The 136,930-nt window shown below is 44.9% G+C and overlaps 13 protein-coding genes and 1 long non-coding RNA gene across 36 annotated transcripts in view; 5 read left to right on the top strand and 9 right to left on the bottom strand.

Annotated features, from left to right (window-relative positions):
• Nucleotides 1-16,319, top strand: part of zgc:66433 (uncharacterized protein LOC321250 homolog) — a 38,360-nt gene extending 22,041 nt beyond the window's left edge. For all 4 annotated transcript variants that reach the window (XM_056439180.1, XM_056439181.1, XM_056439182.1 and 1 more), the window contains 14 exons: nt 2,181-2,355; nt 3,235-3,361; nt 5,296-5,436; nt 5,540-5,599; nt 8,933-9,076; nt 9,162-9,261; nt 9,851-10,100; nt 10,202-10,697; nt 11,023-12,190; nt 12,301-12,404; nt 12,588-12,738; nt 12,849-12,967; nt 13,875-13,968; nt 14,868-16,319. In XM_056439180.1, the coding sequence (XP_056295155.1) occupies nt 2,181-2,355; nt 3,235-3,361; nt 5,296-5,436; nt 5,540-5,599; nt 8,933-9,076; nt 9,162-9,261; nt 9,851-10,100; nt 10,202-10,697; nt 11,023-12,190; nt 12,301-12,404; nt 12,588-12,738; nt 12,849-12,967; nt 13,875-13,968; nt 14,868-15,322 (3,584 nt within the window). In that variant the 3' untranslated portion in view covers nt 15,323-16,319. The remainder of the gene's footprint in view (nt 1-2,180; nt 2,356-3,234; nt 3,362-5,295; nt 5,437-5,539; nt 5,600-8,932; nt 9,077-9,161; nt 9,262-9,850; nt 10,101-10,201; nt 10,698-11,022; nt 12,191-12,300; nt 12,405-12,587; nt 12,739-12,848; nt 12,968-13,874; nt 13,969-14,867) is intronic.
• A 4,617-nt stretch (nt 16,320-20,936) lies between these two features.
• LOC130209259 (LON peptidase N-terminal domain and RING finger protein 3-like) lies at nt 20,937-27,706 on the bottom strand. Its single transcript, XM_056438806.1, has 12 exons — nt 26,294-27,706; nt 24,805-24,923; nt 24,575-24,697; nt 24,332-24,454; nt 24,054-24,243; nt 23,896-23,971; nt 23,555-23,669; nt 23,074-23,195; nt 22,675-22,833; nt 22,394-22,556; nt 22,131-22,280; nt 20,937-21,652 (listed from the first exon to the last, which is right to left on the bottom strand). The coding sequence occupies exons 1-12, from the start codon at nt 26,991-26,993 to the stop codon at nt 21,494-21,496; spliced, it is 2,199 nt and encodes a 732-aa protein (XP_056294781.1). The 5' UTR covers nt 26,994-27,706; the 3' UTR covers nt 20,937-21,493.
• Nucleotides 27,707-30,803: 3,097 nt separating this feature from the next.
• commd5 (COMM domain containing 5) lies at nt 30,804-37,391 on the bottom strand. 2 transcript variants are annotated; one of them, XM_056438809.1, is made up of 7 exons: nt 37,160-37,385; nt 35,182-35,342; nt 34,380-34,408; nt 34,239-34,289; nt 33,998-34,093; nt 33,679-33,754; nt 30,804-31,843 (listed from the first exon to the last, which is right to left on the bottom strand). In XM_056438809.1, exons 1-7 carry the CDS (start codon nt 37,278-37,280, stop codon nt 31,742-31,744), a joined length of 636 nt encoding a protein of 211 aa, XP_056294784.1. In that variant the 5' UTR covers nt 37,281-37,385; the 3' UTR covers nt 30,804-31,741. The 2 variants fall into 2 exon arrangements, with proteins under 2 accessions (XP_056294784.1, XP_056294786.1); XM_056438811.1 differs by having other exon boundaries at nt 31,752-32,378; nt 37,160-37,391.
• A 47-nt stretch (nt 37,392-37,438) lies between these two features.
• On the top strand, nt 37,439-42,902 carry fam199x (family with sequence similarity 199, X-linked). 2 transcript variants are annotated; one of them, XM_056438808.1, is made up of 8 exons: nt 37,439-37,524; nt 38,709-38,887; nt 39,256-39,475; nt 39,570-39,728; nt 39,836-39,997; nt 40,335-40,518; nt 40,613-40,716; nt 40,903-42,902. In XM_056438808.1, the coding sequence occupies exons 2-8, from the start codon at nt 38,721-38,723 to the stop codon at nt 41,074-41,076; spliced, it is 1,170 nt and encodes a 389-aa protein (XP_056294783.1). In that variant the 5' UTR covers nt 37,439-37,524; nt 38,709-38,720; the 3' UTR covers nt 41,077-42,902. The 2 variants fall into 2 exon arrangements, with proteins under 2 accessions (XP_056294783.1, XP_056294782.1); XM_056438807.1 differs by lacking the exon at nt 37,439-37,524 and having other exon boundaries at nt 37,542-38,887.
• A 1,502-nt stretch (nt 42,903-44,404) lies between these two features.
• smim19 (small integral membrane protein 19) lies at nt 44,405-46,306 on the top strand. Its single transcript, XM_056438915.1, has 3 exons — nt 44,405-44,661; nt 45,490-45,614; nt 45,782-46,306. Exons 1-3 carry the CDS (start codon nt 44,537-44,539, stop codon nt 45,838-45,840), a joined length of 309 nt encoding a protein of 102 aa, XP_056294890.1. The 5' UTR covers nt 44,405-44,536; the 3' UTR covers nt 45,841-46,306.
• Nucleotides 46,307-46,647: 341 nt separating this feature from the next.
• Nucleotides 46,648-54,007, bottom strand: pld7 (phospholipase D family, member 7). Of its 3 annotated transcripts, none has more exons than XM_056438907.1 (12): nt 53,888-54,007; nt 53,298-53,405; nt 50,733-51,701; nt 50,418-50,599; nt 49,925-50,099; nt 49,720-49,834; nt 49,073-49,200; nt 48,772-48,975; nt 48,198-48,337; nt 47,854-48,019; nt 47,658-47,757; nt 46,648-46,960 (listed from the first exon to the last, which is right to left on the bottom strand). In XM_056438907.1, exons 1-12 carry the CDS (start codon nt 54,005-54,007, stop codon nt 46,767-46,769), a joined length of 2,601 nt encoding a protein of 866 aa, XP_056294882.1. In that variant the 3' UTR covers nt 46,648-46,766. The 3 variants fall into 3 exon arrangements, with proteins under 3 accessions (XP_056294882.1, XP_056294883.1, XP_056294885.1); XM_056438908.1 differs by lacking the exon at nt 53,888-54,007 and adding an exon at nt 53,582-53,671; XM_056438910.1 differs by lacking the exons at nt 53,298-53,405; nt 53,888-54,007 and adding an exon at nt 53,125-53,288.
• On the top strand, nt 53,626-59,018 carry gpr137 (G protein-coupled receptor 137). Of its 3 annotated transcripts, none has more exons than XM_056438913.1 (8): nt 53,626-53,702; nt 55,309-55,774; nt 55,932-55,981; nt 56,050-56,293; nt 56,873-57,022; nt 57,111-57,236; nt 57,338-57,456; nt 57,761-59,018. In XM_056438913.1, exons 2-8 carry the CDS (start codon nt 55,388-55,390, stop codon nt 57,855-57,857), a joined length of 1,173 nt encoding a protein of 390 aa, XP_056294888.1. In that variant the 5' UTR covers nt 53,626-53,702; nt 55,309-55,387; the 3' UTR covers nt 57,858-59,018. The 3 variants fall into 3 exon arrangements, with proteins under 3 accessions (XP_056294888.1, XP_056294889.1, XP_056294887.1); XM_056438914.1 differs by lacking the exon at nt 53,626-53,702 and adding an exon at nt 54,289-54,375 and having other exon boundaries at nt 56,050-56,284; XM_056438912.1 differs by lacking the exon at nt 53,626-53,702 and adding an exon at nt 54,289-54,375.
• A 450-nt stretch (nt 59,019-59,468) lies between these two features.
• On the bottom strand, nt 59,469-67,686 carry syvn1 (synovial apoptosis inhibitor 1, synoviolin). Its single transcript, XM_056438911.1, has 16 exons — nt 67,535-67,686; nt 66,135-66,286; nt 65,944-66,036; nt 65,670-65,822; nt 65,355-65,403; nt 64,806-64,909; nt 63,831-63,957; nt 63,640-63,739; nt 63,420-63,485; nt 62,607-62,723; nt 62,313-62,470; nt 61,877-62,002; nt 61,607-61,738; nt 61,175-61,355; nt 60,849-60,973; nt 59,469-60,413 (listed from the first exon to the last, which is right to left on the bottom strand). The coding sequence occupies exons 2-16, from the start codon at nt 66,264-66,266 to the stop codon at nt 60,193-60,195; spliced, it is 1,884 nt and encodes a 627-aa protein (XP_056294886.1). The 5' UTR covers nt 66,267-66,286; nt 67,535-67,686; the 3' UTR covers nt 59,469-60,192.
• Nucleotides 67,687-69,024: 1,338 nt separating this feature from the next.
• Nucleotides 69,025-78,926, bottom strand: smad5 (SMAD family member 5). Of its 6 annotated transcripts, none has more exons than XM_056439369.1 (7): nt 78,721-78,926; nt 74,138-75,050; nt 72,547-72,849; nt 71,635-71,799; nt 70,474-70,695; nt 70,145-70,401; nt 69,025-70,030 (listed from the first exon to the last, which is right to left on the bottom strand). In XM_056439369.1, the coding sequence occupies exons 2-7, from the start codon at nt 74,538-74,540 to the stop codon at nt 69,887-69,889; spliced, it is 1,494 nt and encodes a 497-aa protein (XP_056295344.1). In that variant the 5' UTR covers nt 74,541-75,050; nt 78,721-78,926; the 3' UTR covers nt 69,025-69,886. The 6 variants fall into 6 exon arrangements, with proteins under 6 accessions (XP_056295344.1, XP_056295342.1, XP_056295347.1 ...); XM_056439367.1 differs by lacking the exon at nt 78,721-78,926 and adding an exon at nt 78,181-78,586; XM_056439372.1 differs by lacking the exon at nt 78,721-78,926 and adding an exon at nt 78,181-78,584 and having other exon boundaries at nt 71,635-71,796; nt 72,604-72,849.
• A 1,249-nt stretch (nt 78,927-80,175) lies between these two features.
• ap1ar (adaptor related protein complex 1 associated regulatory protein) lies at nt 80,176-87,471 on the bottom strand. 2 transcript variants are annotated; one of them, XM_056439865.1, is made up of 10 exons: nt 87,306-87,471; nt 85,621-85,669; nt 85,487-85,513; nt 85,139-85,164; nt 84,943-85,039; nt 84,668-84,766; nt 83,847-83,911; nt 83,325-83,398; nt 83,094-83,216; nt 80,176-82,860 (listed from the first exon to the last, which is right to left on the bottom strand). In XM_056439865.1, the coding sequence occupies exons 1-10, from the start codon at nt 87,374-87,376 to the stop codon at nt 82,586-82,588; spliced, it is 906 nt and encodes a 301-aa protein (XP_056295840.1). In that variant the 5' UTR covers nt 87,377-87,471; the 3' UTR covers nt 80,176-82,585. The 2 variants fall into 2 exon arrangements, with proteins under 2 accessions (XP_056295840.1, XP_056295841.1); XM_056439866.1 differs by having other exon boundaries at nt 83,847-83,908.
• A 467-nt stretch (nt 87,472-87,938) lies between these two features.
• On the bottom strand, nt 87,939-92,675 carry cfap100 (cilia and flagella associated protein 100). The gene is made up of 14 exons (XM_056439757.1): nt 92,567-92,675; nt 92,389-92,486; nt 92,085-92,268; nt 91,939-92,003; nt 91,134-91,297; nt 90,974-91,054; nt 90,665-90,843; nt 89,911-89,983; nt 89,501-89,543; nt 89,248-89,402; nt 88,974-89,103; nt 88,689-88,891; nt 88,397-88,490; nt 87,939-88,233 (listed from the first exon to the last, which is right to left on the bottom strand). Exons 1-14 carry the CDS (start codon nt 92,673-92,675, stop codon nt 88,108-88,110), a joined length of 1,704 nt encoding a protein of 567 aa, XP_056295732.1. The 3' UTR covers nt 87,939-88,107.
• A 2,768-nt stretch (nt 92,676-95,443) lies between these two features.
• On the bottom strand, nt 95,444-109,483 carry LOC130210242 (methyltransferase-like protein 27). 2 transcript variants are annotated; one of them, XM_056440277.1, is made up of 6 exons: nt 109,451-109,483; nt 101,588-101,725; nt 101,302-101,430; nt 99,949-100,084; nt 97,251-97,343; nt 95,444-95,786 (listed from the first exon to the last, which is right to left on the bottom strand). In XM_056440277.1, the coding sequence occupies exons 2-6, from the start codon at nt 101,702-101,704 to the stop codon at nt 95,557-95,559; spliced, it is 705 nt and encodes a 234-aa protein (XP_056296252.1). In that variant the 5' UTR covers nt 101,705-101,725; nt 109,451-109,483; the 3' UTR covers nt 95,444-95,556. The 2 variants fall into 2 exon arrangements, with proteins under 2 accessions (XP_056296252.1, XP_056296253.1); XM_056440278.1 differs by lacking the exon at nt 109,451-109,483 and adding an exon at nt 103,489-103,767.
• Nucleotides 109,484-113,527: 4,044 nt separating this feature from the next.
• LOC130209913 (methyltransferase-like protein 27) lies at nt 113,528-117,792 on the bottom strand. The gene is made up of 5 exons (XM_056439832.1): nt 117,676-117,792; nt 117,390-117,518; nt 115,751-115,886; nt 114,270-114,362; nt 113,528-113,892 (listed from the first exon to the last, which is right to left on the bottom strand). Exons 1-5 carry the CDS (start codon nt 117,790-117,792, stop codon nt 113,663-113,665), a joined length of 705 nt encoding a protein of 234 aa, XP_056295807.1. The 3' UTR covers nt 113,528-113,662.
• Nucleotides 117,793-130,081: 12,289 nt separating this feature from the next.
• On the top strand, nt 130,082-133,471 carry LOC130209668 (uncharacterized). 7 transcript variants are annotated; one of them, XR_008834671.1, is made up of 5 exons: nt 130,082-130,167; nt 131,077-131,135; nt 131,207-131,538; nt 131,676-131,860; nt 132,975-133,471. It is a non-coding gene; the product is annotated as an uncharacterized LOC130209668 (long non-coding RNA). The 7 variants fall into 7 exon arrangements; XR_008834672.1 differs by lacking the exon at nt 130,082-130,167 and adding an exon at nt 130,197-130,357; XR_008834668.1 differs by having other exon boundaries at nt 131,077-131,538.
• Nucleotides 133,472-136,930: the final 3,459 nt, after the last annotated feature.

Genomic DNA, 136,930 nt, shown 5'->3' with positions numbered 1-136,930 from the left:
CGTGTCCTGACACAAAAAACGTTGAAGCCTTAGCGTCTTAGCGTCCCCCTCGTCCTCCGAGGTCAGTTTACCGTGACGTTATTTTTAATATGTGAATGTAATCACACAAACTGAGATCATTTGGAAATAACAGTATCTTAGAGCTACAATGACCAAGGAGCTCCACTGACCTTCCATTGAGGCAGTGGCCTTTTTCGTCTCCATGAGTGCAGACCTTTAAATTTAATAGTGTATTGTGCCTAAAATAGCACAATAAATGGCACCGTCAGCTGGTGTTTCCCCCTGATTTTTCATTCTGGCAGGAACAGAAAGGCCTCTGAGGCACCTTGACAAGCTGGTTGGAGGCAAAACACAACAGACAGAAGAGGGGAGAATTTACAGCCAACATTTCTTCACAGAAAATATGATCATCTTCGTGGGATTTGGTGGCAATTCATCAAAATTGTGAGGCAGGTGGTCTACTTAGCCCTGCATGCAGACGGTTTGTAACTGCAATTCGATTTTGCACTTTAATATGTATGATATTTAGCGAATACACCACACACAAGATCTCAGAAGAAAAGAAAGCAAGCGGCTTGTGTATCTATGAAACAACATGTGAAATATGTAGCGTAAAAAAATAAGCCTGACGTGGCCTTGAGCAAATGACCCAGAAGCCTTTAGCGTCTCGTAACAGATTGAGATTCCAGACATTGTTCACTGTGATTTAGTTTCAACCAGAAAGTGTATATTTAGAGAAAGGAAGGAATGCTAAAGGATTCCCGGCCCGGGAGAAAGACAGAAATGTGTCTCTCCTAAAGCATTTTTATGGCCTAGGGATGTGAATTTGTTCCCTCGGTTTCGTGTCTCAACTCATCATCTATCTGTGCGTTAGAATAGTATGTACTGTCATTCCTCCACCAGACAAACTCCAAATCATTCTCTTTGAGCCAAAAGGACGTCTCTGTCTGGGTTAAGTGTCTCTGGCTTTTCTCTGTGTTGCAATGTTCTTTTTTATTTTTATATTTAATTTAATTTGTCATTAGTATTGTATTGTGTATTGTGTATGCATATATGTTGTATATATACATATATATTTTATTTTATATTTTACTTTGTATACTTCTTGGATACATCTATATCTTTCACTTGTATACATCTATATCTTTCATCCCTGTTTTTTATATTTTATATTTTATTTTTTATTCTTGTGTGTTTAGTTTATTGGTGCTGCTACTGTTACGACAAATTTCCCCTTGGGGATTAATAAAGTATATATCTATCTATCTATCTATCTTTTACGACCCCTTCACAAGGCCAGTTGGTCCACTTTGGACTACTCGACTATCAACAAAAATTGGATGGATTTTTTGTACAATCATGGTCTCCAGAGGTTGTCCTCCACAATACCTAATCAACTAATGGCATCAGCCTAAACTGTGCTACTTGTTTAGTTCTAATAAGCAAATGTTGACGTGCTAAACCGATAAGCTAAGACGCTGAACATGCTTCACTGTTCCGCTGAACACCAGGACGTCAGCATTGTGTGCATTTGAGCATGCTAACGTTAGCGTTTAGCTCAAAGCACGATCCCAATAAATTGTTCACTCTTTAGTGGGGCCGAACGCAGCCTGAACAGAAGGGGTTGTGTCGCTTCGGGTACCAGCTCCCACATTGAATAGATCCAGGAAGTCCAGTTTGAGTCACGGATCCAAGAGGTTGAAGGCCCGATGCGTCGAGACGCATTGGACACGGCCCTGTTGAACGTGGGCCAGAGAGAGAGGACCAGTGGGCATCTCAAGTTCTGGATGAGCGCCTCGCTGACTGAAAGCAGTGAAAGCACTTTGTCGCTGTTTAAGGAGTTCTACAAAAGTTGTTGAGTTTTTCCACAGCGGTGCTAATGGAGGTTGACTCGCTGGGGGGTGTAGGAGTTTACAAGCAGAGGAGTGTGTGTGTGTGTGTGTATAAACACACATGAGTGGTGTTTAGTTTCTCCAGGGATGCCCACCTGGGACTTTACGTCCCACTAATTGCTCAAGTTCATACGAGGGCAGTGTGTAAAGATGCTGTGTGTGTAATTGCCTCATTAGCATATCACTGCGCAGTTAGTCGTAAAGCTTCGCTGGAGAGCGTTCAGAGGAAACCAACTGTGACCAGTTTCTTTCACTTTCCCCGCTTTTGATCGTTTCTGCCCTTTGCAGCAAAGAAGAAGTCCAAGTTCCAGACGTTTAAGAAATTCTTCGCCAGGAAGAAGAGAAAGGAGCCGCCGGCCGCTGGAGCAGAGGCGGGGCTGAAAGCCAGCCGATCGAGCGACAACGTCAGCAAAACATCCCAAAATGACACGCTCACTCGATCAGAGGAGGATAAGGGCTCTGGGTAAGATCGGACACGCGCATACATGCATGCATTAAAACCCACGATAACTCGTATTCAAACATTGCCACAGTTACCAACACATAATGAGTGCCTGTCAACAGGACTTGAAAACAGATTTAGATACTTCTTTGGGGTTTATATGGGGACGTTTTGGTTACGGATTTATTCAAAGCTAGATCTTGCACTTAAAAAATTATAATAAACCCCAATAGTTCCCCAGTTCTGGCAATATCACCTTGTTTTTCTAGAGCCACCACAAAATGTTTTTATGAGCTTCCCCAACAAAACGTAGCCGCTGCTACAACATACCAAACATATCTTCCCGCAGCCCAATATTATGGTTCTACCCAGCGTTATTAGGTCCTCTGTTCATTTAGATAAATACCTCCTCATGTGTGAAAAAGATAATTTAAGAAAGCCAGATCACGTTTTCACATTCATTTCCTGTTCTTCCTCCGTTGAGCCCCGGGGCTTCCTGTTTTCGTAACAAGAAGCGGAATGTGTCTTCCTGTGGACAGTCCTAATTTCCTTTTGTTTCCCTAAGCTTTGCCACTTCCTGCCTCGTCCACTCTTGACTTTTCCTCGGTGTCACGGGATACGTCTGTTCTAATTTCTATCGATGCCGTTCAGTGTTCCTCCTCCTTGTCGTTGGGAGACTTGGCAGAAAAGCAAAAGCAGAAAAAGAGAGTATTGATTTTCTTTGATAAAAGGAGAGGAGCAACTCTCGTGGGCTGAACAACTGGGGATCAATGGTGTTTGTTTTTAAACCACTGACGCATCAGGGCCTCATCCAGTTGTCTTTATTTAGTTTATGATGCCATAGAATTTGCAAAACATCCCTTTCTGTTTGTTTATTTCTTCCTCTTCCTCTTCCCAAAGGTCAAAGACCAGCCTGGGCAGCAAGGCCCTTTCGCACGACTCCGTCTTTGTTTCGGACACGTCGGAGTCCCACGAGGCTCTGGGAGCGTCTCAGGACAACGTTCACGGGAAAGTGAAATCACTCCAGGTAAATAAATACACATAAGTAGCCTCTGTGCCCTTTTAGTCTGAGATAACGTCCAACTCAAGGAGCAAAGTCTGAGCTCCTGTGTCAACAAGTACTGTGGTCTCTTCCTGGGGAAAGACTCTGCATGTGGAGACAAAGCAGGAGAGAAGAGGATATAAACGGCGGAATAATGAAAAATAGTAAATAAAATAAATCACAATCTGTGGTGTGAGTGTCTATGGCCTTGTGCTGAGCTTTCATGCACCGTATTAACAATAAAGGAAGTGATAAAGAGAGAGGCAGCTGATCCAGAGTATATTCAGTCAGACAGTGAAGCTGATGAGTATCAGCGAGGGAGGTTAAAAGGAGCGGCTGATGAAAAGAAAAGCAGACAGACAGAACAGATGTCTGTCACAACAACGGGCTAAAACGGGAAGACGTGACACCCAGACTGACTGACTGACCTCCAGTCAAACTGGTCTTCGCAGCTTCCTACGGAGGAGGGAGAATTAAAACAACATCTTATCAGGATTTGCAAAAAATGAAAAACTTTCCCCTGGAGCTAAAACCCAAAGAAAGTGTAGTGTGGGTTCAGTGTTTGATTTGTTGGCAGATGAGACGACAAACACACAGGCGATAAGAATCATTTATGAAACGAGATTAGATAGAAATATGACCTTGGATATAAAGGGTACTGATTTATTTATTCATGTACTGAGCTCATTGGTCCAAATCTACACCTCTACATCTGTATTGTTTTAGAGCTTTGTTTCACCATTTACTCTGATGGAGAAATACCAAATACCTTCTAATTTTCGGCTCTGCTAGCGTGTCCTGAAACAGTTGGCATATTGAGATAATCCATAAAGAAAATTATTTCACATTAAATAAGCAGCACTCAGTAAAAAAAGACGTGAAACAGTTACATTTTCCCTCTCTTTTCAAATTGCTAACGTTAGCTTGTTTGCTATTTTGCGGCGTGCGCACACACTCGTACCTACGTTATTAACTCTTTGTTTGATCTTGAATTAAGGCTTGTTAATGTGCAGGTACCTCGCAGCCGAAATATCAATCTATATGTCTGTAAAACAACAAGTTTAGACTCATTTAAGCTTAAAACTTGCAATGTCATGTACTAGCAAGTTGAGCTTCCTAACACGACTGCTAATGGAGAGGGAAGCTACTCCGAGGTCCTCCTTTTAGTTGGAGTTCCTCTCCGTTTCTCCACGTGTTGCAGTTACTGTAACAATATTTAAATATTGACATCGTAACTCGGTTAAAAAAGACGTGAAGCCGTCAAATGTTCCCTCTCTCTTTTCAAATTGCTAACGTTAGCTTGTTTGCCATTTCACGGCGGCCGCACACCCTCGTACCTACGTTAACTCTTTGTTTGATCTTGAATTAAGTCTTATTCGTGTGCAGGAACCTCACAGCCGAAATATAAATCTATATATTGGATTGGACTTCACGTACTAGCAAGTTGAGCTTCCTAACGCAACTGCTAATGGAGAGGGAAGCTACTCCGATGTCCACGTGTTCCAGTGACTGTAACAATATTTAAATATTCACATTGTAAAAGCTGCAGTGTCTTTCGGTCAAGGTCTTGCCGTGTGCCGGCGTCCGGCCAAAGAAAAGCTGTATTGTCCTCTGTTTGCTCTGCAGCCGAGTCTGTGAGTCCTTGAGCGATGGTTACAGGGCTACACGGAGCAGATAACGGCTCTGTTGGTTTGAGTTTCAGCGATACCTGTCAAACAAACGGCCCGAAATAAACACTTTCCCTCTTGAGCGCCAGCCGACTGTCCCCGCAAGTGGCTCTCTGTTAATCATACTCCACACGAGAGTAAAATCAGTGAAACGGTACCATTGTCCAAGTGTTATTTTGCATCCCAATAGATGTCACGCACGCATTCAAACTTAAATTATTGTTAGCCTATTTCCTCCCCCCCCCCCTGCAGCTCCAGCTGAGGCAGGCCATCAGACTGGGCTCCCCTCCATCCCTCTTGTGCGTGAAGACGACGGACGACGCCGGAGCCTTGTCTGAGGACGACGACCTGCCCTGTAGTCCACGCGAGTGCGCGGCGCTTCACACAGTCACGGTGACACATGCAGACCGAGCAGCGCCCCGCCCCGCGGTCCACCTGGACGCTTTCTGCACAATTATTCTCATCTTTCCCCTCTCTCTCTCTCTATTTCTCTCAGAATCAGGCTGAGAGGAACAGCTTCATCAGCCTGGTGGGAGTAGACAGTGACAGTGACCAGGTAGAGTACGCCTCCAATCGAGCGTTGCACTCCTGTGGCATTGTGGGATCTTTTCCTTTTCAGACTTGTAGTTTTTAGGCTTTTACACCCTCTGGAGACGCAAGAGGCTCGATGCAACGTTTACATATGTTTCCTGTGAGACCTCCTGCAAACGGACTGAGTTCCACTTTTTAAGCTTCATTAATAATTAGTGGGGTTTTTTTGTCAGACGGGGAACTCGACATGTAAGATTGCAACGTTACATCACTGCCCTCAGGGAACACAACTGAACCCACAACTTCTCAACTCCAGTCCGTGGTGCGATTGTAAAAAAACAAAGTGACAGAGTGACCTGGCGAGGGAATTCCCCCGAGATATGTGCCTTTTAGAAAGGATCCTTTGGCAGACGATCCTCTCCTCATGTGACCATGACGATGAAAAACATCTCATGATCAAATCTAATCTCCGAAACGCGACTAAATAAAAGTCCCCCTAGTGCAATTACATTTTTCTCAGTCCCCTAATCCTTATTATTCCCCTCTGCATCCTCTCATCACTTTAAAACCTCCGATAGAACAATTCACCGCAAGAGTACTTTTCAGGCATTTCGTAATAAGGCAAACGTCCCTAAAAAAAAAAACCTGAACTATTCATTATGTCTCGCCGGGGCTATAATGTGGACAAAAAGCACAGTCAGTAAAGGATGACAAATGAGCAGTTAATGACAGTGCTGTTTTAGCAATTTCAGAATGTTTCTTTTGACCGGTCATTAAGACGTGCACACAAAACCCTGAAAATATCCCTCTTTAAAGAGCGTGCCACGCACAGGAATGTGATCAAGTAGGAGTGCAGTGACTTCTCACATGTCGGCCTTTAATCCTTGCGGGTGCTTTGGTCTGAGTCGGTCCGTCTTCATGTTGACTGTAAATGGAAAGATTGCAGGCTTTGTCATCCGTTTAGATGGGTTTTTTTCTTCCATTTTTGGCTTTGAGATTGAAATATTCAAGATAAAAAATGAGAAACTACTCTTAATTTGAGTCTTTTTAAATACAGCATGATGTTCATTGATTGAATTATGGGCCATTTAAATAAAAAAAGGTTCACGAAAGTTAATTGTTTATTGTATTAAACGTTTTTTGTCCACTTAACCCTTGTGTTGCCTTCGGGTCATTTTGACCCGATTCAATATTTAACCCTCCTGTCGCCTTCGGGTCAATTTTACCCGATTCAATGTTTAATGTCGGTGTTCTTTCGGGAGTCAACAAACAAACATAAAGTACCTCACACTTAAACTTGGAAAACAATATTAATTCTAATAATTTTCTGGAGATTTTAATAGCTGGGGTCATATTGACCTCAAGGGTAAAATATGTTAGTAAATATAAAGGTAACAGGAGGGTTAAACATTGAATCGGGTCATATTGACCCGAAGGCGACAGGAGGGTGAAACATTGAATCGGGTCAAATTGACCCGAAGGCAACACAAGGGTTAAAATGTTTCATTCAGATTGTGGTTGTAGCTCCACCCTCAGTTCTGGTTGCAAAAAAACAAGATGGTGACTACCAAAAAAAACCAATATGCCGATAAAAGGTTTCAAAACGTCAGTCCACAAACTAAAGCTTGACGACTACTAACCTACAGGCGATGTATGCGGCGAGCCGGTCGTGGAACATTAAGTCGGTGGTGACCAAAACGGAGATAAAAGGAGAGAAACACGACGCCAAATGAATTCAGAGGTCGCTACCTGCCGGCTGCATGAGGGAACATTAGTTAAACTTCATTTCATGGGACTGAAACTCCAATGGATATTTCTCTTCTGCCTATCATTACCTTCGCATTGAAAATGCGGAAGGTTATGTTTTGATCGCCGTGTATTTATTTATTTATTTGTATGCGTATTACTCGCAGAACTCAAAAAGTATTAAACCGAATCGCATGAAATTCGTTGGGATGATTGGTTATTATCCGGGGACCGTTTGATTAGATTTTGGGATCGATCGGGTCAAAGGTCAATGTCAAGGTCATGAAAAGGTCAACATCTTCTTTTTACCATAGCACGGTCAATTTCTATCCAATTGGCATGCAACTAATGCCAAAATGTTCATAATTCAATGCCCAATCTTGTGATATGTGAAGGTATGCGCTCTACCGAGTGCCCATTCTAGTTCAACATTGATTTGATTTGAGTGTTGTGAATTCCACATTTAGAGCTTCTCAAGTCAGATAAGTTTATTTATTTCCCCCTGAGGAGGTAACTCTGATTCACTCAGGACACACACACACACACAGTGCACACTGTTTGTGAGTCAAAAATAAATGGCTGTCATGTGCCTTGTGTGTGATGCTTAAAGAAGAACCTCAGGGTGTGTGCGTGTGTGTGTGTGTGTGTGTGTGTGTGTGTTGGTGGGTTTGGTCACAACTCTCTAGTTGCTCTTCAAACCATAAACAGAAGTCAAACTTGACCTTGTCGCTTTCTGACCATAATACTGTACGTGTTACTCCACTGACCCTGTGTGTGTGTGTGTGTGTGTGTGTTTGTGCGTGTGCATGTGTGTGTGTGTTCAGAGTGCATTCCGATGGTTTCTCTGGCAGGCAGCGTGTCTGCTTGTAGTTATAGAGTTAGAATTCTGCCTCAACCCATTTCTCTCTCTCTCTCTCTCTCTCTCTCTCTCATTGACTCACTCACACACACATAGAGAGAGAGACCTGAAAGCTCCATAAACAGAAATCTAGATGTCAACAAAGAAGAACCTAGATCATATTCTTGTGACCCCCCCCCCCCCCCCTCCCCCTGTCTCTTAGTCTAGGGACGAGTGTGTCCATATCCGACAGCAGCCTAATGCGAGTCCTAAATGGTCCGAGCATGAAGACGTATCACATGACCTCTGGCGGTATATCTAGCCATGCAAACAGTTTGGGGTTTCCTGAGGTCATTGTTGAGAGACGTTCATCTGCGTAACGTCCGCCACGAATCCCAGTGGAGCAAGTCGGGTCTTTTTAAAACCGTAAAATAGTTCTCAAACACAGAATCGTGTCACTGTGACGTCAACGTGTGCATCATTTGGTCTTCTTCCTTCCTTCTGAGAAAAGTTAGTTTTTTTAACTCTGTAACCGGACAGAAAGGGTACAACTCCAGTGATGACACAGTCGGAGATAAAGACGGCTAATATTTATCCAGCTGGACTCTCTCTCTCTCTCTCTCCATTATCTGCTGCCGTCAATATTTATGAGGAAAACCTGTAAATCCCAATCAACTTCACCTGTATTTTCCAAATGCCTCCAGACTTTTTTTCCCCTGTTGTTGAAATGAGTCATTTGTGAAAGCCTCCTCCTCCTCCTCCTCCTCCTCCCAGCCGTCCAGCCGAGCCGTGAGCCCCCTGGTGGTCCCCGGGGACTTCAGCCAGCCGGCCAGTCCCTTCGGCTGCCTCGATAACTCCGCCGCCAAACACAAGCTGGGCCTGAGACTGAAAGCCGGCAACAGGAGGAAACCGGCGGCCGTAAGACATCCAGACGCAAACGCACTGACATGCTCGCTAAGAGATGATGTGGGGATGAGAGCGATGACGTCTCCTGTCCACACAGAGGCTGGAGATGGGAGTCGAGGGAGACTCCGCGGTGGAGGAGGTGGTGCTGAACTCCTCCGCGACGGAAGCTGCTGAGCAGCGAGCGAAGACGACAGAAGGTCAGCGCGCTTCTTTTTGCCTCTTCAAATCAGCGACTCTGACTGGATGTCTTTTGCTGCCTCGTGTTGAAAGGAAATTATTTAATCAAAATTTAAATTGCGTGTTTTTCAAAATTGAATTATTAAAAATACGTAATTACTCCCAAATTTAGAAATTAAAATAAAAGCGCACTCGGCAATACATTTTCAGTTCACACCTGAGCATAACATTGACTTAATGTATTTTTTATTTGTATTAGAAATGTGCCCACAATTTGCAACCTAGGCTTTAATTGCTCTAATTAAACTATGTCCTGATTTTATTATATATATATAATAATAAAAAATATATATATAGAAATAAATGTATGTATATATATCTATATATATATATACATTTATTTCTATATATATATATTTTTTTTTTACTGGTCAACTTGAAGAAATGAAATATTTCTGATTATTACCATTATAACAAGTTATCGTTGACGTACATTGTCCACCAATTTCAAGAAGTAGACGAAATCTATTACTTTGATTTGGTTAATTATTTAATTGTAACATTGCCAGCGTTGACCGCTGAGACCTTTTGTTTCTGCCTGTGGTCCAGTTGTAAGTGGGGATGAGCTGAAACCAACGGGGGATAGGGAGGAAGAAGAAGAAGAAGACGAGCAGCCACAGCATTCCAGACACTCCCTGTTGAGAAATGACGAGGAGGAGCGGGAGGAAGGAGAGGACCAGTCCCAAGCAGAGCCGGATGTTTCTCACGACACTTCCTCTCCTCCTGAGCTTCGTCTCTCAGAGGAGGAAGCCCCGGAGGCCCGGTCCTCCTCCAGGGACCCCTCTCTGGACAGTCCCGGGTGATTACACTTAATGTCCTCCTTGTTCTCTCCTCCGCTCAGTCTTTCTTGTTTAAGTTTCCTCCTCCTATCAATCTAACCCCCCTGATATCTGCTCCCAGAGCCCTGCCAGCGCCCCCTGCTGGTTCGAGAGAGTACTTGCTGGACCCTCAAGGCGTTGCCTCCGGCGCGGAGGAGAGGGGGGTTGAAAGCGACTTGGCACTGAGCGGAGAAGAAGATGGGCTTCAGGAAAATGGAGAGGAGGAGGAGGAGAGCTCCTTCTTACAGGAAGTGCTGAGCTCCTTGAAGACTCCCCTCGCCTCTCGCTCGCTGGCCGTGGAGACGGAGGGCGTTGTCCTGGAGGAGGAGGAAGGAGAAGATGTTGAGGTAGAGGAAGGTGAGGAGGTGAAAGAAGAAGAAGAAGAAGAAGAGGAGGCGGCGATGGACGAGCCCGCTGGCTCCCTCCTGTCATGTCACACCGCGGATGAGGAAGAGGAAGAGGAGCAGAAGGAGCTTGCCACTTTGAGCACTGCTTCTTGTCGAGATGTTGAAGAAGAGGAGGGAGAAGGAGGAGCAGAAGAAGAGGAACTAGTGGTGGAACAAGTCTGTCAACATGATGTATGTATTCATATTTAATATTGTCAGTGAAGTGTGTATGGTGTGTATATATATATATGTATGTGTATATATATATATGTATATATATACATATATATGTATACATATGTATGTATATATGTATATATATATATATGTATGTGTATATATATGTATACATATGTATGTATATATGTATATGTGTATATATATATATGTATGTGTATATATATATGTATATATATACATATATATATATGTGTATATATATATATGTGTATATATATATATATGTATGTGTAAGATGATTTGTTTTATTCCATCTCTACTTTTCTTCATCTTCCAGCGAGAAGAGGATGGAGAGGAAGAGGAGGCAGAGCAAGTCGCCCCCGAGGAACGAGATGATATAGAAACAAGAAACGCTGTCCACCAGGCGGAGGAGGAGGAGGAGGAGAGTGAGGGAGAGGAAGAGGCCAGACGGGAGATGAGGGAAGAGGAAGAGGTGGAGGAGGCGATAACACTGGAGAAGGAGCCCGAGGTGGAGGAGGAGGAGGAGGAGGGACAGGAAAAGAGGGAAAAGGTGGAGGTGGAGGAGGCAGCGGGGAGAGTGGAGGAGGCGGAGCAGGCGATAGAAGAAGAGAGGGAAACCGCCGAGGAGAGGACGGAGACGTTTCCTGATGCGGCGGACGAGGAGGTCGCCATGTTGCCGCCGCAACAGGAAGTGGACATGGAGGACGAGGAGGACGAGGAGGACGAGGGTGTAGATGTTGTGGTTGGAGATGAAACCGTGCGGTTAAATGACAGCAAACCAGAGCCGAGTCCCGCAGCTTCCGATCGACGCGTCGGAGAGAAGAGAGAAGGTGGAGAGGAGGAGGTGGAGGTGGAGACGGAGGGCGAGAGCGAGAGCGAGCGCCGTCTGCAGCAGGAGGGCGTCAAACCCTCGGAGGGACGCGCTCCTGTTCTGGCCACGCCTCCTTTGTCCCTTCCAGAGCCGCGTGACGAGGCTCCGTCACTCGACGGTGGAACCATCACTCCCAGTAAGACGGGCACGACCAGCATCCACATTAATCTCCTCTCTCCGAGCTCGGAGAAGGCCACGCCTTTCTTTCAACCGCCCCCAGCCGCCGAGGGTGAGGCACCCGGTCACGCCGCAGCAGAAGAAGAAGAAGAACCAGCTGACGATGTGGAAGCCGCAGAAGAAGACGGACGCTCGGCCCCGGAGGGAGAGGAGGCGCCTCCTGCCTCTGAGCGGGGAGAGGCCAACCGGCCAATCGGTGGTCCCGATCAGAGCAAGGCCCAAGCCACCATCGCCCCCTCCCGGCAGAGGTCACCCTCTGCGGGGGAGGCGGGGGAGACTGCGGCCCCTCCCCTGTTCCCGCCCGCCGCCTCAGGTGTGGAGGCGGAGCATAGCAAGGACCCCGCGGAGGCGGAGCCGGCCAGTTCGGCGAAGGCGGAACTGGCGTTGAGTCCCGGTAGAGGGAGGAGTGCGGGGGCCGCCGCCCCGCCCACAGACGGTAAGCTCAAAGGTAGATGTATTCCCATTCGGGCACCTGACCCCGGGTCACATGAGGCGAACGCCCTGTTGGAGTTTAAATCGGGCGTAGACGGCTTCTCCTCCCCGCAGAGAACGCCGTGGTGGTGGACGGGAACGCCGACAGTCCTTTTGGAGTTCGGCTGAGGAAGACGTCGGCTCTCCACCTCTTCAGCTCGGAGGAGGAGAACACGGAGGTGATTCCCGGCTTCTCGTGGCGATCCTTAAACAAAAAACAATACAACTATAAGCTATTGCTATGTTGCGTGTGTGTTTCTGGCGCCCCCAAGTGGCCAGAAAATATATAATTAATAAATAATAAATAAATAATAAACGCAGGCGTGAATTTTTATAATTCTGTATTCGTCGTTCTCCTGCAGCCTCCCGTCGAGCCTCCAGCTCAGCCAACCAGCTGTAGAGTGGACTCGCAGCAGCCAATCGGCGTGAAGCCCTCCATGAGCATCAAGCCCGCCCTCTCCAAGAAGCCAGACGGACACGGGGACAGCGGAGGGAAAAACAAGCGCACGTCAGGTGTGTGTACACACAAAACACACACACACACACACACACACACACACACACACACCTTCTTCCTTTCAGTGCACGATGCTCACAGCCTGCGTCGGCTCTGATGGATTCAGACCCGGCTCCAGTGTGTGGTGGTTCTGGTGGATCGGGTCCTCCCAGCTGGATCTCCATGGCCAAACAGAAACAGAAGATCTACAAAGAAAACTCCCTCGATGAGATCACTGTCAAGAAGGTAAGTGTGTGTGTGTGTGTGTGTGTGTCTGTGTGCGTGTGTATATGTCTGTATGTGTGTTTGTGTGTGTGTGTGTGTGTGTGCGTGTGTGTGTATATGTCCGTGCGTCTGTGCGTGTGTATATGTCTGTATGTGTGTTTGTGTCTGTGTGTGTGTGTGTGTGTGTGTGTGTCTGTGCGTGTGTATATGTCTGTATGTGTGTTTGTGTGTGTGTGTGTGTCTGTGCGTGTGTATATGTCTGTCTGTGTGTGTGTGTGTGTGTGTGTGTGTGTGTGTGTGTCTGTGTGCGTGTGTGTGTGTGTCTGTGCGTGTGTATATGTCTGTATGTGTGTTTGTGTCTGTGTGTGTGTGTGTGTGTGTGTGTGTGTCTGTGCGTGTGTGTGTATATGTCTGTGTGTCTGTGCGTGTGTATATGTCTGTATGTGTGTGTGTCTCTTTGTGTGTGTGTGTGTGTGTCTCTGTGTATGTGTTTGTATCTGTGTATGTGTGTGTGTCTCTTTGTGTGTGTGTGTGTCTCTGTGTATGTGTTTGTATCTGTGTATGTGTCTCTTTGTGTGTGTGTGTGTTTGTATCTGTGTGTGTGTCTCTGTTTGTGTGTGTCTGTGTGTGTGTTTGTATCTGTGTGTGTGTGTGTGTGTGTTTTTATCTGTGTGTGTGTGTGTGTATGTGTCTCTATGTGTGTGTTTGTATCTGTGTATGTGTGTGTGTCTCTGTGTGTGTGTCTCTCTGTGTGTGTGTGTGTGTGTGTGTGTGTGTGTGTGTGTGTGTGTGTGTGTGTGTGTGTGTGTCTGTGAGTGAGAGATTGCATTGTGGTATACATGTTGTCTAGGTGTGGTTCTCCTGCGGTCCCAGAGATAGTCGGATGGTTCTCTGTGTTGTGACGCTGTGTTTACGTCTCCGTCACCAGGACGAGACGGAGAGGAAGACCTCACTGCCACTGACTGTCAGCTCGGCTGCAGGCCGGGAGCACAGCAACAGAACAGTGGAGTCCACCGGCAAGGGTCAGCACACACACACACACACACACACACACACCTACACACACACACACACACACGGTTATTTGAAAATGCGAAACATGTTGTGCAGTTACCAAAGACCCATCAGCTGCAGCAGCAACAAGCTTTATTTTAATTAGCCTCATTTACATTTTCTATTCTCGTGAACGCTGATGATTCCGTGGATCATTTGTTTTAAAGTTTAGTTGAAAATATGGAAATACAGAAATACCATGAAACAGAAAAGCACACAGTTTCTTTTCCAACTTGTTTCGCTGGATGTGCTGTAGCTACCTGGAGAGTCGTTGTAGTTTGAGTCCCTCTTCAGGACGCTGTTGTGAAGCTGTTGACTGATGCAGGTCTGCCCTCATGTGGACAAACTGTGCAACTGCAACCAGCCCGACAAGATTCAACCTCAGTGACAGTTTAACACCCTCTGTTCACAATAACATCAAGATAGTAATTTAAACAAAACATATACATATATATGTCTTACCTACTGATGAAGCTTGTTATAGCAAATTACATATCTCACAAATTGATATAGTTTTGGTCCAGAATACCAGTCGTGTTCATATATTGTTACATGCATCATTTACTAACAAGATGTGGGTTTTTTACGTAGCCAAACAAGATAATACATGTGTTTTTTATGGATAAGAAATGGAATAACATTATTGTAAATTTACAGATATAAAACAAAATATAATATATATTTTAAGATTGGAACATTATTTCTTCTGTTGCCGATTTTAAAAGCAAAATAAAAGAAACAAATAGCTAAATGAAACCCCAAAAAATAAAATGAATATGTATATCAGATTTTCTCTCATTAGTGATTTGCTGTAAGATGACTGATATGTCATTTGATTGACGTATGTTTCTATTTTCTTTTCTTCCAGTGGAGATCAGTAAGCATTCAACGTCTGTGGACAAGGAGGCCAGGAGGTCTCGCTTCCCTCCGACTCCGGTGCCTCCTCATCCTCTTAAATCCCAGTCGCTGCCCGTCCCTGCAAAAGCCTCCCAGCTTCCCCCGGCCACCTCCAAACACCCACCCCACCCTACCCCACCACAGCGGCCCCTGTCACCCCCTGCTCCGATTCCCACGTCGCAAAAGTCTCCCTCCAGCACAAGTCCGCCGCCTCCCACCAAAACTGCCACCTCATCCAAGCCCCAGAGCCCCCCTCCCTTTACCCCGGCAAAGCCTGTCTCGAGGGCCCCGGGGCTCCCCAGCCAGACCCCGGCCTCTCAGCGAGGCCTGCCCCCCCCGGCGTCGCCCCAGGATGAGCCTCCCTGGATGGCCCTGGCCAAGAAGAAGGCCAAAGCCTGGAGCGAGATGCCCCAGATCGTCCAGTGACCCGGGTACTGGTTTCAGTGAGATCTTGTACACGGGCCCAAGCGGGTCAGATCTGACCCGGTTGAGAGTCCAGACGGACCAGAATGCATTTGCACACAACGAGTTGCTGTTTCCTGTGGGTTTTTCTTACTTCCTGGTGTCTCTCCTGGCTTAAGTCTTCCGATTGGTTTGCAAACCAGCCAATCACAGCTAAAGACAGACTCAGTCTCACTGCTTCTGTCTTCACGTCCGTATGTTGTACATTGATGTTTTCTAAATGGCCGGGTGGGAACCCCCCCCCTAATTTCTATTCTATTCTATGCTAACATGTGCCTGAATGAGAGGAGATCCCTGCAGTCTCACAGCAGAGAATATATTTTAAAAAGTATCCAAAGTAACTCAGATGATTCCACCCCGATATCAGTGAATACTTCAGGGAAGACGGGAATATTTTATCAAATTAAAAGATTTATTCGTAAAGTTGGTTAAAAGTGATGACGAAGAGAAGGAGACAGACGTGTGTGTGTGTGTGTGTGTGTGTGTGTGTGTGTGTGTGTGAAGCATCTGAGTTTTGGTAAAAACTCACTGATCAGCGTTTCTTCCATCTGGTTCTCTAAACTCTTGCGTGTCCAACTTGTTGTCGACATAAATCATATTTTGTATTGGTCTCTTTTGATATTGTGTGGAGGTCATCTCCCAAAAGCCCCCCCCCACCCTTCCCCCCCTCTGTTCAGGAATCGAGGAACACTTACCGTGACATCACGACCCTCACACGTCTGAATGTTGGCCGTTGGCGAGGAAACATTTCACCATCATAACCGAGCGTGTCGTGGAAACAGACGTCCGCACATTAATATATCACTCGGGGTTTTTGCTTCACGAAAGCGTTTCCCTTTGGCATCAGTGTAATCTATCTCACAGTAACTATATATGTTTTATCCATTTTGTTTTATTTTGTATCGCCTTTCGAGAATTTTGTCTTGTACATAAATGCACAGTAAAGAACAAATCAAATCTTCTCTTTTTCTGGGTTCTTTTGCTATCTGTGTGTGTCGAGTGTATTTTTATAAGTCTAATAACTTTAACGCGCTATAAAGTTTAGAATCAGCACGCATGTCGTGTATTCAAATCAGTTCTCAAACACATTGTGAATTATCGCCATCATCAAGGAAACAATATGTTGCTTACCGGAATAAACCGATGAGAACATTTGAGATTACGCATGAATCCAAAACGCATGATTTGGAGATTCAGTCTATTAATACTAAAATATATTGTGATGTGATTTGATAGATGATCATTCCACAGATATAATCATCCAGAAAGTACTTTTTAATATTTTTTTGCTGTGCGTTATCTTCATTTACTCTTAACCAGTAACAATATTTACATTTGGCAAATCACACAAGGAATTGCCTTTTTATCATAACACCACAATTACTCAAATAGCTCTAGTGGCTACAGAGATAAGCTCATTTTAATATGAGTATGCAATTCTTTTGCAAGTTTCACAAAAAAAACTGTCTCTGGCTCAAGAAGAAAGGGCTTTTTATTGCCACAAGATTATATTTCATGATAATAATATCAGCCCTTCTGTTCCGGTCGCTGACCGGTCCACTGAGGTCAACTCATCTGTGTTACTTCTAGGAATGTGGAGTCTTGACATGAGAAGTTGGTTATTAGTTATTAGTTTTCTAACTTTTTGTTTTTACTATGAATTTATTTAGAATTCACTGCTGTAAAGATTCATTCTTTATTTCCCAAGCAGAATTGTCCAGGAGTGTAATTTTGACATTTAAAATTATATTATAATTCATCAGTTAGTTGAATAAAAACAAAAACTTTTCTTGAACTCTTCTCAAAACAGGCTATTGTCCTATATTAAATGAGAACATCATCATTTTAGAGTTAATACTTGATCCTCCTGAGTCACAGAACAAACGCCACTGTTGTGAGTCGTACTTCCTGTGGCATATCCTCCATGTGTAAAAACTATTTGTTCATAATTATCAAAACCATTTAATGTCACTTTTCATTGGAGCGTCTCAAACTTTAAATCTAATTCATCAACCCAAAACATTCTGAGGAGAATTATTACCTCACTTCTAGTGACTTTTGGATTTGATCACCAACTGTACCATGTGTGTGTGTGTCTGCGTGTGTGTGTGTGTGGGCACGTCAGTGTGTGTGTGTGTGTGTGGGGGGCGGGGGGGGGGGTCAGAATTTGGGTTCATGGGAATGTGTGTGTGTGCGTACAGGAAGCAGTAATCAGTGAGAAGGCTGCTTCAGCTCCCCAGATGTTTCTGGGTGAGTTAGGTAACACCGCCGCCACTGCCCTACTTCTGGTACATGCACCACACACACACACACACACACACACACACACACACACACGCGGCTCGAAACTGGACCGGCCAAGATGTACGGTGTGCGTGTGCGTGCGCATGTGTTTCCGTGCCAGGTATCCATAGCGATGGCTGCTGACCTTCTCATTTACAGGTTATATAACGAAAGAACTTGGCAGGAATCACAGAGGTGAGGAGAAAAGGAGGAAGTAGGGTGTGTGTGTGTGCCTGTGTGTGTGTATTAAAGTCAATTTAGGCCATTGCGACCAGTCGAGGTCGCACAACGTTTTGAAGACCAGAAAACACAACAAGTTATCTAGTTATGAAAAGGAAGGAAAATGAAAAGCTAGTTCAGGTTCTGCATCGTGTTGGTGGCTTTGTACAGTTTAGTTTGTGTGGGTGTTCCTGTTTAGTTTACGTCTGACCTGTTTTCTGTAAAGGAATAAATCTTCTGTGGAGATAACATCCTGACACATGGTTAAGATATAAAGAGTTGATTTTTAAGTGACTAATAGATTTAAAATGTGCCGGGCGGAGGATGTCTTTATGCTAAAGTGAGCTAATCTGTAACTTCACAATCGTAGTCATATCAGTGGCTGACGACACAACATCACTCACAGACCGGAGGGTTGAATTCATCTTTCTAGGACGGAAACAAAAAGAGACGGCAGAGTCGAGTCCAGTCCGGCGTGTTCACGATCCCCAGAACACAAACCTTTTGATTTATTCACAAGTTGCAGCTTCAGAACGGTACTTTTACAAAAAGTAATGCATACTAAAGTTTTAGTATAAAAAAAAAAAATTAAAACAACAAACAGACATGTACAGAGAACATCCGAGACGTACGTTACATTCATCTTGAGAAGCAATGGAGCGACAGAAATATGTGTTTGGATATGAGGAGCGGGCAAAGCTTTCGTTTGAGAGCGTGAGATTATTTTTAAGAGTTCGCAACATTTGACCAGACTTTTAGAAACTTTTAGGGCACACACTTTGTTTCAAAGAAGCTGCTTCCTGCGCCAGGTGAGAGAAAACAAGCGCTCCCCCCCCCCAAATACTTCAAATACATAACCCAGAAGCCTATGAATTCATAGCTTTGCAGATTTAGGAGACACGGGGCATAAACTCAGGCACATTTTCTTGTTCTTAAAAAAAAAAAATACATTTTGCTGACCAGTGGACATTATTTGTTTGTATAATCAAATTACACTTAATTTCTTCCAGATGATCACAACAATGACAGGAACGCAAGAAAATTAGGAAGCACCGTTTTTCGTCCCTCTCTCTCTTTGTGGAAGTGCTCTAAGGAGGATGCCAGAGGGAGTTACACTTCCTCAAAAGGTCATTGATTGAATTTTTAAAAAGGTCATGACATCACTGGGCAACGACCACCCGCACAGCTGGATTACAACACGATCCGCAAGATCCCACTTCTTCCACGAGCCATTTTTACAGCTACACAGGAAGTGGGAATGCCCCGTTCGCCCGACACTAAGACAATAAAAGCTCGGTGTCGGTGCCGGTTTTGTTAGCACGAATGTGAAACGGGCCCCCTGAACTTTTCAGGATTTAAAAACTTGACGAGAAAACAAATGCCACAGTATCTGTGACCTCCTCTGAGATCATCTACGCGAGAATCCAAGCACATGTAAGTCTCTCGTCGGCAACGGAAAAAAACATTCAATCCTTTTTCACACAAAATAGCAGCAATCGGGAGTTGCTGTCATCAACGTTATTAATACCGAATCCACCGGGATTGCAGATGTGTGTGTGGGTGGGGGGGAATTAAATCCCACAATGTCTTTCAGAACACACGGTCATGAACGATATAATAAAAAAATAAAAGGGGTAGTTCACCTCAAGAATAAAAAATACATACATTTCCTCAGGTGTGAGTTGAAAGAATTAGGAGATGTAGACCGAGAGGATCTCCTGATTTTGGGGTGAACTGTCCCTTTAAGAGGTCAGTCACGTGTGAAGCTAAGCTAACCAGCTGCTAGTGACGTGACACGAGAGGAGCGCCAATCTTCTCATCTAATTTATTAACATAACGTCATTGACCCAAATGTGGCGCTACCCTTTAACGAGCCCAGATATGGGGGATTTCTAGCGAGGAGATCGCCGCTGGCTGATCTCATGGTTCCAAGATGGTTTTCAAAACATCAGCACACAGCAGTCGCCGTTGCAGTTTATACATCAACGTGTAAATGGAAGAAGTCCAACTTAAGGCACTAGAACTGCGGTCACATATGAACAATAATTCACAGATATCAGTTGTAAACCGAAGCATCATTTCAGTGTCATGCTTACATTTTTGGGGGGAATGGGGACAAAAACAAAACCGGGGGGGCGCAGTTGGGCGACGCGGTTTAAATAGCACTCAACAATGAGAAGAAAATAGGTTTTGAGTAGAATATTGTAAAAAACAAAGCTTTATTTAAAGAACACAGCGTGCTCAACACTGTCCAATAACAACTATCAACACACTGTGACTTTGGGCATGAGAGGTTCAGAGCAGCTTTAAGGAACATTGGGTTGGATTTCAGAGGTTTGCAAAATAAAAGAGTTTCACCCTCACATGAAAGAGGTTCAGAGCAGAATAGTCAGAAAGAGATCACATGTTACATTGGGTGTTTGACAGAGTAGACCCACTACTGTAAAGAAAAGTAGCCTCCTCTCTTTAAAGTTGCCAAACTTCTCAATAACTCTCTGGTTAAAGTCAATCTTGTCTGTGACCAGCCTGTTTCCATTATTCTTGAGGGAATGTGTCTGTTTTTCAGAACTTCTTCGTTGTGTTTTCGATGCCAGTTCGGTCTTCTTCTGCTGCTCTGCAAACAGGGTTAGCTTCATGCTGTTAGCTCGTTAGCTTCATGCTGTTAGCTAGATAACTGCGGCAAGATTCGTGCTTCTTACACTTGTCTGCAGCTCTTTAGATCCCTCACCCCGTTGTAGGCCAGAGAGTTTCAGTCCCAGGACTTTGGAACAACAGACAGGGGAAACTAAACAGCGCATTACTCACTGAGCCTCCAGCTGACAGCTCCGTTAGCAACCTGCTCGCGTAGCTCCGTGGAGCTCTCTGGGCTGAGGGCACGATACCGGTCTCTGATTTGCCGAATTGTCCAACCACGTGAAATAAGAAACGATGTCATTGGCCAGGGCGCACATTTTTGCGCCCCAAGATTCACGTTTCATCCGCCAATGAGAAGCCGTCCTTGCCGAAACGACCGTGAAATGTTTGCTCGCTGCCGCGCACACACACGTTGGGCGCCCAAAATGGGAGGGCTTCTCCGTGAGGATGAGTGGCGATATATTATTTATGTCACATTTAACTTAAGTGGTTGTTGACAGGGGCTTACGGTCTCCCACACACATTTAGCGCGTCAACACGGTATATTTACTCTTTAACCCTTGTGTTGCCTTCGGGTCATTTTGACCCGAATCAATGTTTCACCCTCCTGTTACCTTTATATTTACTAACATATTTTACCCTTTGGATTCAATTTGACGCCAGCAATTAAAACCTCCAGAAAATTATTAGAATTAATATTGTTTTCCAAGTTTAAGTGTGAGGCACTTTATGTTTGTTTGTTGACTACCGAAAGAACACCGACATTAAACATTGAATGGGGTCAAATTAATCCTAAGGCGGGGGGAGGGTGTAATATTGATTCGGGTCAAAATGACCCTAAGGCAACACAAGGGTTAAATGATTTGGTATATAATATTTTCTTTTTCTTATTTTTTTTTTCATCTCCAAATTTTAAGAGCTGGCCTGTGTGTGTGTGTTTGTGTGTGTAGAAGGAGAGGAGGGGGGGGGGGGGGGGTCGGTTGTTCTGGAGCTTTAATGTCACCGGTGCCGGCTGTGGGCCATGAAGAGCAGCACCTTGCGGATGCCGCTGAGCCGATCCTTCAGAGAGGTGAGGGCCAGGAACGGCAGCTGGTCTCGGCCCTCCAGCGGAAGAACGGCGAGCAACCACCAGCACCAGGAGGGGCCGTTGGGACTCTCCTGCAAAGGAGGAGGAGGAGGGCACACGGGGAGAGGAGAGGGGGTTACAGACACCAGAATGTAGGAACAGAGGGACATTCTGCTGGGGTCTCGTGATGAGGATTGTGGCGATGCGTTAGAGCTGATTTCATGGTTGTAATCATATAAATTGAATAAGTAAAGTCCTTTGACCTGGTGTGCCTCAGGGTCTGCATGTGGGGCCTCAATCTCTTTCATGGTATATTGTCTTTTTACTGCTTTTATTTTATTAACTCAATTGTTTTATATTATTCAGTTTGTTCCCGTGTGTCAAAGCCCTTTGTAAACTCTGTTTCATGTGCTCTACAAAAAAAGTAATTATCATTATCATCATCGCCGACGACCTATTTCCTCGTAAAAAACATGTTTTCAGCGGACGCTGCCTCGGGAATCTTCCAAAGAAACATTTGAGAGGAGGAGGAGTCATTTCTAAACGTGTCACTCTGTAAACTGTGTGTACCTGGAGTTCAGGGTCTTTCTGAGGCATGGGTCCAAAGTGTCCCTCAATGCGCTCCTTCTGCTCCGCCTTCAGGGAGTTGACCCACACCAGGGCCTGGTCGTACACCGCGTCGTGCAGAGCATGCAGCTCACGCTCTGCCAGACCCTCCACCTACACACACACACACACACAATGCCATGAGTCATCACATCTCAAAGGTAACCCTCCATCAAGCCATCTCTCTCCCAGCTGCTCTCCGTCCATCCGGTCCTCCTTCCTCATACCGTAACGTCCTCCAGGTACTCGATGTCCGCCATGTTGTATCCGTCCCTCTCGCTGTGCTGGATGACTTTAAACCTCCGCATGCCGACGGTGTTCACCACGGAGCGGCCGTCGGAGAAGAACTTCACGTCGCCGATCTCCAGCAGGCAGCCGTAGTCCGCAAACCTAGAGACGGGGGAGAGAGGGGGGGGGGGGGCATTAATACACTTCCTGGATCCATGCTCTTGACAGCGGTGTTAAAAACACCACGCATAGAACCACAACACGCCGCGCCAGCACTGACCCTTTGAGGTTGTCTCCCAGACACATGCCGAAGCTGTTCGTCCCCGTCTCTATGCATCGGCGAATCATCAGCCGGTAGCACGGCTCGAAGATATGGAGCGGGCACGGCACGGTGGGGAAGGCCATGGTGCACACGAATATAGGCACGTTCTTGTTAAGGCTGAGGGGAGAAAACAGTGAAGGGGACACGTGTTTAACGAAGGAATTACGACAGTGGTTTTTCTGTCGAAAAGTCCTTTGAACGGTCGAATGCCCATAAAAACATCTGCACCATAACTCACAATGAACCATTAGGCCAAAAGGCCCCTGAAAACAAATGTTGGACATGTTGCGTCAGCGAGCGGACGCGTAGAGTATATTCAGAGGGCAGAGAGGAGAGCAGAGGAGGACACACACTTACTTGGAGAGCTCGGCCATCTCTTCCTGGTGGATTTTCTGTCTCTCCATGAGCTCCGAGGGAAGATACTTTGAGATCAGGTTCTGCGTTAGCACCGTCTTGCAGTACGGCCTCTGGACCAGGTACTGGGGGAGAGATACAGCACTGGGTCAGAAACACGTTCACAACAGAGAGAGAGTTTCAACGTAAGGCCCCGCTCTATGTTTTACCCCATGACATCCTCTTATTGGGAACTGTAGGCACCAATTAGATGTGCCAGATTAAATTAGACCCCCCCCCCCACCCTGACCGCCCCATAGTGGCTGAGTCATCCGGTATTGGCCGAAGGATACATTTTTTGTTCCAGTAGTCCCTGGTGTCACGTTGCTTGACAGAAAGATGAGGGGAGATAGGTTTGAAATTTAGGGGGGGGGGGGGGGGGGCTGGGGTGGTTCCCTGCATGCCTACTGAATTCAGTTTGGAGATGAGCGGCACCGCCTCGTACCTCAGACAGCTCCTCTTTACAGAGTGGACACTTGGCGTTGTGGTCCAGACATCGCTCCAGACAGCGCAGGCAGAACGTGTGGCCGCACGGCGTCGTCACTGGCTCGTAGAAAAGTCTGAGCGGGGGGGGGGGGGTCAAGCAAAAAAACGTGTCAATACAATATGTGAAATAAATATTCATTTCAGGTCGTCTAACGGCCGAGACAACGGCCCATACTGCATAAAAGCTGCCGCGTATCACACGTTTCCACCGTCCGAGGCCATTTGGTTACTCAACTCCTGCACGGCGGTGCGTTGACTGTCAGTAAATATTTATATCCGACACTGTGAAGCAAACCTCACCTCATACACAGAGAGCACTCCAGGTCTGACGGGTCCAAGGCGCCACCGGCCGCGCTGCTCAGTTGATCCGCCTCCGCTGAAATTAAATACCGAATGAGACGCGTGGCGCCGGTGGAGAGGCGGCGAGCGCGTGGTGGTGTTTAGCGTGCAAAACTCACCGGCCTTGACCCTCTTGTGATCGTCTCTCCTCTCCTGACCTTCGTCATCCTCCTGCTCTTCTTCTGCGCTCCCGTGTTTCCTTTTGAGGAGGAAGCTGTGATCCGGCTTCCCCTGACCTTTGACCTCACCGCACTCGGGCCTTTCGGGTGCGGGAGGGGCGGGGCCTGACAACGGGCTGGGACGAAGGATCTGAGAGAGGGAGCAGGACGATGAAACCTCGTCCGGCGTCACCACGTTTCTTCATAAAAGTGCCGAATGCGGTCGCAGCTCTTTTTACCTGGGCCGGAGTGCTGATGCCGATGCTGTTCTTGACGTGCGCTCTGAAAGACACGTGCGCATTGGAGTAGTCCGAGATGCGTTCAGGGACCTGACCGGTGACCCCCAGGAGATCGCAGAGCAGCTGAGAGAAGACGACACGGGAGGGCTGGGGTTCATCTCCATGCATTTAAAATATCTCACACCTTTGAGTCTTTTGAGGGGTGACACATGGAATAAATGATATTCATCTGTGTTTATTTACCCTGTGAGCCTCGACGTTGGCCAGTCTGCAGTCTGGCTCTATGGACAGACAGACCAGGTACTCCCTAAGAGCCTCCTCGGTCCTGCCCAGCGAAACCAGGGCCTGGGCCTTATATACATGACCCTGCAGGAAGGAGGAAATGCATCAGTTATCTAGCATCCACGCATTTGAATAACATCAACGGATTATTACATATATAATATATGCAGGAAGCGTTTTTACTGCCATACCTTGGACCAGTGAGGCACGAGTCTGCACGCCACCTCTGCGTCTCTCAGGGCCTTTTCATAGAGTCTCAGGCTGGAGTGGATCTGGGAGCGGTTACTAAACAGTATGTGGTCCATGGGTGCTGAGGAGGAGAGGAGGGACAGTCCGTGAGTGAGGTGCATAGTTCCTAAAATATTTAATTTACAGTGGTGTAAAACTGAGAAAATGCAGCAGAGTGTCACATGTGAGCATCTGGAACAAGTGGGTACAGGCTTATTATATACTGAGAAAAAGGTTTCATAACATACTGCAGAATTTCCATTAAATTAGCTTCTTTTTTTTAAACACAGCCAGCAATTATTTATTTTCTTAATTCTTAGAAGGCTGAATATACTGATTATATAAAAAATTAAAAAAGGTGACATGAAGGAATGTTTAAATGGAACTCTTTCCTCCACATTACACAACGCGTTGTGCAAAAAGAAGAAGGAGAAAAAAAGGAAAAGTGCCGCCTTACAAAACGGTGCAGCGCTATCAAGGTCACCCACATTCCAGGTTTCATAACTATAAGAAAGTGTGCAAATGTTGCAGCTAGCCTTATGGGAACTGGAGTTAAGAGGGGGGGGAGATGTTTCACCTCACATTAAGACAAAAGGAGATTATTATTAATCTTACAGGACAATTTCAACGATTTGAGGTGAAGCTGAAATGCAGTTTAACACAAAATAGTTGTTAAAGTATGACAGAAGTGTAATTCAAACTAGTCCTTGTATCAGTGTGTGTGTGTGTGTGGGGGGGTTACTTTTCTCAAGGATTCAACTAAGAAACAAGTCACTTTAAACTGACACAACCCGAGCGTGCAGTAGTGACTCAGCAGCACCACCACCACCACCTCCACCACACAGTAAAGGTCAACTGGGATTGGGTCAAGTGGACTTCTGAGCCAGAGGAGAATCCAATGAGGGAATGACACCACTATAAACGGCACAAGCAGCGTGTGTGTGTGTGTGTGTCCTAATTGACATTGGTAATGACACCACTACTTCTACTAATCCCTCTCTATGGGCCACAGCTCACCTATTCCACCACCACCACCTCTGTCTATTATCAAACCTCTGGTACGGAGGTGGTGACCTAAAATAGTACCCTTGACAAACATCAGCCAGAATCATTGTTTGTCGTTATACAATGAGGGGGCCGAGGAGATACGCGCTTACGCAATGTTTGGTCCGCGAGCCCAGCCTACGTCACACCGTGTTATCCAACACATGGCGCCATGGCGCTCGGATGCCAGCAGGGGCAGCGAGAGCCCCAACGAAGTGTGACACACACTTACGAAACAAAAGTCACGTAACGGCGTCAAATCGCTTTCACGAACAGTATCTCACAGACGACACCAAATAAATACAAATGTACACAAAGTTAAAAGAAGCGACACCAAAAAAACAGTTCGTCCGGTCGCACACCCGCAGCAGAGACGTATATCCACCACCTTGTTCAGCGGTGTCCTACCTATGAGTGTGGCTCGGTTGTATTTGTCCAGCGCCGCCTCCACCTTCCTCTCCGCGTACAGCGCGTTGCCCTCCCGCCGCAGCCGGCCGGCCTGGTGCAGGGTCGGGAACCACTTCGCCAGCAGGTTACTGAGGACCACGTTGACCCGGTAACTCTGGACGTCCGCCACGCCGGAGCCGTCCCGGCACTCTTTGCACTTCACCGGCCGCTCCTTCTCCTTCCGGTCCCTCTCCAGACACTTTTTGCAGAAGCAGTGTCCGCACGGCAGAGTCACGGGCTCGAACAGAAAGCTCAGGCACATCCGACAGGTGAAGTCTTCGCACCCGAAGCCCGCGGCGCCGGCTCCCGTCGGACGTCCCGCCGCCGCCGCCGCCGCCCCTACCTGTCCTCCTTTCTTCGGGGTCTCGTGTGGACCGTCGCCCCCCGCGCCGATACTACTCGACAGGTACTCTATGAGGTTGGTCAGGTGAACGGGTCTCAGTCTCTCCGTCTCCGAGGCTTGTCGATACGCGTCGAAAGCTTCGGTGAATTTGCCCCCGAACGCGAGCGCGTCCGCCCGCATGACCATCAGCTCCTGTCGGCCCCCCGGATCTCCGAGGCACGCCAACTGACACTCGTAGATGTCCGCGGCCAGGTCAAAGTTGTTCGACTGGAAAGCCTCCGCCGCGAGCTGCAGCATACTCTCGCTCTCTGTCCCCATAGCGCCGCCGGTAAGTTGCCCGGGAGTCCGTCCGCCTCCACCTCTTCACCTATGCGGTGTGAGTCTGGTCAAAACACCCGCTGCGGTACATGTGTACGCGTGAGCTGCCGGGAAGTCGAGTGACGCGGTCACGATCGGGTCCAGGAAACACTCGTAATATCCTCAATGGAGCCACGCAGGAGGAAGAAGAAAAAAAAGAACGTTACGTAAAACTTGCGTCACGTGATGCCGGTCAGCTGTTCTCATTGGTCGAGTTTAGGAAAAAGGGTTACAACACGATCTGCCATGTAACTGACCCGCATAGAGAAGTTGAGTAAGGAGTGGCGGGTCAATGCGGGGCATCACGTCATGAGCTTGTATAACATTTCAAGAAGAAGTTATCCCAGGTCGTTCGTGCTTCTAAAAAGGATTTTGTGTTTTATTTATTTGTTTTTGCGAGTTTCCACTGAGATCTTCCCAAACATGGGGGTTTGGTGTCAGTAAGTGGCCATCTATTTGTCTTTTTAATAGTCATAATTAATTCATGGGACTTTCAGAGGCATAATGGTCGTAATTGTCATATAATTAGACAGGAAAAATAGCAATTCATCCGCTACAAGTTCCGGGAGTTCCCTGTTATATAACAGTCGTGATATAACATGTTATGGCAGTTATATGACAGTCAAAAACTGCTTTATGTAATAAGGAAAGAAATTCTATTATAGATCAAGTAAAATTCCCATTTCCATTACTTTAGTATGCTACATGTTATGGCACACAGGCAGCATTTTGAGTACAGTAGAGATCTTACACAAACTGGTCATTTGGTCACATATACTGACAGAGAGCCTCGTCACCGCCCCTCAGATAAATCCCCTGAATGACGGACAGATCCATGGCCATATATTAACTAATCAAACTGTTTGATCAATGTGGCAGGGAGCAGTCTCTCAACAGCACTCTGAGGCCTCGGCCATTGTCCCAAGTCAGTGTTGCATAAAGGTTTTATAATGACAATAAGTGACATCTTACTTAACACATTGAGAAGTTGAAGTAAAGCTTTACTATTATTTTTGGTACTTCCACTACTACTAATAAAGAAACATGTAACAGGAGTGAGAAAGTCATGGGATTGCGAACTAATGTTTTACTTTACGAGTATAAAAAGTATAAAACTGGTACCTGGTGAGAGCCACGGTGTGTTATAACACTTACAGTATTATTTAAGTCTCATTTAAAGCAAGACTGTGTGACTATTAAAGCATGAGTGCCGTGGAGGACGCGTCACACACGTCTTGCCTCAATCAACTCACCGTGAGACCACAGGTGGGTTAAGGTCAGAGGTTAATCACCTCCGGTTACGGGGATTGTCCTCCGGATTGCCCCGACATGAGACCATGTGGTATTAATAGCACTGCCTGAAGAAGGGTATCCTGCAGCCTCAAAATAAAACGTGTTGTATGTCTGTCCGCTGTGTCTACCTACGTCTGCCGTTCTTGTAACTCATGTTGGGGAGAGATATGCGTGTCTGTAAAGTCATCTTGGTAGTAATTTAAGCCTAATATAAGTTTATGCACCAGTATAACACACTCTACTATATATGTTGTGGAAGCACCCAATTTGAAACAATTTATCCACCACACTCCACATCTTGAAGTGTCTTGTGTTTGCATCTCAATAAGCCACCAACGCAGTCTAGTCTGGTGTCCACAGCACAAACTGTCTGGACTGAGAGAAGCCGGCCGTTATACAAGAAGGAGAGATATTCACGTGATGGATGACAAGCATGCGCTTATATAATACACCAGACACGTCGTGTTTGAGTCCTTATGGAAACAATGCGTAAACATCTTGAATCCGATTTGAACTTCACAAACGGTGAGGAATGATTTACTCACTGAAGAGTGAAGTGTCTGAGCAAAACCCTACACAAAGACAATTCTCTGGTTGTCTTTTACATTTTTTACCCAAATATTTTACAGATTTAAAATACTATATATAATAGTGATTGAGCCTTACAGTCTATATCTATATATAAAGCCTATTTAGTGCTTATATGAATGCATTTTCTAGGCAATAGATTTTGAATTATACAACTTTTTCATATGAATTATTTATATGTTGGCACAGACTCAGGGAAGCTGCTGCAACTTGAGTCCTGTCATTCTTGGTGTGCGACCTCATTAAGTGGACATACAGTCCAGCATAAGCACAAGTACAAATGTGTACTGTACTGTATTGTGACCTTTAGACAGTTTTTCAACTCATGTGTCACTCAGAAGTTGAATTACTAATTTTCAAGCATTTCCTTCTAGGTTGTAATTAAATGTGTGACTGCTAGTAAAAAATTTCAGAAAATTCCCATTAAATCACTTTTATTTCCCCTTCACAATATCTCTTGCTAAAAGACATGAAAAGGGTATCTAATATACTGAAAAAAATACACTGTGCTTATCTATATAATGTTTCAAATCGGATCACCAGCCAGTCAATATTTTTGAGGGTTATAAGTGTGATCGAAACGTATGTATATGGAAGATTTATGTGGATATATATTCACTACCGTTCAAAAGTTTGGGGTCACTTAGAAATGTCTTTATTTTTCAAAGAAAAGCACTGTTTTTTCAATATAGATAACATTCATCAAAAATACACACTATACATTGTTAATGTGGGTAATATTCTACTAGGGTGGAACCTGGTTTCTAAATGAATATCTCCATAGGTGTATAGAGGCCCATTTCCATCAACTCTCACTCCAGTGTTCTAATGGTACATTGTGTTTGCTAATCGCCTTAGAAGACTAATATCTGATTAGAAAACCCTTGTATTATTATGTTAGCACTGAAAACAGTTATGCTGGTGATATAAGCTATACGACTGGCCTTCCTTTGAGCTTGAAGTTTGAAGAACAAAATTAATACTTCAAATATTAATCATTATTTCTAACCTTGTCAATGTCTTGACTATATTTTCTATTCAATTTTCAATTCATTTGATAAATAAAAGTGAGTTTTCATGGAAGACACAAAATTGTCTGGATGACCCCAAACTTTTGAACGGTAGTGGATATATATATATTTTTTTCTTCTTTATTTTATATTAATTTTCTGATTTATTTGATTAGAATAATTTGGGATAGGAATATATAAGCATTTCTTGCTTCTACCTATACCTTTTCAGTCTTTCTGTTTTATATATTCTATAGAATAATATTGTATTGTATTTATTGACTGAATAAAATACACAACAACAAAATACACGACAACAATATTATTAGATGGGACATTTCACCGAAAACCAAAACATGTCGACCTCATGGTGGTGCTGGACGAAAGGCCAACGCCAGAGCCAATAGGGTTCATCCTCTGGGAGCCATAAATGAACCACATCGCTGTTGAGATATTTCCTTCTGGACCAAAATGTTCGTGAGAATCGCCGCTGCTCAGGCTGCCTCTTTACGAGAAGCTGACAAACCCCATGTTGAGACGATCGCCATGGAGATTTCAGTGAACCATAATCGGGTCAATTTTTAAGAGCAATTCTTCCAAGTGTTGAGAAGAATATAATCAAGTCAGCGCTAAATGAAGTCCTGGGTGCAGGCTGTACGAGACACTCCCCGTTTCGGTGAAGTTCATTTGCTTACACAACGAGGCGCATACGCCTTGAGTCACTGTATGATTGAAGGCTTTGTTGAATAAGAGCTTTTGAGACCACGTCGTTATGTAATTTCCCAGCTTCCGTCGAGGCTCCTACTTTCGGTGTTTGCGTTGTGACGGCGTTGTGCCGGTGAGAAGTGTTGAACCAGTGAGTTGTTACCTTTTCTTCAAATCAGTCTTTGTAGATTTTAATAGAGAAACCTGGCTTCGAGAGGCAGAAAGGTCTTGATGTCATTATGGCAAACATACAAAATAACCATTGGAAAAAAATACAGATGATACCAAAATCACAATTTCTCTTTGATATCTAAACAACTGACACCATTCTTTAAAGGTTATCAATTGACTTATACAAGGCCATTACGGAAACACAGGAACTATACAGATGAAGGTGGAAAAGGCAGATCGAACATATCGACTCATTTTCAACTCCTCAGCTAACACTTTTCTTTGTATTCAAGAGTGCTACAATCTAAGAGACAAGTAAACATGTTTGTTCTCTCAGTGTAATATATATATAATATAATAATATATATTATATATATTTACTTTATATTATATATAAAATATATTATATGTAATATATTTTATAATATAATTATACATATATATTACATATATACTATATATGTAATATATATATAATAATATATATATAATACTATATATATATGAGTAGAAAAAGGTTTAATCGTAAACTTTTTTTGTGAATCCTCGCGTTTCAGAAGAATGTGGACATAATGTTCAGAGCGTGTCACATGACACCAGAGAAAGTGGCTACGTTTGTATTTTGGCACTATGGAGGCTTTGCAGCCGGCTCACATCTCCCAACAATCACTCAATGGAATAATATGTTCACTTTACAACAAGGCAAAGAGGGAACTTATAGATTTCTTTTTTTTTTACCAACGAGCCCTTGTCTCTTGCCCTCAGTTTGGCTATCGTTCGTGACTCCTGTGGTGCAGCCAGCCGGATGACTGCGTATACCATTATGCACGTGTCGGCGGTTAAGATCGTTGGACGCCAAACACCATCACCATCGAATCAGAACAACATGGCGCCGGGCAGATTAGTCATCGGATGAACCGACAGGCCGACGTGGCAAACAAATCAGTCTTGGATTTTGAGGATGTTCCTCTTCTCCAGATCGTTCATCTCTTTGAGAATCAGAGCCACGTTGTACCGCAGCTCCTGGAATTTGGACACCGACACCTGGACGAGAAGACGACAGTTCCCAGTAAAGATACGGCATAATATTAGCAATGGACATTTTTATCCTGATCTTTTAAAAGCTGTGAATATTGATGTACATTCAATTGGAATGTGGGTAAAGGAAATATAAATAGGAAACGATAAGAGCTCTTGTTATGCATTTTGAATGAATGGAAACTGTCCGTCGATAATGCACTACTGGCACTTTGTGATTTTAGTTTGTTGTTTTTGTATCGTGTCAAATTCAGTGAGAAAAAGATTATATTAAAAAACATGACCAGTTAAAAAGAAAAGTGTTGATGCTAAAATTATAAATTGACATTTTGTTCTGAACTCAAAATAATTTAATTTTTTTATAAACATTCACTGTTTTTTTGTTGTTGAAGCGAATATGTGAACATGATACCGGTACTGGTTATAGTTCCAGGATGACTTCCAGACATATGTTGGCATACTAACATATATAATTAGAATAATAACTGGGTTTGTGTTTTACATTCACCATGAAGTGACGGCTCAACTGTTTGGTGAAGGCCTACAATTAAAAAAAAGAGTAAAACATTGATTATCATTATGTTTGGGTTATCAAAGAAGGCAACAATTATCACTGGAAGAGTTCTTAGAAGTCCAACAGGCCTTGAACTTCACATTAAACAATCTTCCTGAGTCCGACCTCTCTACAAGGTAAAAGAGGGCCACTCCCCCCCCAAAAAAGGTACTCCATTCATACATGTGGTTTTATTTATTTATTTATATCTACTATCATCTCTGTGCCTCTCCTTCCTGTATAAGGACTCAAGTCATCAGCTCTTTTTATTGCCGTACTAAAAAAAAAGATAAATCTGCTGATTAAGAAGAGAGATTAAATCATCAGCAGCAGCAGCCTCTGGATCAGATCCTGAGAAACACATATCAATGTGGAGATAAATTACATCCATCAATAGAATCCGCCCACCGGATGCTGCTGCTGCTAATCTTCTAATTTTGCTGTAATCTGATCACGTAACTGCAGCAGCATGTACAAGTCCTCCCTCCTGCTTCTGTCCACTTCAGTAGTCTCCTTTGAAGGCTGCATCTATCCTGAAATCATCAGGCAAGTACGTGTGGAGTGTGGCGCCCCCTGTTGATCAATGCATCTCACTACATGTGGAAGATTGGATCCAGTTTGTGTGAAATGTTTAATATATTTATTGTATAACTCATGATTTAAAATGAGCACATTTGTATGTTTAGAACACAAGTTGTCTGATTTTCTAAGAGACAGAACTTTTTTATCGTATCTGTTCTGCTTTGTCGTGAATGTAGAAAAGTTTAACGTGGCGTTGCTGCACAAACAAGTGGACTTTACTGTCGCAGTGGATCAGAAGGAGGTTCTAGGTTAGGCTGTAATTAATAAATGTTACCTCAATTATTCAACTGTGATCCTGTTATGTAACAACTCAAACAGACCGGCATTAGCCTGCTGGCTAACCACCAACTGCTTTGTGCCCGCAGGCTGGAGATAAACTGGAAACACGCGCGCACTACGGTGCAGAACCAACACGAGCCATGCGGACAAAATGACCATCCATGGGAAGACACACATTTCCCACTCAAACCAAGAGACCTTTTGTTATGCAACCTGAATGTCTGATATCTGGTATTGCACCTGTATCTGGGGGAGTTCTCTCTTTCAACAACCACTGGAGTCCATGTTTCTTTCATGAATACGGCACATTGCTCTATACAACGTCAGTACCGGTGTCAAAAAGCAAGGATTAGACTGAGTAGCTTCTGTATTCATGATCTGGAACACATGCATTCAGAGAAAAAAATAAGGTAATTGCAAAGAGTACCTCGAAGCGGTGAAAGCTCCCATCCGATAGTTTCATCTGCATCAGGACAGAAGGCTGCAGAGCCCTGGCTAAAGAGCTGTGGAGAGAGAGAGAGGAGACTAGTTATGTTTTATCAGAGAAGTGTTTCCGAAATGTACGCATCTGTTTATTTAGCAGGCTCAGTCCAACCACCCACCTCGTCTTGTATGCAAAGACATCAAAAACACCTCACACTATGGTTAGAGATTTATTTTCACCCAACAAAGACCTACGGCACACCACACAGAAAAGCCTTTATGAACTGGTCGGAGGGGGAAACTTCTCCGAGACGGGACATTACCTTGTGGAAATGGCGACATCCACCCTCCATTTAAAGTCCTCTACCGTGGGGAGGTGTGGGTCATTCCGGGAGGTCGCTGTGTCGAGAGCTGCACGCCTACCAGTACAAAGAGAGAGAGGGGGGGGGTCACACAGCAACCATTTCTTCATGAATGTAATTAAAGCCAAACCCAACTCGGGCAAAGGAAAAGACACAAAAAGACTAAATGTATAAATATTCAGAGGCTGTACGTTCAACAAACCTGTTGCCGAAAACCACACTGGAGAAGTCTGTGATGAAGTCTTCAGGTATCCTAACAGACAACAGCGGATTCAGGCATTCTGGGTTGGAACGTGCGAGCGCATCAAAACATTGCGTGTGTGATGAAAACAACGAGCCTTACCTCAGTTCTCGGAGATCTTCTCTGAAGGCCTAAACGTGGACACACACACACGACGTTAAGTATCGTTTGCTCCAAGATTGAATAATGGTTCACATCCTACAAATGTGTCGTACCGTGCTCGTGATTACGTTCGCACGTGTGGCCCTCGATACAAGTGTGTTGTGTGTCATCATTAATTGTAAAATTTCCACCTGTGCTTTTTTGTATAGAGGCCCATTTCCATCAACGATCACTCCAGTGTTCTAATGGTACATTGTGTTTGCTAATCGCCTTAGAAGACTAATATCTGATTAGAAAACCCTTGTGCAATTATGTTCGCACAGCTGAAAACAGTTATGCTGGTGATATAAGCGATACAACTGGCCTTCCTTTGAGATTGAAGTTTGAAGAACAAAATTAATACTTCAAATATTAATAATTATTTCTAACCTTGTCAATGTCTTGACTATATTTTCTTTTCAATTTTCAATTCATTTGATAAATAAAAGTGAGTTTTCATGGAAGACACGAAATTGTCTGGATGACCCCAAACTTTTGAACGGCAGTGTACTCAGTAAGAAGAAGTATGGAGCAAGGGATTAGGATGAATGGCCTGTCTGGGAAGACACTAATACCATTAATTATTTATCTTCTGACATCAAGCAGGCAAGCACACGATCGTAGAAGTGAAACACCTGAATCCAAAGCAGTCCCCATTAATGTTATCGTCGGGCCGGGGCTTTTTCCTCCATCATATTACATGTCAACACGTCTGTATGTACTTCCAACACGGTCTCATCTCCAGCGTCGACCGGCAGCTCACCTCCTGCTTCAGGGCCGTCGTGGGCAGGCGGATGGCCTCGGACAGCACCCGGTACGTCCCAGCGACCACGTGGATGAGCCTCTCCTGGGGGACGGGGCTGCTCTCCGCGATCGACCTCATCGCCACCCTGCAGTCCTTCCCCTCCAGGCCGCTGACCACAGCTGGACAAATAGGATGGAGAACACGTCGGCCTATAGCTGTCCTTGTGAATGCAGTGTTTCCCCGACCATAATAACAGGGTGGCGAGTAAATGGCATTGTCACGATAAGTGTGCCGGTCACCGGGGGGTGATGCAACACGGGAGTAGAGCGAACTCCACCCGGGGTCCGAGCCGCTCAACGCGCGACCAGGCCCTGGCTCCGGTACCGGAGTACCGTTGGACCTCGGGCGCCGTTTCCTCTCCAGGAAACGCAACGGACTCGTGGCGGCCGGCTCTATATCCAAACTCTGGTTCTGCGCTCCGTGACGTCACACGCGACGTCACAGAAAAACAACACGGTGTTGCTGTTTCAGGAGAATCAAGCGCATTTATGTTTTTGCATTTTTATATTTCATGTAGCGTGCACGCTGTCAGTGCACGCTGTCAGTGCACGTTGTTAGTGCACGTTGTTAGTGCACGCTGTCAGTGCACATCAATAACATGATGAAAACCAGTCAATCATTGTTACCTTCGCATTGAAAATGCGGAAGGTTATGTTTTGATCGCCGCGTATTTATTTGTATGCGTGTTATTCGCCTAACTCAAAAAGTATTAAACCGAATCGCATGAAATTTGGTGGGATGATTGGTTATTATCCGGGGACCATTTGATTAGATTTTGGGATCAATCGGGTCAAAGGTCAAGGAAAGGTCAAAATCTTCTTGAATCGCATGCAATTTGGTGGGATGTTTGGTTATTATCCGGGGACCATTTGATTAGATTTTGGGATTGATCGGGTCAAATGTCAAGGTCATGGAAAGGTCAAAATCTTCTTTTTACCATAGCACGGTCAGTTTTTATCCAATTGGCATGCAACTAATGCCAAAATGTTCATAATGCAATGCCCAATCTTGTGATATGTGAAGGTATGCGCTCTACTGAGTGCCCATTCTAGTTTTGTATTGTGGGGGGAAAGCGGTTCAGATTTAGAAGTGACATTTTAGTTTTTAAAATAATATATAAATCTAGATATAATAAATAAATCTATATATTTGGATGCCTAAGCTGCTCGTCGTCGCCATTTTGAGAGCTGAAGCAATCTAAATGCTCTCAATCTGTGTGAAGCATCTTTAAACACAAAAAACAGACACATGCATCCTCATATATAACATTATTATTATTATTATACTCTGGGACATATAACATTATTATTATTATACTATAGTGGTACTGCTATCTAAACGGCGCTAGCCTTAATTAGCCGTCTTTTCTTTAACTACTACACACTTAATAACTATCAAAATATAGCACCGCCAAAGCGAGCGAACATAACATTAATATATATATGGCATTGTGTGTTTGTGTCGGTCGGTCCCGCCCCCCTGAAGCTGGAAAACTAGGGGAAACACTGGAATGCCTCCTGGTTTAATTGTGTAATACAGTGTCAAACCCTATATAATAATATATACTGTACCGATTAAACAATGTAGGATTTACGAGGGCAGCTACGTGTTTTCTTTCTATGTTCCACAGTACAGCTACTACGACAACAACGGACGCGTTCGGTTCAAAGTCACCAGTTAACACGGTCGCTTCTTAAACCGTAACACCAGCCAGTTTAAGTGTCACTATGTTGATATAATAACGGTCTCTGCTGGACACTCTGGACCCTGGTCCCGTGATCTAAGACGTTCAATAAGTGCGTGAGCCACATGGACGCCCCCAGTATGTACAATGCACCACTAATATACATGTATTAGCGACACACATTTAAACCTATAAGTAGCTATTTAAAGAGACAATAATATTGAACGACAAGAGGGTAATAACGACATTCACCTTTCAGTATCTTCCTGAACGTCTCTTGGTCCACATCCTTCAGGTTTTTCGACAGTGACTCTATTTCCGCTGGTATCCTGCCCCCGAAAAAGCTGGAGTCCTTCGCCTGGCTTGAAGACATGACTCACCTTTTGTGGAGTTAACAGCTAAATCGCTAAATTATACCAAATTCTACCAAAATATAGCCGTCTGTGCTCCTCTTTCTGAAAGCGAGTTTCTGTTTACTCTGACAGCTTCCGCCCTCGCGTCACGTGACGCTGCGCTCGCTCCCGCGAGTCTCGCGGTGACAACTCAGGTCATCGCTGGAAAAGAAAGGATTTTGCAAATGGAGGTGGCAGAAATGGTCATTCTTTGAACGACAAAAGGTTGGTGTTTTAATGTAGCTAGCGCCTCCACCACCGCGTCCCCGGGGGCGTGTAACCTGTGTGAGCGTGTATCGCGGTGGGACAGGCCGACAGCCGGCGCGAGCTCGGTGTCGGTTGGTCGGCTTGATGATCGCGACGTGGACATTTGGAGGATTAGCAGCTAACGTTAGCTCACGGAGTTAGCCGTGTGTTGTGCTCTAACCACAGGACGAACACGTGTATCCAAACTGTCTCTAATGCTGCACTACGTTTTATTTATTTCGACAAATATGCTTTGCATGCAGTAAAGCGTTTCTCTTTGTTGAGAAAAATCAACTATTCCGGCAAATTGATGCTAAACGTGGATCGTCAACGCATAACCCGAGCGTTAGCATTCCACTTAGCTTCCTAAAATACGCCCACGACATTAACGAGTCTGCTCTCCACGCAGAGGGTCCCCGATGCAGATGAGCTCGAGGAGCTGATGTTGCTGCTCGATCACATTTTAATTAATACGTTTGGCTTTGTTAATTAACTGCGTACGACATTGCTGGAGCACTGCAGCTGCCTTTATTTACATTTTAGCTCATCATTTGTGTGGTTGAAGGTTCCACTGTGTACGGGTCATGCAGCTGGAGGACGATGACGACGTTAGAAGCACAGTTTGATTTCTCAGTGTGACGTTTATTTCCCTTCCAAACCCAAACAACAAGTAAATATCATAAAATACATGAATATGCAGCAGTCATGTACACCTGCTCCCCTATTCATACATCTCTGTGCACATCTGGGGTAAATTAATACATCCCATAACCTAATTATGCAAACAACTATATATCTCTGACTCTATCTAATATTTCCTTTACAGAAAATAATGTGATGTAGTAATATCCAATAGTATCCTTCCAACTTTGGTCCAGACACAATGTTGATGGTGTATTTATTCTTAGTACAGCAAGCTTCGTTCATGAGCAGTGTCTGTTGTGGAGACTTTGCATCAGGGATTTTTGTAAACAAACAAACCGGATCAAATGAATGCTGAATATCCTGTGGACACAATCTTGGACACCTGTCCAGCCAATACATACTGCCGTTTGAGTCCATGTCGGATGTGTTTTTTCAATGTGGTGATTATTAAGACCGTATTTCTATTAAAAAGGGTCCCTTCATGTTTCTCTAACCCGTTGCCTCTTTCGCTGCGTCAGGTACACTTAGCCATGTCTGAGTCTCTGTATGAGAAGTTCTTGGCCCCGGAGCATCCTTTCCCTCTCCTCTCCCAAAGAACCAACCTCAGCGACGTGGGGACCCTGGATGTCAGTGACTTTGGCTTTCAACTCTCATCTTGCCACAGAACAGATCCCCTACACCGCTTCAACAGCAACAGGCAAGTGGAGAGTGTGTGTGTGTGTGTGTTTGTGTTCACGCGCGCGTGTCTGTGAGGTCAAACTTTTTGGACATTTTATTGAAGATGTCCACCAAAAATGTCTGTGCATCATGTGAAAGAGCAGCATTTTAATCTCTTATTTTGAAGAATTCTAGGTCTAAATATTGCCCTCAGTGACTTCTGCACCATATATTTTTTCTCTATCCTTTCGTTAAGATGAAAGTTTATAATGTGAAAAGGCTTTTTGAGAATTGAAGTGGCTCCTTCCCCTGGGTATTCGCCTCTCTGTCTCAGGAGAACAATCTGACCCATTTCCCGAAAGTCCTCGCAGAATGCGCTCTGACGTTCCCTCACTGTTCTCCCCCCAGGTGGAACCTCACTTCCTGTGGTACCAGCGTCGCCAGCTCCGAGTGCAGCGAGGAGCTCTTCTCCTCTGTGTCCGTGGGGGACCAGGACGACTGCTACTCCCTTCTGGATGACCAGGAACTGACCTCCCTGGACCTGTTTCCAGAGGGCAGTGTTTGCAGTGACGTCTCCTCCTCCATCAGCACCTACTGGGATTGGTCCGACAGCGAGTTTGAGTGGCAGGTTGGTTGTTAGCCGACCTGGAAGTGATTTCTTTTATTTTTTTAACGTGCTTTGGGCACAGAAGAGATAACAAGTCTCACCTCTGTCCTCTCAGTTGCCAGGAAGTGACATCGCCAGCGGCAGCGATGTCCTCTCTGACATCATCCCGAGCGTGCCGAGCTCGCCGTGTCTGTTTTCCAAGAGGAGGCCAAAGACCCACCCTCATCGCAACCTGGATGAGTTGCCATGGAGTGCCATGACCAACGACGAGCAGGTAAACAAAGCCGACCGCGACGCTCAGTCAAACCCGCGGCGGCGGCGGAGATACCTGGAAGAAAGGAGCGACGCTCACAAAACCTAATGCGTCCCGTTTCCCTCCAGGTGGAGTACATCGAGTACCTGAGTCGGAAGGTCAGCACGGAGATGGGCCTGAGAGAACAGCTGGACATCATCAAGATCATCGACCCCTGTGCTCAGATCTCCCCCACCGACAGCGAGTTCATCATCGAGCTCAACTGTCTCACGGACGAGAAACTCAAGCAGGTGGGCAGAAGCTCCTTAGCGCCCCGTTAACCAACCGGTCGACAAGCCGACTCAGAGTAATAGATCCGTATCGGCTGCATTTTTGCCACACCTTCATATGTGCACGTATGCATAAGCTTTAAGCGTTGTTCGTGAACATTAAAGTCAGATTATATATTAAAATCCGACACTCTACATCCATCTGTCAGTTGCCATGGTTACATTTAGTTGCCTTTTACGTTTCACCTATCGGCTGTTGCCGCGTATTGAAGACGAGGGCTCGCGCAGATACGTAGCATGCGAAAAGCTCATTTCTCATTCTTATTTTCTTCACCCCCCCCCGGTGTGATGTCACCAGGTGCGTAACTACATCAGAGAGCACAGCCCCCGGCAGCGGGCCAGCAGCACCAGAGAGGGCTGGAAGCGGAGCAGCCACAGCAGCGGCAGCACCGGCGGCGTCAGCGTGGCGAGCAGCAGCAACGCCAGCATGGTCAGCTCCGCCAGCTCCTCCGGCGGCTCCACGGCCTCCAACTCCGTGGCAGGTGAGATGCAGAAATGTGTCACGCATCCAGCTCACATTTCGAGCGGCGCTCTCTCTCCTCCCGGTTGTGAAACCGTCTGCGTCGCGTCTTCCAGGTGGCGCGGCGTCGGCCTGCAGCGGAGGCAGTGTCTCCAACATGAGCAGAGCTCACAGCGACGGGAACCTCTCCAGCACCGGAGAGCGCATACGAGACTCTAAAGTAAGAGGTGTGTGTGTGTGTGTGTGTGTGCGTGTGCGTGTGCGCGTGCGCAATCTCAGAAGGATACATTTCCATCTCTGATACCACTCTGGTTAATTTGTTGTCTCATCAATTTCAACACCTTGATCCTCATCCTGGTATCTCTCTCTCTCTCTCTCTCTCTCTCTCTCCACGCCCGTCTCTCAGAAACGCTCCAAGCAGCGTAAGCTCCAGCAGAAGGCCATGCGCAAGCGGCAGCTGAAGGAGCAGCGGCAGGCCCGCAAGGAGCGCCTGAGCGGACTGTTCCTGAACGAGGAGGTGCTGGCGCTGCGGGTGACGGAGGAGGACGACCACGTCGACGACCTGGACATCCTGATGTGACACCAGTGACTCGATCGGTGCCCCCCCCCCCCCCCCCCCTCAGAGCTCACGGACCACGCCGCTCCCCGAAAAACCGCCGCGCGCAGCAGCCTCGAGGAGGCCAACAGGAAGAGCTTGCAGTAGCCCCCACCTCGACACACACACACGTGCGATACCACGGGCAGGTATTTCAGCTTAATACAGTTAACAAGCTTGTAGATGCTGTAACGGCACACATCCCCCCCCCCCCCCCGCTACTAATGCAACCCCTCCCCCGCCGCTGACAGGAGGCCAGAGCGGGCCGAGAAGCAGAGTTCAGGCCACGTTGAGCAGGAAACCGGGTGTGTTCGTTTCTTCGTTGGCGTGCGAGGGGGCGGAGCCAGATGCACAGCGCCAGTATTTGACATCCCCACTCTGGTTTAAACTGCTGCGGGTGGCGTTTACGGTGCGACGATAGGAGGCAGTTTTAACGTGACGGCAGAGTGACTGTAAATGGGAGCGTCGTCGTGGCGACACATCTGGGGCGAAAACGGAAAACGATCCCGAGTGTGAAAGCTTGCTTCGATACGGCAGAGCCGAGTGTCGTGGTCCCCTTCCACCCCTTCAGGCCTCGAGGGAGCACTGAATCTGCATGTTTTAAAGTCGTCGCCCCCCCCCCCCCCCACACCGTGTGGTCAAATAACTAACAGCTGGCTTCGTTTTTCGCTTTCTCCCGTTCAGAAACATCACTTCTGTGCTGTAAATACATGATAAATAACAGCTGATTACCGCTTGCTTTCAGGTTCTACCTGGTTTCATTTAATGTTCTTTTCCCATTTTTTGTTGTGTGTATGTATGTATATATATATATATATTTATGTATACATATGTATACATATGTGTGTATATATATACATATATATATATTTGTGTGTGTGCTAAGTTAGTGAACTAATTGGTTATCCAATGAAATGCTGTGCGTTGCCTCTGGTTCTTTGATATATTTGGAGTCTTATTTTGAAGCATTTAGCTGCTGTAGTACTTCTGGTCTCCATCTTTAGTTCCTCCCCAGCACTCCTCTCTTTATTGTTTTGCTCGAGACGGACCGAAGTGATCGTGGACGCGAGCGTATTTTCTTGAATGATTTGACCATCGCGATAACTTTGGAGCATCTGTGGTTTGTTTGTTTTGGCGCTGAACTTGGAGCTGGTTTCTTCAGCGCGTGTGCATCCGACGTTGGGCCATTTAACCTTCAGAAGCGTGTTCATGTAGACAAATCACTCCCCCCCCCCCCCAGTCTTGTGTGGAGTCGTAGCTCCCATGCTGCTGGCATATTCGAGAGGTTATTTCTTTTGTGCGTTTCCGTTTTGCCCACCGTGTGAAACACTTTCCCGCGGCCTTTGCTTCACGCGTCCCGGGCCGCGGCTCTCGTCTCCGTCTCTTTGTATAAAGTTCTTCTTCATCGTCGCAATTATGGTAAATGCAGCTTTATGTATTCTGTAGTTATGAATTAGTAAAACTCTATTTTGAAAAATAAGATACTTTTGAAAAAAATAATTAAATAAGCCAGCGCGATACAACAAAGGTGTTTTGTGTATATAAAGTATAATTGCTGATAATTGATTTATATGTAGTTGAAACAAAAAGTTTAAACTGAAACCACCAGGCAGACCGGTTGAGTCCAGTGGATTTGAACCGTCCGCTCCGCCGGTGTTCCCCCGGGTCCGCTCAGACCCCCATGTGGTGCCCTGTGTTATCACTAGCTGAAGCATTTGAAATACCAGAGATGCCATGTTGTGTGTGCCGCTCGATAGTTCTGATCGACTGTAAACCTGACAAATAAATTGGCATTGTTGCATCCTATTGTTCTCATCTGTGGTGGCGTTTTCTTCCAGTGTGTTCGTTAAGGGCTGTGATCCAGCCTCAAGTTAAAGAACGCAGTTGTGTAGTTTTATTTTGTTTTGTTTATTTCTTCTCTTCTCAAATTGGAAGGTTCCATTGTCCATACACTGAGAACAAACAGGGTGCAGGTATATTTAGGGGGGAAAGGGATTAGCTGACACACAGTTCTATGCTACTATGTTAAAACATCTAAAGGTCACTAAGGGTACTTTTCAGTTTTATAGTATCGAGAGTAAATATGTACTCTATAAAACTAATTGTGTAACTTCTATTGACATGAAAGATACTGTATATTTTGTTTTTAAATGCAACAATTTAGAAATAACTTTTTATTAAATTATTAATATTAATGGCTAAATAAATTAGTCATTGCTCCTGATGGACGGCTTAACAATGTAGCTTTGACTTTTAATTAGTAATTCTATTCTGTTTTGTTCTGGTATTTATTTTAGTTAGTCTTTTTAACATTGCATATTTGAAACTAATGCGTGTCATTCACGCTCATTAACTAATTTAATTTATTGCTTATTTTTATATATATATTTCATTTGTTATTAGAATTTATAGAATACCATTATATATAAGTTGTGGTTTTTGTGGGGGAGGCATACTATTTGATAATTTATTGCCTATTTTATATATACATTGTATATTTTATTTAGATATCATTTATGTATTATATATTTGTTTGATTTTTTTCTGGGAGAGCCATAATGTCTGGTAATGAATTGCCTATTTTATATATCAATTATAAATTGTATTTATATATTATAATAATTAATATGTTATCATTCTAGAATATATTTTGTTTTTGTGTGGGGAGGCCAGAATCACAGCACCTGAGCAAGTCCAGCAGTCTTGTTTTTGCCCTAGGAATGTTTGATACATTTAATAAACTCAAGTTTCTGCAGATTATTTAACACAATTTAATTTAGAGAATGAATGCTGTTCTAAAATCTGACACAACCATATCTAACCAGTTACACCAGCTCTCCCAACCAGCCACATGAAACTAGACTTCCAGCTGATCACCTTCAGTCAAATAAATGAAGTGGAGTAAAAAGTAGACCGATGCATAGAATACATAGAACTTCTTGAATATGAAGTAAGTCAGTAAGTAAAGTTCATTTATTTCGCACTTACCACAGACAAAGTGTCACAAAGTGCAATACAGTAATTAATTATTTGGCAATAACAGGGCCCAAAACATATCAAGTTAAAAGAGCAAAGTACAATACACAGTAAAAGATGATGCAATAAAATAATTAAACAAACGGAAGGTAAAAAGCAGGCCATGCAGGAGCAGACAATGGAAATACTTGCATTTAATAATAAAATGAGGCAACAAGGGTCATATATAATATATATAGCAAGTGTGACGAAGTGGAGCCGACGGTATAACGTAATATCGTATTGGTCAGGCGCGCTACCCGGAAACGGAAACAGAGGAATAATGCGGAAATGACGTCGGTGTTGACGGTACTCAGTCGTAACCCGTCGTTTGCCTGAACAAAAGGGAGCTAAGAGAGAGAGAGAGAGAGAGCTGCTGCAGAGCCTCTCCGTTTTCTCACGCTTCGCCCGCGCGCCGCGTCGTGTCTCCATGGGGGGCCACGGGAACGAGCCCGAGACCATCGACTACTCGGTGCACGAGGCCTGGAACGAGGCGACCAACGTGTACCTGCTGGTCGTCCTGGTCAGCTTCGCCCTGCTGATGTACGCCAGAAAGTGAGCAGCGAACCGCCTGATGCGCGATGTGTTGTTTGCTTATCGGTCGAAGTACTCCGGGTACTTTCAAGAGTTTAGTGAGATATATATATATACTCAGATTTCAGATCATAAACATAAAAAAACAATTATATATATATATATATACACACGCATATATACACACACGCATATATATGTGTGTATATACATACACATATATATGTGTATGTATATATATTTGAATATTTCTATATGTATATTTGTATACAAATATGTATATATATATAGAATTGTTGAACTTTTAAAAAATGTGTGAAATCTGAAATTTTAGTAAATATATATCACAACTCTTTCACTGTTTGTTGACCGTCTCACTGAACTGCACCGCACATAGTGTCCTATACTGTGACCTAAAACAATAAATATAACCATCGCACGACAAAAACATATTAATCGCGAGACACTTATTTCCATAGTGTTGTTTATTTATGACAACACGTGTCCCACTGAAGCTCACTGTGAATATGTTGAAGAATGAAGAACGTTTATCTTGATCCCAACAATATAATATCAGGCATTTCTTGGTCAAAACAAACAAAGAAATAACTACAAATCATTAGATTTCAGAGATGAGCATCATGCGGTATTACTTTAGCAATAATCATCTTCTGTCAGGTCGTCTGGCTAATTCTGCATTCATGCAACTCCTCCAGACTCGAGGTATTTAGTGTCAGGTCCATTTTAATCTTATTTTGTGAACCACCAGAAAAGATGGGTAATATTCCGTCGTGTCAATATGGCCTCTCTCTTCCTGAAACCCGTCTTGTGTGTTCACCTGTCGCCTAGAAACAAGAGGAAGATCATGCGCATCTTCACTCTGCCCCCCACCGTCGGCAGCAGCCCGGAGCCGAACTTCTACGACAGCCTGCAGAAGGTCCGCCTGCGGCAGCAGCTGGAGATGTACTCTCTGGGTGAGCATCGGAGGAGAATACAGGTTGATCACCCGGTCCCATTATATGGAAAAGAGATCCGATCATCAAAGTAGTTAAACCCCCCGATAAGATGGATGTTTGGATGACCTCGGCCGCGTTTCATGTCCACATTCTGGGTAAATGAAAATGTTCTCCGGTCTTCTCAGCCAGGAAGTTTGACCAGCAGCAGGGCCAGTCGGACAGCGTGCAGCTCTCCATGGAATGAGGGCAGGGAGGAGGAACTCGTCCATCTCTGGGCGTCTTCAAGCCCTCTGTGTAGAAGGATTTCAACGGTGGCGCCCCCCCCCCCCCGCCCGATCAGAGGCGGAGCCAAAAGCGCTACGCCGAGACGCTCTTCCTTCCCATTGTGTTGTCTTGTCTCTCCCCTCCCCCCCCTGTCTATAGTGGAGTAAATGCAGCTGGGTGGATGGAGAAGCAGCACAGGGAGATCCTGGCATCGAGCAGAGACTGATGGATTGAGACGTGAAGAACCTGCACTGCAGCAAACGTCACGGACACTCAGATTTAAATTAAAGAACCATGAAGATTTCTTTGCACATCGAACACGATCCTAGTTTCCATTCCATTCGTGTTTCTTTACTTTGTTAAATGTCATTTGTGGAGTGAAATTAAGATTCTCAAATGTGAAAATAAAGATAACCATCAGTCAATGTCTTGATTATCAGACCCGAGACAGTCATAAGCGTTGTGGGTTTTTATTTAATTTTGTGGCACAAAAAAAAAACCTCGTCCAACTCTAACTTATAAAAAAAACAAAAACATGTTCAGAAACACTTAAGGTTGACCCAGAAAACCATCTCCTCTCAAGTGGAGTCTGTCCATGCAGCCCATTTGACCTTTTTAACCACATTAAATACCATTCGCCACTGACTGCTTGAGACGAATGCATTAACGGTGCAATATTTGGCAACGGGAGCATTCGTTGACTCAACATGGCGTCGTCTGAGCCGGCGGGTCAAACTACCGCAAAAACGCTGATGCAATTATATACAAAACCCAGGCAGCCAGGAAATGGCAATTCAAATAAAGTGTTTATTCACATGGCAGAGGAAGCGGATTCTGCAGAAGCCGAATAAAGTTCAAGCGGCGGCGGCAGGCGGGACGCAGTGAGCGTCCCCGAGCACCGGACCCTCAGTGCTGGCAGACGTCCACGGCGTCCAGAGAGAGCCTGCTGGCGTACCGGGACGTCCAGTCTCGGTGGAAGAGCGCCTCCGCTTGGCTCTGCAGGGTCTCCTGGCCGCTCTCCACCACGGAGCCGGTCTGGTTCACCACCAGGCCCACGCCGGCCGTCTGGGTGAAGTAGTTCTCGGACCAGTTGGACGTTCCTGCGAACGCGGAGACGCACGGCGGTTTAGAGCGCACGACCGACGGAGAACGCGTCGGTGACATTCACGCCCTCCCCGCCCCGCGGCGCATGAAGGATGAAGAAAATAGTGGCTCTGCAATGAAAGCCGGTTTGAATGAGTCTGCTACGCTGCAAACCTACAAATAAAAAACTAGACTCAATTCCAGACTTAAAATTACATTCAAAAGTTGTTCTCTGAACAAAGCCTCATGTCTCAGAAGCGATTTACATGTTTTGCATGAAATATCTGCAAAACTAGTAAATGTGATGCAAATGTCGGGTGAATGGAAATAGGCATAACATGTCCCTCTGAAATGCATTTCAAAACTGTACTTAAGCTACCGTAGGTATATTTTTGCCACTGACAGAATCAGAGTGTTATGAGTGGGAAAACTTCATGGATGGACTCCAGAGAAATAAAACCTTTTTCTTTACCGTTTGTTAATGCGTCACGTGACTTGTTGCCGGGAGGCAGCGCTGGAAACGTGAGGGAGCGATCCCGGAAGTCGGGTTTTTTGTACGTAAAGATGAGCCTAATGTCATCTAGAAGAATTTCAATGTCATGGCTGAATATTTGGATGATGACGACGAGAGGAAAAGGTAAAGAAAGACGTCTTCTAACCATCGGAGGCTGTCGCGGTGGATCTTAAAGAGACCGGTGACCGGCGATAGCATACCTATGTAGACCGCTCTGTCGGTGACCATGTACTTGGCGTGATTGACGCGTGCAAAGGGGATCTTCATCTGCTCCGCCGTGGAAGGCACCGTGAACACTTTCTGCACGGAAGCAAAAACACCAGGAGTTTAGGACACGTCGGCATTCTGTGAAAGGCCGAGTCATCGTGCGGGGAAGGAGAACATCTGGCGGCGCACCACGTCGACTTCGCACTTCAGCTGAGGGCTGGCGAGCGCCAGCAGGGACTGCAGGAAGGGGAACATTTGGGCGGGGGAGTGCGTCCAGCAGCTGACCAGGAGTCGGACCTGCACGCCTCGGGCGCAGGCGGCCGCGCGCAGCGCCGAGTCGATGGCCGGCCAGAACCTGGGAGAGAAGGAGCGACGCGCGGTTAAGGGATCGGACATTTCTAAAAAAGCGTCGCGTCTGTGACTCAATACCCTCCGTTTCACTCTCAAGGCTTCATGTCTAGAACACCAGTGACTCGGCGTAGAGGTTTAAACTATCCCTCTCGTTAGTGTCTGCCAGAGGGGCGGCTCGTCACCTGAGCGGCTCCGTGTGCTGAGACAGAGGGAGGTAGTCCATGACGGAGATGTGAACGAAGCTCCGGGCGTCGCCGATGACGGACAGGATGGCGGAGAGGTCGTCGGAGCGGCCGCGCGCCGAGATCTGGGGAGGGGCGCTCTGCAGGAGAAGGATGCCGCGCAGGAGAGAGGATATGCTAGTTTAGGATATTGAATTAAAAAAAATCAGGGTTCTTACACATTTTGACGCATGGATTTCCATGACTTTTAACCAAATTTCCATGAACAAACTGAAATCTCGGTATAAACACGAACAATTATGAACATTTTGCGTATTGAGAGCGTACGCCGGCTTATATTTTGCGCGTCTTTCTTTAAAAAACATTCAATATTTAAAACTCGGTGTGAATGAACATGTGATTTCAACAAATTTCCATGACTTTTCCAAAACTTTAAAGTTTTTTCCATGACTTTTCCAGGCCTGGAAATGACCATTTTAAAATTCCATGACTTTTCCAGGTTTTCCATGACCGTACGAACCCTGAAAAATGCGACTCCCGTCGGAAGACGCCTAGCGAGGAGACGAGCACTCACAGACAGGTAGACTTGAGCGGCCACGCCGTTGAACTTCAGCCGCAGGGGCTTCTGGGAGCTGGACAGGGCGGAGAGGCGAGCGGGCCAGTACGGCGGCAGGGAGCCTTTGCTGGCGCCGCCGATGATCCAGTAAAGCTCGAAGATCCGAGAGGCGTCCAGCGCCAGGCAGCTGCAGTCCTCGACCGCCAGGCCGACCTCCTTCACCTCGATTCGGCAAAAGCACACGTTATGTTCCCGTTGAGCCGCCGTTCGTCTGCAGGAAGGACGTCAACTCGTCCGCCGATGCCGACGCCGCTCCTACCTGACTTAGGGAGCGCCAGTCCATGTTGGCGCTGCCCAGGTAGAAGTGCTTCTGATCCACCACCCACAGCTTGGTGTGGACGATGCCTCCGGTCACGGCCCGGAGGTCCACCTCTCGGACTTCGGCACCTGGAAACCAAACGAGAACGGCGGAGTCACGACCCCGACTTGATTGGGTCTTCAGTTTAACTTGTAATCACGTTGGACCCGACTTAACCCCAGCGTCTATTCAGAACATTACTTTATAAAAAAAGATTGGTTTCAGGTGTTATTTTGCTGTTGTCCATTTTCGAAAAAAGGATTACTGTGGCATCCTGCTCCATTAAGTCGTCCGTTGGGACCATTGGGCGAACTAGCTGACCTTTTAGCTGCTAGCGGGCAAACAATATCATGTTTTATGAAGGAATACAGAGCAAATTCAACTTGGATTTAAACTTGAATTTACTGAAACAAAACTGAGTTGTTTGTGTGCAACGGAGCTGCTTGGTGCTTACCTCAAGAAATGATATTAGTGTCAACCTAGTATAGCTAAACTCTGATTAAATTAATCAGTGTTGGTGCAACCCATCCTAAATGAGTGCGTTTTAACACACATTTCACGGCGCACGCGACACACGACGAGCTCCACATCGCGGGCCGACGACGTACCTGCTGCGGCCAGTTCTGCTGTGTCTTCTCTTGAGGTCTGGGGGGCGTTGACGGCCAGCCGGAGTTTCACACCTTTGGATTTGAGCCCTTTGAGTCGCTCAAAGACCAGCCTGCCCTGCAGATTGTGCGGCAGCGACATCGCACGCATGAGCGGTTAAAACGACGGCGGCGTCGTGAGATTACAGAAGCGCGCCACTGAGCCGACCTGAGAGTCGGAGGAGTTCGCCGACTCGCCGCCGCGAAGGGAGAAGTAGAAGGCGGCGATCTGCACCGAGCTGTTGGCCTCGTCCAGCAGACGCAGCCAGCTGCCGGCGATGCTCCGGAGGACGGGAGGAGGAGACGGGTGCAGAGCCACGGGGACGCTCTCCACCAGCTGCACCCTGAGGAGACACGGAGGCTTCAAAACCGGACACGCCCAAACAGAGCGCTGACCACATCGTAGAATAGAGCTGACGCAGTAGAATCAATCACTGAGCAATGTTGTTGTTTATGCAGAATGCTTTTGACACCGGTCATGATATTTATTTTAGGATTCTCTCGGCCTCTTGATCGCTACCGGCTGATTGAGACTGGAAACGGGAGAGAGAGAGGAGGGACGACATCATGCAGTACAGCGCCACGGGCCGGATCCAAAACCCCGGCCACCGCAACCAATTCTCACTTTTCTCGTCACAGCTCGCGAGAACAAAGCGTCTTACCGGCAGTCGGCGCCGCAGGGCTCCGGTACGAAGCCCTCCAGCCAATGCAGCTCCAGCTGAGCCGCCAGCTGAGCCGCCGACAGGGGCAGGCCGTAGTGCCAGACGTGCTGGCCGAGCCCCCCGAGAAGCAGCAAGGCGGCGGGCAGGACGCAGAAGAGGCCGAAACTGCAGCGCCCAGATCTCTGCGGAAACAAGAGCGGCGCCGGGTTTAACTCGCGAGGCGACGACCACGGCGTCGACGGGAGACGGTCGTGACATTCCTGCCCGACAACCACCGAGACAACAGAAGGAGGCGGTGAGGTCGACGTGGCTCACCTTCGTGGACCCGGCTGACTGAGCTCGGGCAAATCTCTCTGGCGCTACGGGAGAGGCGGAGTCAGCGGCGTCGGCTCTCCCCTTCGGCAGACCCGAGACCCCAGGCGAGCTTCTTGTGAGCGCTTCGCGGCGCTCCTCCACCTCGCGGCCCTCGCACTTCTCCTCAGTTAACTCCTCCTCCGACTCGCGGCCCTCGCACATCTCGTCGGCGAACCCGTCCTCGGATTCTGACGAGGACAAACTGTCCTTCATTTCGCGCGTGTGCGTCGCCGGCTCCGTCTCCCACGGCGGCTGTTCGTCCATGATCGCCTCTTCTCGGCGGCCCTCGTTCGTGTGAAGGGCGACCGTCGGCTCAGGCGTTTCCCCGTCTCCAGAGGCGTCGTGGTTGATGCCGCTTCGGACCGCGACGCCGTACTCCTCTTCTGGGTCCCCCTGCGGCTTTCGCCCCGCTGCCGGATGGCGCGACGCGGGGGAGTCGCGTGCGCCGTCCGTCTCCGTTGCGACCGCGTCGCTCTGGTCTCGCTCCGGCGCGTGCCGCTCCGGTCTGATGGCGGGCCTGGGGCTCGCAGTCATTGGAGAGTACGGCGCCGGCTCGGACAAACCCCAGCGCTTGGGCGCAGTAGTCAGAGGGGTTCGGGCCGACACCGCCGCTAGTTCCGGGCCGACGTCGGTATCGCGGACCGCCGTCGGGGGGAGGGACGCGTCGCTGACGTCGGGTGGCGTGGCCCTCGAGGCCTCCACCCTCCCACTCGCGGCGGCGCCCGGAGGCTGAGCGCCGGGGGGCGGGGCATCTCTCTTGGGAGCCGGCGGCTCCGGGGTCTGGCTTGTGGGCCGTTTGTGGAAAGTGGGGATTCGGGAGACGAGTTTCCCGCCTTTGCGGTTCATGTCTTCTTTGTCCTCGGGCTCTTTCTTTTCGGCTCCGTCGTCAACCTGCAGGCGGTCCAGCACGACGCTGCAATGCTTCAGCTCCTGAGGAAGACGGCACAGATTAAACAAAACATGCACCGTGTAGTTTACATGAAGATCTACCCCACACAGTTAAAAAAAAACAAATTTAATAGCCCCACGACGACACATAACACCTGACATACCTTTTAAAAAACACTAGCAGTTAAAAATACATCTGCAGTCCTTCATCTCTTGTCTCACCGCCGTGGAACAACAACAAAACAACACTGTACATTACCTGGAGAGGCTTCAGTCGCGCTGCGATTACTCAGTAGCCACACCTATTCAAATGAGCCCTCGTGTCAGGTACGCCTCAACATGTCAAGGACACACTGAGCAACATAATATGTTGTCCTACTTGTTTATGAACAAGACATGAGCGTTACCGTGGCGAAGACATTCAACTCTACAGTCTGAGGGCCTAACACTTCACTGTGCTTTGCTTCCAGCTTCATTTAAGTTAAATGTGCGTCCCATGGCAACCGCCTTTCAGTATTCCAAAGAAGAAAGCCAAGACGAATGAATCAGCGGGGCGTGGCGGTGGCCGTCAACTGGTCATATTTCTGCAGCTGCCGCATTCATTTCACAAGATGCATTGTAGTTCTCCCCCCGCTAACAATGATTTCCCAAACAGTTTGTTTTGTTCACTTTACATTGATGCTACTGATATAAATAATGGAATAAATAATGTATGGTGGACTCCATTGAGCTGCTGTGGCTCGCCGTCACAAACGGGCACACCTGTAGCACGGAGCCATCGTTAACGTTATGAGAAACACCTGTTTGCCTGTCCTACAAAGACAAGACACAGGGCCATGCGGCCCAACTGATACAGGATGGTTTTTATTTGTATTGATGTCAGACAATAATCTTTCTTTCAGAAATGCATATTTTTGTTATAATGATCCTTTACATTATTGTTATTTATTTAAAAGAAAAATAATTACAACCATGATGCATACCAAAACGGGACGTTTTGCAATTAAACTACCGATTTCATTCAAACATTCTTTTTAAGTTACTGGAAATATATTTGGGGATTTACAGTAACATTTTATAGTGAAATAATAATAATAGTAATTTTCTCAATATGTATACAGCTATACGATTAAGTATAACATTACACAGTAAATGTTTGTGCAGATATGCAAAAGGTGAAGTTGGGTTGAATATATTTAAATGCAAGCATATATATAAATTAAATAATATATATATATATTATTTTTTTCCATCCAAGTAATGTGGAAATATTGCTATTATATTTTGTTATTCCATTATCTTTGATGATAAAGTGAATCATTCAACAGTAAAATATCATGCGATATAATAACCACATATAAGGAGTTCTAGATTGTACTACTACTACTTCTAATGATAATAATAATAATCGACACAAGTATAAAGGTTGAAAAGGCTATTGGTTGATAATAAACAAGTGACTCACGTCATCGGCTGTCACTGCACCACCACCGGCGCAATATGGGCGAAATAAGACCAGGACGCTTCCGCACGTGGCTGCGTATCTCAGAGTTTACGAGTTGTGCTTCGCCCGGTCTTGCGCTTCGTTGCACGAAACCCCCACCGGCAACATGCGTGTTCGTGTGAGGCGACTCGTACCGTTCCTCCAGCCTCCTCCGCGGTGTGCTCCTCAAGCCCGGCGGGGATCCGCGGACGCGTCTCCATCACTTGGTCCAGGACGGACTGCGAGTCTGAATCGTCCGACTCCTGAGCGGGACACGCGTTCAGTTAAAGGGGAGGAAACGGCGTCATCACCCATCGGTTAGATCCCAACCACACAGGTCGAAGGACCGGTTTATTACTCAACAAACAACAACAACAAAAAGAGCCGATGGGCTCAGGAAAGACGCCTCCTCCCTTTCTCCTCGACGTGAGGAACTCACCATGACGCAGGAACTTGCTCCGAAAGAAGTTCCGTCAGGGCGCTCGCGACGCAGCTGTTAACGGTTATGCTAACCGGCGGCACAAATACGACATACAAAGTGGTAGCGGCGGTATATAAAGGTATATATGTATATATAAATATATATACTTGACAGTTTATCGGCAGGCTGGTTGCTATAGAAGCCCCGCCGTGAGTACTTCTCCCGGGGTTTGAGGAGCTACGTGGCCGGCTGTGAAGTTTTCCGCTGCGGAGGGAGGAAGAGGAGGAAGAGGAGGCGGAAAAGCTGAGTAGTAAAAATACCCACCTCGTACGTAAATGTCGCGTGCGGGCGGGCCGACACTGTCCTTTCTACCGGAGTCCCCGGCTCCATTTCGTCGGCCTGAACCTGATGGAGGGCCTTTCTGGACCGCAGGATCATCGACATCTTGGACCTACTTCTTAACAATGAAGCGGCGTTACCTTTGTATTTAACAGACACGTGAGAGGAGCAGTGATGAAGTTTCGACTCTGGCAAACGGCTAAAGTCGAGTATGGAGGAGGCATTGAACCGGGGTTATTAAAACACCTTTTTCGGTGACATATGACTCACTTAACTTGAAATAAATGCCCCGTGTTTCTTGATAAGTAAACAACAACTTGAAGAAACCGCGATTTCCTGTCATTGCTGATTGGCGGTTGGATTCAAAGCGTTGGCTCCGCCCACAAGACCTACGTAGCACACACAACACGGAAGCACTGGATTAACGTCCCGTCAGCTGGTCAACCGGGAGCTCGGCGTTCGCGTCAAACAAGGTCTGTTGTCGTCGGTAACGCGATTACTGACGGCTTTTACATCTCGGTGGTCGGTTTCTTGAGGGGGGAACGCGACGCGTAACCGAGCCTCGGCCCCGGGATATGCGTCATTCCTTCTGGGTGAAAAAAAGTGTCAGCGGGTCAGAGAGCCGTCGTTGAGCTGCGGGAGCGGAACTTCACACCGCCCGGTTGTTTCCGTTCCACGGAGTTAGCTCGCGCTGGGCTACGGGGGTCTCAAAGGTCACGCGACGTTACCCAGGGCACGTGAAGCACGCGCACAGGGGATTTACATGTCTGAAGTGTGACGTGTCCAGAGTGAGAGATACACTTTGAGCTGTTGTGGTGAACTGTCCCATTGTTGTCGCTCTGGTCACGTGACCAATAACACGTCAGACGGTCATTCATGTTGAATATATTGTTTTTAAGTTTAAAGTCAGATTTCTGTTCAGAATTTGTTCTGAAATACTAAAGAAATGCACATGGAAATTTAAAGTTCCAGTTTTGACTTATTTATATTTGGATCTGCCGATATTTTCTTATTTTTTTGGTACCTGCAGATAATTATCAGACGACACAATGTCTCGTGGTGTTGGTCAATGGGGATACACTATTATAATAGTTTTTTTTATATTTTCATAAAATGGCAAAACATGTCGTGTCGTGCTTCAAACCCCAAAAATATTCATCTAGAATATCTTATATTTGGATAATCAAGCAAATTAAACAGCGGACTATTTAAGAAGTCATTTACATCACTATGATAAGACTATCATAGTGATGTAAATGTTTGATAAAAAGAACAAAAGAATTGTCCATAAACCCAGAAGCTCTCATGGCATATTGTCGTGTGTCTACATTTTTTTTCCTCCCTTCTGTTAATCTCTTGCTCGGCGTTCTGCTCGTGACGTGCTGACCTTGCTAATTTCCTTCCAGGTCTCCCATGTGAACGGTCCGGGCCCAGATGGGAGTTTTTACGTGACGGTGCTCAGTCAGTCGGTCCCGTCGGCACTCAATGGAAGCTCCGGTCACAGCCCACCCTACTCCTCCTCCTCCCAACTCCTCCCCGGCGGTCCCGATGCCCCTGCATCCGGCCGTCGCCCCGTCGGTCCAGCTGGGCTTCACCGTCCTCTACACCGCCCTGTACGGCGCTCTGTTCCTGGCGGTGTACGCGCAGCTCTGGCTCCTCTACCTCTCCAGACACAAGCGGTGGAGCTACCAGAGCGTCTTCCTGTTCCTCTGCCTGCTCTGGGCCGCGCTCCGCACCACCCTGTTCTCCTTCTACTTCTGCGACGCTCTGGAGGCCAACCACCTGACGGCTGCAGTCTACTGGCTGCTCTACTGCTTCCCCGTCTGCCTGCAGTTCTTCACTCTCAGCCTCATCAACCTGTATTTCACTCGGGTAGGACTCGGGGTTCTCATCTCGGAGTAAAAACAAGGTTCACGGTCTTTAAGGAGGGGGATTATCTTCGGATAAACACTTTATTTATTCATCGGTTCCGTTCTTAACGTCACGCGTTTGTGTTCACGCTGGCCCTCGTTTCTCTCTCGTCCCTCAGGTGCTCCTCAGAGTGAGAGAGACGTACCGCTCTGACGTGGACAGAGGAGTGTGAGTGTCGCGTCGCCGAGCCGCCGCTCTGACCTCGACGAGCGCTGATCCGTCCTCCTCTTCCTCAGGCTGTTGGCGCGGTGCGTGTACGGCGGCCTGAGCGCCGTCTTCCTGTGTGTCAACGTGGCGTGCGCCGCCCTCGAGGTCAGAGGCGGCGGCGGCGGCGAGTCGGGGAAGCTGACCTGGAATCTGGTCTTGGTCCGAGTCCTGGTCAACGACCTGCTCTTCATCCTGGACGCGGTGCTGCTGGCCGCCTTGCTGCTGCTGCTGACCAGACACTCGCGCTCCACCAGCCCCTACCTGGTCAGCAAGGTGCCCCACACCCCAATGTCTGTTCAGTTGCATTATGGGAGTTGTAGGATCCCAGACTAGAGGGCTAACGGTCATCTCTAGGGAAGTGCAATACAAGTCACTGCAGTGCCCCCTAAAACTCTTCTTCTTCTTCTCCCACCTTCTTCTTTCTTCTTCTCCTTCTTTTTCTTCTTTCTTCTTCTCCCACCTTCTGCTTTCTTCTTCTCCCACCTTCTCCTTCTTCTTTCTTCTTCTCCCACCTCCACCTTCTTCTCCTTTTTCTTCTTTCTTCTTATCCCACTTCCACCTTTTTCTTCTTCTCCCACCTTCTTCTCCTTCTCATTTTTCTTCTTATCCCACTTCCACCTTCTTCTTCTAATTCTTCTTTCTTCTTCTCCCACCTCCACCTTCTTCTTCTTTTTCTTCTTCTCCCACCTCCTTCTTCTTCTTATTCTTTCTTCTTCTCCCACCTCCTTCTCCTTTTTCTTCTTATCCCACTTCCACCTTCTTCTTCTCCCACCTCCACCACCTTCTTCTTCTTTCTTCTTCTCCCACCTCCACCTTCTTCTTCTTCTCCCTCCTCCTCCTCCCGCCAACCAGGGCACCACGGTGTGCCGCACAGCGACCCTGGGAGTAGCAGTGATCCTGCTGTTTGCCAGCCGCGCCTGCTACAACCTGACGGTGCTCATTCTGTCCCAGAGCCGACGGGTGGAGTCGTTCGACTTTGACTGGTACAACGTCTCTGACCAGGTGAACGTCGAGTCCAAAGCACAGCGCATTGTTTGAGTTTGCGGCAACGGGGTTGTCAATATTTAAATATATATGTGTGTGTGTGCAGGCTGACTTGCAGAGTGAACTAGGCGACAGGGGCTACATGGCCTTTGGCGCCATCCTCTTCATCTGGGAGCTGCTCCCAACCAGTCTGCTCATCCTCATCTTCAGAGTGCGCCGGCCGGCTCAAGAGGTAGTCGGAACAATCGGATAAACATTTTAAAAATTAAGGAATGAAACTTGAAGCGGTGCAAGTCTTTTAAAGCAGTGTGTGTGTGTTTTCTCTCTTCACAGACCGGCAGCATGGCCGTCAACAACAGGGCCGTACCTCGTCCCTATTTCTTTGATGACCCTCAAGGCAGCGATGAACACGGAGCGGTGCCCTGGGCTCGCGGTTCACAGCCACACTCGAGGTACACGTGTTCCCCTTTGGGCCACTTAATAAACGTCTGCAACGGCTCGATCGATCATCAAATCTTCCGGTTGGCTGACGTATCAATGAATAGTTTCAAACCGAGTATCTCTCGGTTTTGGACTGTTTGGAAGACCCCCGCTCTTGGATTTCTAAAATTCTCACAAGTGGCAAAGAGGAAATAGTCAACGATGGGGGAAACAAACAGTCTTCCATGGCGTCTGTGGGAGAGAGGATGCACATTTTAAAATGCACATCGTGGCCTCAGAGCTTCGTGTTCTCATGCTCTTCTCTCTCCGTTTCAGCTGGTACGGCGCGGAGACGGCTCCTCTGCTGTTTACCAGCAACCCTCCAGACCAGAACCACCAGCACCACTCGTTCTACTCCACCCCCCAGAACTGACCTCCACTTCGCCCCCCCCCATGGGACTCGTCTCAAGGGCAGACCGCCCCCGGCTGCCAGCCGGTAGAACCCTCCCACTGTGGACGTTTTTTTTTGCACTGAATACCTCAGGAATTAATCAACAACCTTGTGAATAAGCACCTTGTAGTTTTGGAAAAGAGAATATTTGGATTTCTTTTTCTTCTCCTTTTTGGCTCAAAAAGAACAAACTTGGTGGGAGAAGAGCCACGACAGACAGAACACTGATCAGTGATCTTCTTGTAAACGATAATGTGTTTAGCTTATTTAAAAATAATTCATTGTTTTATCGTTGATGAACTAGCTCTTACAATTACCTGAACAATTTCAACTTTTTGCTTCGCAAGCATTCCTCATTACACTAGAAAGGTGCACTCAGAAGACTGCAGATCCCTGCCAGGTGGTTCTGACCCCCCCCCCCCCCCCGCTCTAGACATCAACGGGTTATAAGGCGTAATCAAACACGCTTAAAATAAATTATTAATGCAGATAATTCTTCCCAAAAAAAAGTAGACTGTCGCACAAGTGGTGGTAGTGTACCGGTAGTTCAGTGAGCTGTTAATTCTCAAACGATATTAGTGTGCAGCCTGTAATCTCCTCACCTATTGAGAAATATAACGGGGTTTCCTGCAGCAGAACGCAAGATTAGCCGTGGACAGAAACAGGTGCACACTCGCGACTAATCGCATTATCCCCCTGGCTGAGGTAATAACTCGGTTCATAAGCCTTGGAAACGACCACGGACCAATATTACTGTATTAAGCGTATATGAAATATCGATATTATCAATGCGTCACTTTTGGTATTCCATTTCTTTAAGACCAGTAAATTACTAAATAATTCCGCATCAGCAGGTTGTCTCTTCTCATCTCGCAGACACATCACTGCAGGCATTCGCTGTCTGCCATCTTGTTTCGTATGTCTCTTTTGCAAAGAGTTTAATCATTATTTTAATTTAAGTTGCTTTTGATTTCTTATTTCCGTCCCGTGTAATTGTATTTGTGTACTTAACTTATTTTCATAACTATTGTCCTTTTTTAATTGGAGCTAAAAATCAGATGTGATTCTCTCGTCTTTACTGGGATGAGGCTTCCTCGATATTTACTATGTAAACATTGAACCAATAAACAAAACCTAACTGAGCTTGTTTGGCCTGTTTCTAAGCAGTGTGTGTGTCCGACCACTTTTACTACAAACTGTAAAGTGAAATCGTGCCCATGTTTTTCAGGGCACTAGAATGATTAACAATTTTAAATGTTTTATTTATCAGTGAACATCAGTTTCTTTATATTTTGATTGGCTACTTTTTACTTTACAGGTTCTGCTATAATTCCCATAATCAGGTTTCCCTGAAAGAATGTAATTTGGTTCCAATCATGGTGGGAAATAATATTCTTGGTACTCATGAACATAAATCATCATTCTGACAAATAGATAACACATTTCAAATAAGAAATTTTACAGCACTCTACAATTTAAAAAGGTGAGATTAAAAAAATCCCAGACACAGAAAGACCGAGCACTTCCTCTTCAGGCCATCTGTGGGATGGGTTTGTGAACACACCCCCCCTTGTACATCCGTGCCACCGCCACATCAGTCAAACAGTTTATTCTGTATTATGTACAGATCATCCTATTAAAACTTTATACAGTATGTACACATTCAAATAAATCAGTATGATACAGCGACTGCAGTGGCGACAGAAGAGGGACGAACGTTAAAGGGAGAAAGCCAAAAAAAGCAGCTGATCAACTTCCCTCCATTTGAATTCTCCGGATGTCGTGTAACATGTTGACGTGGTGGGCGGGACCCCCCCCCCCAGATTAACCACCTGGGGAAACTGAATTAAACAGAAATCAAAAAAGGTGCAGGGCAAACACCTCACAGTAAAACTACCAAAACACAAATGTGAACACCTGTTGAACGCCATGTCGGCGGTCCGTGTGATGAGAGTCCACCACGCCGACCACAGACACGGGGACATCCTTCTGCTCCTGACTAAACGTACACACACACCTGCAGTACTCGTATTGCAGTAGTCATTCTGAGGGGCGGGGATGGGGGGGGGAGGGGAGGTGGTAAGAAGAGAAAAAAAAAGAAACAGGAGTCGTGCTATTGCTTTCTGACACGGGTCCAGGTGAGCGTCTCCCGGTGGCCCGAGTCCAACTCGACAACAGTGAGGAACCTGAGCCTGTGGAAGGCGAGCGCCACGGAGGAAGAGCGGCGACGAAGAACCGAAGCGACGATCGATCGGCTCAAGAGTTCCTGCTGGTCCGGAGCAACGAGCGCGTCCCCCGAGTCGGCGCGCGTTGGATGTCAGTTGTCGGGAGGCGGCGAGGAGGAGGAGGAGGAGGACGACGGCGACGTCTCCAGCTTGCGGAGGCGGCGGCGCCTCAGCTCGGCGGCGTTCGGCTCTCCGTCCTCCCCGACGCCCGCCGCGCCCTCGTCCAGCTCTTCTTTACTCTCCGTGTCCGAGGCGGCGGAAGTGGAGTCGGCCGGCTGCGGGGAGGCTGCCGCGGCGCCGTCCGCCTGCTCGGCTGGGGAAAAAAAAGAAGAAGTTTGAATTAAAATTGAAAGTAATTTGTTTAACCCTTGTGTTGCCTTAGGGTCATTTTGACCCGAATCAATATTACACCCTCCTGCCGCCTTCGGGTTAATTTGACCCCATTCAATGTTTAATGTCGGTGTTCTTTCGGTAGTCAACAAACAAACATAAAGTGCCTCACACTTAAACTTGGAAAACAATATTAATTCTAATAATTTTCTGGAGGTTTTAATTGCTGGTGTCAAATTGAACCCAAAGGGTAAAATATGTTAGTAAATATAAAGGTAACAGGAGGGTGAAACATTGAATCGGGTCAAAATGACCCAAAGGCGGGGGGAGGGTGTAATATTGATTCGGGTCAAAATGACCCTAAGGCAACACAAGGGTTAAATTGCCCCGGTGGTTGACGTGAACCGTGAGTTCTTACCGCTCGAAGAGCTGGAGGAGTCCTTCTCCTGGCTGGGGCCGTCCGTGCTGCTGCCCGCCGCAGGAGGGGAAGCGGCGCCGCCGGTCCCGCTGGCGGCTGCGGCGCCGGCCTCGGCCCGAGGAAGACTGTGGAGAACACAGCGGAGGGTCAATTACACCAAACGCAACTTTCAATATCTATTTATGTAGGAAAACATGAAAACTCATACGAGTTTTATCTGAAATAAAAAATATTTTATCCATTAATTATACAACAGCGCCCAATTCATCACACTGCAAAAATAGCATTGGTAGGCTGGCTGCGTTTAGGGACTGAGGCTCAGTTACGCGAGCGTGGTGACGGTGCTGAGGTAGTGGTGGATGTTGAGCATGGCGGCGTCCAGCAGGGTGTGGATGTTCTGGAGACACTGGAGCCGGGCCTCCAGGCCCCGCCGACCCTCCGCCTCCATATCCCTCAGCTCTTCCTCGGACAGCCGGGACAGAGAGGGAGGAGGAGGAGGCATGGAGACTGGCGGAGAGGAGGAGAAAGAAGAGGAGTTTACGCAAACCGGTCCACTTGACGAGTTGGCAGAGGGTGCGCAAATATAGACGCAAAGAGGAATGACCGGATGCTAGGTTGCTATGGTAACGCCGAGCACTTTCCTAAACAAAGAAGCAAGATCATTTCATCTCCTCGTGACTCATCCACACGCATTTAAAAAAAAATATTTCCGCACGTTGACGCCGGTCTGCGAGAATGTACGGAGAGCCAGCGCTTACCGAAGGGAGGAGGGGGGGGCATGAGCCACGGCGCGGTGGGGAAGGGTGGAGGGGGGTAAGCGAAGGGGAAGCCCGGCATTGCCGATCCTGGAGCTGCAGCGCCTGCCGTCGACGAGGCGGCCTGGCTGGTGCCTGGTGAAAACACAACGTGTTGGGTAGAAGTCTTAGAAATCCCAGAGGAGTCTTAAAAATATGAAATACATTTTTTTTTTAAACATGTGTTGGGCATTTTCTTGTTTCCGGTCGCAGCGGAGCGCGAGTCGTCCTTACCGGCCGCCTGCGGCGCATCGGCGGCGCCCGGAGCCGCGGCCGCTGCGGCGGGGGGAGGCACCGCGGGGAAGGGACCCCAGAAGGGGAAGACTCCGGGGGGGAAGCCAGGTAACATGCCTTGGGCCACTGGAGGGGAAACAGAGCTAATTATAATCCTTAAACACTGCGCGCCGGAAATGGGTCCAAATATGCATTTAGCAGAGGACGCTTAACAATATAATGAGCCCGCTCTGCAAAGGTCCTCATGGTCAGAGGCCTCCATCTTCTCAGTGAAACATGTACTCTCCGGTATTGGAATTTTCGGTATTGCACAAGTTGTTCCAGAGCTCTCTGACTCAGTGGCTGCCGTGCGTTACGCACTTCCAATCATCCGTGCCGCTGTAAGCAGGAGGAGCGGGGTTGTGTTGTCGAGCTATAAATCTGTTTTTTGACTCACTGTTGGCGGGCGGGGCCACGGGGGCGTTGGCGGGGGCTGCGGGGGCAGGGGGAGGGGCCTGAGCCGCGGCCGGGGTCTGATTGTTGTTAGTTGCGCGCAGGATGTCCATGCGACAGGTCGGGCAGGTCTGCTGCCGCTGGAACCAGGAGCGGAGGCAGCTGTGTGGCGGGAAGGAGGGCCGCGACATTATTCAGAGCACCGAACGAACCAACGGCCACATTGAACTCAAATGGTTCACAGAGGGGTTTCCTGTTTGATTTGTTCAGCATCTTTCCTGCCGAGCACGGGACTTACCTGGAGTGGAAAATGTGATTACAAGGCAGTTTCTTGGCTCCGGTGACCATTTCCTCTCGACAGATGATACAGACGTTGTCGGAGGCCTGCAGATCTTCAGGAGTAGCGTCGGGGTACCTGAAGGCAGGCCAAGATCAGAAGGTAAAGGAACAGCAGAAAACATACGAGCTAACACCTGCACTATTTGTATTTATTTATTTAAAATATATCTATAAATAATATATAAATATGTATATATAAATCAAATAATATATATATATTAAATAAGATAAATAAAATATATATTAAATACAATATATATATTAAATAAATAAAATAGATATATTAATTAAAATATATTAAATTCAATTATATATATATATCCACACTGAAAACATACTGCTGTACCTCAGACGACTTTGTACAACATTCTAACAATTGTGATCATTGTTGATTCTAGAAGAAGAAAAAAAGAAAGTGGGCATGGGACACATCTCCACCCCCTGGGGAACACCTCCTGAATGCCTCTATATCTATAGGGAGCTTATGAAGGCCAAATGTTAACATTTAGATGGGAGCAATTAAAAGCATCCCGACTGTTAACATTACAAACTATCATGGGATGTGCACGGCTCTATAGCTGGTGATTAAAACCGCCGAGAACATCATTGGTCGCCATTCATTGAGCATCGGTGTGCAGAGCTCAAAGGATATTAAAAAAAGTCCAGACCCACTCAGCTACAGCCTGTTGCTGCCGCCTGAGAGACTCCTTAACTCATCTCTCACCCTCCATATATATATATATATATATAAACGGTAAACCTTGTAACTCACAGTGTATTCATGTTGCGGATGGCTCTCCGGGACATTATAGCATCCGTTACGGCTTTCTTGAACTGCCTGAGAGAGAAAGAGGAAAACGTGCCTTAAATGTGAATTCAAAATACAGAAGAAAAAAAACAATCATGAACATTTGTGCTAAACGTACAGCTTGGAAATGTTGCTTGAATATGAAATATGATAAAGATTGGGACAGAGACACACAGCTGCTCACCTCATGGCCAGATACATGGGCCGGATGGCAAACAGGGGGAAGGTGTGGACCTTTATCATGATGGTCATGAAGGAAATGTACAGCAGCACTTTAATGAAACCTGGGGGAGGAACATCAACTACTATTTGAGTATGGCCGTCACTATGTGTGTGTGTCACGCACGCACTCACACACACACACACACACGGTACCTGTGAAGAGCTCTGTATAGAGCATGTAGACGGCCTTGTTGTCCCAGGGATTCTCACTCTGCAGGTCGATGGTGTGCAGAAGGTACTTGATGAAGGTCGTCAGCACCATGGTCATCAGGATGGCATACTGGAGGGCACAGAGAGGAAGTATGCCAAAGTGTCCTTGTGTGTGTGTGTGTGTGTGTGTGAATACAAGCAAGTGTTAACCGTGCGGTTAAAGTGAGAAGTTGTGGTGAGGAAACGTTTCCTAACTGTTTATTTCCAAACCCTATACAACTAAAAAGAAAAAAATCAAGAACATCAAATGTCTCAAAATGTTTTTACCAAATACCTCGATATTTAGACGATGTTGCAACACCATGCCTTCATAAAAATATATACACAATGAGAAAATAAAAGAATAATCATCAGTAAATTTGAAGTAAATATTGCGTAATGGAAACTAGCATAATAGCTAGAACAGTCTGGTAAGCTCAGAAAATGATAACTTTAGAAAGACAGTTATTCCATATTATAACATCTAAAAATCAAGGAAGATATCTAGATTCATATCACGATAAATTAATATCAACATATTGCCCATCTCTTCATTGGGTAAATATTCCATATGTTCAATAAGCCCAGGAACTACACAGCGAGCAGATCACATCTCCTGCATTCAAAAAAATAGATTAAAGAAAATGGACTTAAAAGTATAAAAGTAAAAGTACTCACTATGCAGCCAAATGGGTCCGGATAGTTAGTAGATTATTATATATTACTATCTAAAACCGATGTTATTGATGCAGTAACATGCAAGAAGTTTTTTTTAATGTTGACTGACTGCGCCAGAGCTTATTCCATTCATTTTTTTATATACCAGTGGGTGGCTTAATTTCCTGCATAACAACGCAATGCATTTCCAGTGGAAAAGTTAGTCCTGAAGCCTGAAACACACGGAGCTCAAAAAGCAGCTTCAACTAAAGTATGACAAACCTCAAACCCGAAGACGAGCTGCACCGAGGCTCCTCGGATGATGATGCTGTGACAGGCGTGGTTGACAAACAGGAAGTCCAGGATAGCCAGCAGTCCCATGAGAGCTGCAGGCGATAAGGAAGACTGAATTACACTCCTGTGGTAGCCGAGGTATCAACAAACAGAAGCTCAATAGAAAACGCCTTTATGTTGGCCCTGAATAAACAAGTAGGTTCAGTGTTTAAAGAGGCGTCTGATCTACGGCCGGGACGCCCTGATCCAGCTCCCAGCTGTCCTCAATTCAAACGCAGTCGGCTGCATCCGACAAAGACGACTGAATGGAAAATTGGGTTACTATGGTCTGTCTACGTCAACCATTCTGGTGGTCCGTTAAACCGTGGCACACTTGGCCTTGTGTGCAAACACCACCGATTTGCATAGAGTTTCACTTCGAACCAAGACTCGTTTCACGCGTCGATACGACAGAAGGAGACCGAGAAAGTAAACAGAGATGTTAGAGAAAAAGCCGACACAGAAGGATTTCTGGCCTGGCCGATGACCTGTACTTACATAACACTCTGAAGTGAAAAATCCAAGATATGTTTGGACTTCGTTCCATCTGAAGGAGAAAGATAAACATTATTTAAAAAGATATGCAAAACCTGTACGGTCACTTGAATGCATTTAGCCACTGCGATTCCAAATGATCTTCATGCAAGTCGACTACTTGACTCTTGTACGCCTCAGCCACACGGCATCCGTCCCGTCCTTTTATGTGCGTTTCCTTTCTACCTTTAAACAACGTACTATACACGAATACAGTAGATAAAGTCAAATGTGGGCGATCTAAGATAAAGAGGTTGTATTCTCTCTCTCATCACTCACAAAGTCCACCCGGTCCTCAGCCAGCCAGTGGAAGCACTTGATGAAGAGCAGGAGTGTGAAGAGGGCGACAAAGCGAGGGGAGAAGTCGTCCCTGAACACGGTGAACGCCAGGCACGTCTCGGTCACAGCGTACCAGGAGCGCTCGATGAGATGCTGAAGGCGGAGCGGAAAGACGCAAACACAAGCAGGCCGATCAGATGCAACCGAGACCGTGCGTTGCATGTTACACTGAATGCATGATGCGAGTCAAGCGATGAATAAATAAAAACTCTACCTCCATTTCTGCAGCCCTCAGCTGTCCAAAAAAGACCTTCCTCATGAACTTTCCCAGCAGGAACACCAACACAAAGGCCTGAATGTACAACACCTGACGGCAGAAAGGAGAAAGCGGATTTGTCACAATGTCATTGATACTTAAAAAATGGTTAAAACATCTATACAATTCACGCCAAACCCAGCCCGTACCGCCATGCTGGGGCTGCTCTTGGTGAGGTAGACCACGGTGGGGTAGAACTGGAGTTTGAGGAGGTAGGCGTGGGCCACCACGGCCCCAGTCAGAGCCAGACTGGTGGCAGTCACCAAGGTTGCGCGCATCATTTTGGACTCGGCAACAGATACTGAGGAGGAGGAGGAGGAGAAGAAGAAGATTGTTATTGCAAGTGGAAGCTGACTATTGTAGTGGAGCAACATGAAAATATGCTGGATCATTTTGGCCAGATGTCTCTCTCACGATGTTCATTTTACATGGACAGATTACCTGCAAATACATATCTTTGGCCTAAAAGCCCTAACAGCCTTGTTAGTCCTGCATAATAATACAATAAATCATGTGTTTATAATCCATCTACAGCTTCACAGCTGAAGTTTATTTCTGTTGCCATTCGTGTCACTGCTTTTCTAACCTCGGATAACTGTGTTGAAAGCATTAAGACAAAAAGAAAACGGGACAAAACTCTTGAGATCAGTGTTGACACTTTTCTTTTTTTACGTGATTAGTACAATACAGGCACCAGACGCATCTTCACGGATAGATGCCAATTACCAGCATTACAATTTCTGGATTTTGAGAAAACTAGAGAGGAATTGCGCATTTCATAACAATGATGTTATTTTGACTCCACGTGTGGAACTCTCCCTCACATTAACCAACTCGTGTGCCCTAAACTACAACGACTGGCTCCAGTGAAAGCAATGCAGTGATGTGTTCGTTACTGATTTTAGGAGAAAAATAGACCCGTCAACCTGCCAGGTGAGCAACAGAGTTTGAGCAGCCAGGAGTCAACCGTGACTACAAGTAACCCTGTAATTCAACATCAATCTGCTTTGAGGAACGGGCCAGCTGGAGTGCTAGGTGCATATGGTTGGTGATATTTCATGAGGTCAGACAACAGAACACCACGTATCATACGTCACTGCAGGTAAAATGAAACTGTGCTTTGGCTTCGCTTCCTCCTGCATCGCAACCAGGTGCACTCGGTTAGCATCCAGCTCCTGAGCTGTGTTTCTCAAATTGAATGCAACATGAGATTAAACTAGCGCATCTCTTATTTTTATATTAAAAAGTAGCGTCACACCAACGTGGACCTCCAGGGAGAACGAGCAGCTCGCTCAGCTCAGACTTCAAAGCTAGCGTCACAAATTAAGTAGCAACAAAATATGAGCTAGCTCACCAAGAAGGGGGCGAATAAGCTGGCTACATACTGGTCAGCACGCCGACTGCACAGCAGGGTGTTCTCGTGTCGGTGCTTCACTCCAGAGACCACCTCGCTAGCTCAGCGACAGACAGGTAACTAATGGTTAGTTAGCTAGCGCTAGCTAACCGCGGCTAGCCTAGCAGGTACGAACTGTCAGCGCTCCGGACTCACCGACTCGATGTCCGCGGAAGACTTGCTCCTTCGTTAATATGACGGACGTCTCCTTGCCTACTGAAATCTCTATATTCTCAGCGGCTACTCCATTTCCTCCGCTTGCAGGTAGCCTCTGTACAATACGTGTTATCCTCGCCCCTATCCGTCCCGGCTACGTGTTTATCTTTGGCTCGCTCCGTGGGAGCCACATCACATCCGGCTGCGGAAGGTAATTTGACGCACGAGCATTTTTAAGCATCACCGTAAAAAAAAACTCCGCGTTTCCCGTCAGTTAACAAATAGGAGCTTCTCGGGGACAGTTGGTGAATCTGTGTTTGTATTTAATGGCTCGTTTCTAGTTGTATTTGTACGTGAAATGTTTTTGTTTCGGGGTTGTTGAATGTTAGGCGGTCTCCGATCCGGCTATACGGAGATTTACGGTAAATACCGACGTGGACCAATCGGAAGGCGTCTTGTGGGTCCTTCGTTCCGTGGTTACGTCACACACCTCTGGACTGGAGCGGGAGTTCTGCACAGACGTGCAACTGAAGAGAAATATAAAGATATTAGGAAATATGTCATAAGAGCACATTTCTACGACTCAACGACGTATGCTTGATTTTTTGAATTTAAGTTTTGAAGTCATGTCGGTATGCACGCTCCTCTCCTGTGCCAACTGCTGGAGTGTATAATCTAATATTTTAACCCTTGTGTTGCCTTCGGGTCAATTTGACCCGATTCAATGTTTCACCCTCCTGTCAATATGACCCGATTCAATGTTTAACCCTCCTGTTACCTTTATATTTCCTAACATTTTACCCTTGAGGTCAATATGACCCCAGCTATTAAAATCTCCAGAAAATTAGAATGAATATTGTTTTCCAAGTTTAAGTGTGAGGTACTTTATGTTTGTTGACTCCCGAAAGACCACCGACATTAAACATTGAATCGGGTCAAATTGACCTGAAGGCGACAGGAGGGTTAAGGTACTTGATTTCCATTTGGAAGCCTCCTGATTAAGTACTAAAAAAGACATTCAGAAATCCTGGTAATTAAACAGACATGGACATCAAGTGGTAATTAACCCAAAGCTGATATAAAGTTTACTCAAAAGGACAAGATCAACCCTATTTTGCTTTTATTGGAGTTTCCCATTCCAGCCAATAAATATTTTTAAATGGACCATGTATTTGAATATTATAAAGCATATTTATTGATACTCTGAAAGCGTTACAGCAACCATGAGCGTCACTCATCAAAATGTACTATTGTCCTTGTTTGCTGTGGTGCGCTGATGTTTTTTTTTTAGATGTTTAAGTTGTTCAAACAAGTATAATCCTAGGTAGACCATTATTCAATGGAGAAAGCTGGGTGGCTAAGTGTTGTAAAGCTAATCATCAGTATAAATAAGTGTAAAATACTACATTGACATCTGTGCACATGCTGGATCCATCCTGATTAAAATATTATAAAAATGATAAAGAACACAAACATACATAAACAAACAATCATTGTTACCAAATAACCTGTTTATTTCATTGTGCTAATGAAGTAAATTATCTATCAACATAATGCCTTGGTACCCACGTCAACATTTAATATGCCTGCACAAAATCCACAAGTGCACAATATTGTTAATACAGTGAGTACGGTAGAATACAGTCACGCTGACTTAAACTGGAGTCCAAACAAGAATCAGTAACGACGATGTCCATTGTGTGATTATATCAGAGACGACTACTTCTGCAATAGATGTAACGTTAACAATGTTGTTAGCTTATGGCGCGTTAAACGTGTTCATTGTTTGATCTCCCATATCAAAAACTATCAGGTCGGCATACATCACTTTCTGAAAAAGGCCGTAGCTTAGTGTTCATTTTTATCAGTGGAGACTAATTTTTTTTTTACATTTTAAAAAGAAAGAAAGCTTCTGTTATATCCGAGCCTATTGGTAAACATTCTTCATTGTAAAAATCTGCTGTTGAGACAACGATGTGAGAATTAGTCCATCGGACAGAAGGCGGAGTAGTGAGACTTCTACGTTAAAAAAAAACTACACATTCAGAGAAATAAAAACATTCGAGCAAAAACAATAAAATCTTGATGCGAAAAAAATTGGAGCATTCGACAAAGATTCAAATGCGGCGGCGGAGCCCTCGATGCTCGCGGGTGTCGTAGCATCGCCGAGCGGCAGCGTGTTCATGCCGTCACCGCTCCGTCTCCGGACTCCGTCTCAACAACTCATCCCGGCTGTTGTCAAATAGCCAGCCAGAGTTCAGTATCCCTTCCCAAAGTTAGGTGTAAACAGTTCAGCCATTAAGACCACCTTAAATTATGAATCTCTGAGGGACGTTAGGGGCAAAGAAACGTTTAGGACACAGAGGAGATTGGGTTGAGGGGCGAACCCATCTGTGTGAGCACCTTGTCCAGCCACTGCAGGGGCCCGTGCAGGTGCACCTCGATCCAGCAGGGGGTGCTGGTGACGTCCTGTCGGTGATACTCGGCTCCCCAGCCCTGTGAGAAGGGAGAACCAATTTAACAACAACGATAATAACGTCTTCCTCTAGTTTAAAAAAAAAAAAAAAAAGAGTGAAACTGCACGGCTGTGCGTGTGCAGCGAGGCCTTACCTTGACGAAGCTCATCCTGATGGTGCACATCTTGGTGAGCTCGTACACGGCCTCAAAGCCGTGGTTGACCGACTGGGCCAGAAGCTGAGCGAACTCCTGGTTGTTGAAAATCTTGAGGCTGCACCCGCTGGGGATCTTGCACACGGTGGTCGGGTGGAAGCCGTGGTGGTAATTGCAGTTGCGGCTCTGGACGAAAATGCTGGTGTCACTGAGGCACTCGGCGTACACCTCCCCTCCCACGTAGTACAGGTGCACTCCTGGGAAACAGATAGGATACTGTCAGGACACCCGGGTGGAGGGGGGGACAAAACATGTCCACCAAGTCGCACCTTTGCCGATGTGCCTGCGCGTGTTCTCGATGGTGGAGTTGCGGTTGACGTTGGACAGCAGGCCGAGGCAGAAGCGGTTCTTGTTGTTCGAAGGGTCGGTGAAGCCGTCCACCAGCACGCTCGTAGACGAGGCGTGGTAAGCCTCGCCGACGCGGTTGTTAAGTTCGTAGTAGACGATGGAGCACCAGTGGCTCGGCTCCTCGTACTCCACCGGCTGCACATCTGAAAAACAAGACGAAAAAACAAACGGGCGAGTCATAAACTCAGCCGATGGCCTCATCGCACACGTCGAGAAGGCACGCAACAGGGATTACCATGGAGTGTTCCAAACTATACGGCTTTAGTGACAGAAAATGCATTTGGACAGAGGGAGAAAGAAAGTGAAATTCTTCACAAACAAAACTGATCATAAAACCATCATCATACAGTTCTTTGGTATATTAAGTCATATAAAGCCTTGTTAAAACCGTTGGGACTGGATAAATTATTTAACAAGGACAAGTGTAGTTAACAAGAGCGAAGGGGCCCATAAACACTTTGTTTTGGAAAGAATTTCACAGTATAAAAGATAATTAGATCCCTAAACTATATTGTACCAGCAATTTGTATCCCCCCCCCCCCACACACACACTTTAGCTTCTCCTCTCATCAGTATTATAGAAACATTTAAAGAAAGGAATTCTACATTAAATATTTCGAGGTAGGCATTAGCCATCTGACACTATTAACCGGTTTTCCAATTATAGTGTGGGGAGAAAGAAATACCAACTAAGTAAACAAGTAATATTTGAATATCAGACAGCAAATATAAAAAATTAGAGGCCTCCATTTGGAGGCAAATAGAGCAATGAGAGAATTAGTTTTAAAAAGGCAACTCCCGAATATATTTAAGTGAGTCCACTGCCGTGTGAACGCCAGCGCAGAAGAAAAGGGAAAAAGCCGGCGTTACTTTTGCACCACTGCACTGCCAAGTGGGAAAAGCCCGGCTTTCACACACAATATGTCGAGACGGAGACTTTCGCTGAAAAGCCAAACGCCGCCTCAAGTACACTGAACTGCTGTGCAGCATCTTGGACTTCCATAAGCTGTCAAACGGGACTTCCTGGTCTGCATTTCATCCTCTGAGAGTTGGGTCCCGGTACCAACGCGTGTTCTCCTCACCTCCTCTGGCCACGTTCGGAGCCACCAGGGTGCTGCTGGTCTCCATGGACTGGCTCTCCTGGCCCAGCTGCTCGTCAGGGGGCATGTAGGCCGGGGGCGGGGTGTCAGCTGAGACATTCGGAGAGTTGCGAGAGTTAGTGAGGATGAGACCAGTTGTTGTTGCTGCTGGCAAATGTACACACACACACACTCAGGATATGAATCCCAGAAGAGGTGTCGCATATCCCTCACTTGCTAATCCATTCCCAAGAGACATGCAATTTGAGCTTTCTTCGCCAATATTGAGGCACACGGACATAGAAAAGCAACAGAAAAAAACAATCACACTAAACCACTCGACTCTGGCAGTGAGAACGTGTTCACGATTCTGACGCTCAAACAACCGCCACGGTGAAGCAATCCATGAAAACCTTTTCCTGCCACCGGATGAGTCAGCAGATCTGGAGCAGCCCCCTCGCACACGAGTACAATCCGAATAATCCAAATGGGTATTTCTCTAACGTATCAAGACTATTGAACTTGGCAGGATGGAGTGACTTGGTTATGGGATATGTCTTTAAGTATTTGCACCGTCGCCGTAACAATGAGACAGAAAGGCCACCTGCTCCCCTGAGTTAGAGCCTTGGCAGCAGCCCTGGAGGACACCGCTTAGCCGGCATTTCCTTTGTTCTCATTGAGGGGTGTAGCTCGATGTGGATGAATATATTAACTTGACCTGGTTAGACGTTATTGTGAAAAGAATTTCCACTGCATGGCAATAAAGCGTATCGTGCATGGGTTTAAACTATTGGTCATTCTAATACTTTGAAAATCATACACATGTAAAAAACACGAGGGCCTGTGATTGGATACTTGACAGCAACACTCGACTCCAGGACACAATAGTTTGGCCCCCTGCCCAGGGTCAGGTACCTGGGAGCTGGAATGGACTGGAGGGCCCCGAGCTGGCCGGGGAGTTGGGATAAGTACCGCTGCTGGCTGGAGAGGAGGGATACGGCGAGTTGGGCGAGATGGGGAACGACCCGCCTCCTCCTCCACCACCTCCTCCGCCGCCGCCGCCGCCTCCGCCCCCGCTATGCGGCTGCTGGAAGGACTCTGGAAAGGTGGCGTTCAGGGGCATGTGCGGCTCGTTGTGGGTGAGGTTGCGGAACTGTACCAGCAGGCTGTGTTGCGGGTTGAACTCGCTGTGCCGCGGTACCAGGACCGGCGGGAGCACTGGGTGGTGGGAAAGGGAAGCAGAATAAGTTGGGCATGGAAAATTAGCACAAACACACACACACACACACACACAGAGACGGGGGGGGGGGGGGGGGAATCAAGACTTATCATTTTAGAGAACAAATGGATCCTTGTGTGGCTTTTATTGATCCGTTTCCTTGTTAATAATGCATCCTTTCCATTACTTACAAGGAAATGCAGCCAAAGTAGAGAGCACTCTTGTGTAACACTCCGGCTGCTACTAACAATAATCACCATTTGACCGATAAAATGTAAAGAAGACGATAAAAAGGCCCCGCAGAATTTCCCAAATATAATAGATTAATTGGAAGTGTTAAGCTATTTTTACACACACACACACAGCCGATATCAGAAGCCGTTCTTTGTTTTGTTAAACACATAACACGCAGTCTGGAGCCTGCGTCTTGAAACAGTTTCACCAACAATGTGGCCTTCCTAAAAAGCGGCATAAGACCTTGGCTAAGATATAAGCAGAGGTCATCCACATTTATTTTCAACTTTGTCAAGAGGATAGGAGCACATTCCCCCCCCCCCCCCCAGCCTTGATTCCTGAGGGAATTGCAGCGTCACGTCTCCAAGGCTGTCCCTCTAAAAAACACCCAGTAAGCCTCGCTTTTAAAAATGATACGACGTGCCGTCTCTCGTGACCGACACGCGATCCTCATCCTCCAAACTGGTCAACGCGGCGCTGGCCGTCCCAAACCAGCCCGATGCCAGAGAGGCCGTCCCCTCGGGGTCGTCGAGAGCGGATGCGATGCGATAGTGACGGAAAGAGAGAGAGAGAGATGGGGCAGTGATGAGAAAGTGCTGGGGAGTTTAGTCGGAGTGGTTTGTGCATTTAGAACGCCGCTCTGCGATGCCACACCCCATCTGGAGTGCCTAGAAGCATATAATCTAATAAGACTCCAAAAGAGGCAAGCGATATTGATTTTCTGTAAAAACGATGGGGGGGGGGGGGGAGAACTGATGACAGACTCCTGACCTCTGTGGATTTGTTTACCGGACCCAGTTTACACACAGGCCCGCGCTGGTCTCAGCAGTCTGGCTTTGTACAAAACGAATAACAGATCTGGCGCCGACTGAACCGCCCATTTGTGACTGACGTTAAAACAACGTATGCGGAGATGATCATTTTAAGATAATTTGTTTTTCAAGAGGACAAATAACATAGTTGGGCGGACGGGTTAAACATTAACCTTCAGTGTTACCAAAAAAAAGTCAATATTATGAGACAACGCTGTTCGGAGAATGCGAAGGCACCTACCGGGGCTCTCCACCCGCTTGTAGTGATACGGGTTGATGCAGACCTCCTTCTGCTTGGAGCCGAACGGGTACTCGCACACCTCCAGGTGCTTGAGCTCGTGGTGGGACTGGAGGTCCGGCCAGCGCCACACGCGACAGTAGATGACGTGAGGCAGGCCTTTCCTGTGGGAGACCTGCAGCCGGCCGTCCAGCGAACGTGGAATGGTCACGCACTTGCTGTCCTGCCCGGGGCAGCTCAGCGCCTTCTCCAGGTCCTCCATGGCGCCCTTCTTCTTCTTCAGCTTCTTCACCAGCGCGTCCACCGCCTTCTCGGCCCATTTCTCCTCCTCGTCGCCCTGCTTCCAGCCGAGCAGGCGCTTCACCGCGGGGCTCGTGAAGGAGAAGAGGCTGGACATGGTGGTCATGCTTGGTGCCTTGGCGTAGGTGAAAGGGAGGTCCTCGATGGCGGCGGCTCCACACTTCAGGGTGACGGGGTAGAAGTCCCCCGCTGATGATGATCTCTCTCCGATCAGTGCTGGTGGTCTAAAGTGTAGTTGGAACGCGTGGTCAACAAGAAGGCACTCGAGTGTGAGAGCGTGTGTGTGAGTGTAAGGTGAGGGGTAGGGGAGAGGAGGCTTTAGCCTTGTCGGCCCAAGGACAGGAAGCAGGGGAGGGAGGAGAGTCAGCCAGCAGGACGCAGCTGCTGCTGCTCAGGAAGGGTCCTGCAGCAAGCGGTCCGGAGCTGGGTCACCAACACTGATGGAGGGAAGGGGGGGTGCAGACTGCAGGAGCGGAGATCGTGACCTCTGTCGAAGTGACACGCCGCAGCAGGTCTCACCGGCGCGAGAGGACAGCCGCTCAACAACAACTCCCGGCTCTTCTCCGGATCGCCGTCTCCAACCGGCGCACAGTCGGCGTTCTCCTCCGCCGGCCTTCTGCAAGACGAGAGCACAAACAACTTAGCGGCGCGCCGTGGAAATCGACGAACGAGCGAATATTTTCCAAACCAATTTCAAACTAGAACGGGCACTCGGTAGAGCGCATACCTCTGCATATCACAATATTGGGCATTGAATTATGAACATGTTGGCATTAGTTGCATGCCAATTGGATAAAAATTGACCGCACTATGGTAAAAAGAAGAGTTTGACCCGATTGATCCCAAAATCTAATCAAATGGTCCCCTGATAATAACCAATCATCCCACCAAATGTCATGCGATTGGGTTTAATACTTTTTTAGTTATGCGAGTAACACGCATACAAATAAATAAATGGCGATCAAAACAAAACCTTCCGCATTTTCAATGCGAAGGTAACTAATGCGAGCCTCAGCGCAGCATGTGACGAATAGGATGATCAAATAAAACCACTTGTGCCCCTTTTTTTTAGTCCGACACATTTTAAATACAAGATTCAGTCCGGCTGAAACTCGTATTCAATTATCCGAAAGGTGTTGCATCTAGAACTTGCAGAAAGCCACGCATATACATTGACAAAGAGCAAATATGCAAGACGCCAAGTTGGTCCACTAGACGTTAACTTCAGCAACGTGTCCAACTGATACTTTCAAAACACATTTAGTTAAACTGGAGCGTGTTTGTGAATTTTTTTCAAACATCTCTAAAGATGCTCGAGATCAGAGGAAAATGTTCAGTAACCCTTTCACGCGACTATTAAAAAGAATCCATTATGAATTCATATTTTTGGTCAGCTAATTTAGAGCATATGCTTATGCGAGGGCTGAGAAACTAAAATGTTCACATCAGCAGTGTTATGCTAATTTCCAATTTTTTTTAATTTTACTTTCAAAACACACATTCAGTTAAACTGAAGCTTGTTTGCGAATTTTTTTAAACATCTCTAAAGATGCTGGAGATGAGGAAAATGTTGACTGAAAAAGAATCCAAAATGAATTCATATTTTTGGGCATCTAATTTAGAGCGTATGCTTATGTGCGGGCTGAAAAACTCAAATGTTCACATCAGTGATACTTATTTTCCACTGGGAAAGGCTCTTATCACATACTTTTATATTATCATTTCTCATTGTACAACCATGAGTCACACAACACACGGGACTGAATCACCACCGTTAAAATGAATGTGCTATTCCTTCAGGGCGATCCCCCCCCCCGACAAAACTACCGTTTCCACCCGCTAACACCGAGATGCCGACTCCCTCCGACCTGATGCGACTAACGAAACGCTGCGATATCCGACACGTCGGGCCCTGCCGTGCAGCCCTGGCGAGCAGACGGTCAGACGCATGTAGCCTCCAGCAGCAGCTGTTTGGGGCCTCGTGAAAGCGGCCTCCGTCAGGGAGGATGTGACCACAAAGAGCTGCTTCCTCCCTCATCCCATCTCCCCCCCGATCCCTCCCTCCCAACACACAGCTGTCCGACAGCGCTGCACCCACTTCCACGACTCATTGTTCTGCGTGCACATGAAAGCGGAGGGAAAACCTCCTGAAGTGGAACATGTATGCACACACACAAGGGTTACCAGCCTGCAACTTTTTTTGTTTTTCTCTCTCCCTGACATTCAGCAGACGATGTTCCAGCAGCTGTTTCCACAGAGCCCAATCCGCCAGGAGATCTGGACGCGGCCTCGTTCAGACCGGATCAGCAGTGATTCATCAGCTCATTGTAGGAGAGCGAGCGAAGCCAAACGACAGATCGCAACACACGGACGTGTCCGATCTTCCCAAAACAGGCAGAAACGCACGGTTTGATGAACACGGCGGAGGAAGTACTTGCCTGAACGCAAAGCCGTTCTGCATCTGAAAGAATTAACCCCCCGGATAAAAGCTGATCACGGTTCACACAGATAGCTCTTGGAGTTTACCATCAAAGACATCAAGGCAGATCAATCTCAACCGAAAATACTTTCACTTGCCCACATCAACAAGAAGAAACGGGGGGGGGGGGGGGGGAGCTTACGTCCCTGATTTACTGATCATTGCCTGAATTTACTGTAACCATGATTAAAGATTGTTATGGTCTGGCTTACACAAATCACCTTAGAATTCAGAGTATACACACACACACACGTGATCAAACATCAACATATTTTGAGTGTGGAAAAGCACAGCCTAGCTAAGTGTGACTTTTCATGCAAAAGAGAGGCAGTGGTTCGTTTCTTTATACTTTTCATACGAGTTCATATATTTAAAAAAGTTCCAGGAACAGAAAATAACATAGGAGATCAATGTGAGAATCAACACACGTCGGAGGCCCCTTTTCGAAAAGTCCAAACCATTGAATTACAAAATAGGGAAAAGGAGCCAACATTAAGTGGTAAACATCTACTGGGCCTGCATGACGTGAGGTTATCACAGCCGAGGCCGGTCGGGGTCACACTGCTCCGCAGGGCCGCCATCATCCTCCTCCTCTTCCTCCTCCTGTTATCGAAGTCTACAACAACCAGATTGCGCTTCACGGTGTGCGATGCTCGACATGTATGAAGTCCAGGGCACAGACACTACGGAAGAACGGCTGGGTGAGCAGTAACGTGAAGCCCCCCCCAACCACAGATACACAAACACACACGAACGTCAGCCGGACACGGTCCTCAAACCTCGAGCTGCTCCGAGTTGATTTAACTGCCACCAGAAACACGCAGTCGTGACGCATACGTGCGTTATTCCAGAGGCGCTAGCGGACCCTGGGTCGTAGCGAGCTAATGTAAGCGACCTCGCGAGAGAGAGAGTGCTAACTAGCCTCGCTGCCGTTAACGGAACTTAACTTAAAAAATATATTTAAAAAAATTAAAAACATGCAACAACTACCGCCACTTAGTCTGAGTTTCACGTCACCCGGACGTGGTTCAGTCTTTTTAAAAACGTGGTTTTCTCCGCGTTCTGCCTCTTCACAGTGAGCCCCGGGTGACTTCAGCCTTCCTCCTCTTCCTCCATTCCAGAAACTTTTTTTGAACTTCTCTCAAGCTGCGGCTAAGCGCCGCTAGCCGTGAGCCCTCCGAGGGAACAACCCGGCGGACCCGGGCGTTACAGTAGCTCCCCGCGGCTCACTTCCACTCTCTTCGTGAAGCTACTAAAAGTCACATACCTCTTTTAATAACGCACACTAGCCACGGCCGTTGAGTTCTCGTGTCGCTCCCGGGCTGTGGATCCTACTCTTACAGCTTTTCCTCCCGTTTTCCCCGGTATCTTCCCTCCGCCTCCCCGCGCCATGTCCTCCCAGATCCTGGACACAAGTAGACTGGGGAGGCGCAGTGCGTATCACTCCGCGTCCCCCGACAAACTAGTGCTCGCTTTGGCGTTACAGCGGAGGAGAATGTGATTTATTACTGCTTAAAGCGTACGACCATAACACACCGTGCAGCAGTTCAATTGTTTCTTTAACAAAAGCAGTCCAGTAAATGGCTAAACTTTCCAAGCACCAAATTCGCGTTCCTCGCGCAGAGATAAGGGGATATTCCGCGTGAACAAAACTTTTAACTTCGTTGACAGTTAGCTGCACATAACGTTAGATCAATACGATCATTGGCGCCAAACGGAACATCGGCGGCTGCACCTGAAACGCATCACACATCAGGCCTTTAAATGCCTTCGTGGGTTTTTCCGTGCGTGAAGTTGTGATTCTTACCGCGGTCGTGCTGCGGCCCTGGGACGTCTCACAAGTTGCTGGCTCCACTCAGTCTGGAGCGCCGCGGTGCGTTTACGTGCTGTCGTCCTTCGCAGTCTCTTGTCCCGAGCCTCAACGCTCCCCGCGTTATTAACCCATTTATCTTTAATTAATAATTACTATTCCGCACGCATTTCCGCAGATGAACCGCTACACTCTCTCTCTCTCGCCCTCTATCTCGCTTTCTCTCCATTCAATCGTCAAATTCCGAATGAAGTGCAGTAACCATGTTCATCCGCTAGTGGGCGACATACACGCAGCTCTGGGCTGTTAAAGGGACACCGTCGGACGTCCCAATTTCACTGGCACAGATTACAACAATATCTCTCTCTCTCTCTTGTATGTATATATACATATATATATATACATTTATTTATATATATATATATTGTAATTTCACTGGAACAGATTACAACAATATCTCTCTCTTTGTATCTCTCTTTCCCTATGTATATATATATATATACATATATATGTATATATATACATCTATTTATTTTGTAGTAAACTGTGACATGTATATATACATATATATGTATATGTATATATATATATATATTTATATATACATACATATATGTTGCCTCTCCCATCTAATGTTTGCAGAGATGTCACATTGGTGATTAACAGGGCAGTAATATGTGTATAGCAGTAAACAAATGTAGGTTTTCCGCCAACTGCATGTCCAGCTGAAGCTGTGATGGAAATGACGGATATGTTTCTTCACATTGTGATGACTTCAGACGGTGTCGTATCGATGATGTCAATTCTTACAGGAACAACCGCACACGAGATGACACACGCCTGCCAGTTTATTCTGAAAGCTGGCGTCACTGCACTCAAGCGAAACCCTTAAGTGCCACAAGAAGCACGGTAATCCCGTGGTAAACAATCATCAGGATATAGTTTCAATAGGATGAATCCTGAAAGCAAACAGGAAACAGGTTTTCTGTTCATGTTTGACGAGTGACTGACTCCCTCCTTGTGTCACACATCAAGAGACACACACGTGATGACAACAACTGACTATTTACAGGAACTGTTAGTGGACCTGCCAAACACCTTTCTGTAATTACACAAATAATAAAGCAAAGTGATTATCATATATCATATTCTGTCAGACATGAATGCGTTATCATACACATTTGGTCGGGTTACATTCAGCTTTGATATTTTTTTGCAGCCAACCCTTCCTCTAGAGTGGTGTCCCATCACCACACGTCCCAGGGGAGCCTTAGTTTGATTGGTTTAAATAATTAAAATTAAAAGTATTCTTTTAAGCGTTGCACTTTTCTTTGACTGTTCTGCTTTGGTGTTTTCGTCTTCCTCTTCTTACTTAAACACAACAGAAATATGAAATTTCTTCCTGTTCAGAGCAGCCGGTGAGTAACACGTCAGTCATGAACCTTCAGGAAGTCGAGTCACTGCTGTATTTTTATTTTTTTTAACACAGAGCAGCATTAAAAAAAGAAAAGTGGACATTTAGTTACAGCTCAAGCTGCACGTTGAAGCGACCGGCCTCCAACCCGGAGAGACAGGAGCAGTTCCAGCATGAAAGCTCTGCAGTCAATTATTCTAATCTGACCTCTCAACTCCTCTTTTACTGTCTGCATGTGTGTGTGTGTGTGTGTGTGTGTGTTAATTCTCTGCATTTTGTCGTTTCTTTAATTGACTTCTAAGACAAATACATCCAACAGATTTAGAAAGATTCCTGGTTTATGTGTTTGTTTGTGATTTAAGTCACATGATTTTTGTGAATCGTACAAATAAATCACCAGTAAGTTACGAGTATCAACTTTAATTTTTAAAAAAGAAAAAAGAAAAGTGATTAGCTGTACAGCATGAAGAGGCGTTGGTGGACGAGCCGACCGCAGTGGCGCCAACTTCAACACAATCAAAAGAGACGCAGTGCAATACAAACGTGAGATGTGAGGACATCTTCATCGTTCCTCCTTCTCGACAGACCTCCATTAGAACGAGGAACAACCCTTTACGGTCCTCTGCAGCCAGAAGCTCTTGTAGTTGGTTGGCCCTCAGACTCGTATTCTAGGTGTGTGAACTACAAACGTCATGACATCTACTCAACGTCATGGCGATCACAGGGAGTGCATGTGATGCCCCATAACATTTATTTCTGTCTGCACACTCCAGCAGCAGCAGAACACAGCTCTCAGATCAGTTTCCTGTTCACGCACGTGGCTCATTTCAGTGCACGCTACTTTGGATTCAGACGAGGCGCTACAAGACGGGTCAACAAATGGATATTATATATATACATTATGTCTACATCAGATTCCTCGGGAGAGCAGCATCGGATCGATTACAGAGACGAAACAAAGTTTACACCAGAATCATGATTATATGTTTGATAACCATCTTTTTCCCCATCCAGACTCACACAAATCATTATAAAAACTATGCTTTGGATTTCACGCCAGATTAAAGAAAAAGTCATTATTACACTTAGAATTGATTCGTCTCCCAAATACGTGCAGATCACCAAAAATCACAGCAACCAATCAGAAATCAGTCATGGAACACAAAAGGATTTTTGGAGAGAAAGATTGTCTCTGGTTATGTTTCACCTATGTTGTTTGTTGCGTATGCATTTTCCATTACTATATCGTTCCATATATTCCAGGCTGCTGTGGGAACACTGGATATCAAATATCAACATTAACCAGTTAATGAGAACAGCAGCTGGCCGTCTAGGGAGCCTAGAAAAAAGTCCAGTGTGGAGCAGACATTTGATTAAATAACCAATAATTCTATGCAAACAATGTAGAGGTGCATAAAGACCTGCTGTCCTTAATAATCCATTATATACGTTTGTGGTGTGGTGGATGTCACGGTAACTGGCAATGATGTCGCTGTTCTGTCGTTTTTGAAGTATAAAAAAAACCAACAAAAGATCTTCTCATGAAATCGAAGTGGGAAAAAAAAGCAAGACAGAAAAATGTCCGTCTTAAACCCAGATGTCGTACGATTTAGTGATAGAGAGGAGTCACTGTGTGTGTGTGTGTGTGTGTGTTATGTATCCAAGAGCCCGGCACACCTTTTTCAGCCATTTTGAATGTGATTGAATGTCTTAGAGTGTGGCCTGATGTTGATTGACACAAATATCAGAAAATGCACATTGCAGTTGTGAACAGTTTTGATAGGTCCCACGTCGGTAGTGTGACTGGAGGGGGGGGGGGGGGGGGGGCTCCCTGCTCAGAGAAGCATGCAACGAGGTCAACGCCTGATTTGAGGGCGCTGCTGCTTGACCACATGCTGTAGTTCACCGAGATAATAAACCAAACAGAGACATGAGACACACAAAGTCGGACTGAAGATCAATCGATCCATGACGATGACGATGATGATAAGCCATCAGCGACTGAAGAAATGATCCAGCCCCCACTGATTTGTCAAAATTATTTGGTCTAATATTTATTCCTTTTATATGGAATTATGTGTCTCATGCAACAACTGAATCGAGCTGGACTGGAGGCGGGAGACTCGAGGCTAAGGGAAGCTGCAGGTTGGTGCTGCTTGACGACGCCTCACACGCTGTTTATGGATCCCCTGGAGTCACAATGCAGAAATGGTCGGCTGTTATGGAAAATGAAGGCACTGGAAGAATTTTTTGTTGTTGATAAAAACGCCACACCACACTGTAGTGAAGAGTGGAGATATGCAACTTGTTCCCACAGCTTCCGTCTCGTATGACGGATTATGAAGAACGACTCGGCACATGTCCTCTCCACGAGGCGAAAAGAAGAATAAGCTGGTGAGCTTCGATGTGAAGGGGACACGACGGGAACGTCTCCTTTGGTTCTGGACACTATCTGTCCTGGTTGTCCGACCGGAGGCCAAAGTCCGGGAGGGAGTCCTCGGAGGGAGTGTCTAGGACCGGGTTGATGAACCCCTCGAACTCAGTGTCTGCATTGTCCTCTGCGTGGCTGCCCACAAAATCATTCTCCCACTCCAGCGCGGTGGAGTCCTCCGAGGCCGAGGGCGGGCCGCTGTCTGCCGGCCTGCCGCCGGGCCTCAGGGCCGCCCGCAGAATGTCCTCCTCCGTCCGGGACCTCTCCCAGGCCGGGAGTCCGCGATTCATTCCTACAACGCGGGGACACGAGCGGTCAGTCCGAGAGCAGAGGTCAAGAAAAGTGCTGCAGGCCGTAAACTGGTGGCTCTGAGTTTACGACAGCAACCGGTCCCAACTCAAGATTTAACACTTAACACACTACGTCTTCCTTAGTGGAACCAAACTTAGACGCCATGCGTTCGTATCCAGGATCTTTTTGTATCATCAGAGCTGAACGTACTGTACATAGTTTCAACCCCCTCACCTTCCTCGTCTTCCCACTCCAGATCCAGCGAGGTCCCGTCATCGTTGGTGGAGCGGGTCTTGTTGGTGAAGTCCCAGCTGCACTCGGTGTTGGGAGTCACCACGTTCGTCTCGGACGGCAGTCCTGGGATCAAGAGAGTCCCCCGTCACAACAGGAGCCTTTAGACGAGGGCTCCGACCCACATGTAGACCGTTACGCAGAGACAACTAAATGATGAGATGGCTCACTTACTGTTGCCCCTGAAAGCGTCCGACTGGGCTCTCACATTCTGGAGGTAGGCGTCAAAATCCTCCCCGGGGTTTTGTCTGGAGCGGAGTAAGTCAACAGTCACCATAACAACAACAACAACAGACATGTATAAGCAGTCACAGTGGAATGACTAACGCTTCCCCTACAGATCTCTGTTCAGCATTGATTACCTTGCATTACCGTTAACGTCTGTTTCGCAGCCTCCACAAACGAGGTGCTCACATAATAAAAATTATGTTTCCGTTGAGAGCGTAACAAAAAAAACGGGAAACGTGAGATTCTGTCTGCCAAATATAAACACGGGTAACTGTCATACATCTGAGGCGTACTTATTACTAAATGACTGATTTGCCAGATGCTGGTTCTCCAAATGTCTCTTTGCAGCTGCCGCGGATAAAAGACTTTAAACACGTCCGTCATTACGGTCTCCTTCGTAGACTCGTGGCCGCGGCTCGTCCCCAGCTACACGGCCGTCCTGTCGTCTCATGAACTTCAGTGACTCACTTTCTTTGCTGAGTCTCACCGCCGGAGCCATCTGCTTTCCCACGTGTCCTCTGGGGAGGCATCTGCTGACAACAACAACAAAAACAAACACAAACACAAAATCACACAGATCAAGTTAACATAAAAAGTCTAGTTGCCCCATCATTATAAACCATAGAAACATCATGGAACAATGTTGGTGCTGTTGAGGAGACGTGCGAGCCAATAACTCTCATAAAGCAAAGAGAAAACACCAGAGGAGCAGTGGTATGAGGCATGAAAAAGAAAGGAATCTCATTTTCACAACATCAAAAAGCCATTTCCCTGCAGCAGGCCTTTCTGTGAAATACTATAGGAAATATATATAAGTATATATAGCCATAATATTTTTCTTGCTGCAATTCTATTATATTCCAACCCTCCACATTCCTTTATTCATGATGTGGAGACTGTCGAAACCGAGCAATAGTAATGGCATTATCTGCAGCGAGGGCCTCGTCTTTTCCTCATTTCACCGCTTGTTCTTATGAACAATGGTCATGGCGAGTTTAATGCCCGTTAACCCTTTGGTGCTCGCTGTATATTCTACATCATGATTCAGAATGCTAACCAGTTGTTTATCAGCTTAATGAAAAACACAGACAGTCAACAGTTTACCAGGCTGGATCGCGACGGCAAAAAGAAAGAAGACAGAACAGGTGAAAATATCCCCGTGTCGCTTTAAGGCACAGCGGGCCGAGGAGCCGGCTCTGCACGGGGCCAGCGGCGGGTTAGAGGAGAAGTTGTTTTAGCCAAGCAGTAAGTCAAAAGTGGCGGAAGGGAAGCGCTCTGCGCCGCCTCACCTCCTTCGTTTTGCGTTCACGCGACAACCTGGCGGCCTCGCGCTCGGTGGCATTTCTAGCCTCCTCTTCTAGCCTCAACTTCTCCTCTTGTGCCTCTAACTGAAGCAGAAACAAATAACAAAACAAACAAACAAAAATGAAACAACACACAAAAAACACAGAAAATTATCAAACAGAAAAAACAAGGCACCAAATAATAACATTTAAATAAAAGTACAAAAATAGGTTGTAAAACAGAAAATTAAACAACAGTAGGTTGAAGGTTACGTCTTTACCTCCACTTGGAGCTTCTGGTCTATCAGGATCTGATTATCGGAGAGCGCGGTGTAGCGGTGCTTTTTGAGGTGCTTGATCTCATCTTCACTGATGGGCCTTCATGAAAGAGCAACAACACACACGTTGAAGGGAAAGGTTTTTGTCAAGGAACACAGATTTTCTTTTTCTTTTTAAACTTCACACCAGGTCTCTTACCTCGGGCAGGGCTGCGGACTCTCAGCCTGCAATGCAACAAACACAACATTTCATTACACAGCATCAGTGCATGCTCACTGCTGCACTGTCTCACTCAAGGGCTAATAGTCTGAGTGTCTGCAGACAGTAATCGAGTTACTCTCACAGTGATGCTGCGCACGTCAGTTTCCATCCATCACTAGAGTAAACGGCTAGCAGAGGAGTCTGACGGGAGTCTGGGAGTTAAATTCATGCAGGGACTACCTGCATAATGCCGCTGTAATTAGCCTGTACGACGAACACAACACCCACTCGGTCTTCTGCAATGCAATGAGAGACTGCTCACTAACTTAACATGATCAGACTTACCTCATCACTCTCGACCAGATTTTCAAACTGCAACATTAAGAGAGAAAAAAGAAGACACCATCAGAACTATAGCACGATATTGAATAGCCATCATTAATAACAGAAAACAATCGTAGTAAACGTACGACTCGTACCTCTATTGTATAATGTTCCCCTGTGGTGCTGCTTCGGAAGTACTTTGACCTGAAGGAGTAGATAAGAGAGTATGAACACGCCGGCAATGCTCGGAAACATGGGGAAAAGTAGATGATGCTTTCAACATTTAGTCTAAAACGCTGCAACTTCACTTGACAGAGTTGAGTTATTATTACAGAGAGATTATTATACGGACCGTTGCATCAAAAGCAACAAGGCAGCCGTGCTCCTTGTGGATCAGGAGCTCTGGCACCGACAAAATGATCATGTAAATGTCATTTTGTTAAACTGCTTTGCTAGTTTAGTTTAATGTGGACAAAGCTACACTGTGTACAGATAAAAACTATCATTTGTAACCGTCCCAAGAATAAACCCCAGCGACTTTACACAACATATATTATCAGCCTATATATTCTTGAGATTCTCAAATTGGCCAATTCGCCTTTCTACCAAAAATTTGATTTGTTCCTTTCACTATTAAACATATTGAAGAACCTTAAAGAGCGACTCTTCCTTTCATATTGACCGCTTCTGTTCAAGGTCCGGTTCAGAAGTGGAGGAAATGACCACAAGTTGGATCTCTGTGCTGACTAATGCAGTTTGGTAAGTGCCAGTTACAGTAACACACAACAATATGTATAGAGGCATCAAATACAAGTCATCAATATGTTTTAAATAAAAAATATCCGACAAACAAGCTGTTTTGGTGGTTAATTATTGTTTGGATAAATGTGCACACAATGGCATAATATACATGGTATAAGGTATGTAGGAGTGTGTTAATGGGGTGGATAAACATTACATTGTATTGGGGTAGAAATAAAAATATGCTTTTTCTCACAACAGCAAGAAACGCACAGGTGTAACTTATAATATTAATGAAAGCTCAGTTGCACATGTCCCAGTAAGACCTCCAGGCCCTAATTAACGTATTATTGATCACACCTGTGACTAAACGTCAGTGAAGAGGGGTCATGGTCGAGTTCAGACGTTAACCTCAGGTTTAACGCTTGGTCAAATAAAAAGAATACGAATAATTTAGTTGAATATTCTTCTTTTTATTTCCCTTTTTGCACAAAGCCTACGTGGCATTACTGCAGGTAAGATGGCCCAATGGTGGCAGGTAAAGGGGACTATTAAAACATGACAACAACCGAAATAACACCTTTTATAACTGCCGTGTCTGTCAACTTCCATAAGCAAACATGGGGACGTGATGAAGGAGTGTGACCCAGCCTGACGCTGGAAGAACAAAGCAAGTAAAGTCAGACTGAAAAACATACATTATTAACCCCTCGGTCTAATGCCTGGAAGGCCTGCGAACACAGACACCTGCGTCGGGTCACGAGAATTAAAAGTTAAATTGTTAGTTTATAACCGCTGTCAACGAGTTGAACGAGCTCAACCTGCCTGCTATGCTAATGAACGTCGCTTGACAATAGGGGTGGGGTCTGGGTCTTGGTCTTGGCCCCCCCCCACCCCTAGAGACCCCCCCACCACAACACCGTGACCAGTGGCCTCTCTGCCCGGCCCTCCTCTCCGGGTTACAGACGCACGCGCTGGTGTCACTTAACGGCTAGACAACTTTGAGCTCACGCGAGCAACCGGATACGGTTAAGATGAAGATGATGATGATGATGGTAGCTAGCTAGCTAGGTAGCTCCCCGAGCTCGCCTTCACTTACCCGCCTCCTCTCTGGATTCTGTTGGCTTCTCTCCTGAAGAGCCCGACACAGTATGTCCAGCAGTTTCCCATCGCATTGTCAACTGTGAGTGAGTGTCTGGCTCGCCTCGCGGGTGGTGGTGTCCCGGCTGGTGGTGTTAGTGGAGGCAGCTAACTACATCTCCCAAGTCCGGTCCTGCTGTTGCTGCCACTTCCTCGTCCTCCTTCCCTTCAGGTCCGTGACAGAGCGGACAGGAAAACGCGGCAACAGCGCCACCTACCGGCGGCGTCTCCTCATTTCGGATACCAATATTTTTTGTACTGAAGTTTTATTTGCCATTTGTGCATAAACACAACGGTCCAGACACATTGGACATCTAGTGCAGGGCTCTCCGAGTCAACAGTTTAGAAATAACACTATAATAAGAAAGACAACATATAAAAGAAAACACTATCCAGAAGGTGGTAATATGTACAGTATGTGTATTTAATTATTAAAAACAAGTCATCAGATCGTTGTTAAAGTGTATTTATTGGGACGGAATTGGACCCGTGCACTATTTATAGGATCAAGCAGAAGTTTTGTAGAAGAAAACATGTTTGATGAATAAATACATACGTGTGATCGTAACAATAAATGCAAACAGAAACTCAGTTATCAATGCAACCCCACTTCTTTATTGTAATGTATTAGTTATCTTACACATTCTTACGATTGCCTCGGTTAATGTTATTGTTGTGGTAACATTTTGGCCAACGTACTGATTCGATTTGATCTTCACGCCATGAATGTGGTCTCGCTAACCAGATAGATGACTTGTGTTTTACTCTCCGTCCTCAGGGGAGAAGAGGTAGGAATACTTCTCGTCTTCAGTGGGAGATTTTTCCACATTCCTGAATCTGGCTGTCTGAGTAACAGTCTTGCTTCTGGGCATGAGCTTTCTACCGACCTGAAAAAGAAAATGTAAATTAAAGTGTGCAATTGGATACGCTGTAAGCCTGTTAGTGTTCAATATAATTAAAAGACAATGTAAGAAAAACTAATTATTTGTGGGTGTGTGTGTGTGTTTTCAAATTATAAACTGTAATGTATTCACATTATAAAAGACCTACTATTTTCTTGGTGTCAGCCAAAGATCTCTCCATGTACCTCCTCATCCTTTCCTTCTGTTTCTCCATCTGCTCTCTCAGCTTCTCATCACGCTGCCTGCGACACGAAGAAGTCATCAACAACACATTTTTATTATCATATAAATATATATTGAAGGGGGGGAAAAAGCAATGCACTCTGGGAGTTATGCTGTAATCCCTTCGCCATTTGGCATGACCCGTCAAAAGATTGCTCGATCAACTTTTTCTTGCAGGCACCAGAAAGTGAGCCCCGACTGCTCCCGGAGACGTATACCTGCTCCTCCGCTCGCTGTCCTTAATCTTCCTCATCATCATCAGTCTTTCCTCGGGGAGGTTGTCGAGGCCCTGCAGCAGCAGCGTCATGCGGTTCTCAATGTGGGCCAGCTTCTCCAAGATGTTGAGGTTGGTAATCTGACCGTCCACGCAGTGGCGGTAGACCTCCCCCACCTTCTGACCCAGAGCGTCCCACATGGCGTCCTTTTGAGCGAGAGACGAGGGTCAAATTAAGAAGACGTCTGCCGCTCAGGGACCAATCAAATCTTGGGATTTTTTTCGCGACCTGGTCCTCTGTGTTCAACGACACGTGGAGCAGAACCATCTGCTTGAGCTTGTCGCTTCTGGCCTTCTCTACGGCGATCCTCTGGCTCATGTCGTTTATCTGCAGCGTCTGCTGCTCCGTCTCCTTTTTGCTTCGGGGAGTCGGCGTTTGATGGATGTGGGGAAAGTGAAGAGGATAAAGGAGTAAAGAGAGAAGACAAAGGGTTCAATTACATCAAGTATGAATCATAAAGGTAAAAAATGCCAATAATCCTCCCTCGACTCCTGATGCTTACATCTTCTTCTTGGTTGTCTCCAAGGACTTCCGAAGGTCTTTCGCGGCCTCTTCCACCGTCGCGGTGTTCTGAATCAGGAACAAGCTCTTGTCCGTCAGGTCTGTCATGAGATCCAGTATCTGCTGGGGATCGGTGAAGTACAGCTCCGGCTCGTCCTTCAGAGGCAAAAGAAATGAACACAATACTCAAAATGAAAGAAGACGATAAATCGGAGAAATAGATTTTATGTTGTTTTTTTAGGGGGGTTACTGACCTCATATTCTGAATCGTCACTATAGGGTTTAGTGGTTGTGCTCCTGAGAAGGTCAAAGAAGGATTTTAGCAGCTTAACATGACTTTACTGAAAGGTGTTGACGAGGATACCAGCATGCTGTTTGCTACAATAGAAAGACATTTATTGTGAAAGGATGTTTGAAAGACCACATACACATCCTGTATAGACATAAAGAGTAAATGATACACCTTCATGCAAAGACAAAAGTCTTTATTATGCAAGAAATATTTATTTCACCCATACACTGAACACCTAATGGCAGTCATAGTCGTGATTGAGCCCCCCCCCCCCCCCATTAGCATCAGTGAATGTGTGTGTGGATGTAAAGCATAACTATGGGCGTGTTGTGATGTCAGTGTGTGTATGTGTGTGTGTTGGTGTCTCCTCACAGTGTGTCCCCGAGCATGGTCTCTCTAATGGAAGGCAGCTCTCCAGCTGGATCGGAGGCCTCGCTCGCCAAATCTGTGGGCATGTTATCGATCAAATCTCTCCACTAGCACAATCCATATTTATCGTAACACTGCGCTCCTTGGAGTTGGAGTAAAAAAATAAATATATATATATGTATATATTTACACTACCGTTCAAAGATTGGGGTCACTTAGAAATGTCCTTATTTTTCAAAGAAAACCACTGTTTTTTTCAATGAAGATACCATTAAATTAATCAGAAATACACTCTATACATTGTTAATGTGGTAAATGACTATTCTCTGGTTTTTAGTGAAATCTCTACATAGGTGTATAGAGGCCCATCTCCATTGTTCTAATGGTACATTGTGTTATCGCCTTAGAAGACTAATGAAGGGTTAGAAAACCCTTTTTATGTGAGCACAGCTGAAAACAGTTATGCTGGTGAGGGAAGCTATACAACAGGTCTCCGTTTGAGCTTGAAGTTTGAAGAACAAAATTAATATTTCAAATAAAAATCATTATTTTTAACCTTATCAATGTCTTGACTATATTTTCTGTTCATTTTGCAATTCATTTGTTACATAAAAGTGTGAGTTTTCATGGAAAACACCAAATTGTCTGGGTGACCCTAAACTTTTGAACGGTAGTGTATATATTAGGTCATGGAACAGGATCGCCCTGGTCCTCGTTGTTGTTGTTTTTATGTCGATTCGCTTGGTTTTGTACTCGCCGTTGTTATTAGCCGACTCCACAGGCCCCTTGTCCTGCTTGTCCTCAGCGTCGCCATCAGATGGGACTTTCAGAGCCTTGGCCTTCTGGGCCTCCTGCCACTCTGGAGGAGACAGCTCGAACAGCAGGTCTTTGTATTTCTTGTAGTCTATCATGACTTCCTGGAGCTTGGCATGTTCGCTATGAGAAATAGAAAGCGAGATTTTAAAGCCACACAACAGAACTATCAGTCCCTCACTTTCTTAAAAACATGGGGGCAAAGTGCACACTCATCATACGTGTTAATATTACAGCATCATCAGAGTGCAACCTTGTAACGGCCCCTATTTCAGCAGTCAGTTTCTTGATCTCGGCCTTCTTCTCCTCTTTGGACTTGGCCTCGCGTTCAATACTGTCGAAAGAGAGAAGACAAGTGTTCGCGACGAGACTCCTGAAACCCGCCACGTGGTCTCTCGATGCTTCCCGCTTACAATATCTTGGCCTCCAACGACTTCTTCTCGTTCTCCCTGAGGAGCTTCTTGAGCTGGAGCTCCTCTTCCTGACAGTTATTTTCAAGCCTATCCAGCGCTCTCTCCTTTCTCTTGTTGGCCTTGTCCAACTTCGAAAACTCTTCCCTCTTTGTCGTCAGAGATAACTGTGGGAGAGGAGGAACAGGTCAAATCAGGGCAGGAAATGTACATCTTTTTTTAGGGGGCACTTTTCCCCCCACTATCTGAAATCCATTGGTATTTAAAAAGAAATTGGGGGCAGTTTTTGAAACAAAAATAATAAATATACTTATTTTTGGCTTACAGTATATGAGCAATTCTCATAAACATGGCAATAATAAGACTATTAGGCAGTAGTTTACAGATTCAAAGTGTTTTGTTAAACAAAAAACACACAGAAAACAGAAATCAGACAATCATATTCAATTGTATTCTTATTTCTTTGATTTTTTAAACTGTTATTACAGTTTTTTAAACAACTATTAACAATTATAATTTATTTAACATTTTTCCATAATTACAAATTATATATATTGTGTACCTACCTAGTACAGGCAATACAGATAGGACACACACAACAAAGAACAAAAACAAAATTATATTCAATTATAGAAAATTATGGGGGCATTTTTTGCCTCTCCTAGTGATATCAGGGGCGAAATTACATTTATTAGGGGCAGTTTTGACATTTGCCCTCGTGTATTTCAAACGTTCAAAAGAGCATTCGTCACATAGGCTGAGAGACTGAATCCAAATTGCTGACAGCTTTTCCTCTGAAATCATTTACCTCCAGCAATAACTTCTGCATTTCCAGGGAGGGCAAGTCGTGTTTGCAGTCTTTGGCGATGTTTTCTGCGGACGGAGGTCAGACAACAGGTCACATTCACGTTCGCCTACGACGGCCGTGCCCTCTAACTCTCCCACCCCGCTCACCTCGTTTCATCATGGCCTTCATCAGCTCACGTCTGATGGGCGTCTGCTTGGGCAGAACTGTGCCGCTCTTGATTGGTTTCAGAGTCTTCCTCTCCTTTATCTCCTCCTCTTGTTTCCCCAGATTGGCCGTCATTCGAGCAACGCGGGTCGTCTTCTTGTCGATTGGCATAGCCAGGACTTTCACCTGTGCGTGGAGAGCAGCAGGACTACATTTTTCTATTTGCAGTCACTGTCACACATGAGTATCGTGCAGTGTGTGCGACATGACTTATTTGTATTTACACAGTTGTATTAAAACAACAACCTCTTTTCGGTCCACTCTTTCATTCTCACTCGGCGGGGAAATGCTGTGACCGTCTGGCACTTTGAATGGGCTCTGTCGAGGCTCCTTCCTCTTCTTGTCTGAACAACGCAATGAATACACATGTTTGTAAGAAGAGCAGAAAAAGAAGCAGTGTCATCGTTTTTCTAACACTGTGTACCTGGTTGAGGTAATTGGGCAGCACTGTCACTCCCTGGAACAACAACACTGCTGCCCGAAGAGATCGCTGGTCCTTCTGGCGACAACATCTCTGAGGTTACATCTGTCATCTCACAACGCACTGGCTCAAAAAAAAGAATAAAAGGAGTATTAAAGCCTTTTTTCTGGAGGACAAACAAATAGCCGATGTACCGACTATTTTAGGCCCTTTCTATCCCTTTCTGCTTTTTGAGTGTCAACTTAATTAAACGTATAACTACACATTTAAGTAAGTAAGTATGCAAGTAAGTAAGTAAGTAAGTAAGTATGCAAGTAAGTCAGTAAGTAAGAAAGTAAGTAAGTAAGTAAGTCAAGTTTATATATATTGCACTTATCACAGACAAAGTAGTGTCACAAAGTGCAGTACAGTAGTCCACATTGTTGTTGGCAATAACAGAGGCCAAAACATTTCAACAGTTAAAAGAGCAAAGTAAATTACACAATAAAAGATGGTGCAATAAAAAAAACACACAATAAAACAAATAAGAAAAATAAATAAACAAAAAAAGATTGTTAAAAAGCAGGCTATAGAATATTTAATTCAACCAAATGCCAGTGTAAACAGGAATGTTTTGAGATGGAGTTTAAATGGTACTATTGAATCTGAAATACTGCGGGGTGCCGCATTTACTGACAAGGGTACTTGAATGCAACACCGCACATACACGATGAGCCGAGAAAAAGACACGATGACTGCTTTGAGAGCCAATTGTTTTGAGAAAAGACATGTGGAATTATGCTGAAACATTAGTTTAGATAAACGGTTTTCCTGAATATTCTCTTTCAGCTCCTTCAAATGAAATGAGCTGTGTATTTTAGAAACACGTCACGTTTTGAGACATTTTCTTAGACCCTCTAGCATCGAGTAAATAACAGGCTAACTTTGACGAACTAACTACCGTTGACGTCACAGTCTAGCTAGCTAACGCTAGTAGTTAGTTGCCGTGTTCAGCATGACGCTAGCCGTTTTACACACTTGTTGACTTTTATGTTCATAACTAATGCAACCTACCGTCTGATGATGCTGCGCATTAATACATATATTTCTGAAACGAGTCCGCAGAACAACTAACCCAGTTTTAGCATAAAGTAGGTCCCACAACGTTGCGCAACGTTTTGTATACTGTTGTCTTGGTAACCGTTGCCATCACGGCCCCAGTAATCCTGCTTAATGTATACCGTATTGCTTAAATATGTATATATATATATATATATATATATATATATATATATATATATATATATTTACACACAGACATATACTATATATATATTATATTTGTTTATACAAATATATATATATATATATATATTACTATAAAATATTATATTAATTATTTTAAAATACACATTATTATAAAATATATGTATTTTATAGCAGCTTGTGCGCACATATATATAATATACATGATATTTATAATATATATAATGATATATATATATAATATATATAATGATATATATATATAATATATATAAATATAAAATGATATTTAAGTACATCAAACCAGATTAACAGAGGCTAGAACAACTTGGAATAACAACCGCATGTAGAAACCCAATTAAAAAGAGGCAGAGTTACAATAATTGGTCTTCAATTCTGTGGGCCAGTCATATTAATTCTCCACGAGGTGGCATAGAAAGTTCAGACAGCCTTATGGAGGTAGAGAAATCATGATTTCAGGACCACAAGAGATACTATTTAAAGACATGTAGATATGCTTGTATTTATGTGTGTGAGTACTGCAGTTATGTAAAAGATAATTTCTCCCTGATAAGTTGATTTGGCTGCCAACACTTCTTTCAGATCAGAGTGACCAGTGAATATACTTAGAATCCGATACTGTACATGTCCACCCCCGCATACACACACATGACCCTGCACATCTCAGCTCAACAAAGCAGCCCACACAATGCACTTGCTTGTAGGAAATCCCAGAGTCAGATTGTCAGGTCAAAGTGACACATGGGGGAGTGTTAGAGGCACGTTATGTTTGTTGGCAAAGAGGAATTATGTTTTATTCAGATTTTGAAGCATCAGATTTCATGCTCGACAGGGATGGAAAGGAAACAGAAAGAAAGCACTTTAAATGATTTACATTACATTACATTATTGTCGTGTCTTAAAATGCGTGGCACAGATTGTTCTCAAGTTAAAATGAGTCTTTTGAAAACCACTCCTTTCGTACAGTTTTCCCAGGAAGTTGCTCTGTGTTCTTGCAGCGCTGCATGGGTTGTTTGAGCAGTTCAGATGGCGTCCGCCGCCTCGGCATCGTAGCCCAAAGACAGTAGATATTTGGTATTTTGTAAGAGGTGAACATTCAGCCCTGTGTGCATTATGACAGATTTTCGTTACACTTAATTAACACAATTAAGTGCTTTCAATTTACACACAAAAAAGATGCTGATCCATATACGCCCATAAATACACACTGTAAAAGTCAGAACAGCAGGCATCAAAAAATAGATGGAGATATTTTTCAAAGCTAATTCTCTCCTCATGTCATGGAATCAGTCATGGAATTTAAAAAATGGTTATTTCCAGGCCTGGGATATTCAAGAATATAACACATTTCCATGACTTTTCCAAAACTTTGGGGATTTAATTTTGTGTAAATGAATATGTTGATTAAAAGAATACACCTTTATATGTATTCTTTTAATCAAACTAATGTCTGTCATTCATTTGTCAGTCAAAAGTCAAAGTCATCTTTATTGTCAATTTGATCAACTGTGATGTTGATACTTTTACTTAATAATAATGACACATTTTATTTGTACAGCGCTTTAAAAAGGCAACAACAAAAAGAATAGAAGCAATAACAATATAAACACACTGTTTAAGTTAATTCATTTATTGTATTGCGTCATTTTATTGGCATAACTACCATCCATTCATCATTTATTGAAGGAAACCACTGAGCTCAAGGCCCAGGACCGGGCCCAGAAGGACTACTGAAGGGACTTCCTGTAGAGGTACTTGGCCCCATGAGTGTACTTGTCATTCTGCACATCGTCACAGCAATTGTACACGTCGATCATGTATTTCTCCGTCACTTTGGTATTCACGTGACTCCAGAGTCCCTCCTCCTCCATCAGCTGCAGCTCCGCCTCCAGAGAAACCTTGTACTCGTTTGCAGCCTCCGACTCCAGGCAGTTTCTCGACATGCAAACGTATCCGCCTGCATTAAACAGTACGATATAGCTTTACTCTCCTCTAATATCATATCATAGAGGAGAGCTCCAGTGTCTCTCAGTTTAAACACACGTAAATCAGAACGGATACAGAAGAATCCAGCCAAGAAATCAAAATCAACTGCAACAACGAATCGATAAAATCGATTATTAAAATAGTTGGCAACGAATTTCATTATCGATTCGTTGTGTCGCGCGATTATTACGGCCCTCAATAAGTCGCGGAGCATAAAACAAGTTGATTTGAGCGCAGAGCGGCGCAGGAGAAACAAGAGCGGAGCGCGAGGGAGAGGACAGACCATAATGTTGCGTTGTGAGAGCCAATCAGCGCTGAGCTGCTCCTCCGTTAGTGAATCGAATTGGCTGCTGCTGCCCTCGTGATGCTGGAAGCAGAAGTCATTTACGTCGTCGAAGTGACATTCACGGAGCTGAGTGCGCCTACGGGTGATGTTATGAACCCAGACACCAGGGCGCTAGATGTTACCACGTTGTGTGGCATTTCCACAAGCAGTATAACGTAGAAAAGTGGTTATTTTTCCGTGGCGGATGGCGGACAATATTTTTCCACGGAGAAAGGCAACGGAGATAAGCCACGCCCCCTCACCGTATGAGGCGTTTAACCCATAAATAGCCAACTCAGGAGAGTAAACCGCTGTCAGTCTGTTTATGACAGGGTTCATACACATGACCAATGAACAGGGTTCATACTTCATACACATGACCAATGAACAGGGTTCATCCACATGACCAATGAACAGGGTTCATCCACATGCTGACCAGTGAACAGGGTTCATACTGCTGACCAGTGGATCTCCAGGACCTTTCCAGGAATTTAAACCAAATTTCCATAATTAAACATTTTGTGAAAACTCGGTGTATACATGAACAAGTGAGAAGATGTAGTATTTAATCTAACAATGAGAATTCCAAAGCATACCGTATATATTCCGTTTAAATTAATATTTGAATATAACAAATTTGCATTACTTTTCCAAAAATTACTAATTAATTACTTTTCTTGGCCTAGAAATAGCCATTTAAAAACTCCATGACTTTTCAAGGTTTTCCATGACCGTACAAACCCTGTTTTGAGTAAAGGGTTGAAAATTACATATTTTTTTATTTATCCGATTAATCGATTAATCGAAAAAATAATCAACCGATTAATCGATTATCAAAATAATCGTTAGTTGGAGCCCTAATCAAAAGTAATTTAGTTCACAAGACAATGTTTAGTACTGAATCTGAGTTACTAATAAATAACAGTATATCGTCCGCATATTGTCAGACTGAGCATTTACGATCCCTGTCGAAATCTACCGAGACATTAAAGCCCAGTGAAAGTCAATGATGTCCAGAAGCCCAACAAACGACAGGAATGGGAAACGGTCATGGGACCCGCTTCAGTGAAACGGTCATGTGACCTTCAGCTGGTGAAACATGCTGGTTACCTGGCTTGGCGGCGAGGCACAGCTCCCTGATGACAGAGACCGGCACGAAACCCTGTCGTAAAGCGCCGACGATCATCACCAAGTCGAACACACCTGGAGCCAGAGGAGGAGGAGAACTCCTCAGACACATCACATCCCTCTTCTACCTTCACCACCTCGCTCATTAGAAACCATTTTATTCTTAACCTTACTGGAGGTACTGAACCCTGCAAGCTTCATCAGTGCATCAGCCGAACCCTTCGTAATTGGAAAAATAAAATCTGATATCTTCAAAACATAGGTATGTATTTTATTAGTGCACAAAATGAACCATGCATCACTTGTACACACATCACCATCTGTGTGCAAAGAACGTGAATTTCACACACAAACATAACTTAACTAGAACGGGCACTCGGTAGAGCGCATACCTTCGCCGCAGCCACATTTTGGCATTATTTGCATGCCAATTGGATAAAAATTGACCGCGCTATGGTAAAAAGAAGATTTTTACCTTTTCATGACCTTGACCTTTGACCCGATCAATCCCAAAATCCAGTGGCGTGCCGTGGGCCTGGGGCCTGGGCCTTCAGTGAGGTCCTACACAGTCCCACCCGAATTAATCCACCTCTTATTACTATCATTATGATGCCATGGCTCTAGACACGATACAGTTAGACAGAGACGCAGTATAACCAGGCGTTGCGTCACCTTGAAATTGACATTTTTATTCAGAGAATTGCAGGGGAAGAGTGCAATACAGTACAGTTCAACTAATGGGCAAGAACATAGTCGAGTGCAACAGAGTTATATTAATATTCTTCTTCTATCCATTTCTGGTCCACAAACATTGAGCTTTAAGTCCAACTTTTTTTTACAGTGTGTTCACTAATCAGCGCATTGTCGCAACCCAAAGCAGTTTCACGGTGATGATGAAGATGAAAGTTCCTGTTTACCCAAACACATGACACAATTGTGAGTCTTTTCAATATTTCCCTATTTTTCTTCACCTTTTCATTGTGCAGCTCCTTTGCCCTGCGCGCTTGTTCATTGATCTGTAGATCCGCTCGGGTGTCCCCAAAAGTTTTCAAAAGCACCAATGCTTGTAAGTGCCGAGCCGTACTCTGGTGTCTCGCTGCTGCCTTGATTAGACAACTCAAGTTTGCAAAGCCAGTGTGGCTCCAAACACCAAATTGATCACTTGCAAATAATAGGCATTCCCAGCAGTCCGGTGTGCAGAGCTTCTTGGAGCCTGTGAGCCATTGACATCGCTCGTAGTTGGAACTTTGAAAGTGGCGAACGAACCCCTTTCCCGCCTGTGACGGGCTTTGTAGCGTCGGCGTCGGTCTTAAAGTTCGTCTTGAGAATGGCGTTATAATTATATCCTCGACCAAATCGATATCTTCTCCTCCTTCCGCCATTGTGGGTTGAAAAAATAGCTTAGTAGTACGCGAATTAATTCGTGTATCAAATTCAGTTTCCTAGTTCTGAGGTTCTGCATATACCTGCCCATAGGCCCCGCCTCTCAATATTGGTAATCCAATCAAATGACGTGCACGCACTACGCCTGCTAGCTGGCTCCTGTGCTGCTTCCGGGGCCAGCTAGTAGGCCTACAGGAGCCAACTCTAAAGCTGATTGGTTGACACTAAATGTTCATTCCCATTCACTTTAAGCTACCAGCGCCCGCAATGTTGATTCTGAAGGCCTAAGGGCAGATTTTAGCCCCCTGGCAACACATGATGGCTGAATATGATTGGATAAAAGATCTAACATAAAGACCAGCCCTCCAAATCTCAACCTGGGGCTGGAAGCAGTGCAACCAAGAGGAAAGCTATGAAATGAAGAGTGTAACTCTTACTCTGGGGAATAATGAAATACATATTTGTGGGAACATTTATTAAAAAAATATATATATATTCTGATGATGTCTAGGCCAGCAGAGAAGGCCTTGCTGGCCCTGATGGCCCACCACTGCCAAAATCTAATCAAATGGTCCCCGGATAATAACCAATCATCCCACCAAATTTCATGCGATTCAAAGAAGATGTTGACCTTTTCATGACCTTGACCTTTGTCCCGATCGATCCCAAAATCTAATCAAATGGTCCCCGGATAATAACCAATCATGCCACCAAATTTCATGCGGTTTAATACTTTTTGACTAATGCGAATAACACGCACGCATACAAATACACGGGGATCAAAACATAACCTTCCGCATTTTCAATGCGAAGGTAATGAATATTTACTGCAAATCAATGTGACTGTTGCCTTTCAGATACAAGTTCAGAAATGCGCGCCTTCACCTCGGCGAGTGCCGATCTCGTATGATTTTTCGCAAAAAAAAGTCAGTTCCTTTTCTTATTTTTCATGTCTACCATCCTTGAAAAGGATTGGAAAGAAGAAAAATGGTGTGTTGCCAAAATTTCAGCAGCCAATTTTTTTACCATCGACAAAATGGCCCAACATTGCTCATGTGAACCGGGCTGTGTGTGTCTTGAACCCCCGGGGTTCCATCGAACCCAGGTCAAGAACCACTGTTCTAGTATTTTGAGTACTTCTTCTATGTTTTATCCCGTCATGTCTCCAGGCTTCAAATGATCTGAACATTTAGCTTCCTTTAACAAGTCACCTCCTCCTGTCTGCGAGCAGAAGTCAAACCCTAATCAGCGGTGATAAGATCCGTCAGTGTGTGCATGTAGCGTCAGCTGAGCATACCAGTCTGTGCAGGAAGCGGGTCCGTTCCCAGTAAGGCCAGTCTGAGCTCCTTATAGAAGCCGGTCTTAGCGGCCTGGTCCAGCATGCCTTGACTGCCGTCCACGCCCACAAAGTGCTTGAAGCCCAGTTCAATCATCTGAACACAAGAAGAAGAGGAGGAGGAGGAAGAAGGAGAGGAATAAGGAGTAGAGGAAGAAGAACAGATTAAAACCCTTTGGACAGCAATCCAATGATGAGGTGTAAAATACATATAAAGTAGGTGATTCCACAAATATAAACACACATATATCCATATGTGATGATGGATTAATAACATTGGACCTTCTAGATTTATAACATTGGAAATGCAGTCTTCAAAGTGCGTTCAGAAACAATGTTTCTCCACCTCCGGCTTCATTGAAGCGCTCGTCACACTTGAAGGAACCGACCCAGAAGACTCAGAACTGAAGCTTCCCGTTTTCTCAACAGCGCATTTTGTCTTTTTATTACCTTCGCATTGAAAATGCGGAAGGTTATGTTTTGATCGCCGTGTATTTATTTATTTATTTGTATGCGTTTTACTCGCATAACACAAAAAGTATTAAACCGAATCGCATGAAATCTGGTGGGATGATTGGTAATTATCCCGGGACCATTCGATTACATTTTTGGGTCAAAGGTCAAGGTCATAAAAAGGTCTAAATCTTCTTTTTACCATAGCACGGTAAATTGTTATCCAATTGGCATGCAACTAATGCCAACATGTTCATAATTCAATGCCCAATCTTGTGATATGTGAATGTATGCGCTCTACCGAGTGCCCATTCTAGTTACCTTCGCATTGAAAATGCCGGAAGGTTATGTTTTGATCGCCGTGTATTTATTTATTTATTTATTTGTATGCGTGTTATTCGCAAAACTAAAAAAGTATTGAACCGAATCGCATGAAATTTGGTGGGATGATTGTTTATTATCCGGGGACCAGTTGATTAGATTTTGGGATCGATCGGGTCAAGGTCAAGGTCATGAACAGGTCAAAATGTTCTTGAATCGCATGAAATTTGGTGGGATGATTGGTTATTATCCGGGGACCATTTGATTCGATTTTGGGATCAATCGGGGCAAAGGTCAAGGTCAAGGTCATGGAAAGGTCAAACTCTTTTTTTTACCATAGCACGATACATTTTTGTCCAATTGGCATGCAACTAATGCCAAAATGTTCATAATTCAATGCCCAATCTTGTGATATGCGAAGGTATGCACTCTACCGAGTGCCCATTCTAGTTTGTTGTGTTTTTTTTACTGTTATGACTGATTATGAAACTGAGGCTATGGTTCAATCACGCAGGATCACTTTTCTCCGTTGGGGCTTACCAGCTTAGCGACCAATCCAGATCCACAGGCCACGTCAAGAACCTGGACTTCCTCAGGACGCCCAGAGAAGTTCTCCATCAAGAAGTCTACTGCCTGGTTTGGTGCCCTGTAGTGCAGGATGCTGTGGTCCTGTTTAAAAACATGTGGAGGTCACATGAAGTGTTTCAGGTCCACCACAGCGGTTCCCTGTCGACCACAGCGTGTGAATGGACCAGAAGGACAACAAAGTGCTCCTCTACGCAGATGATCTGCTTGTATACATCGGCAGGTGAGGAGCTTCTGTCACCTGTTCGTAGGTCTCTGCCCAGCCGTCGTAGAACTTTATCCTTTCCTGTGATTCGGCTCCTTGGCAGGTCTGAAGGAAGCTTATCACATCGTTCACAGTTCTGCCGTCGGCGGACATGATGAGGAGGCGACTGACAAACTGCCATCGGAGAACAAGAAGCACGTAATAACTTGTCAGGCCAAACCCTGTTCATCACCTGGACACTACGTGGTACCCGTTTGCTGTGACACACACACACACACACACGCACACGCATGTCACGCCCTCTTTGACTTCAGTATCAGTGTTAAAGCTGCTGTGTTATCATCATCAGCAAATTAAGTAGAATTTATACTACCGTTCAAAAATGTGCACGATCACCCTGATAATTTGGTGTTTTCCATGAAAAATCACACTTTTATTTTTCAAATGAATTGCAAAAGGAACAGAACATATAGTCGAGACATCGACAAGGTTAGAAATAATGATTTTTATTTGAAATATTAATGTTGTTCAAACTTGTAGCTCAAAGGAAAGCCAGTTGTATAGCTGTGCTAACATTACATTACTGTTGTGCACCGACAGATATGCTAGAGAGGTTCAGGTCCACCCGACCCCTGGAATCCCTCATCGCTGTGGCCATCCGGATCGATAACCGCCTTCGAAAGAGAGGGAGGAGCCGACGCAACCATCCAGAGGCAAGACTACGGTTCTAACAGTGGTTGATCGATTTTCAAAGATGGCTCACTTCATCCCATTGACCAAGCTTCCTCTGCCAAAGTATTCAGGATCCATGGATTCCCTAATGACATTGTGGTGCCACCGTCAGCCTGTCATCAGGATATCACCCTCAGTCAAATGGACAGTGCGTCTGAACCAAGAACTAGAGACTACAACCAGACCACCTGGAGTGACCACCTCACATGGGTCGAGGTTGCCCACAATACCCTTCACAGGTCTCTCTCCATTCCATTGTGTCAATGGTTTCCAGCCTCCACTTTTCCCTAACAACGAGGAAGAGGTGATGGTTCCATCGGCACATGCCATGATCAGACGTTGTCGCAGAGTTTGGGCTGGTGTCGCCAGTCTCTTCTCAGTTCAGCTCGGATGAAGGCTGTACAGTCCAGGCCAAAAGGTTTGGCTCTCCATGTCGCCTCAAAGAAACTGGCTCCGAGATTTGTGGGTCCGTTTCCAGTGTCCTAGTAGAATCAAGCCGGTGTGAGAGCACACTTGTTCAAGCCCCTCCACCGCCCCAGTTCTTTGAAGGAAGGTCCGTAAGCTACTGGAGGTCCTAGACTGGAAGGGTTACGGTCCTGAGGCTAGAAGCTGGATAGCTGCTTCATTTATCGTAGACAAGACTCTTATCCACGACTTTTACAATCAGCCTGGGCCATCAGGAGTTGGCCGACAGATATGCTAGAGAGGTTCAGGTCATTTATGTTCGCTTTCTCTCATTCCAGGCTTCCTGATTGTTTTCACCTGTCATCACACCTGTCTCCTATGCTCATCAGTGTCAGCCCTGCCCCTGATTGGTCCCACCTGTGTCTTGTTACCATGTCTCCCAGTGTTCCTTGTCGTCTGGTCTTTGCCATGATCAGGTCGGGTTATGTTGTGCTCTTGAAAAGTTTTGATCCTCACCATTTTGTTCACTGCAGAACCGAAAAATAAAGTACTTACAAATACTTTATCTCTGTCTCCCGGGTCGTGCAATTGGGTCCTACTTCCTAAGTGTCTGAGCTCGTAACAATTACATGTCATTTAGCTGACGCTTTTATCCAAAGCGACTTACAATTATGTTACATACACTGTAGACGCATTGCCATTATCGGTTTTGATCGGCGTTCTCAAAACGGCCGATCAAACTGATCGATCAGATGACGTAACATCTGCAAGAACTATCAGACGTTTCAATCGCCGCGCACCGCAACGGAGACGATGCGCCCGGCGAGGGCCGTAGAGTGAGAGGTCCACGAGGGGATCCTCACCACCGAGCGGCGTCCCCGTCCCCCGAGTTGAATCTCTGGGTCAACTCAGCCGATCTCACATGTCTGCCTCTATAGACTGATGTTGACGGTAAACGCATTCAATCAGGAGCGCGCGAGGGTTTGGATAACGTTAGCGGAAGGATTTAAGTGACAACATCCGGTTTTGCAAAGTTAGCGGAAAGAACCACGTGAAACAACATCCGTTTTTCAAAATATTATGTCGACAAATCAAACACTAGCATATAAAAGTAAACAATGAACTGATTTTGTATCTTTATAGATAGTTTCTGAGATTTAGCTTAAATTATGCCAACATTAAAACAGTTTTACTGTACCAAGGAAGAGTTTATAAAAATAAGTCAGACTTTTGTATGTTAAGAAAAGTCCTGTATATAGATTTCCCCAAGAGTTCCAGGAAATGAATAATGCAGATGTGTTCCATACATATCTGAAATCCCCTACAATAGCAATCAAACAATTTTAATGTATCAATTAGGACATTTTTCAAAGTAAAAGTCCTAAATGTTTAAAGAAATCTGTAATTTCTTTAATGTTTGAGTTGCTTTATATATATGTATTTCCTCATATTCCTAGGCAATAATTCTACACAATAAATAGAATGCTTCAATCGACACCGTGATCGGTGTTGTAGTGGCACTCCGTCTAGTTCTGGTTCTTCTGTACCACACTTTTGAGATCAGTCTTCAAAGCTATTAATTGAAACGCGAGTGACATAAGTAGTTTCATACAAAATGATGTTTACTTAAAAAAACCGTATAGTAGGCATACATGGTCACACGGTCAAAAAACTATGTCGCTTCCAACAACTCTGAACTCAAACACGACTGACAGTCCAACACACAGCTGTTATACTGACGTGACGTCATCTGATTGGAAGCTTACATTCAGACAAATTATTAAGCTTTCAAATACAATACTAAATTATATATGTTAAATTAAACATTCTTTCAAATCATAATGAAAAGGATTTATATTCAGTTACCTTTTTAAATCTTTTAAAACAAAATTATTATAACAAATGAAATCATGCATTTGGCTCTTACATTACCCGGCCCCTAATTGGTTTGACGGGAGGACTAAGCAATTATACTTAAACATTATAACAACAAACAAGAGCCACAATACTTCAACTGTCCATAACTATTAAACTAGTATCTTTTCTCTTCACATATGGCCTCTTCCAATAGGCACAGCTTGGTTACTGGCCTTTCCAGCGTGCTGGTTTTAGTCTTTATCTTTACTCTTCTCACTCAGTGCGTTTACATCAGGGCTATTCAACTTCAGTAGCAAGTGGGCCGAATAAGAAAATCACGGGGGGTGTGAGGGCCGCACAGAATATTGATCAAATAATGGCTCAAAATTAAAAACAGTAATGTATATTTCCACAGGTAAACAGTCACACACGAAAATGCGTCGGTATTGTGTGGCAAAAGTGTTGCGAACAAGCATCACTATGAACATGTTTCAAAGTGTAAATATCCGCTCAAGGCAACCAGTTGTTTCAGATCCCAAACCAAACTGTTCCCATGAAAACATAAGAAATGTGACTTAATGGATCAATATATAAATTACTTGAAATGACACTAATATCTGGTGGCGCAGCGCACAGACTGCATGTCTTTGAGTGCAGACTCCTTTTGCGTGAAAGGGATCGAAACCAGGTCGGGCGATCTTTTTATTTTTATTTTTTCGAAAATGTATTTCTTCCTCCGTGGCTGTGATGCACTGCTCACTTATACAATCGTAACCGCCGACATGGATATGAACGGTGGCTTGAAGATCTCCAGCAATATGTTTGTGAATGTGTGACAAATCTGGTGCGCGAGATAGAGCCCCGCTGCAGACGTGAAGAGAACACAACGCACGCGCAGGAAAACCAGTAGGTCTGAAAACCAGTAGGGGTGTAACAACGGCAACCAACACGGGTGCGTAACATAAAGATGTAACCATACAGGTTTGGTTGAGGCAACAGTGAAACTCAATGGCTCTGGGTTAAATGTCTCAATGTATAAAAGAGGCGTGTCCGTCAGTTTTATTTTTTCTTACCAAGCTATACTGATTTGCAGGCAGTCTTGCGGGCCGTAGTTAAACTCAAACGGGCCGCTAGTTGAATAGGCCTGGTTTACATGATGGTATAATTCGAATCTTGCTTTAGTCGAACTATGCTATCTTTTGGGGGATCTGCTGTTATCCCAATATACATGGCAGTGAGTAATTTGAATCATTGGCCGAAAGCATGTCATATCCGATACGATAGGCGGCGCTGTTTTCATGACAACTCGTGGTGATACAGCCATTTCCGCTTGACCTCTTCACCACTACCAACAACAACATTTCGAGAAAGATGGCGAACAGAGAGCAAGGCGAAGCTACATCCCTCTACTATTCTTCCATGGTGTTAATAGGAGTACAGCGAATGCAAATGGCGCTATTGCTGAGTTGATAACGGAGAGAAGACGCCGTCGCCGAAGGTACATGGAGAATTTAATTTATCGTCTCTTTCGACTTCCGGGTCACGACATGGGAGGGAGGGAGGGAGGAGGGCGGCGGGATCTCGAGCATGCGCAAAGACGCAAAGTCCAGTTCCGAATCGAATTCAGAGTTACACGCCGCGAGAGTCGAATTATCAACTGGATCGGACCGAGCTATCCAGGGGTGTTAATCAGATCGAAGTCGGACCGCACATAGTCCGACAAAGGTGTTTACATGAAACGGATAATTCGATTTCAGTCCGACTAAGCCAATAATTCGATTGCATGTAAATGCACTGACTGTTCCATTTGAGTCTGGCAATGTTTCCACAACCTTCCCCATGAGTTGCGTGGAGAGGAACTATCCACTAGTAGCACGACATCTCCGGTCATGAAGTTTGTTCTAGGCTTCTGCCATTTCTGGCGCTCCTGTAGAAGTGGAAGATACGCATGTGTCCATCTGGTCCAGAATAAATCCACGAGATATTGGACTTGTTTCCATCTTCTTCTTGTGTATGTGTCATCTTTGCTGAATATGCCGGGAGGCATGCTGGGGTTTTTTCTTTCTTCCTGTGCTGTTTTAATTTTGACTTTTGCTTTTCAGGGTCCTTTTCAGATTGATGGATTGTTTGTGAAAACTCTTTTCTTCTTTCAGTTTCAACAGAGTTTCCTTTACTTTCAAAATCCAGGCTACTGATCTTTTCATCTTATGCCAATCTGAATGGTAGTTTATCAGTTAGTTCAATGGTTCCATATCTTCTTTGACTTGGATTGCGTTGACTGTGACTTTGTTCTTGACTTCCGGATCGTTTGGAAGGCTTTCTTCTTTTTTGTCTGGCTGCTCTGGCCAGTCACTTTCACTGTTCAACAAAAAGGTTGGCCCGTTGATCCAGGTTCTCCCTTGGACCAAGTTATTTGCCTTCAGGCCTCGGCTGGCTTGATCTGCAGGATTCTTCTGTAGCTTTCTTCGCAGACAGGTTATGCGCTGTTCAGCAACGCATCGGTTGTTGGGTATTTTTACCTTCTCGTTCCTGAGTGGCAATCCAACACAGTTATGACCACTCTCGAATGTTGGTGTCTTCTGCACAGAATGCAAACAATGCTTGTCCTCCTCGGACATCTCTTCTTTGTCATCGTACTTCCGCTCTGTAAAATCAGTGTTGTACTGTTCGACTAGAAGTATCTCTATTTCCATCACGGAGATCCTATTCACTGAAAGATGAGGTGACTCACTCTCTTCGTCTTTCAGTTCTTTTCTTATGGGTCCGTTCAACACCCAGCCAATGGCGGTCTTGACAGCATACGGCCCTCCATCTTGACTGTTGATGATGTGCCATGGCTCCATTGCTCTTGAACAGTTGGCTCCAATAAGTAGGCCTATGTCAGCTTGTATCTCTGGCAAACTCACTTCTCTGAGGTAAGGCCACTTCTGGATGTCTGACTTCTTAGGTATGTTTCCAGTGTGCACGGATATGTTTCTGTGTGTGAACACCTTCGGCAGGTCAATGAAGCTGGTGTCTTCCCATCCGCACACTTCAAGGTCTGAGATAGCTAAACTGTTCATGAGCTTTGGTTCTTCAGGTTTGTCTTGTCCCATGGTGCTGAGAATTATTCGTGTCGGTTTTCCTTTAGCATTCAGTTTTCGTTGTAGGTCTTCCGTACAGAAGGTTGCTGTGCTTCCTGGGTCTAAGGACCTCACTTGCGGCCATTTTAGTGCTTTATCAATATACGCGCTGGCAATCCGTAATTCGTCCCCGTAGTGCTTATGAAGTAGCCGCTTTGCTTCAAGGTAGCCTTTGCTTTGTGTCATATGAGTGCAGCTGCGGACAAGCTCTTGGGGTTCACCGGCTGTATACTTTTCCAAGAAGTACAATTTATCCTGCTCATTGTCAGTCTTCTGTTCTATCGCATGTTCGAACGCTCTGATGAAAGACTTGAACTGTAGCGCATCGCCCTTGAACACAGGAATGTCCTTTGTTGGTAGCTGAGACAGCTGTTGTTGTTTTACAAGTAGCTCTGTGATTACATTCTGCCTTATGTTAAACTAAACATTCTTTCAAATCATAATGAAAAGGATTTATATTCAGTTACCTTTTTAAATCTTTTAAAACTAAATTATTATAACATATGAAATCATGCATTTGGCTCTTACATTACTATTGGATCGGCAGGTACTGATTTCAGTGATCGGTGATCGGCACCAAAAAGCTGATCTGTGCATCTCTAATATATATATATATATTACATATATATATATATATTAGGGATGCACCGATCTGATCGGCGCCGATCCATATCGGCCGATATTGCCATTATCGGTTTTGATCGGCGTTCTCAAAACGGCCGATCAAACCGATCGATCAGATGACGTAACATCTGCAAGAACTATCAGACGTTTCAATCGCCGTGCACCGCAACGGAGACGATGCGCCCGGCGAGGGCCGTAGAGTGAGAGGTCCACGAGGGGATCCTCACCACCGAGCGGCGTCCCCGTCCCCCGAGTTGAATCACTGGGTCAACTCAGCCGATCTCACATGTCTGCCTCTATAGACTGATGTTCAAGGTAAACGCATTCGATCAGGAGCGCGCGAGGGTTTTGATAACGTTAGCGGAAGGATTTAAGTGACAACATCCGGTTTTGCAAAGTTAGCGGAAAGAACCACGTGAAACAACATCCGTTTTTCAAAATAAGATGTCGACAAATCAAACACTAGCATATAAAAGTAAACAATGAACTGATTTTGTATCTTTATAGATAGTTTGAGATTTAGCTTAAATTATGCCAACATTAAAACAGTTTTACTGTACCAAGGAAGAGTTTATAAAAATAAGTCAGACTTTTGTATGTTAAGAAAAGTCCTGTATATAGATTTCCCCAAGAGTTCCAGGAAATTAATAATGCAGATGTGTTCCATACATATCTGAAATCCCCTACAATAGCAATCAAACAATTTTAATGTATCAATTAGGACATTTTTCAAAGTAAAAGTCCTAAATGTTAAAAGAAATCTGTAATTTCTTTAATGTTTGAGTTGCTTTATATATGTATTTCCTCATAGTCCTAGGCAATAATGCTCCACAATAAATAGAATGCTTCAATCGACACCGTGATCGGTGTTATCGGATCGGCAGATACTGATTTCAGTGATCGGTGATCGGCACAAAAAACCTGATCGGTGCATCTCTAATATATATATATATCCTTTCTATCAGCATTGTAAAAAACTAAATTAATTGTTTACTCTTTATCCGTTACAATTTAATAACTTTTTATTTAAGCCATTGTCGACAAAGTTGAGTACATAGATGAACATTGTATATGTTTTCGCATTTCGCAATTTATACATTCCTAAAGTATCGATCAATCTATAGTAAAAAAACTAAGTATGGGAACAGTTTTTACTCACCTGTTGGAATGAGGTATGAGGTGGAGAAGCAGGTCTGAGCACGAGTGACGAGTGACGTTTGTCAGGGAGCTTCTGTACACAAGCCTGAGGCCGAGGGAGGGGCCGCCTCCGCCCAATAAAGACTAACCTGTTTCAGTGTGCTTTAGCAGAGGGGAGGACTGTAACACCCTGTTAATGTTGTGTCTGTCTCCCCAGGAATTGGTCATTCCCGTCACCTGCCCTCAGCCTCTCCTGATTGTGTCATTCCCGTCACCTGCCCTCAGCCTCTCCTGATTGTGTCATTCCCGTCACCTGCCCCAGCCACTCCCGCCTCGCTGATCCCTGATGTCCCACACCTGTGTTTCCCCACCATATCTGTCCTCCCAGTCTTTGCTTTGTTCCCTGCCAGATTGTTGTGTGTCTTGCCCCTCGTGTCAATTCGCTCATGACCAGTCTGGTTTTAAGAAAAAACTAGGGCTGTCAATTGATTTAAAAAAAGTAACTAATTAATTGGACATTTCGAAATTCATTAATCGCGATTAAAAGTTTTTTTTCTTCTAAAGACTAAATCTTCTAAATGAACGAGTCATCACTTCAGACAGCGTGTATTTTAGACAATTGTTTAATTGTATTCTTTTTTAAAGACAAAACTTCACACAGAGCTGTGTTTTCAAAGAGGCTCCTACCTATAAAGTGCCAGCGAGGGATTTAATATCGTGGATGATGAATTGTTTCTTCAGTGAAACATCCAGATTAGTAAAAAAAGAAGGTGTATTTGAGACATTATTGGTCCTGTCATCTTTAACATTGAACAGCAGAACCAGTGGCCTTGGTAAACTGACTGACATTCAAATATGTCACATTAACCCTCTGGAGGCTGGGCTCATTTTCTCGATTTTACAAAACAATGTAAATTCACCTTTTAAAGTCTTTTGCATGTGACACATCCCAGTGTTTCCCCCACCATTCTATCAGGGTGAGGCCCCGCCCCCCTGTAATTTTCTCTATAGCGCCAGATTACAGCAGAAGTAATGTAAGGTTATTTTCTTCAAGACGTCTTTGTTCTTTTATTAAACTAAACGTCTGTTGTTGATCGTCTCTTCAGCAGCATGTCACTCTGTCTCTACGTGTCGCGTGAACACTTCTCGGCTCTCCGTCTCGCGCGCCGCAGAGAGCTCCGATAACGGCGTGTGCGCGCACATCGGGGCGGAGCAAAGAAAAAGTCACCTGCACCCCCCGTAGCATCACGCAGCACCAGAAGTCGCATTACTATTATACGTTAAAAATACTATATGGCTCTCAATGAAATATATTTGGAAATATTTGGCTTTTTGTCGCTCTCCCAGTCAAAAAGGTTCCTGACCCCTGTACTAGGGGATCAGCACGTCTGAACATTGAGCCGGTGCTGGTGTTTGATGAAGCGCGTTCACGTCAGCAAACAATGTTTTGTACAACGAAGTTTGGTAAAGTTGGAAAGATATTCACACACGGGGACTGTTTTGTCTCAGCTACTGAAATGCGATACACGGCGTTTGGTGGCGACAGCTATTTTGTGCTGAAAGGCAGCTTACTATTTACTGACTATTTATCATGTCGCACATGTTCACAACATCCTTGAAGCGGACATTATTGAAGATATAGTACTGCCTCTCATACATTATTGCCTAAATATGTATTTAAGGCCACCTCGGCCTCCTGCTGCTCGTTTTTTTTCTATATACCTCCTCCTGGTCCTCTATAGACCTCAGAGAAGTCCTGGTCCTCAAAAGACCTCGGTCTAGTCCTGATCCTCCTATATGACCTCAGTCTAGTCCTGATCCTCCTATATGACCTCAGTCTAGTCCTGATCCTCTTATATGACCTCAGTCTAATCCAGATCCTCCTATTTGACCTCAGTCTAGTCCTAGATCCTCCTATATGACCTCAGTCTAGTCTTGGTCCTCCTATATGACCTCAGTCTAGTCCTGATCCTCCTATATGACCTCAGTCTAGTCCTGATCCTCCTATATGACCTCAATCTAGTCCCAGATCCTCCTATATGACCTCAATCTAGTCCTGATCCTCCTATATGACCTCAATCTAGTCTTGGTCCTCCTATATGACCTCAGTCTAGTCCTGATCCTCCTATATGACCTCAATCTAGTCCTGATTTATAGCAGCTTGTGCGCACATATATATAATATACATGATATTTATAATATATATAATGATATATATATATAATATATATAATGATATATATATATAATATATAAATATAAAATGATATTTAAGTACATCAAACCAGATTAACAGAGGCTAGAACAACTTGGAATAACAACCGCATGTAGAAACCCAATTAAAAAGAGGCAGAGTTACAATAATTGGTCTTCAATTCTGTGGGCCAGTCATATTAATTCTCCACGAGGTGGCATAGAAAGTTCAGACAGCCTTATGGAGGTAGAGAAATCATGATTTCAGGACCACAAGAGATACTATTTAAAGACATGTAGATATGCTTGTATTTATGTGTGTGAGTACTGCAGTTATGTAAAAGATAATTTCTCCCTGATAAGTTGATTTGGCTGCCAACACTTCTTTCAGATCAGAGTGACCAGTGAATATACTTAGAATCCGATACTGTACATGTCCACCCCCGCATACACACATGACCCTGCACATCTCAGCTCAACAAAGCAGCCCACACAATGCACTTGCTTGTAGGAAATCCCAGAGTCAGATTGTCAGGTCAAAGTGACACATGGGGGAGTGTTAGAGGCACGTTATGTTTGTTGGCAAAGAGGAATTATGTTTTATTCAGATTTTGAAGCATCAGATTTCATGCTCGACAGGGATGGAAAGGAAACAGAAAGAAAGCACTTTAAATGATTTACATTACATTACATTATTGTCGTGTCTTAAAATGCGTGGCACAGATTGTTCTCAAGTTAAAATGAGTCTTTTGAAAACCACTCCTTTCGTACAGTTTTCCCAGGAAGTTGCTCTGTGTTCTTGCAGCGCTGCATGGGTTGTTTGAGCAGTTCAGATGGCGTCCGCCGCCTCGGCATCGTAGCCCAAAGACAGTAGATATTTGGTATTTTGTAAGAGGTGAACATTCAGCCCTGTGTGCATTATGACAGATTTTCTTTACACTTAATTAACACAATTACGTGCTTTCAATGTACACACAAAAAAGATGCTGATCCATATACGCCCATAAATACACACTGTAAAAGTCAGAACAGCAGGCATAAAAAAATAGATGGAGACATTTTTCAAAGCTAATTCTCTCCTCATGTCATGGAATTTAAAAAATGGTTATTTCCAGGCCTGGGATATTCAAGAATATAACACATTTCCATGACTTTTCCAAAACTTTGGGGATTTAATTTTGTGTAAATGAACATGGATATGTTGATTAAAAGAATACACCTTTATGTGTATTCTTTTAATCAAACTAATGTCTGTCATTCATTTGTCAGTCAAAAGTCAAAGTCATCTTCATTGTCAATTTTCCAATGTTGAAAATACAGAAAATCGAAAGTATGTTTGTCTCTTTTTGTCCGACATAAAGTGAATAATAGTAATAAAGTGATAAGGTAGTAAAGTGCACACAGTCAACAGTTAACAACAAATAACATTTAGACAACATATATTTGATACATGTGTCATTTAAGGTATTTTGTTATTTGTATTTGTTTGGTCATTGACATTTGGTTTAAAGTCATGGAAAGGTCATGGAAATCCATTGGTCAACAAGTGTAAGTAGTGTAAATAAAAAGCCTCTTGTGTTTCACGGCGGTCACCAACAGGGGGCGCTGTTGCTCCAGAAGGAAGCCTGACTGCGTTGTCTCCTGGTAGCTGACATGAGGAAAGAAGAAGTCCATCATCCCGCTGAGGTCATCGAGTAGCGGTTGCCATGGCTCCCTGCATCCTCACAGCATCCTCACAGCACTATTGTTATTATATTTAACATCACGGGCTATTCACTTTGTACATAGTCAAACTGTGACACCTCATATTTGATCAACTGTGATATTGATACTTTTACTTAATAATAATGACACATTTTATTTGTACAGCGCTTTAAAAAGGCAACCACAAAAAGAATAGAAGCAATAACAATATAAACACACTGTTTATTAAGTTAATTAATTTATTGTATTGCGTCATTTTATTGGCATAACTACCATCCATTCATCATTTATTGAAGGAAACCACTGAGCTCAAGGCCCAGGACCGGGCCCAGAAGGACTACTGAAGGGACTTCCTGTAGAGGTACTTGGCCCCATTAGTGTACTTGTCATTCTGCACATCGTCACAGTTATTGTACACGTCGATCATGTATTTCTCCGTCACTTTGGTATTCACGTGACTCCAGAGTCCCTCCTCCTCCATCAGCTGCAGCTCCGCCTCCAGAGAAACCTTGTACTCGTTTGCAGCCTCCGACTCCAGGCAGATTCTCGACATGCAAATGTATCCGCCTGCATTAAACAGTACGATATAGCTTTACTCTCCTCTAATATCATATCATAGAGGAGAGCTCCAGTGTCTCTCAGTTTAAACACACGTAAATCAGAACGGATACAGAAGAATCCAGCCAAGAAATCAAAATCAAAAGTGAATTAGTACACAAGACAATGTTTAGTACTGAATCTGTTACTAATAAATAACAGTATATCGTCCGCATATTGTCAGACTGAGCATTTACGATCCCTGTCGAAATCTACCGAGACATTAAAGCCCAGTGAAAGTCAATGATGTCCAGAAGCCCAACAAACGACAGGAATGGGAAACGGTCATGGGACCCGCTTCAGTGAAACGGTCATGTGACCTTCAGCTGGTGAAACATGCTGGTTACCTGGCTTGGCGGCGAGGCACAGCTCCCTGATGACAGAGACCGGCACGAAACCCTGTCGTAAAGCGCCGACGATCATCACCAAGTCGAACACACCTGGAGCCAGAGGAGGAGGAGAACTCCTCAGACACATCACATCCCTCTTCTACCTTCACCACCTCGCTCATTAGAAACCATTTTATTCTTAACCTTACTGGAGGTTCTGAACCCTGCAAGCTTCATCAGTGCATCAGCCGAACCCTTCGTAATTGGAAAAATAAAATCTGATATCTTCAAAACATAGGTATGTATTTTATTAGTGCACAAAATGAACCATGCATCACTTGTACACACATCACCATCTGTGTGCAAAGAACGAACAACAGAAAACGTGAATTTCACACACAAACATAACACATATCACACGATTGGGCATTGAATTATGAACATGTTGGCATTAGTTTCATGCCAATTGGATACAAATTGACCGTGCTATGGTAGAAAGACGATTTTGACCTTTTCATGACCTTGACATTTACCTTTGACCCGATTGATCCCAACATCTAATCAAATGGTCACCGGATAATAAACAATCATCCCACCAAATTTCGTGCGATTCGGTTTAATACTTTTTGAGTTATGCGAGTAACACGCATACAAATAAATAAATAAATACACGGTGATCAAAACATTCCCTTCCACATTGTCAATGCGAAGGTAACTAGAACGGGCACTCGGTAGAGCACATACCTTTGCCGCAGCCACATTTTGGCATTATTTGCATGCCAATTGGATAAAAATTGACCGCGCTATGGTAAAAAGAAGATTTTGACCTTTTCATGACCTTGACCTTTGACCCGATCAATCCCAAAATCTAAGCAAATGGTCCCCGGATAATAACCAATCATCCCACCAAATTTCATGCGATTCGGTTTCATACTTTTTGACTTATGTGAATAACACGCACGCATACAAATACACGGCGATCAAAACATAACCTTCCGCATTTTCAATGCGAAGGTAATGAATATTTACTGCAAATCAATGTGACTGTTGCCTTTCAGACACAAGTTCAGAAATGCGGGCCTTCGCCTCGGCGAGTGCCGATCTCGTATGATTTTTCGCAAAAAAAAGTCAGTTCCTTTACTTATTTTTCATGTCTACCATCATGGAAAAGGATTGGAAAGAAGAAAAATCGCGTGTTGCCAAAATTTCGGCAGCCAATTTTTTTTACCATCGACAAAATGGCCCAACATTGCTCATGTGAACCGGGCTGTGTGTGTCTTGAACCCCCGGGGTTCCATCGAACCCAGGTCAAGAACCACTGTTCTAGTATTTTGTGAACTTCTTCTATGTTTTATCCCGTCATGTCTCCAGGCTTCACATGATCTGAACATTTAGCTTCCTTTAACAAGTCACCTCCTCCTGTCTGCGAGCAGAAGTCAAACCCTAATCAGCTGTGATAAGATCCGTCAGTGTGTGCATGTAGCGTTAGCTTAGCATACCAGTCTGTGCAGGAAGCGGGTCCGTTCCCAGTAAGGCCAGTCTGAGCTCCTTATAGAAGCCGGTCTTAGCGGCCTGGTCCAGCATGCCTTGACTGCCGTCCACGCCCACAAAGTGCTTGAAGCCCAGTTCAATCATCTGAACACAAGAAGAAGAGGAGGAGGAGGAAGAAGGAGAGGAATAAGGAGTAGAGGAAGAAGAACAGATTAAAACCCTTTGGACAGCAATCCAATGATGAGGTGTAAAATACATATAAAGTAGGTGATTCCACAAATATAAACACACATATATCCATATGTGATGATGGATTAATAACATTGGACCTTCTAGATTTATAACATTGGAAATGCAGTCTTCAAAGTGCGTTCAGAAACAATGTTTCTCCACCTCCGGCTTCATTGAAGCGCTCGTCACACTTGAAGGAACCGACCCAGAAGACTCAGAACTGAAGCTTCCCGTTTTCTCAACAGCGCATTTTGTCTTTTTATTACCTTCACATTGAAAATGCGGAAGGTTATGTTTTGATCGCCGTGTATTTATTTATTTATTTGTATGCGTGTTATTCGCATAACACAAAGTATTAAACCGAATCGCATGAAATCTGGTGGGATGATTGGTTATTATCCCGGGACCATTCGATTACATTTTTGGGTCAAAGGTCAAGGTCAAGGTCATAAAAAGGTCAACATCTTCTTTTTACCATAGCGCGGTCAATTCTTATCCAATTGGCATGCAACTAATGCCAACATGTTCATAATTCAATGCCCAATCTTGTGATATGTGAAGGTATGCGCTCTACCGAGTGCCCATTCTAGTTTGTTGTGTTTTTACCTTCGCATTGAAAATGCCGGAAGGTTATGTTTTGATCGCCGTGTATTTATTTATTTATTTATTTGTTTGTATGCGTGTTATTCGCAAAACTCAAAAAGTATTGAACCGAATCGCATGAAATTTGGTGGGATGATTGTTTATTATCCGGGGACCAGTTGATTAGATTTTGGGATCGATCGGGTCAAAGGTCAAAGGTCATGAACAGGTCAAAATCTTTCGCAGAATTCAAAAAGTATTGAACCGAATCGCATGAAATTTGGTGGGATGATTGTTTATTATCCGGGGACCAGTTGATTAGATTTTGGGATCGATCGGGTCTAAGGTCAAAGGTCATGAACAGGTCAAAATCTTTCGCAGAACTCAAAAGTATTGAACCGAATCGCATGAAATTTGGTGGGATGATTGTTTATTATCCGGGGACCAGTTGATTAGATTTTGGGATCGATCGGGTCAAAGGTCAAGGTCAAAGGTCATGAACAGGTCAAAATGTTCTTGAATCGCATGACATTTGGTGGGATGATTGGTTATTATCCGGGGACCATTTCATTAGATTTTGGGATCAATCGGGTCAAAGGTCAAGGTCAAGGTCATGGAAAGGTCAACCTCTTTTTTTACCATAGCACGATACATTTTTGTCCAATTGGCATGCAACTAATGCCAAAATGTTCATAATTCAATGCCCAATCTTGTGATATGCGAAGGTATGCACTCTACCGAGTGCCCATTCTAGTTTTTACTGTTATGACTTTGATTATGAAACCGAGGCTATGGTTCAATCACGCAGTATCACTTTTCTCCGTTGGGGCTTACCAGCTTAGCGACCAATCCAGATCCACAGGCCACGTCAAGAACCTGGACTTCCTCAGGACGCCCAGAGAAGTTCTCCATCAGGAAGTCTACTGCCTGGTTTGGTGCCCTGTAGTTCAGGATGCTGATGTCCTGTTTAAAACCATGTGGAGGTCACATGAAGTGTTTCAGGTCCACCACAGCGGTTCCCTGTCGACCACAGCGTGTGAATGGACCAGAAGGACAACAAAGTGCTCTTCTACGCAGATGATCTGCTAGTATACATCGGCAGGTGAGGAGCTTCTGTCACTTGTTCGTAGGTCTCTGCCCAGCCGTCGTAGAACTTCATCCATTGCTGTGATTCGGCTCCTTGGCAGGTCTTAAGGAAGCTTATCACATCGTTCACAGTTCTGCCGTCGGCGGACATGATGAGGAGGCGACTGAAAAACTGCCATCGGAGAACAAGAAGCACGGAATAACTTGTCAGGCCAAACCCTGTTCATCACCTGAACACTACGTAGTACCCGTTTGCTGTGAGTCACACACACAAACACACACACACACACACACAAATGTGCACGATCACCCTGTTAATTTGGTGTTTTCCATGAAAAATCACACTTTTATTTTTCAAATGAATTGCAAAAGGAACAGAACATATAGTCGAGACATCGACAAGGTTAGAAATAAAGATTTTTATTTGAATTATTAATGTTGTTCAAACTTGTAGCTCAAAGGAAAGCCAGTTTTATAGCTGTGCTAATATAATGCCACATGGGTTTTCTATACCACAATATACCATTAGAACACTGGAGATGGGCCTCGATACACTGTTAGCATCACTCAAAATTGGATGTCTGGTAAAGTAAAAATTCAGGGTGAGGCGGAGTAGCTAACCTTCGAGAGGAAGACATAATACTTCTTATCATCTTATCAGGCACCTACTTCAGCTGCTACGTGCTGTTTATTCTGAGGTTTGAAGGGACCTGGACAGGACAGTCCAATTCAATAATTTAGATTTATATTAACAACACCTATAGATATATTTCACCTAGAATAGCCCTTTACCACATTAACAATGTATAGAGTGTATTTATGATTAATTTAATGTTATCTTTATTGAAAAAACAGTTTGTAGTGTACGTTCATTCATTCGATCATATAAACAGCTTCATTAATATATATACAGTATATATATATACACAGTATATATATATTATAAATATATATCTCGTTTCTATCAGCATTGTAAAAAACTAAATTAATTGTTTACTCTTTATCCGTTACAATTTAATTTCTTTTTATTTAAGCCATTGTCGACAAGTTGAGTACAAAGATGAACATTGTATATGTTTTCGCATTTCGCAATTTATACATTCCTAAAGTATCGATCAATCTACAGTAAAAAAACTAAGTAAGGGAACAGTTTTTACTCACCTGTTGGAATGAGGTATGAGGTGGAGAAGCAGGTATGAGCACGAGTGACGAGTGACGTTTGTCAGGGAGCTTCTGTCCACAAGCCTGAGGCCGAGGGAGGGGCCGCCTCCGCCCAATAAAGACCAACCTGTTTCAGTGTGCTTTAGCAGAGGGGAGGACTGTAACACCCTGTTAATGTTGTGTCTGTCTCCCCAGGAATTGGTCATTCCCATCACCTGCCCTCAGCCTCTCCTGATTGTGTCATTCCCGTCACCTGCCGTCAGCCTCTCCTGATTGTGTCATTCCCGTCACCTGCCCTTAGCCTCTCCTGATTGTGTCATTCCCGTCACCTGCTCTCAGCCTCTCCTGATTGTGTCATTCCCGTCACCTGCCCTCAGCCTCTCCTGATTGTGTCATTCCCATCACCTGCCCTCAGCCTCTCCTGATTGTGTCATTCCTGTCACCTGCCCTCAGCCTCTCCTGATTGTGTCATTCCCGTCACCTGCCATCAGCCTCTCCTGATTGTGTCATTCCCGTCACCTGCCCTTAGCCTCTCCTGATTGTGTCATTCCCGTCACCTGCCCTCAGCCTCTCCTGATTGTGTCATTCCCGTCACCTGCCGTCAGCCTCTCCTGATTGTGTCATTCCCGTCACCTGCCCTCAGCCTCTTCTGATTGTGTCATTCCCGTCACCTGCCCTCAGCCTCTCCTGATTGTGTCATTCCCAGCACCTGCCCTCAGCCTCTCCTGATTGTGTCATTCCCGTCACCTGCCCTCAGCCTCTCCTGATTGTGTCATTCCCGTCACCTGCCCTCAGCCTCTCCTGATTGTGTCATTCCCGTCACCTGCCCTCAGCCTCTCCTGATTGTGTCATTCCCATCACCTGCCCCAGCCTCTCCTGATTGTGTCATTCCCATCACCTGCCCTCAGCCTCTCCTGATTGTGTCATTCCCGTCACCTGCCCTCAGCCTCTCCTGATTGTGTCATTCCCATCACCTGCCCCAGCCTCTCCTGATTGTGTCATTCCCATCACCTGCCCTCAGCCTCTCCTGATTGTGTCATTCCCGTCACCTGCCCTCAGGCTCTCCTGATTGTGTCATTCCCATCACCTGCCCTTAGCCTCTCCTGATTGTGTCATTCCTGTCACCTGCCCTCAGCCTCTCCTGATTGTGTCATTCCCGTCACCTGCCCTCAGCCTCTCCTGATTGTGTCATTCCCGTCACCTGCCGTCAGCCTCTCCTGATTGTGTCATTCCCGTAACCTGCCCTCAGCCTCTCCTGATTGTGTCATTCCCGTCACCTGCCGTCAGCCTCTCCTGATTGTGTCATTCCCGTCACCTGCCCTTAGCCTCTCCTGATTGTGTCATTCCCATCACCTGCCCTCAGCCTCTCCTGATTGTGTCATTCCCGTCACCTGCCGTCAGCCTCTCCTGATTGTGTCATTCCCGTCACCTGCCCTCAGCCTCTCCTGATTGTGTCATTCCCGTCACCTGCCCTCAGCCTCTCCTGATTGTGTCATTCCCATCAACTGCCCTCAGCCTCTCCTGATTGTGTCATTCCCGTCACCTGCCCTCAGCCTCTCCTGATTGTGTCATTCCCGTCACCTGCCCTCAGCCTCTCCTGATTGTGTCATTCCCGTCACCTGCCCTCAGCCTCTCCTGATTGTGTCATTCCCGTCACCTGCCCCAGCCTCTCCTGATTGTGTCATTCCCATCACCTGCCCTCAGCCTCTCCTGATTGTGTCATTCCCGTCACCTGCCCTCAGCCTCTCCTGATTGTGTCATTCCCATCACCTGCCCTCAGCCTCTCCTGATTGTGTCATTCCCGTCACCTGCCCTCAGCCTCTCCTGATTGTGTCATTCCCATCACCTGCCCTCAGCCTCTCCTGATTGTGTCATTCCCGTCACCTGCCGTCAGCCTCTCCTGATTGTGTCATTCCCGTCACCTGCCCTTAGCCTCTCCTGATTGTGTCATTCCCGTCACCTGCCCTCAGCCTCTCCTGATTGTGTCATTCCGTCACCTGCCGTCAGCCTCTCCTGATTGTGTCATTCCCGTCACCTGCCCTTAGCCTCTCCTGATTGTGTCATTCCCGTCACCTGCCCTTAGCCTCTCCTGATTGTGTCATTCCCGTCACCTGCCCTCAGCCTCTCCTGATTGTGTCATTCCCGTCACCTGCCGTCAGCCTCTCCTGATTGTGTCATTCTCGTCACCTGCCCTTAGCCTCTCCTGATTGTGTCATTCCCGTCACCTGCCCTCAGCCTCTCCTGATTGTGTCATTCCCGTCACCTGCCGTCAGCCTCTCCTAATAGTGTCATTCCCGTCACCTGCCCTCAGCCTCTCCTGATTGTGTCATTCCCGTCACCTGCCCTCAGCCTCTCCTGATTGTGTCATTCCCATCACCTGCCCTCAGCCTCTCCTGATTGTGTCATTCCCGTCACCTGCCCTTAGCCTCTCCTGATTGTGTCATTCCCGTCACCTGCCCTCAGCCTCTCCTGATTGTGTCATTCCCGTCACCTGCCGTCAGCCTCTCCTGATTGTGTCATTCCCGTCACCTGCCCTTAGCCTCTCCTGATTGTGTCATTCCCGTCACCTGCCCTTAGCCTCTCCTGATTGTGTCATTCCCGTCACCTGCCCTCAGCCTCTCCTGATTGTGTCATTCCCGTCACCTGCCGTCAGCCTCTCCTGATTGTGTCATTCTCGTCACCTGCCCTTAGCCTCTCCTGATTGTGTCATTCCCGTCACCTGCCCTCAGCCTCTCCTGATTGTGTCATTCCCGTCACCTGCCGTCAGCCTCTCCTGATTGTGTCATTCCCGTCACCTGCCCTCAGCCTCTCCTGATTGTGTCATTCCCGTCACCTGCCCTCAGCCTCTCCTGATTGTGTCATTCCCATCACCTGCCCTCAACCTCTCCTGATTGTGTCATTCCCGTCACCTGCCCTCAGCCTCTCCTGATTGTGTCATTCCCGTCACCTGCCCTCAGCCTCTCCTGATTGTGTCATTCCCATCACCTGCCCTCAGCCTCTCCTGATTGTGTCATTCCCGTCACCTGCCCTCAGGCTCTCCTGATTGTGTCATTCCCGTCACCTGCCCTCAGCCTCTCCTGATTGTGTCATTCCCATCACCTGCCCTCAGCCTCTCCTGATTGTGTCATTCCCGTCACCTGCCGTCAGCCTCTCCTGATTGTGTCATTCCCATCACCTGCCCTCAGCCTCTCCTGATTGTGTAATTCCCATCACCTGCCCTCAGCCTCTCCTGATTGTGTCATTCCCATCACCTGCCCTCAGCCTCTCCTGATTGTGTCATTCCGTCACCTGCCCTTAGCCTCTCCTGATTGTGTCATTCCGTCACCTGCCTCAGCCTCTCCTGATTGTGTCATTCCCGTCACCTGCCGTCAGCCTCTCCTGATTGTGTCATTCCCATCACCTGCCCTCAGCCTCTCCTGATTGTGTAATTCCCATCACCTGCCCTCAGCCTCTCCTGATTGTGTCATTCCCATCACCTGCCCTCAGCCTCTCCTGATTGTGTCATTCCCGTCACCTGCCCTTAGCCTCTCCTGATTGTGTCATTCCCGTCACCTGCCCTCAGCCTCTCCTGATTGTGTCATTCCCGTCACCTGCCCTCAGCCTCTCCTGATTGTGTCATTCCCATCACCTGCCCTCAGCCTCTCCTGATTGTGTCATTCCCGTCACCTGCCCTTAGCCTCTCCTGATTGTGTCATTCCCGTCACCTGCCCTCAGCCTCTCCTGATTGTGTCATTCCCGTCACCTGCCGTCAGCCTCTCCTGATTGTGTCATTCCCATCACCTGCCCTCAGCCTCTCCTGATTGTGTAATTCCCATCACCTGCCCTCAGCCTCTCCTGATTGTGTCATTCCCATCACCTGCCCTCAGCCTCTCCTGATTGTGTCATTCCCGTCACCTGCCCTTAGCCTCTCCTGATTGTGTCATTCCCGTCACCTGCCCTCAGCCTCTCCTGATTGTGTCATTCCCGTCACCTGCCCTCAGCCTCTCCTGATTGTGTCATTCCCATCACCTGCCCTCAGCCTCTCCTGATTGTGTCATTCCCGTCACCTGCCCCAGCCACTCCCGTCTCGCTGATCCCTGATGTCCCACACCTGTGTTTCCCCACCTTATATATTCTCCCAGTCTTTGCTTTGTTCCCTGCCAGATTGTTGTGTGTTTTGCCCCTCGTGTCAATTCGCTCATGACCAGTCTGGTTTTAAGTAAAAACTAGGGCTGTCAATCGATAAAAAAAAATTAACTAATTAATCGCACATTTTGAAATTCATTAATCGCGATTAAAAGGTTTTTTTCTTCTAAAGACTAAATCTTCTAAATGAACGAGTAATCACTTCAGACAGCGTGTATTTTAGACACTTGTTTAATTGTATTCTTTTTTAAAGACAAAACTTCACACAGAGCTGTGTTTTCAAAGAGGCTTCTACATATAAAGTACCAGCGAGGTATTTATTATCGTGGATGATGAATTGTTTCTTCAGTGAAACATCCAGATTAGTAAAAAAAGAAGGTGTATTTGAAACATTATTGGTCCTGTGATCTTTAACATTGAACAGCAGAACCAGTGGCCTTGGTAAACTGACTGACATTAAAATATGTCACGTTAACCCTCTGGAGGCTGGGCTCATTTTCTCGATTTTACAAAACAATGTAAATTCAACTTTTAAAGTCTTTTGCATGTGACACATCCCAGTGTTTCCCCCACCATTCTATCAGGGTGAGGCCCCGCCCCCCTGTAATTTTCTCTATCGCGCCAGATTACAGCAGAAGTAATGTCAGGTTATTTTCTTCAAGACGTCTTTGTTCTTTTATTAAACTAAACGTCTGTTGTTGATCGTCTCTACAGCAGCATGTCACTCTGTCTCTACGTGTCGCGTGAACACTTCTCCGATAAGCGGCGGAGCAAAGACAAAGTCACCTGCACCCCCGTAGCATCACGCAGCACCAGAAGTCGCATTACAATTATACGTTAAAAATACCATATGGCTCTCAATGAAATATATTTGGAAATATTTGGCTTTTTGTCGCTCTCCCAGTCAAAAAGGTTCCTGACCCCTGTACTAGGGGATCAATTCAATTCAATTCAGTTTATTTGTATAGCCCAATTTCACAAATTACAAATTTGTCTCGGAGTGCTTTACAATCTGTACACATAGACATCCTTGCCCCAAAACCTCACATCGGACCAGGAAAAACTCCCAAATAACCCTTCAGGGGGGAAAAAAGGGAAGAAACCTTCAGGGATCAGCACGTCTGAACGTTGAGCCGGTGCTGGTGTTTGATGAAGCGCGTTCATGTCAGCAAACAATGTTTTGTACAACGAAGTTTGGTAAAGTTGGAAAGATATTCACACACGGGGACTGTTTTCTCTCGGCTACTGAAATGCGATACACGACGTTTGATGGCGACAACTATTTTGTGCTGAAAGGCAGCTTACTATATACTTACTATTTATAATGTCGCACATGTTCACAACATCCTTGAAGCGGACATTATTGAAGATATAGTACTGCCTCTCATACATTATTGCCTAAATATGTATTTAAGGCCACCTCGGCCTCCCGCTGCTCGTTTTTTTCTATATACCTCCTCCTGGTCCTCTATAGACCTCAGAGAAGTCCTGGTCCTCTATAGACCTCGGTTTAGTCCTGATCCTCCTATAAGACCTCAATCTAGTCCTGATCCTCCTCTATGACCTCAATCTAGTCCTGATCCTCCTATATGACCTCAGTCTAGTCCTGATCCTCCTATATGACCTCAATCTAGTCCTGATCCTCCTATATGACCTCAGTCTAGTCCTGATCCTCCTATATGACCTCAGTCTAGTCTTGGTCCTCCTATATGACCTCAGTCTAATCCAGATCCTCCTATTTGACCTCAGTCTAGTCCTGATCCTCCTATATGACCTCAATCTAGTCCTGATCCTCCTATATGACCTCAGTCTAGTCTTGGTCCTCCTATATGACCTCAATCTAGTCCCAGATCCTCCTATATGACCTCAATCTAGTCCTGATCCTCCTATATGACCTCAGTCTAGTCTTGGTCCTCCTATATGACCTCAATCTAGTCCCAGATCCTCCTATATGACCTCAATCTAATCCTGATCCTCCTATATGACCTCAGTCTAGTCCTGATCCTCCATATGACCTCAATCTAGTCCTGATCCTCCTATATGACATCAGTCTTAGTCCTCCTATATGACCTCAGTCTAATCCAGATCCTCCTATATGACCTCAATCTAGTCCTGATCCTCCTATATGACCTCAGTCTAGTCTTGGTCCTCCTATATGACCTCAGTCTAATCCAGATCCTCCTATATGACCTCAGTCTAATCCAGATCCTCCTATATGACCTCAATCTAGTCCTGGTCCTCTTTAGACCTGTATAGTCCTGGTTCTCTATAGGCCTCAGTGTAGTTCTGGTTCTGTATAGGCCTCAATGTAGTCCTGGTCCTCTATAGACCTCAGTCTAGTCCTGATCCTCCTATATGACCTCAGTCTTCATCCTCTATATTTTCAGATTCTCTCCTTTTGGATTCTTCTTTTAACTTCATATTTTTCTTGGAGGATATTTTTCGCAATGTGAAACTTCACAAGGTTTGTGGTATGATGAATACGTCTGGGACATGTTTCTTTGCAGACGAAAAGAAGAAGAAGAATTTCTAGAAATAAAATAGGTTCCTCTCCGACTACATCGGGACGAGGACCCTAATAATAACTCATCGAGAAACAATCGGCTCCTCTACGACTAAGTCGGCACGAGGACCCTAATAATTGCCACTGATTGCTATTGAGAATTATGGGATCCACATCCTGAACTCCGCCATTAATGATGAAGTATAATGAGCTCTTTCACCTTGGCCCACAAATTAACTTTATTTAGACCCTGTAATCAAATGTGAATTAATTTCCTCTGGCAGGCTAATAAAAGTGTTACTGATTTCACTTTGATTTTTGTTTTCTTTCCATTGTGATTGACTTTGATAATGTGCTGTTGTAAATAAGCGGTTACATGCACATTTAAAATAATTTACCACCCGGTGTCTTTATTGCTCCACCTGTGTTCAGAATGGAGTTTTTTCACCAGAATTAGTGACTTACATTTAATAACAATTCATAAGTGACCTAATCTACCACCTGAACTAAACATTTATCTGACCAAAACTGTAGGCTACTGCTTATTTTTCATGCTTTTCCTACAGAAGTGATAAACTTCAGTGCTCACGTGAAAACAACCTGTTTAGGTTTTGGCAACGCAACTACTTAGTTAGTTTTAGGAAAAGGTTGCAGTTTGGGTTTAAGTATATGGGAGTTAAATGACAAATAAACATTGGATACTCACACCTGATTTTTTCGGGGGGTTTGACAGTGTAAAGGAGGACTTATAACGAAGACATCTTATCACGAGGTGTCAAAATAGATTAGGATTTAATCAGAAGACAACTGCCTGAAAATCAGTTCCCCTTGAAGAGCTGTGCCACTCGAGGGACGGAAAATGAAGGAGATTTGGGTTAGATTCCTTTCCTCAGCCACTTGACTCCTCTAAGACTTCTTTTGGTTCCTTCTTTCTCTTACTGCGAATATTATATTATTATTAAACCTTTATTTAACCAGATGAAACCCATTAAGAGTAAAAATCTCTTTTTTCGTGGGTGACCTGAACAAGACAGGCAGCAACATAAGAAACACACAGATCCAAAGAAAAAAAACACAGAACAAGACAAGTTAAAAGAAACTCAAAGTTTGGAGACACGTGACATAACAGAGTCAATTTAAGGAATATTAAGGTTTTTAGGAACCTGCCTCCTTTTTCTTCATTTTATTTTTAAAATCAGTAAGTGGTATCAGTAGACACCAGAACATGACACCACAGCTACTCCATTCACTGCTAAACATCCACGTTCATTTGTTCAAATTAATGTTATTTTTTGGCAAACACAGCATGAAATCGTCGTTGGACCCTCTGCAATTTGCTTACCAGCCTCATGTGGGAGTGGACGACGCCATCATCTACCTGCTGCAACGAGCTCAGTCGCACCTGGATGGAACCGGTGTCTCTGTGAGAGTCACTTTCTTTGACTTCTCCAGTGCATTTAACACTGCTGGTGTTCGTATGGATGTGAATGAATGTTGGTGGTGGTCGGAGGGGCCGTAGGCGCTGATTGGCTGCCACGCTTCCGTCAGTCTGCCCCAGGGCAGCTGTGGCTACTGATGTAGCTTATCACCACAGGGATGACTGTGTGTGTGTGTGACTACTGGACTCTGTACTCTGTAAAGTGACTTCGGGTGCCTTGAGAAGCGCTATATAAAGTAAATGATTATTATTATTATTACTGCTGCTGAGTGAGAAGCTGCGGGTGGTCGGTGTGGACGCGTCCACCATCTCCTGGATCACTGAGTACCTCACAGGCAGGCCACAGTTTGTCAGAATGGGCCGTGTGCTGTCTGGAACGGTGGTCAGTGATGTTGGAGCCCCACAGGGAACTGTTCTGTCTCCCTTCCTCTTCACCCTGTACACCAGTGACTTCCAGTACAACACGGAGTCATGCCATCTGCAGAAGTACTCTGATGACTCTGCAGTGGTCGGGTGTATTAGGGATGGACGCACTGCAAAAATTAAAATCTAAGTAAGATGAAATATCTCAAATTAAGGCAATCTATGCTTGTTTTTTGACTGACAAGATATTTCTTCTTACAAGGCAGTTTTCATGTTGGAGCATTTCACTTGTTTTAAGTGTTTTAGTCCTTAATTATCTTAATAAGGTATTAAAACTTGTTAATGAGATGTTATTACTTGTTTTGAGCAAGTTAATGCTTGAAACAAGAATTGACATAATCATAAGGCTGTTTGGTCTACACTGACAAGTACAGAACTGCTTTGTTAGTCAGACTTTCTTATTTCAAGCTTCCCATCCTTTCCATCTCTTTACAAATTAAAAACAGATAAAAACTAGGGCTGTGAAACAATTAACATTTTTAATCAGGTTAATCACAGGTTTCTGTGGATTAATCATGATTAATCACATATTTACATTTACAGGGCTCTCAAGACAGGCAAGAGCTCCGAGCATCCGAGCTCTGCGGCGCGCGAGGCGGAGGTCGGAGTCGTGTTAACGCGACACGTAGAGACAGAATGACATGCTGCTGGTTAGAGATGACCAACAACAGACGGATTGGAAGCTCATTCTGCGCATGCGTTAAATGCGTAAAAAAAATAATAATAGTTAAACCTGTAATTTAATTAACTGAGTTAACGCGTTATTTTTCACAGCACTAATAAAAACTCAATGGAGTTTATTGTTTTGGTGTCAATATTAAAACACAGCGGAGCAATTATGTATTCCTAGACCAAATACAGAACACAATTGTATATAATAGACATATCTGGGGAAAACACTGAGTCATTTGAACTGTTGTGCAATTCTATTCTATCTCCAAGATGGTATTTTACTTGTACGTTGGAATCAAAAGGAAATATGTTTTTCACCAGTCCAAATTCTGACATATTACCATTCAGTACTTTGGCGCCTATACCTTCGATGACATCAGTGAGCAGATCTGTCATAGATTCCCTCTTCAATAAAAGATAAATGTGAATTCTCAAGATCAGAGAACAAGTGTACTTTTATTTATTCATAAAATGTACATCAACGACAGCACTGTGTCAAATATTTGTAATCAGAAATGATAATGAATAAATTAAAATAAATTCTGACACTAGCATCTTTTTAAACACATGCATACACACACACACACACACACACACACACACACACACACACACACTACTCAGCCAACTGACCCGTAACCTCCTAATTGTCTTTCAAATTAACCTCACATATAATATTTACCTAAATATAATACATTGAGGTCATGGGGTGAAATCGCCTCCAAAACCTTCACAAGAGGAAAATCCTTAAAACCAGTCTTTTAGTTAATTTTTCGTACTTTCAAGCAACTTAGAGATGTGGAGGGACATCTGAATATGAATACCCTAAAGTTTGGGACTGATAGCTGCAATTTAAGGGCCCCCAAAAAAGGTCCAAATGGTCAAATTGGGCCTTATTCTCTTATATTCGCATATTTTTTGATAAGTGCAAAAATGGTCATAATCTCCTAAATATTAGTCCTGGATATCCAAAATTGAACACAAACACTCAAGACAGGGCCTACAATGAGATGAAGGGGTGACATTTCCCCCAAAACACCCACAAAAGTTAATTGGCTGTCTGAAATCCAGGACTTGAAGAGGGTGTGTGGCTTTGTAAATCTGAGACCCTGTTAAGAGTTTGGGCTGATTTTAGCTTCTTTTTTTCTAAACATGTCAGATCTTAGCTTTCTTTTCCAGGTTGTAGCCACTCCCAAATGGGGCCCAACCATGTAGGCTGGCAATATCTAGCACTTAGCATCCCTGCTTGGTAGCGGTTTAAAAAACGAGAAGAAAACAAATGCACTCCTTTGAAGGTTTTCAAGGAAGTCCTCAAATGTTTGTAATATATGAAAAATCTCAATTATGATGTTCTACGAGTCTGTTGGACCAGTGCTCTGAGATGTTGGTGATGTTCTACCAGGCTGTTGGACCAGTGCTCTGAACTTCTCCGTACTCTGCTGGGGGAGCAGCATTGTAACTGGAGAAAACCAACCGACTCACTAAACTGGTGTGGAAGGCCGGCTCCATCATTGGCTGCAAAGAGGACTATCCGGAACAGGTGGAGAGGAGGACATGAAGAAATGTTTGTCCATATTGGAGAACATGGACCGCACCCTCTCCACCACCTACTGCAGGGACAGCGGAGCACGTTCTTCAACAGACTGCTTCAGCTCTGCTTCACAAGGACAGATACAGGAGAACATTCCTTATAGAGGATAACATTCCTGATACAGGAGAACCTTCATGATACAGGAAGAACCTTCCAGATACAGGAGAACCTTCCAGTTACAGGAGAACATTACTGGCAACTATTAGACTTTACAACATCAATGAACATTACACCGCTTTCACTTAATATACACTTAGATACACTGTATTTACTTTCATTTTTATTATTTTTTAAATGTCCTTTATTATTTAAATTCTTAAATGTAATATGTCCTTTCCTGCGATTTTATTTTATTGTATTGTATTCTTCAAATAATCTAGTTACTAGAGAAGAAAACAGCACAGACAGCCAGAGACAGACAAGAGAACAGAGAGAGAGAGAGTTCAAAGGCGAGGCCAGGTGCAGTGATCAGAAAGCAACGATCACTGATTGAACTGTTGAACCCGGTTTCGCGCCACTTCTCCGCAGTTTGAGCTGCGCGCTGCTCTCCTACTTCAGTGACGAAACGTCACAGAGGGAACGACAGCCTCCTGACATGACAGCTCTTCTTGAGGTAAGAATGCCAACTTAATTTAATTTCAGAGAGTAAAAGTTGTATTGAACGGGCAACGTTAGTGACACTTTGAGGTTTCTACTCGGCTCTCTGGTGAGGGGTTGAGCTAGCCTCGTGTGAGCTAGCGGGTAGCTACTTTTGAATTCGAGGCATGGTGTTCTGCAGTTCTGTGTCGCCTTGGGCGTCAAGAGTAAGTTAACTTAGCTATCTGATGGTTAAGTGTCTTCACGTTTCTTTAACATCGTCGATGTAACGTAGGTTGTCGGTTTCTGTGTTGAAGGAGCCAACATTAGCTTACTTTACCACATGTTAGCTCAGGCAATGTGTAGCTAACTTTCGTATTATAGGTTCATAACTGTGGCAGGTGGGTTAAGACACCTGAGGGGTCACGTGCTACACACTTCATCTAATAACGACCATTTTATTGAAGTGCTTTGAAACTGGTTCCAAGCAGACATGTATAGACAAGCTCACATATACCGGAGCGGTCAGTCCGGACAGTCACGTGACCAGACACGTTATTGTACAGGTCTGTTCACGTGACGTCGGGACTCTGTTCACGTGACTGCTTTAAACTGCGCTGTGTCATATGCTGTCGGGACTGCTGTTAACGTGACGCTCTTAACGTGATGCTGTTGACGTGGTCGGGACTCTGTTCACGTGACTGTTGTTAACATGACGCTTATAACTGCGCTGTGGCGACATGACAGCTCACAGCTCCTCAGAAGCGCCGTGAGCTGTCCAGTGAGGGGATGGTTTCATGTTCAAATCTTCATTTACCGTCCACATTATCAGATGAGGACGTCACCAAAGAGTGTCCTTTGAGTCGATGTTTACATTTATGTACAGATAATTAAGAACATTTAGTTTATCGTAAAATGCTAATTATTTTCTCCTGCCACCTTTCAGACATTGTCATCCAATTTGGATGGAACAACTTCGTGACCTTAATGACACCCAGCAACACGGTGAGATTATAATCCATTTAAATGCAAGAAGCATGACATTTTTTAAGATGTTTTTTCTTTATTTGTGTTAGAGATGCACACAAGCACCACAGGGGAGGATCTGCAGCAAAGGGCCCACCGGAAATCAAACCTTGGCCGCTATGATGACGACAACATGGGGCACTTGAGTGTGAATCTAGCCTTTTCATTTTGATTTTCAACCTTGGCATTGAAAAGAGCAAAAGTTGATGCTTGAGATGATTTTGGTTTTCCTGAAGAGGATGTATGTCCTCCCCTTGTCCTTTATCTCCTTACTCTTTCTTTTTAGGTGTGACTACGACTACCAGCATGAACCTCAACACCTTCTTTGCTGTTCCACTCGTGTGACCCATGATCGGATACAAGTTGTCAAGGATAAACGGTGGTAAGTGGTTTTAAATTCAGTGTGTTAATTTAACAACAGAATAAATTGTTATTGTTGTCACCACTTTGTCATGTTGTAAATGCTATTTAAAGTTATATTATTGTTAATCTTTTCAATTGTCTTTTTTCTGGCTGTAGAGAGAATCATGTCAGCCCACAGACAACCGATTGACCTGTGAGTCTTCAAGCAGTAATGATGACTACGCCTGCCTTAAGTTCCAGTTTCCTGAACATCATGGCATGTCTGCAGGATATTCTGTCCCCACCTGTCTTCAGTCTGGACCTAATGACTCAGACACCAGTCTTGTCGAGGCTAAATCGAGGTAAGCGGTGATGTAGTTCAGTATAGCAAATGATAGGTGCAAGCACAACTCAAACCTCCCTCAATTGATCATCCTCAATTAATTTTCTTGTGGTTTGAACTGATATCCCCCTTAAATTTAGTTCCACGTATAGCAGAAACATTTAATTAATTCTATGGCATATCGTCATGTGTACTATCTTTCCCAAATCCACCCTAAATAGGTTTGCAACTCTGTCTTTGCACACAGGTGACATGTACTATAAATGTAATGATAAATGCAGGAGGGCATTGTTTGCAATTGGACTGGGTCTCATTAAAACAATTTAAATGTAAGGCGGAGGAAGATATATCAGCTATTGTACACTGAGTATTTCAGTGATACAAATCCACAACAGGCTCGACTGTAATCTAGTTTATCCTTTTTTTGCAATAAAAATTGTGTTATTGCTTATAGGGGTACATCAAAAGGTTTTATGTTAGTGTATCTTAACCCTTGTGTTGCCTTCGGGTCAATTTGACCCGATTCAATGTTTCACCCTCCTGTTACCTTTATATTTACTAACATATTTTACCCTTGAGGTCAATATGACCCCAGCTATTAAAATCTCCAGAAAATTATTAGAATTAATATTGTTTTCCAAGTTTAAGTGTGAGGTACTTTATGTTTGTTTGTTGACTCCCGAAAGAACACCGACATTAAACATTGAATCGGGTCAAATTGACCCGAAGGCGACAGGCTGGTTCAATATTGAATCGGGTCAAAATGACCCGAAGGCAACACAAGGGTTAAAAAAATACAAACATGTTTTTAAATGATGGAATTAATTGGATGGGCTGTTACCCTGGTTGGAAACCCGAACCACGTGAAACGTGATGATGGTCTTGATTGCCTGAGTGGACTCATCTGTAGGCTGCAAGATTACAGACATGTAACACATTGTAATGATGCCTTTATGCTAAAATATGTCCGTATTCAACATTGAACCTGACTTATTAATATTGTTTAACTATAAAGGTGACTTTATCATTGGAGCTCAGTTTACCAGAAGGCAGTGAATGTGTATCTGTTTCAGCATCATGCTCAAGTACTGCATCAATCTAACTTTGCCTTTGCTTTGTTTTTTTGGCTGCAGAGAGGATCACCTGATGTCAACATACGAGTTTTCAAGAAGAACTTCCTGAACTTTGTGTCTGTGTGAGACTCTACCATGCTGGGTGCCCTCTTCAGTCAAGTCTGGACACAGAGACTCATTGCTCTTAATCAACTCTGGGCAAGTGGCTAATCTTTTGCTTATTCATGGGATATCCTTCATGTCCACATCCTGTTTCTTCAAGATCTCAACAATGCTTTGTGAGTATACAACACATGTGAGTGGATCAGTTCAACCTGTTTTTCACAGAATGTTAGTTTCTTAAGGTTTTCATCAACGATGGTTTGTATCTTGTTTTCCAAAAGGTGTTATTAAGATATTTCCATTTGTAATTTACAATAATCAAATGTTGACTGTAAAATCTATGCCAACCTATTGTTATACACTGTACCATGTTTTTGCAAAGGAATTCTGGTGACTTTAGTTGCCAGCAACTTCCTTTGAACTTTGTAATAAAATACCGTAACTGTAATAAAGTTTACAGTATAACTGTTGTTTTTACAAAACTTACTGTCATGTCTTGTCTGTTCACCGTTAATTGGAACTTTTCAATAAAGTACCATAATATATTATACAGTTGTACTGTGTTTTTCATTGGGTTTACAGAAGAACTACACATCTCTAGTATGATATACATTGTCAAATTACTGATTTTAAGCATATTATGGTATTTTTCTCTGTAAATTTCATGATATTCCAAGAATATTGCATGAGCATTGGATGCTAAATTTAAGGAAACTTTCCTACATATTGAAAACAATTCTTAAATTTGTCATTGTATCAAGACAAATGTACTTGTTTTTAGTGTAAAATTACTTATTTTAAGATGTATTGCCTAACATATAGCCTTATTGCAAGATGATGGTACTTTCATTTCCAGATTTTAAGCACATTTGCCTACATATTGAGAAAATAATTCTTACATTTTTCATTGTATCAAGACGAATGTACTTGTTTTTAGTGTAACATTACTTATTTTAAGATATATTGCCTAACATATATCCTTATTGCAAGATGATGGTACTTGTATTTGCTGAATTTAAGCACATTTTCCTACATATTAAGAAAATAATTCTTAAATTGTATCAAGATAAATTTACTTGTTTTTCATCTGGCTACACTAGTTTTAAGATATTTGTGGGTTCTTCAAGGCTAGATACTTTTACTTGTTTTAAGAAATCTTGGCAAGTCAAATTTTCCTGTTCTGTTGGCAGATAATTTGGCTTATTTCAAGTAATATTCCCTCATTTTATTCCTTTTTTTTCTTGTTTTTTGAGGCCGAGTTTTTGCAGTGCGGGAGGAGGAGTACAGGGCAGTGGTGAGTGACTTTGTAAAGTGGGCCGATGACAATCACCTTCGGCTGAACGTGGCCAAGACCAGAGAGATGGTGGTGGACTTCAGGAGGAAGGCGACAGCTCCTCCACCTCTGAGTGTCCTGGGAGTGGACGTGGACATGGTGGAGGAGTACAAGTACCTGGGCGTCTCCATCGACAGCCGACTGAACTGGAAGGCCAACATCAACGCTGTGTACAAGAAGGGGATGAGTCGACTCTTTTTCCTGAGGAAGCTTCGATCCTTCAACGTGTGCAGCGAGATACTGGAGTTATTCTACCAGTCGGTTGTCGCCAGTGTGCTGCACTTTGCCATTGTCTGCTGGGGGAGCAGCATCGGAGCCGGTGACACCAGCCGTCTCAACAAACTGGTTAGGAAGGCTGGCTCCATCATCGGCTGCCAGCTGGAGCACCTGGAACAGGTGGTGGAGAGGAGGACGTTGAAGAAACTGCTGTCCATATTGGACAACCCGGACCACCCTCTCCACCACCTCCTACAGGGACAGAGGAGTACTTTCTCCAGACGTCTCCTCACGCTCCGCTGCCACAAGGACAGATACAGGAGAACATTCCTGCCGACGGCTATGAGGCTCTACAACAGATCACCTCTTGCCAGATCATAGTGCAATAACTACACACATTTCATTTATTTACACTACACACATACACACACATTTCATTTACACTACACACATACACACACTTTGCACACTGTCTATATTTAATATTTTTATATTTAATTTAATTTGTCATTAGTATTGTGTATTGTGTATGCATATATGTTCTACATATTCATATATATTTTATATTTTACTTTGTATACTCCTATATCTTTCATCCCTGTTTTTTATATTTTATTTTTTATTCTTGTGTGTTTAGTTTTTTTCATTGGTGCTGCTACTGTGATGACAAATTTCTCCTTGGGGATTAATAAAGTATATATCTATCTATCTATCTATCTATCTATGAAAGCACCATTTAAAAAAAAATCAGAGGCCAATTTAACCAGCGACTACAGATGAACATGTTTTCATTTGCCAACTGGCACATTGAAAACTGAAATCTTGACTGGCCACACTGTGACCAGTGGAACTGGACCACAATGTCACAATGCTGGCCAACAATACCGCTGCAAATATACATGATAACTGAGTAATCATCGAGTATCGGACATCTTTTAACAGGCAAACTTTATTGTGAAATATTGGAAACATGACCACATATATGATGTTTCCAAAACCATCTGCCAACTCTTGCACTAATTTTCACAATATCCACTTTGAGGGCGACATGGTTAATAAATAAAAAGAAGCTAGACAACCTGGTGGTAAATGCACAGCTATGGATCTAATTTGGGTTTTCTTTTTTTCTTCTCTACGACTTGACTAAACATTTTTTAGAACTGCATTAATTTAATGTTCACACTCAGGGTTCGTACGGTCATGGAAAACCTGGAAAAGTCATGGAATTTTAGAATGCGTTTTTTCAAGGCCTGGAAAGATTTGTTGTATTCATATGTGCATTTACGCTGAGTTTTAAATAATAAATATGCTTTTCAAAGAATGATGCTCAAAATAAAAGCCGGCATACGCTCTCTCATAATCGCACATTTTTTGTGCTGCAAGTGAACGCACCTCAATTGAAAAAAATGTTTATTCTTTTATTTAAACTATTGTCTCTCATTCATTTGTGTCATTTAAGGTTGTACCATATGCTTTGGAATTTTATAAATTGTTAAAATAATATATGCACCGAGATTTAAAAAAAAATTGTGGTCATGGAAATTTGGTTTAAAGTCCAGGAAATCCATTGGTCAACATGTGTATAAACCCTAACTCTATATTAGAAGACTATATTGGTAACAGGTTTAGTCCTCTTTCTCTGAAAGGGACAAATTAAGTTTCTCAGGCTGAATAAAAAAGAAAAAAAAGAGGATCTAATAAAAAATGTCACAAGTTATCCACCCAGGAGTTGCATTGTCGTCATATTATCTGACAGATCCGGAAACACAGCGTGAGATCAACGTTCGTTATCGCCTTGTAACGAACAAGGACGTCTTTGGGGATAACATGTCTGCTCATGTGCAACATATAATTGCTCAAAACAGGACTGGTAAACAGACCTGCACACACTAGAGGATGTAAATGAGTAAATGGAATTAATTAATTAATTTTGGAAACGACATCCGCGCATTATGAAAGACAAAGTGAAGGGATTCCACAAAGCATCACGGCGGTCCAGATGTCTGTCATGTATATGGTCTATATCTCAGTGTTGGAAACCTGGCCCACTGGTCCTCTCCTGAGAGGCTCCTCTGAGAGTGTGTGTGTGTGTGTGTGTGTGGGGGGGGGGGGGTCTATTTCCAGCGTGCCTATTTATACAGCGCTTGCCTCAATAAAGAGGCGAAATGAAGCAAGAATTTCCCCAGCAATCAGGCCAGGAAACTGAGGAGGAGCTTCGATGGATCAAAATCACATTTTCCCTGTCAGACGTGAACGTAATGCAATGCAACAGTTCCCAAAATCAATATTATCAATGCAACATTACCTTGTGTTTCGTTAAGAAAGTGGCATCAGATGAGTTATTGGTATTACAGGTCATGCACCC

This window comes from Pseudoliparis swirei, chromosome 19 (assembly GCF_029220125.1).
Source record: "Pseudoliparis swirei isolate HS2019 ecotype Mariana Trench chromosome 19, NWPU_hadal_v1, whole genome shotgun sequence".
Lineage (NCBI taxonomy): Eukaryota > Metazoa > Chordata > Actinopteri > Perciformes > Liparidae > Pseudoliparis > Pseudoliparis swirei.
This window is presented reverse-complemented; position numbering and strand designations above follow the sequence as displayed.

Excerpts from the sequence above, each read along its gene's own strand:
- LOC130209259 (XM_056438806.1), bottom strand. The coding sequence starts at position 26,993 with ATGGGGACAGAGAGCGAGAGTATGCTGCAGCTCGCGGCGGAGGCTTTC. Across the intron at positions 24,455-24,574 it reads CCAACGTCGAGGCTCACAGG|CTGCTCTGCGATCTCCTGGG; the intron begins GTAAATAAACAC and ends GTCTTCTCTCAG. Across the intron at positions 22,557-22,674 it reads CTGGGAGACAACCTCAAAGG|GTTTGCGGACTACGGCTGCC; the intron begins GTCAGTGCTGGC and ends CCCCGTCTCTAG.
- commd5 (XM_056438809.1), bottom strand. The coding sequence starts at position 37,280 with ATGTCTTCAAGCCAGGCGAAGGACTCCAGCTTTTTCGGGGGCAGGATA. Across the intron at positions 34,094-34,238 it reads AGTGTGGTTTTCGGCAACAG|GCGTGCAGCTCTCGACACAG; the intron begins GTTTGTTGAACG and ends TTGTACTGGTAG. Across the intron at positions 33,755-33,997 it reads GATGTCGCCATTTCCACAAG|CTCTTTAGCCAGGGCTCTGC; the intron begins GTAATGTCCCGT and ends CTCTCTCCACAG.
- fam199x (XM_056438807.1), top strand. The coding sequence starts at position 38,535 with ATGAATGCTGAATATCCTGTGGACACAATCTTGGACACCTGTCCAGCC. Across the intron at positions 38,888-39,255 it reads CACCGCTTCAACAGCAACAG|GTGGAACCTCACTTCCTGTG; the intron begins GCAAGTGGAGAG and ends TTCTCCCCCCAG. Across the intron at positions 39,998-40,334 it reads CGGACGAGAAACTCAAGCAG|GTGCGTAACTACATCAGAGA; the intron begins GTGGGCAGAAGC and ends TGATGTCACCAG.
- smim19 (XM_056438915.1), top strand. The coding sequence starts at position 44,537 with ATGGGGGGCCACGGGAACGAGCCCGAGACCATCGACTACTCGGTGCAC. Across the intron at positions 44,662-45,489 it reads CTGCTGATGTACGCCAGAAA|AAACAAGAGGAAGATCATGC; the intron begins GTGAGCAGCGAA and ends CCTGTCGCCTAG. Across the intron at positions 45,615-45,781 it reads GCTGGAGATGTACTCTCTGG|CCAGGAAGTTTGACCAGCAG; the intron begins GTGAGCATCGGA and ends CGGTCTTCTCAG.
- pld7 (XM_056438907.1), bottom strand. The coding sequence starts at position 54,007 with ATGTCGATGATCCTGCGGTCCAGAAAGGCCCTCCATCAGGTTCAGGCC. Across the intron at positions 49,201-49,719 it reads AGCAGAACTGGCCGCAGCAG|GTGCCGAAGTCCGAGAGGTG; the intron begins GTACGTCGTCGG and ends TTTGGTTTCCAG. Across the intron at positions 48,020-48,197 it reads CAGCACACGGAGCCGCTCAG|GTTCTGGCCGGCCATCGACT; the intron begins GTGACGAGCCGC and ends CTTCTCTCCCAG.
- gpr137 (XM_056438913.1), top strand. The coding sequence starts at position 55,388 with ATGGAAGCTCCGGTCACAGCCCACCCTACTCCTCCTCCTCCCAACTCC. Across the intron at positions 57,023-57,110 it reads GGTACAACGTCTCTGACCAG|GCTGACTTGCAGAGTGAACT; the intron begins GTGAACGTCGAG and ends GTGTGTGTGCAG. Across the intron at positions 57,457-57,760 it reads GGTTCACAGCCACACTCGAG|CTGGTACGGCGCGGAGACGG; the intron begins GTACACGTGTTC and ends TCTCCGTTTCAG.
- syvn1 (XM_056438911.1), bottom strand. The coding sequence starts at position 66,266 with ATGATGCGCGCAACCTTGGTGACTGCCACCAGTCTGGCTCTGACTGGG. Across the intron at positions 63,958-64,805 it reads AGCTCGTCTTCGGGTTTGAG|TATGCCATCCTGATGACCAT; the intron begins GTTTGTCATACT and ends TGTGCCCTCCAG. Across the intron at positions 60,974-61,174 it reads AGCACCGTCACCACGCTCGC|TCTTCCTCGGGCCGAGGCCG; the intron begins GTAACTGAGCCT and ends TGTTCTCCACAG.
- smad5 (XM_056439369.1), bottom strand. The coding sequence starts at position 74,540 with ATGACCACCATGTCCAGCCTCTTCTCCTTCACGAGCCCCGCGGTGAAG. Across the intron at positions 70,696-71,634 it reads TCCGAACGTGGCCAGAGGAG|ATGTGCAGCCGGTGGAGTAC; the intron begins GTGAGGAGAACA and ends CTTGTTTTTCAG. Across the intron at positions 70,402-70,473 it reads GCGCAGGCACATCGGCAAAG|GAGTGCACCTGTACTACGTG; the intron begins GTGCGACTTGGT and ends TCTGTTTCCCAG.
- ap1ar (XM_056439865.1), bottom strand. The coding sequence starts at position 87,376 with ATGGGAAACTGCTGGACATACTGTGTCGGGCTCTTCAGGAGAGAAGCC. Across the intron at positions 83,399-83,846 it reads GGTGAGACTCAGCAAAGAAA|ACAAAACCCCGGGGAGGATT; the intron begins GTGAGTCACTGA and ends ACTCCGCTCCAG. Across the intron at positions 82,861-83,093 it reads GGAGTGGGAAGACGAGGAAG|GAATGAATCGCGGACTCCCG; the intron begins GTGAGGGGGTTG and ends CCCGCGTTGTAG.
- cfap100 (XM_056439757.1), bottom strand. The coding sequence starts at position 92,675 with ATGACAGATGTAACCTCAGAGATGTTGTCGCCAGAAGGACCAGCGATC. Across the intron at positions 90,844-90,973 it reads GAAATAGGGGCCGTTACAAG|CGAACATGCCAAGCTCCAGG; the intron begins GTTGCACTCTGA and ends TATTTCTCATAG. Across the intron at positions 88,892-88,973 it reads CGTTGAACACAGAGGACCAG|GACGCCATGTGGGACGCTCT; the intron begins GTCGCGAAAAAA and ends CTCGCTCAAAAG.
- LOC130210242 (XM_056440277.1), bottom strand. The coding sequence starts at position 101,704 with ATGTCCGCCGACGGCAGAACTGTGAACGATGTGATAAGCTTCCTTCAG. Across the intron at positions 101,431-101,587 it reads GGGCAGAGACCTACGAACAG|GACCACAGCATCCTGCACTA; the intron begins GTGACAGAAGCT and ends GTTTTTAAACAG. Across the intron at positions 100,085-101,301 it reads CTGGATTGGTCGCTAAGCTG|ATGATTGAACTGGGCTTCAA; the intron begins GTAAGCCCCAAC and ends TCTTGTGTTCAG.
- LOC130209913 (XM_056439832.1), bottom strand. The coding sequence starts at position 117,792 with ATGTCCGCCGACGGCAGAACTGTGAACGATGTGATAAGCTTCCTTAAG. Across the intron at positions 117,519-117,675 it reads GGGCAGAGACCTACGAACAA|GACATCAGCATCCTGAACTA; the intron begins GTGACAGAAGCT and ends GGTTTTAAACAG. Across the intron at positions 114,363-115,750 it reads CCCGCTTCCTGCACAGACTG|GTGTGTTCGACTTGGTGATG; the intron begins GTATGCTAAGCT and ends CTCTGGCTCCAG.